Raw genomic sequence first — 104,703 nt, 5'->3', positions numbered from 1 at the left:
CTGAACAAACAGCTCGAGCAGCGTCCGCACAGTGAACAGAGAGGCTGAGCTCAGGTGTGATTTACAAACATGAAGAGTGTCTGACAGCAGGTGTAGTAACATCATGAGGAGTGTTTTATATCTCCTGTTGAATCTGCACCAACTAAAGGTCACCCCTTATATAGTCTTATATTTTTTAAATAGGCATTTTTGCCTTTATCAAATAGTACACCATTGGTGAAAAGTGACAAAGTACTTTGACTCAAGTGCAATTTTGAAGTACTTGAGAGTTTTCATATGGTGCTGCTTTGGATTTCAACTCCACTACATTTCAGAGGGAAATATTGTAGCTACTTTTGTACTTCACTACATTTATTTGACAGCTGAAGTCACTTTTCAGATGAAGATTTGACACAATGGATAATATAATAAGCTTTTAAAATACAACACATTGTTAAATATGTGTTTCCAACCTTTTTGGCTTTTGACTTACAAAAAGCAGCATGTAGTCGGCTCACATTTCAGTTGTCTATGAGTTGTTAACAGCTCCACCAAATAGTGATTTTTTCCTTCACATGGTTTCATTTTAACTAATGTTCAAATGATTCAATATTTCAGCAAAAAATCAGAACTTTGTTTTTTCTTCTTTCCTCTCCCATCATTCATCTCACCACCGCTCACATTTATTTGGTGATAATTTTTCAGGGGCCCAAACCCAAGATTGGACTAAGCTCACTAACTGCTCTAACACTGATGCTTCACTATTAATAATCTAATGATGTCATATATAATAATATATCAGTCAGAGGGACCAAAACACTACTTTTACTGTAATACTGCATACTACATCACTCATAATACTGCAGTACTTTTACTGTAATACTGCATACTACATCACTCATAATACTGCAGTACTTTTACTGTAATGCTTTAACTACATCACTTATAATACTTATGTACATTTACTGTAATACTTTAACTACATCACTCATAATACTTATATACTTTTACTGTCATACTTTAACTACATCACTCATAATACTTATGTACTTTTACTGTCATACTTTAACTACATCACTCATAATACTTATGTACTTTTACTGTCATACTTAAACTACAACAAGCTCATGATACTTATGTATTTTTACCTGAGTAGGATTTTTCTTTTTTTACATATAACCACATTTCTGCATTGATAAGTAAAGGGTTTAGACACTTCTTCCAGCAATGGCAATAACATGCAATAGAGTACCCAGGCTTGACTCAAACTAGGGACATTGGGGTCGCATGTTTTGTTTTTTTGATTAGTTTTTTCAGCAACGCCCTGATCACATTCACACAGTTACACAGTCATACCTGGAAGCTGCCCAGTACACACAGTCTGATCTGCTGGCCACTGAGCAGCTCCACTGGAGCAGTTGGGGTCAAGGGCCTTGCTCGAAGGTACGTCAGTGGTGGTAATGAGGGAGGGGCAAGCACTGCTTCTTTACTTTCCCCACTCAGATTTATCCTACTGGTATGGGGGGATTGAACCGGCAACCCTCTAACCTTTAGGCAACCACTGCCCACCTTGCCACCTCTTGGCTCTTGCCTCCCGGCTTCTGAGGCGACTGCCCTGAGCTCCCAGAGCTTCAGGGACCTGAAGGCCACAGGCTCAATGTGATGTATGTGGTAATTAGACAAATTGAATAATGACATAATACTGTATGCACCATTAAAAATACAATATAAACTGAAATGACACCTGGATTATTACCTAATTTTACAAACACGTCTTGTAGAAGGGCCTGGAGTTCATTTTTGCCTCATCTGTTCTGAACAGGATTCCCCCGCAAGATATCATGATTTTAAAGGATTGTTTCACAAAATTTCAAGTCTTTCTCCAAACAGTAGTCATATGCCCATCTAAACATTGGCTAAAAGGTTTTTTGGGGAATCCACAGCCCTCATTACCTGCAAAAATGTATTAGCGTAACTTTATGTGACGTTAATATGAGACTTCAGCAGTCTGAGTTAAATCAACTGGATATCTTCCAAGGTCACAGTCTTTTTAGTACAAAATTCCCTCTTTGTGCTCAGCTGCAGTAGAGGGGGTAGTGGTCCTAAAAATGGTGTAAATTTTGAATACAATCCTTAATTTGATCTACTTTTAAAGGGGGGGCGTGTCATGTTCACTTGCAGGTCTAAATTTATATTCTGGAGCTGGACTATCTTTGCGTTTACAGTTAAAAAAGGAAACCTCTGTAGTTAACTTTTATTGGCTCTTTGTGCAGCCCCTCAGTTCAGCCTCTGTCTGAAACAGGCTGCTCCTGTCTCTTTAAGGCCCCCCTCCCAATGAGCCCACTCTGTTCTGATTGGCTGGCTCCAGGAAGCTTCTACGTAAACAAACTGTGGCAGTACCACTTCACTTCTTATTCTCTTTTTTTAAAACCCGAAATAGACTTCTCTACATCTGGGTATCCTCAAGCCCAAAACTGATCTGAAATTTGCGAACGGACAACGTGAACAACCTTAACAACAAAGTCTACGAAACATACGGCCATTAGTTGGCATGTGTGAACAATCTGACGTAAGCACTCAGAACTGAAGTCCTGATTTTTGAGGTTCATCTCAAATCAATCAAATAACAGCTAACCTGGTGTGTGAAGGCCCAACACATGCTTGTTTTAAAGTACACCTATTGTTTTAAATGACCAAACACACACCACGAGCATTACGAGGCATGCCAAACGGCCTTGACGCCTCTACTCCAACCTTGCTTCGACAGAGAGAGAAACAGCATGGCGGTGGTCGAGCGAGGAGAGGGAGCAGTAGAGTAAAGCAGTGAATGAGAAAAATAAATGTTATTTTCTGATTATTACATAGCGGTTACATTCTAACGCTCAAATAACCATCAAACACTCAACAGAGGATTTACTGTGGAAACAGTCGCTCTTAGTTACATTTTTCCTGCATTTTTCCTCCTTGTCATACATTCATTACATCCAAGTTATGCAGCAGTAAATACAAAGTACACCAGCACAAATCTGTGCTGGTTCTGTGGTGTTGACATTTTCAAATCCGTCACCATAGGAGGATCAATTGAAGCACATCAAATGAGGCATATTAGTTATTGTTTTCAATGCATTTAGGCCTAATAGTGAGGGTAATGGCGGCCCAGCTGCTCATTTTTGACCCAGGTGTGTGTTTAGACATGCTCATAATGACTGGAGAGGGCAACCCTTCCCTCATGACTTCATTGTAACAATATACGGTATGTTTGATGTCAGTGTGTAACTGCCTAAGGCAAAATATTATATATTTACTAGAGATCCAAATCTAAGCTTTACATTACCGCCTTTAAACACCAATAATTCTGATTTGAGCCCAACTTTTATGATTGTGCAGCTCTTTTTGTTTTGGCTTTACAAGATTCATTTTGTTTCTTCTTTTCAATTCCTTTTAGTTATGTTTTAGGTTATCTTGTCTCCAGCTACACAGGTGAATGGCACATGGTTACCTGTTTGTTTCTTCTGGTTGTTAACTGCTCGTTTGTCCACGTTTTTCAACAGGTGAAGTTGAAGCCTGCTGCGGCAAGTCGGAGCACGCTCTCAAACTGGCGTGGAAAGGTGTTATGAGAAACATGCGCAAAGCAGTAAATGTTGTTGAATGAGCAGATGAAGCAGAGTGAAGGAGGAGTGGGGTAACAAGTGATTTAGAGCAGCATAAGTGGGTACAACGAGAGGGGTTTCCGGCTTAAAAGGAAGCAAATAAAATAAATAATGAGTTAAAGCTCTGGGAATCAAAAGGACTACAACTAAACAACTACATTGGATTCATCGTTACTTAAACTGTCAATCAAGACTTCACACTAAATTTTCACAAGATAATAAATGTTTGAGTTCTGCAATTGGTGCCAAAGAAGAGATGGTTAAACTCAGTTTGACCTCTGAGAAGAAAAAAAAACCCTATAGGGTCATAACTGCACTGGGTGGTGTGTATGTGGTGGGTGTGGGGGGTTATTTATAGCAGTCAGTGAGGTCGCAAACAACAGACAACCTCAATGAGCTTTATTCAGTCTATAGTTGACACCCCCACCTTGCACAGACAGTCATGACCTCTGAATGAAGCTCATGGGAAAAGTGAGAACTGCTCATCCATACTAATGAGGACACTAAATCAGGGAGGAAGTTGAAAAGTCTTTCACGTGGAAGAAAAATTGGGTGTGTCTTTGAAGTCGATGCTGCCAGTGTTTATTTTTAGAAAATGGGTTATTATGACCCGAACTCTAGATCACAGGAAGATGAGGCGGGGGAAAAAATATCTCTCCCCAGATTATTCTGATCAGTTTTGTTGTCAGGCTTCTGCCCTTGTAATCCCCGTTCATTCCTAACAATCCTAACATGGTGAAATTTTCTAGGCTAGTAGGTTACGGTTTAAAAATAGGTGGCAAATTGTTCCGATGAGGCTCCTTTTCACAACCAGCCCAAAACTTTACACCAACTGTTTAGTGTAATGGTAGAAGCAGTGTTACAATACTAAAGTAAAAACATCATACGTCCAGTATTTAAAAAAAGTTCTTCTGGTCAAAGCCAAGCAAATTCTAACTATCTAACTCTGTTTGGTAGTTTACAACACAGCTATAATGCAACTTTTTAAAGAAGACATAAAATAATCCTCTTAGAGGTGAAACAGTGAATCCATGAGCAAATAAATAAACCAGTGCTGAGCCTTTTTTTTACCTCAAAACAGCCCTTTTTGGTTTTTTATGACCAGTATATGGTGACTAATGTTAGGATATGTAGATAGACATTGCTACATTATAAGTCTTCTCTGCTACTGTTACATTATAAGGTCACAAATTAAAGATTGGAGGGAAGACTACTGAAAATTCAGTCTTTCATTATCCTGGAACTACCACTTGAGGCCACAATGCTTAGCAGAAGTTACGTAGTCACACGTTAGCCAATAATAATCCATCATAAATATGTACGGCACCAGTCAAAAGTTTGGACACACCTTCCCATTCCCTTGAAGGAGAAAGTGTGGTCCAAACTTTGGATTGGTGCTGTGTTTTGGATGTAAAATCTTAAAGCTTCCATAGATCACACACACACACAGGTGTTTTCATTTACACTTCCCATACAGACCCATTCTTAGCTCTCTCTGGTTCCATAGTCCCAGAAACTGAGCTTTAGAGTGGGACAGCTTGCCCTGTTATCATTCCAACATCACCCAACTATATCCCCAGGGGTGCATAGTTTGGTACACGTTACACCTGACTAGAGTCTTATCAGCCACTGTGATTGAGAACACCTGTGCAGGTGTGCCCAGCCTGCAAAGTAACAATTAACTATAGCTGTCAAATCAATCTAGTGGAGTAGATTAATTCCTTTTGAAATGTATTTAATAACATTGCATAACATCAACATACTTAAACGTGCCTTAACCAATTTTCTGGCCACTTAAGGGCATTGGAAACTTGCCATATAATCAACTTTTATGCAGATAGGTTTCATTTGTCAGCAAGCAGTTTATTTCAACATCCAGCGTGTTTCGGTCCACCTGGTGAATTCAAGTCCAATATTCACTCTGTTTTTGCTCTCTACCAACTCCTGAGGGAAATAGCTGGCTCTTACGCTGCTAAATGCTCCACTATGTTCACCAGCTAGTCTCTAGCTGCTGTTCTGAGCTGAGCAGGTAGTGTACACAGGGGTTTTTAGAGCTTTTTCTCCTAAAACAGCTGCAGCCAAAAAATGCACTTTTAGAGCTAGTGAGAGTTGCAACCGGACAAGCAAAACGATGAGCCCAAACTCACTGTAAAGCTCTGTAAAGCCAAGGGGAGCTGCAGAGTCAAGACTGTACAGTATTTGAGTGAAATTAGTTACATTTCATCACTGGTTTAGTCATGCCCTCATTTTCCATGTGCTGCACATCTCCGAACTGTCAGCCTCTAGCTTCTCTGTCTTCGGGGCTCCTGGTGTTGAAATGGCCGTAATACGGTGGAATTTAGAAAAACTGTAATCCAGACGAGCAAAGTCAAGTACGTTTACAAATGGGTCACTTTCCAAGAATATAGCAGACTGTAGTTTTCAAACTTGTTCCACATTATTTATTGCATCAGAATGCCTGTGGCCAGACTGAAGAGCTAAACAAACGTTAAAGGAACAAGAACAAACCAAGAGGGAATAAAATGTTGAAGTCATGGAGGAATTATGACATATTATAGTAGAGGAAATTCATGGAAAAATGATTGAATTATACATTACATACCCCTGTGATTATGTTGACGCCAACAAGTTTTATTCGTCCTGGCGATTAAGATAAAACCAGTCACAGTCACAGACACAGAAGAGACTGATGTTAAATATTATTTATTGCAGATAAAACACAAATCAACACAGTCACACCGTCAGCTCCGGCTGGTTCAGAGCCGAAGGTGTTTACAGATTCATGTCGGGACGCGTCTGTCCCGTCAGTCTTGATTTCTCTCGCTCTCTTTCACACATACACACTGAAAATGTGGACTCACTCATTTCCTAAATCACTCATACTGCAAGTCAGTCATTCGCTGACTGAAAACGGGAAATCTCAGTCGCAAGCAGTCAGTCAAACATAGAGGAGGGCTGGTGAAAAAAAACTGTCCGATTCAGAAATGTACAACACAGTAAAGTACAGCTTCCTATGAGCACAAACCAAAACCCTGAAAATGTTGAATACATTACTGATAAAAAATATATCTCAAAGCTGACTGATCATTAAAAAAAACGATTTTATCACAAGCTCAGTAAGTCACTTTGGTTCATGCTTGATTTGCACACAGATTTCAGTCTGTAGATGTTTGGGGTGAAGTTTGGGTGGCTTACATTTGACGATACACACAGAGAACACTAATTCCCAAAGTAAAATTAATTCTTTTTGTTTTTTTGCATAGACTTTTTATGGTGACTGGCAGTTGGAAGACTTTAAAGGCTTGAATCAACTCTTGGTTGAATCGTTGGTTAAAAAATGGGTTTGAAATGTGTGATTCTTTAATAAAAAGCCAGAAAGATGTCAACTACAACTCCCAGGGAACATTGCAGTGACAAACATCCAATCACAGAGCTGAACATTTCAGTTTAATTCTGTCTTATGGAAGAAATCTGGGCCAAATGTAGATATACATTATAACAATGGAGCGTTTTGAATTTCCTACAGCTCTATTTCACATCTCTGGCAGGCTTCACCTAGACTGCTGAGGCTCATGGGTAACGTAGTATTAAAACTATGAGATATTCTCCATACCGAGCAGATGATAAAGAATATAATTCCTATGATACAACAATAAAATGTTTACAACTTATCGTCCTATACAACTACATCCAATGAAAACCAGTGAAGCTGTTGAGGTGATTATTAAATGATCAGTTCACCCAAATCATGAAGCAAACAGACTTTTAGGCACCATTTCTTCAATAAACAGTAGTTCCAGTAAAAACTGTTCACTGTGTGATTGGTGGACAGTGTTTCTGGAAAAAGTTTTTTATTTATTTATTGTTTTATAGTTTTATTCCTGTGAGCACCACAAAAAAATATCATTCACCTTCTTATTACTGAGGTGGAGGCAGAAACCTTAGGAGACGAACTCCGGACAAATAAACTCCAAGCTATCTGCATGACTTGACATGTCTACAGAAGTGGTTTGCCTTGTGACCCCTCAAAATAAAGCACTTGAGACCCTTCATCACATTGCAGGTTACAGCTTGAATGTAGACATAGCTATAGTCAAGAATTCTGAAGAGGTAAAAGTATCCAATATTTCACAAGAAAAATAGAAAGAGTTTTTGGAATTTGGGTGAACTGACTCTTTAAAAGAAAATGTTTAAATGTGAGTTTGAGGGGGTAAATACCTCCAAAACACACGTTACTGTTGAAGAAAATAGTTTTATATTTCCACTTTTTCCATACACTCATTCTCACATACACACACACACACACACACACCGCAGTAATCAGATATCTCCTCTTTGACTGTAGCCTCACTGCAGTACCAGGATAAACGGAGGCTGGGACAACCTGAGCTGCTATCATACTGGCACTAATCTCATCCAGGTCTCAGACACCAGGGGCCTCATTTAAAGCTAGTATAATACTGTGCATCACCGGGTATGATTTTACTTGTCATATAGTTTTTGTGTGTAAAATAGCTGCAGTGAACTTTATTCTCAAACTTTACTCTGTTAAAGTTCTCCAACAAAGGAACAACACGTATATCAATATTCATGAATCCTTTTGCAATGACCATTTATGGTTAATTGTGGGAGTAAAATGGGTGGGGTGTGAGGTTCGTCCACATGCGCACATTTTCAAGGTGATTGTGATTCATGAATGGAAACATGATTGCATTCTTGCGTACACACAGTTTTGATAAATATGATTTGGCGCAAAGCTACTTTCGTTTTTTTTTATGTGCACTTTTGGTACAGATCCTGTTTTATAAATGAGGCCCCTGGACTTGGATGAAGACTTTCCATTCTGCATCTTGAAGGAGTCCTAAAGCGTTGGGGTGTGTGGGAAAGGGGGGTGGGGGGGGGCTGGTTTGGTACAGCAGGAAATGTCCCATTAAAGCTTATCGTCTCAGCAGGGCCTGACCACACTCACGTACACATAAAACGCTCAAACCAAATGAATAAATGGCAAAAAAATAATACAAATCAAATCAAAGCAAAACAATAAATACTAAGCACACAGTGCCGAAACTTAAAACATTAAAACTCGCTTCTTATCTTTTTAACATCTGTCCCTCTTTTGTTTTTCCTTCGCTTTTTCCTCTCTCACATCCACTATCTCCATCCTCCAGTATCTCCATTCTTGCACTTTTCTGTTTCTTAAATTTCCTTTAAAAAAAAAACAAAAAAAATCTTTCTGTCTCTTTACGATGTCCCTCTCACTTGCTCGACCCTCTCGCACCTCGAAAACGCAGAGCACACACACACACACATGCGAACACGCTACAGTACAAATCAGTAGGCTTCGGATTCCTCGTTTAGCTACGCGCGATCAAATCAAAACAAACGTTAAAAACCACAGTGACAAGACAGACACAGAATCACAGCTATACATCAGTAGGGACCCAGCGGTCATTTTGGTGTCCAGCATCGTGATTTGTTGATTGACAAGTGGAGCTCTAATCCCCAATTGGCTAACGATGAATATAAGAAGATACGCTTGAATCCCGGCAGGGTCAGTCTTCTTTGGCCGTGATGAAACTGAAACATCACACTGTCTGAGGAGAGAGAGAAATTGTGAGACTATAGTTTTTAAATTCATGTCGTATGGAATTAAAGGAATAGTCTGAACTAAATAAATACTTGACACATCAGGTGAGTGTAAAAAAGGGGGGATTACATGACATCACTTACTGTTTTTGTTTGTTCTGCCATCATTTTAACCTGCTAAAGAGAGAAAACAAGTCAGTGTAGAATTGTGCAATCTGAAGGTCAAACAAGTGCTACAACTTTCTGCCAGAAACTGTAATAAGAACCAGGCCAGTTTTTAGCATAGAAACATGAAACAAGACTGTACTTGGCAGGTGCTACACAACCTGACCGACTCCACAGAAAGAAAAAACTATTGTTAGAAGCCTAGATGGAATTTTTTTTTCTTTCTATAAATTTAAAGACTTAACTGTGTTGGACACGCGGGGCTGAACTCTGACCTCCTGTCTGGCTGTCGAGGGGTCGGCGGGTTAGTAGTGCAGGTTAGTATTCTAATGAGGGATTTTAGTCTGAGCCCAGACTGCAGACCAGGAAGTAGTCTCACCGCTGCTTCTCTGCAGGCGGTCCTCTCGTAAAGAGGAGGGGCTCCATAAAGCGCGGCTAATGAGATGGCACGTTAATGAAGCTTGCTACAATAACGACGAGAGCACCTGGAGAATGAGCGGAGTTGTGCAGAGGTCTGTGTGCACGCGCTCAGACGTTAACAGTGAGACGGATGGGAAAAAAACGCGAGTACGAGTTCAGATGATATTATCCAGAGCGACTTTTAATGTGCGCTCGAGTAAAATAAGATTCGGATTCACTGCACTGAACTTTCTCTCATTTTTTAAATAAACGATGGTCAGAACTTTCTGGGGTCTCACCATCGTATATTTAAAAATATACAGGAGAAAACCATTTAAAATGAAGCAAAATAGTTAGTGTGGGAAAAAAGTTCTTTGTTTTTGCCAGGTTTTTTTTCTTTTTTACTTATTCATGTTATATTATTGTTATTTTATTGTTTGCTGATGGTCTTACATGATAATTTAACATTTAAAAACCCTGATTATTAGAACAATCACTAGTTTTAGATGCCCTAATTCAGCAACACTGATATCAGCTTTCAAAAAACCCATATCAGTGGTTCCCAAAGTCTTTAAAATGATTGTGTTAGTAAAAGAAACATGGAAAGGAAAGATCAAATGGATGGAGTAGGGAGAAGATCATAACTCTGTGTAAGAAGGTAAATGAGACTCTCGATAAAGAGAAGAATTTACCTCGGTCCTTCCCGTTCAGCAACCTCTCCTCTTCCTCCCGACCATCATCTAGTCCCAAAGGAAGGTAAAAAGTCAACATATGAATGCATTCTGAGGCTGGATTTATTTAAACCAGTTTCATATATACAGAGTGTCTTTGTGTGTGTGTGTGTGTGTGTGTGTGTGTGTGTGTGTGTGTGTGTGTGTGTGTGTGTGTGTGTGTGTGTGTGTGTGTGTGTGTGTGTGTACCAGAGTGAAGCTCTTTGACCAGTGAGGACACAGTGTTGGTGATGGAGTCTGCTGCTACCAGAAGGTCGTTCCTCAGGTTTCTTCTCGGGCCTGGAGTGAAGTAGATGCAAAAATAAAAGACCGACAAATTAAACAAAATAATAATTGTTATCTAGTGTGGCACATTGTGGTATGAAAACGTATATTACAACTTACATTAACTAACTGTGGCAACCATTGACTCAATATATTGATTGCTGACTTCTTCTGAAGCTTTATCATTGACTTCATCTCCATTCTCTAATCTAATCTCTGGTGACTTTATGTGAAAAAGAAGAATAATGCAATTTAAGTAAGTAGTAAAACCTTTAAAACATATTTGAAGTATTTCCTCTTTCTTACACATTTATTTTCTTAAAAGCAAATTTAAAATGAAACAGAACTCATTAAATTGCCATACAGTCATTTAACTATTGCTTCTTGTTGAGTGGTTTACATTGTAGACTTAACAAAGGTCTTCAGTAATTATATAGAAACTTTTGTAGAAATATTTGTAGTGGATTAACATATAAACATTTTTGGACCATTTCCTACTAAAAATGTCTCTCCTGTGTGTATCAAATGGCTGAAAAAAAGATTGACTATGATGTAACAATTACAGTATAATGAAAGTTCATCAACCTACATTTTTCTCTTACCTTGAGCAAAGGCCTCCTGTACATCACCGCCCACCCCGGCAAGGGAGTCTTGAGGGGGAGACATGTGCATCTGGGGAGACGCTGTTCCTACTGAGCGGACGGTTGACGGGCTCGGCCGAGAAGGAGAGGCGTGAGAAGAGCCAGCTGCCTGCGCCTAAGAGATGGATTTGTGGATGTTGTTATATATTGTTTATGACCTACAAAAACCTCTAAATTCACATGATCAGATTTTATTCTACTATAACTAAGAGCTGACATCATCTCAACAATGTACAGAATGTTCTGGTGACTGCTAGAAAAAGGCAAGTCCAATTAAAAACAAAGCTAAGCAAAGCAAAATGACTTAGTATGAGACTGCACATTGCTGCATGAACATAACTTGAGAGATAAACTTACTGCCTGACGCTGTTCCTCATCCTACAGGGCCACAAGGCGGACAGTCGGAAATAAACAGGGAGGGAAAGGACGGAAAAGAAGAGGTCAGATACAGTCGGAGTGAGAAAAGGTGAAATTATAAAAAGGAGGAAACGGCAGAAGGGGAAAGTGAGGACTGATAGTGTGCAGGAAGAGAGAGGTGCCCTCTACACCAATGCTGAAGACTATCGTTTGTGTGTGTGTGTGTGTGTGTGTGTGTGTGTTTGTGTGTCACCTTGAGCAGCTTCATCAGCCCCTCCAGCTGTACCATCAGCTCCCTCCTGCTCTCTTGCAGAGACGACATCCTCTGCTCCAGCTCGTCTTTCCTCTGTCTGCAACGCACACACCGAACCCCTCCATTACTGTCACATTAGAAAGTATCGGGAGGCAGAAATACAGCAACAGAGGATTCACAGAGGACACAAGCTGCAGTCAAACTGGCATAATATGAAGTCAAATATGTACTAGAATACAGGAAGGGAAACTGGATAACGAGGCCCATTTACACTTCTCATACTGCATGTCTGAGTACAGTATGCATCTCTTTTTGGCACGTCGCAAATCTGTAAAGTGGTCTTCCTGTGCAAAATGTGATTATAGGTATGCCCTTTAGTCCAGGCTGCATGGGATGAGGCTGATAAATGAATGGGAAACAGCTGGGAAACTGCCAAAACTCCTCTCTTCCTCCTACACTTATGGCCAAATTAGCCAAATGAGAGAATGATGTTACTCGAGCGTGTTTTTGAAGCACAGTATCATCCTTAAAAGACTCCAAAGGGAGCAAAGTAGCTGAAGAAGCAGAAGGGGAAAAAAAGAAACCCTTGAGCGGTCAGACGTAAACCTGGATTGCAGCGGATCAAAGGAAGGAACACTAGGTCAAACAGTCTTGACTTTTTCCTGGGTTTATCGTTTGTTTCAGAGTTGCAAAATGAGACTCGGAGAGCCAGCTGACCGAAAAATGAGAGCGCTGGGACCAAAAAATAAACCTTCAAACCAAACTTTGAAACCTAGAAAACATAATCAATACTGACATATACCAGTCCGCTGATGACAGAAGCACCATGCACTGAGCGCTGTGGAAATGCTAGAGACCGGGTAAGGCCTTCCAAGTACTTAGAGCGATACAAAACACTGGATCCAAACTGCAACCAAAAACCGCCACCGCAGAACAAAAAGACAAACAAAAAATATGAGATAGGTGTTTACAATCTGTTTCCCAAGCTTTATGCGGTCTGGACGGGAGTTTAAAGCATGGACACACACAACTCCTCTCTTTCCTGCTTGGCTTCCCTTCACATGGTAGGACGAAAGAGCAAATAAACATAGAAAACAAGAGTCTGAGTCATACAGGATAAATTCAGATTCGAGTCATTATATTTGAAGTAAAGCTTCAACAGCGGTATCAACACAAAAGTTACAAAAAAAATGTCTGTATTATAACAGAGTTTCTAATCATTTGGTGTTGCTGCGTTCCTGTACCGAAAAACACACTAAACTCTACACAGTGGATTCAAACTGAGACGTACTGCTGGATATTTGTCTTGCACATGCACACAGATACATAGGGGAAATTTCTCAATAATGTCAAATGTGGGTTGGTGCTGATGAGAAAGATTCCTGTGATAATGAGCTGCAAGATGCTGCACCATTGCACAACTCTACATAGCCATATAACGGATGATAACAGCAGATGATAGAGATGCAGTATCTGCTGATGAGATGTGAGGAAGGAAGCAAGATTTAAGTGTTCATGTGCATTTATCAGAACATAAAGAAAGATTGCAGTATCCCTAAATTACGGGCATTGAGTGATGTAGGTCATTAATGATTCATTAATGTTATCGTACTGTTTTAAACATATGCATGTTGATTAATCCACCTCCAAGTCAGGTAATATCATAGAATTCAGAATAGGGATGACTTAAAATATATAACAAAGTAAATATACTAAAATTAAAATATTCTTATCAAAAAATTGACCAAAAACTAAGCTGTAAATACTGTCATTTGCAAAAAAAACTTAAAGCCACTATGTGTAAAATTTTAACATTTTTGACTTGGGGGCGCCCCCCAGTGGACGTATCAGTGAAGACACTGTAGCAGACAGCTACTGCCTGCTACCATCACAACTGAAAGCAGCTATAATTGTTTACAGTATATAAAGTATTGTAGCACTTAAAAACAGTCAAATCAGTATTCTTATATCATTAACTGCCCTAGCCTTCTATGATCATGGCGTTCAGATGATGGTAGCAGAATTGTTATTGTTCTATATCAACACCGCATAAACACCATCAATTCCAACTGCCCCTCCTCCTACTTGGGAGTTTTTTTGTTTTTACTGAAAAGCATAAACATGTTGGAGCCGATTTTTTTACGTTGGCTTTTTCCAAAATTCCACCATCTGTCATTGCCATCTGCCATAAAGCACTTTCCCTCTGTGCTGCAGAGCAACGCAGCAGGTTTCCCGCCAAATCTGACGCTGTGGCACATAATGCTGAAAATGCAATGAAGAAATGAGGAGGATGGAAAAGTTTAAACTATGTTAATGCTTCACTTCTGTGGGTGTGACTTGTAAGAGCTTGGGTCAATCCTCAAGTGGAAAACAAGAAAAAACTAACAACTAACAGTACTTATATGCTTTAAGTGTGTATATAGATGTCAGTGCAGCTCCTGGGCAGCTTGATCTCTGGCTGAGTCTGTGTTTACCTGAGCAGCCGAAGCTCAGCCAGCAGAGTTGGGTTGGTGCTGCCCTTCTCCGGGCTGGGCTGGCACGCCGCGTCATGTTCTGCTCGGAGATGTTTGATCTCTGCCAAGATCTCTCTGGGAAATGAAAAACATACTGGTCAAGCTAAGGCAGGGGAGGCATAGCATGACTGAACACATAACAGTTCTGCAGGGGGTTTTTTTTGCAGATTTTTGGATGAAAGTAACATTTTGAAAGTTTAATTTAGAGAATATAAACCTCACAAGCTGTCAAACACATGCATACAGCTATATTGTCGACATATAGATAAGCAGAAAAATTCAACACACAGACGGAGCACTTTTAGTAGGAAGGGAAATACTTTCCTGTCAGCAAACACAAGTGCTGAGGTGTAGAATTTAGAGGCTTTAGAGGTGTTTACCTCAACATTTTTACCTTTCGTTAAGGTACAGGTATCAAGTCATTTAGTGCAACTTTGTAAACACTAACGTTTTTCATATTTTAGTGGGGAGACCAGCTAGTTATAACAAGACAGAAAGACCGAAAATCCTGGTTTAGTAAAGCCTCAGTATGCAAATCTATAGAGTCACAAATACACCTCAATAAAGTGAAACTTTTCACACATTTCTACCTGTTCTTACACTCCAGCTGAGCAATGAGCTCCCTCTTCTGTTTGTTCACATCGAAGTTGATGCTCCGGTTAGGAATCACCTGACACACACACACACACACACACACACACACACACACACACACACACACACACACACACACACACACACACACACACACACACACACACACACACACACACACACACACACACACACACACACACACACACACACACACACACACAGGGTTAGCTCATTGATTTTTACATCGACTGTTCTATTATTTAATGACAAAAAGAAGATTTAGTAAAAGCTCCTTTAAGATCAGAGAGACAACTCTCCATTGTGTGTTAAAATGCTGTGTAAATCTAACATAAGCGTGTAATTGTGTATTATTATATCTGAGGTTTACAGCGTGTGAGAAAATGAGGTGTTTGGGACTCACTCCTGCACCGTCGGTGTCTGCCAGTCGGGAGGCGTAGCGCGCGATCAGTTTGTGCTCCTCGTCTTGCCTGCTGGGACTGTCCACGCTGCTGACACACACAGCAAGAGCAATATACACTAGTTATGATTGATATGGTTATTTTAGTTGATATGGCTAATTCAATTATCTATAACCTGTTTTTTCTGATGTTGTACAAATATGCACGTTTAAATGTGCCAAATGCTACTGGAGGAGACAAATAGGAGCTTATATTATAATTAGCAACAGGTTCCAGCACATTAGGAAAAAAGTAAACTAATCAAAAATCAGAAGTAGAGGAGCAACCTTAGATAAATCCAAGATGAAAAACATTTGAGGGGGAGAATAGATTTCAGCAGTGATACAAACAAGTGAAATGTAACTGAATGTAAATACGCAATTTAAATGTAACTTTTCAATATGATTACCTTCCACAAAATGACTATAATCACGATTTTGAGGACAAATGTTTCCTTTAATCTCTGGTTTGGCATCTTCAGTCATTGTCAGTCATACTAGCTGACCCTCTAGTTACTGTAATAGGCTCTGAGAGGTTATGGATGAATTATATATACAATGAACTGACATCTGATGACTAGAAAAACTCATTGGTATTTGGCAAATTTTGGTCCACTGACTTGAAGGTAGTCATGTTTTTTCATATTTTAATGGGGGAATTTATCCTTATCAGAATCAAGGGTTTAAAAATAAAGGATGTTGTGTTGCTGTACAGATTGAGGCAAATTTGTGACTTATGATATTTGGTTTTACAAAATAAAATTACTCGTCACAAATGCGTAAAAATTGACTTGACTTAATTAAACTAAACGAATACTGGTCACAGCCATTACAATAAAGTAGTCGTAACTTTAACACATGACAGAAGAAGCTGATTGTGAGCAGCAGGTTTTAACACACTGCAGAAATGGAAACCAACCAGCCAACAAACAGCTTGAAGAGTTTAGTTGATCTTAAAATAAAATAGATTCTGTGTAAGATTTTGCTCTTCACTGTAAAAGATTAAATATGAACTCGGTCTGACTCAGCCAAAGCCTTACTGTACTGCACCTTACATCCCCCCTCCTTATTCTCTTATGTAACCAACCCCCCGCTGAGTCCCTGCACCCCTCTCACCGCGGGCTGCTCTGGAGGCGATTCACATAGGCAGCGATCAGAGCGTGTTCCTCGTTCATACGCTGAGCCGTTGCCAAACTGGATGACCGAAAAAATAAAAATAAATAGAAAACAGACAGGAAATAAACAACAAGGAATCACACTGACAGCCATGCATTTTTGATGAGTATATGTAATTGAGTGTGACAGGATATCGTCAATACAGCACCGATTCTTCATATCTATCATATGAATTTAATTTTTTTAGATTATATATTCTTATTTACTATACAGTTTATATACAATTTACTGTATCACATCTATCTTGACATATTTAATTCAATTCTTCATTCATTGTCACTGTTTTCATACAATAAAAAGGTAATTTCTCTAATTTTCCCATCTTTTTTTTGCATGTCTCAGCGCATTGCATTGCTGTTATATTGCAGACTCTGCATCTCTCTGCTTTAATAATAATATGTTATGTAATATAATGGTAATACCACATATCAGACTTTGTAAGGGATACAACGATAAGGTCCGGGACTTATTTGCATTATTGCCTCTGGTGCTTTTTACAGACCACGAACTTTTCTCAAGATCCAGACCACTTTCAATGTGACTTATGTAGAAATATTAAAGAATAAGCAAATAGTAACATAGATAAAAAGGTATTGTAGACAACTATAAAATCACAGTATGATATAAATGTGCATATGTTCTGCTGAACCTGTACATTTTTTTCTTTTCAGATGTCTTTACTACCATAGAGACTTATTGTTAGCAAATCTAATCAGATAAACGAAATAGGTAATTAAAAGTTTAAAGATAATGTAGAAGCAACAAGCTATTAAAAACCCCAGCTATGTTGACTCAAGTCATTTCCAATGTAACAGGTGGCGTCGAGCTCCACAAAAAAACTGCAAGCTTGTAATCAGACAGAAAACAACGACAAACACTAAACTGGCATTTTTCAACTCTTAATGTCAGTCTTTACCTCTTGGATGACTCTGGCACTGACGCAGACAGCAACATGGCCTCACTGCTGTTTCCAATGGGTTGAGAGGGGCTATACACACACACACACACACACACACACAAACACACACAGAAATAATGATTCAGACCCGTATGATCAACTGTGCAAACACCTAGTAAGGGTAACAACATAAAATCATTAAAACACAAAGGACTGCCTATCACGTACTCACACACTCTCACATGCTTTTGAGTGCATTCATGCAATAGTGAATTGAACGGGTCTGAGCAAACACAGACAGGGCAAAGATCACAAGAGCGAGAAAAAGACAGAGAGAGAGAGAGAGAGAGAGAGAGAGAGAGAGAGAGAGAGAGAAAGAGAGAGAGAGAGACTAAATGAAATGGGGAAACTAAAAAAAAAAAAAAAAGGGAAGAAATTCAGAAAAATAAGTTTGGAGGTAAAACAGTCTGACGCAGCCTCATTGTAAGCATACTCACATCTGTGCTAAGTGCAGTTCCTGGGTGCTAATACAAGCCTAATGCTTGGAGGTCTGTAATGACTCAGTATGCCAATGTTTGGAAAATCAAACACTGTGGATCACACCACGAGGGGTGGAGCCACCAAAATGGTTGGCTGCAGAGCTGGAACTTTTTTTTTTTTTCCTCTCTCATGTCATCTGCACTTTCTGTGTAAAAGTAATTCTGCAGGTTTTAACCAAACAACATGAAACAGGAGTCTGCTACTAGGTAGTTGCGGTGTAATATTTCACGCTCTGTTATGAAAACTAAGCTTTTCGCTGTTACTGATATATTACAAAGCTCTTCAACAGTGACAGCTACTGACTGAACACTAACTAGTGGTTCATGCAGCACTAACATTGCATTATTTAAGCAGAAATGCTTAATAAATGTGATGATTTAATGCGTTTCATTGTCATACATGACAACAAACTGAATATGTTTGAGTTTTGGACTGTTGGTCGGACAAAACTAAACATATGAAGAAATGAGCAACATATTACACCCTTCTTACAGTGGAATTGTATTGTGATGATAATATTAAAATAATTAAATGAATGATTTCTCCATATGTAATTTTGAATAAATCTACCATGCTGGAATATACTGTTATCAATGTCATTCTTACATAAATGATTTGAGATATATTAAAATGTGTGTGTGTGTGTGTGTGTGTGTGTGTGTGTGTGTGTGTGTGTGTGTGTGTGTGTGTGTGTGTGTGTGTGTGTGTGTGAGGTCTTACACTATGTTGGAGAGGTTTAGGGTCCTCACAGGTTCTTCTGAGTAAACGGGGTGGGAGGGCTCCCTGGACGATACGCAGCCCAGAGTCCTGCTCAGGGCTCGGCCCAGCTTAGTCGCCGGCGACTTCTAACACAGTTAAACAAATGTCAACGTCAGTGTTCAAACAACTGAGTGAGCTTTTTCATCTAGAAATGTACCTAAGCATTTTTTTTCTTAGTTGTTGCAAACAAACTGTGGCAATTGTAGAACATTCAGCGTGTCACTCTGTGTCATGTCTTTTACAGTATTACACCTTTTCTAAATGACTTCAAAATTGATCTTAGTAGGGTTTTTGTTTTGTCTCCCTCTGACACCCTTTCAAACACGTGTGATGAACTATTATAAAATCCAATAAACAGCTGGCTGAGTGAAGTCAAATTCATTCCTAAATTCTTCTCTCAGGTGGATAAATTACTTTGTCATTCTGGTATTAATCACGTACTGGCTTTAGTTTGTGATTTTGCAGAGAACTCAGGAGCATTGAGTACACTTCACCAAAACAAATCATTTAGATAGACAGGTATTAACTGTGAAAATAAGCACCAGTATACTGAAGTGAAGGAGGTAATCAAATGAATGAAATGTAGCCTAAAACTGAGGAAATGGACATGTTAAATCTGCTGAGGATAATTAGAGTGGCTTTCTTGACGTTGTTGGACAGGCAGAAGCTGAACTACTGAACTAATGAGTTTTATCCTTGAAACATTAATAAGATCATTTATGCCAAGCTTTAGTGATGAATAATTCAGCCGCTCTTTTTCCATGTATTAGTACATCATTTCTTCACTGAAAACATTTTCCTCTTCAGGCTAGTGTGACTTTTCTTTAATATTATGGTAAATGTATGGGATTATGACATTTCCATTCAGATTTTGAACCTCAGTACATCATAATTACCAAAACATCATTTTTGGATTATCTATCTGAGTGTATTAAATGAAACTTGCAAGTTTGGGATATGCTGTGATGATCTGTCATGAATTAACTTAACACACAAATACACACACACACAAAACAGAGGTAAGTCCCCATAATGTGACAGCTTTAACAGACTTATGTTCCCAAAACTTAAATAAGTACACGTACACACACACACACACACACACACATTTACATACACAGTGCCCCCTGGTGTGTCAGTAGTCAGTAGTGACTCACCCACGATGAGTGCTCCTTCATCTGATGCTGGTTGCTGTGAGAGCCGCTGGCGTTGCCGCGCCAGAAGCAATTCTGGCAGAGCTGGTAGCCACGGCAACGGAGGCAGCGATAGCGGAAGCCTGTCATACCGTTGCCACGACAGTAAGAGCACGTCACTGGATGATAGACTGAGAGAAAGAAAGAAGAGACAGAATCTGTAGTTGATAGTCTCACAAAACAGACACAAAGTCACAGTTTATCAAGAAAAGATTTTAAAAAATGTGTAAAAATTCAACTTCATTTTAGAAAAATAAATGCTGAATATGTAAAAAAGCAGAGTTGGTGTTTATGTATGTTCTGACAGTGTGTGTGTTTGTGTGTGTGTGTTTACCGTGTTCTACATTGGCCATGCGGTGCATGAGAGGCAGCCAGACAAGACACTGAGGAGGTTCAGCTATGATGTCCAGGAACATGTTGAGCATCACCCTTTTCTACACAACAACAATAATAATAACAGACTCTTCAGTAACACACAATACAAGCTCCAAAATGAAAAGAAACCATTAAAATAAGATTCAGTTGACTATTAACAGTGTAATAAAAGTGTGTGTGTGTGTGTGTGTGTGTGTGTGTGTGTGTGTGTGTGTGTGTGTGTGTGTGTGTGTGTGTGTGTGTGTGTGTGTGTGTATACCTGTTGTGGAAAGCATGAGCGTGCTAAGGTGTGTGTGTAGCCGAAGGACGGTCCTTCATGCAGAGCAGTGGGCAGCTTGAGAGTCTCCCTCAAAAAATTGTCAAATTTTGACAATACCAACACACCGTGTGAGTCCGATACCTGAGAAAACACATCTACACACACACAACATTGTTTTTGTCAATTAAAATGAAGATGACATTATTATTAGTTATTCATTGACTTTAACAATAACAAATATTTATAACCCCAACTCCAACTGGTCTACATAATGTGACATATTTTTCTTCTCACAACATCATAGATAAAAGTAAGTTATATTAAGTTAACATGAGCAATCTGCAGCAGTGACACATATTCTCCACAAGGTGGCATAACATAACATGTATACATCGCCATACATCTCTCTACACTAAAATGCAGAGAATATATATATATGACAATTCACTGCTTTAATGCCACAGCCTGTAATACGTTTTTTACATTTTTTTTTAAACTATATATTACACACTGCTGGAATGTCATGCTCCACTTTATCCAGTAACTGCATGCCACTGTTCAGATGAAGTCTGGATAAAATTAATCTTCTCCATCTCCAACCAGATTGGCTGATACAGTTGGAAATTTGGCAGTTCAGACCTGAATGGTGCATCACTATTTGGCATATTTGAAGTGCAGCTCATCTAAAATATCACAGCTGCACATCTGGATTTGGTGACAGACAAAAGGGAAAAAAAGTGTTTTTTCCTCCACTGTCAGTAACCCAACATGAATGTTTGTTTGTTTTTTTGTCAGACAGCTAATAAACAGCATGTGTCTTGTTTTTAGCAGTTTCATTACGTAACTTTTGTAATTTAACATAGTTTTTATCAAAGTGAGATTTTTTTGCACATGCTATGATTCAATTTAACATTCGACTAAGGCACTGCAGGATCCTGCTTGTGCATATTAACATTATAATGAATGTTGCTGACAGTGAACTGCCGTTAACATATAAACAAAATACCAAATATTCAAAACAATGTATTCTTGCTGCTGTAATGCTATCAATATTTCTATCTCTGTGTTTACACAAGGCCCACATGTGAAGTCAACAAGCTCGTGCCAGTTCTCTGGGGACTGTTGCAAGTGTTACTGAGAAATGCTGAATAATTGATCTGTATCAGACTGATGTCAGACGTGATGTGTGGTGTCTGCTGGTACTTACAGCGAAGTTTATCTACAAGTTTCCCTCCGCAAAGTGTGGCCAGCATCGCCTTGACCGAGAGCACCGTCAGTCGGCTCTCTGGTTCACTGGAACGCACACAAAAACACACACACACAAAAACACACACACAGACACACATATTACATTATGGTATATGTCTCTTTCATTATCACTTAAAAAACACGATGTTGTAGAAAACAAATTCGGTAACCAATAACAAAATCTTCATACAGTGACTTCTCTAAATGTACCTGTCGATGGCAGCCAGGAGGAATCCGACCAGCAGCACAGTACTCTCTCGCGGGTTGATGGTGTGTGTGGTGGGCATGCGCTTGCTAAGCTGGTTGAACAGGGAGGACACCAGGTTCTCCAGCCTGGTCACAGAGATGCCAGCGTTCAGCTCGACAGCGTTCAGACCAGCGTCCCGCACCGCCTCGATCACATTGTAAATGTCGATCAGATGCACTTGAATTAAAACAGACAATGGGTAGGTGGGTTAAAAGATAATTGAGTCTTGAAGCATATCTACATTTATTCACTTAATTGTTAATTCTGAAAAAGGAGAGCAGTGGGGACTCACAGTTGCATCTCTTTTGTACATATCTGAGTTTGCATGCTGTTCGGTATGTAGAGCGACAAATGGCGTCAAGGTTCTGCTCCGCTGAGACAAAGAAGAAGAAGATACTCAGAAACCCTGCTGTCATTATGCATCAGTAAAGAAACACAATCTCATGAATGTCAGGTCATATCCAATAAGAAGAAACGTCCTTTTGTCAGCATTATAAACATTTTCCATTAAAGACACCAAATGGGGAAACAAAATCTCTGTTTTCTTGCATTTTGAGGCACACAACAAATACACAACAAATGCCACAAATGTGAAAATCAAACTCTATCCAGGGTGCAGTACAGTACAGTGCAGCCATGTAACTGGTCAAAGGTCACTCACCGATCTCATTCAGGATTTGCCTTCCCTCTGCCCCTGCTGTGGCTGGATCCCCCCTCCCTCTGTCTCTCTGGTCCCCCTCCTCCATCACCATCCTGCATGAAAACACAACACAGCATGACAACTCAGCACCTGGACTTTCACCCTCTGTTTTAATGCTCAATTTAGGTGACTTGTGCCTGTGAAGTAATAAAGCAAAATACAATTATGGAAACATTTCTATCAAATAAATGATGATGCAATGATCAAACTGATGAATAATTAAAATTATTGCAGCTCAAAAGGTATGTGTGTATATCTTGAATCCTAAAATTATCACAATGACCACCGATGCACTGCACTCAACTATTATAGATGTTATTATACATCATTTGATTTATTTGTAAGGGAACATGTTAAATATTAAATATAACGGTTACTATTTAGTATGGTGCGCAGTTATCTTAAACCTGTTCTTCATCTGCAGCTCCTAACATAAACATTGTTTGTTTTGTGTGAGTCATGCTATGTTTGTGGTGCACATTTCCGTTTTGGTCTATAGCAGGAAATACATCAAAGACCACAGGCAATTCGTTCTTGAAATGGTCTTCATGTTTCTCGTAGATGAGACTCGTACAACATTTTGAAAAGAGGCTTTAAATTTACTAGATGAGAAGCTCACAAGACGACAGAAAAAATACAACTGCATTCATGCAACAAAAAGACACCAAAGACAAACTACTGTAAGCACGCTGCAACTGTACACTTTATATTTAAACACAGATGTACTGTACTTTTTAAATACACACACACACATACAGAGAGGCTTAGATGGCCACCAGAGGATGAGTTGAGTGCTTGGTAAATAAACACATTAATGAGAGCAGCTGATGAAATCTGAGCTGTAGGCTGGCCTTTAGAAAAAGTTAACAAGGGTGCAGAGAAAGAGAGAGAGGGGAGGGGGAGGTGAAAAAGAAAGCAAAAAAGACAGCAAGAAAGAAAGACAGGAAGAAAGAGAGAGAGAGAGAGAGAGAGAGAGAGAGAGAGAGAGAGAGAGAGAGAGAGAGAGAGAGAGAGAGAGAGAGAGAGAGAGAGAGAGAGAGAGAGAGAGAGAGAGAGAGGACATGTCAGCTAGTTGACCTGTCAAACACTGATGTTTGACAGAAAATCCAGAGGGTATCAGTCGCCATGGTAACAGTTATGCTACACCACCAAAGTGAAACACCCACACACACAAATATTTGCATTCCTTGTATAAATGTGGTGACAGGCCAGCCCCCTAATACACACACACACACACACACAAACACAAACACAAACACACACACACACACACACACACACACACACACACACACACACACACACACACACACACACACACACACACACACACACACACACACACACACACCTTAAGAAACTGGTGATGTCCTTTCACATGCACACACACAACCTCAATGTTGTGTTGTCCTAGGTCAGTTTTGGGAACATTGCATAGACTTACATTCATTTCCTGGAGACTTACCCTAACCTTAACTACTGACCCAAAAATGTGTCCAGCTTAAGTCTGAAATTGGTCCCCAAAAGTAGCCTAGGACAGACCTACACACACACTCTCACACACACACACATTCCAGAGAGGATTTGAAAGCTTCCCAGGAGACTTCATGCTTCATGCAGACAAAAGAAGGATTCCTCCTTTCAGTCACACTCTTTCTCTCTCACACTCACTCTCTCTCTCACACAGTCCCATGCATCTCTATACAGCTGCTTCACTGCTTTTTCTTTTCCTCTCATCTCTCTCGCACACTTACACACTCTAGAGGCGGTTAATCCCAGCTAATCAAGTGTGTTTTCTAGACCACTTTCAGTACAGTAAACAGTCTTGTTCTTCAATGTGCCCTTGAGTTAAAGACACCAAATGCACACTACAAGGTACCCTCTGTCAAAGGACATCTCGTATTACTCCACTGCGATTCCACCTTGACCGCTTGTGCTACAGGTTTCAACTGTGTTTAATAAAAAATGTCCTACAGAACATGAAGAGGGTCAAACAGCAAGAACAATAATGCTACATTCAGACAAAGATAAAGAGGAGGCACTGACACATGAGCAGCTCTGATTGGAATCTCATTTTTTGTTGCTGCTTGACTAATAACTTTGTTTTTGGCCGTTTTTCTGTTTTGTTTTGAAGGGAGTAAAAAGGTGCAGTGTGCATAGATTTTTTTGGCCACTTGGGGGCAGTAGAAACAAGTAGTCAACACAATCCTGACATATCAATCCTCCATGCTCGCAAAAAAAGGTGCAAAGCAAAATCACTGATATCTTCCACTAACAGACTAGTATCCTTTTTTGGATCTTTATGTCTAGATGTATCATATCATATCAACAACACAAGAAGTGCTGACCCTGCACTAAAGCTAAATAATGACCCTGCTGTCCTCCAAATAGGCCGCTCCATCATCTAGCCAGGCCTTAACTTGTATCTACTCCATGTGAGTAAGTAAGTAAATCTTTATTCATGTAACACAAAACCTGGATGCGCAGTCAGGATCCAAAATTAACACCCACCAAGTGCCTAATATGTTTAGATTTTCTGTTTGGTGAGTAAATCTCCAGAGGCGATCCACCACACTGGCGGGTCAAAATAGTCATGTAATAAAATATCTGGCATGATGGCTCAGAGGGAATTACTCATGTTTGTCCCGATATAGTGTAGATAAGCCTGACGTGTGTTTTTTACGTGCCTCCAAACAGTCTCACATTGTGTATCCACAGGAGGCGTTTAGGTACAGTATTGAGTGTAGGTCACCTGTATTTTGTAAGTGCTCAGAGCCCAATCACAATGACTGTACATGTGTAAACCTTTCTACAGAACTTTGGTCAACTAGTGTTTTCACAGGGTGCTACTTAAACTTACAATAATCAATCAAAGACAGATAAAAAATGTGCAGTTTGAGTGTAATGTGGAGTGGTTGAATGTCCTACAGTGGTATAATACTGAATAGTTGGTGAATTAGATGTATTTTTTCAATCTGGGAGTAATTTGTCCGAGAAAAAAAAAAGAGGGAAAAGCAGTCAAACCTTTCTACTGTCTAATTTCTGCAGTAGTGGATATTGGAACAGCAACATAGATTTCGAGAAGGCTTTTTTCTGTGTTTAATAATGGTCAGACTCAAAGAAAAGTATTATTTCTTTTACATTCAATTTTCCTACAATGCAGCATGAGTCAGTATTTCCCAAATATCTACAACAAAGGTAGTGAATAAAATGTTGTTATGACCAACAGTCATATTGGATTAAACTTCCCTAAAAGAGACTCAGAAAAGCTGTTACAGACTATCAGCCACCAAAATAGATACGACTGCTTCCAAAATGTCTCACTTGCTCACCAGTTAATGCACTGGTCTCCTATGGTGAGTAAATCGTTATTTCCAGCTCTGCCTTGGTGATAACTACACCCTGTCTGTCTGTCGGTCTGTCTGTCTGTCTGTCTGTCTGCCTGTCTATGACATGAAGGAACATTTGGTCCATGAGGTTTGCTTCCTATTTTAACTCTGAAAGCTTTAAACCATCGTAGATATAATTACCCTTCCCGCAATTACACCCAACTATGTCAGAGAGCCAGGAACAGCTCGGTTGCTATTTTCCCAATCACTGAGTCAGAGCACAAAGGTTGCTGACAGGAAATGCAAATCCAAGAAAAACAAGAAAAAGAAAAAGAAACATCCAAAAACTTTCATAGAATCTAATTTCCGATTCGTCCATCCATTCAAGGTCACTTAAAATACAGGCTGAATCAAACTTGGTAAGATGGTAGTAGATTAACACATATATACAGTATATAGATACAGTATTTCATATATTCAGTATTTCATTAACATACAATATCCTGTTGAATCAGTTTGCACTAACATTACAATTCACTCACAAGTCAGAGTGCTTTGAAAGTGTTATAACACTTGGCACATATCTAATACACACACAATAAAACGCCCATAAAATGTGTTAATCATTCGAGATAGAGATAACATTATTACAGTAGTTATTACAGGATGAGGGCAGAAATGTGTCGCCTCTTATGATCTATTATCTTATTATCGCTCTTATCTTATATTAAAAAAACATCATGATAGCCTTACTGTGGGCGAACAGGAATCCAAAGGGTGGGTCAGAAAGTTGTGCCATTTCTCATCAATCTTAGTATTTGAGGATAATGAAAAAACGAAAGCTGTTTTGCAATTGCAATCAGATTTTTTCAAGAGGGCTATAAAAACCCTTTTTAAAGGCGACTGTCAAATTGTTACTGCTATTTAAAGAAATTAAAAACTATGTGTTTGTAGGAAAGTAATGATGAAACAACACACTGCTTAGAAAATGATTGCTGTGTTGGATATGAACTCACAATGGATTGTTATTTGAGTGATAATGACATTAAAGGCTTTGAATCGTGAGCAGTGACCATGTATGTATGTTTCCAGTGGAAATAAAAGCCCCCACATAATCAGTGGAAACTCTACAGCTAATATAACTGCTGACTGTCAGAGATGTGTTCTATTGTACCCTGTTGGTTGAAGAGCTCAGATATAGAGATTTAAGTATAGAGGGAAGGGAAAAAAAGAAAGAGGAAGAAGGTGAGAGACATATAGAGTACAGCTGACCGCATGTGTTTTGCTTTTTTGTGTTTGTGTGGGGGGCAACGCACGCACCGCTGTTACACCATGGTGTTTTATTATTGCTGACATTTGCTGAGCTTGACGGAAACAAACACACAAACAACACACACACGCTGCTCTGAATTCACACGCTTTGAAGCAGCAGACACACTCTGGGTCTTCGGTTAGCTTCTGGTTTGAGAAAATATAGTTGAATGCTGAACTTTAGTGAATGCACTGAGCTGCTGCATTCCTATGTAAGATTATGTGTGCGTGCGTGTGTGTGGTCATACCTCTCTATGCAGGGGGGGGGGGTCACACAGGACAGAGGAGCCTCAATAATAGGACGTCTAGCAGAGAGACACAGAGAGAAGAGAAAGGCAATTTGAAAAGTCTTTTCAGTCTGGAGACAATATTGGTCAAAGGCTCTCTGGGGTCAGTTGTGTTCACACACTGAACACAACCAGTGGGAGACACACTCCCACATCTCTATACACTGGTAAGACTGGTTAAAAAGTTTCTCTGCTCACTGACAATCTAGGTTTAAAGCGGACCTATTGGCAGGATCTGTGACATCACAACTAGTTTGACAGCCATTGTGATGTGAAAAATTGCAGCCTTTAGTGCACATAGAATTTCCAGTGAAGCAGGAGACTTGTGTGCAGCAACTAAACTTTTGCATATACATTTTTTTTTTCAATGAGTGACGAGAAGGAGATGTCATTTTAAGAATTCTAAACTAGTTAAAAACCACATCAGATGCTAACTATTAGTACAAGCAGAGTATTTTTATGCGTTTTCAAACATGAAGATGTTTAACATCAACCAGAGTTTATGTTCGGCTGTACAGGTGTTAACAGGTTGCCTTGCTTTAAAGAGCCTAATTGGTGTTACTTGTGGTGTGAAAGTAGAATTCATCAGTTGCTGCTCTACGCACAAAATGTGTGGCTCATTTAAGGTTATTCACACTGAAAAATGAATCTATATTATCACTATTTCCCCTGTATTCTTTCTGTAGCAGCACACCACCACTGCAGAATTACAAGTGCCGCCCCTAAAAATTTCACACAATCATTAATATCAACAGTGACTAATGATTTTCACTTGAACACTCTGTGTCACTATGATAATATTATAATGTTATTGTGGAATTGTTTTGAGTCTTCCCTCTCCTCGTTCTTTAAAGCACATCTACATATAAGGTGCTGTTATAAGAGTAGCCAAGCTTCATTAAAGAATAGGGCAGTGCGTTAATGTGTGGGGTTGAGCGAGTGGCAGTAAAGTGAGGGTGAATGCGAGAAAAGATTAGCAGCAAGTTTTCAACGCGGCAGTAAATGTACAATACAGTACAGTGTGTCAGTTGATAAAAGCTGCAGCCTCTCAAGACAAAGAAAGGTCTCGTCTGTTGCTTCGAGGAGATTGTGCACGACTTCCAGTCTGCAGCCCCAAAGCTTTGGAAGAGTCTCCCAATAAGCATGAGGTGGATACTGTGGATTCATCATGTTTTAACTAGACACCTTTGTCTGCTCCCTTTGTATGTGATTGTTGTCTGTGAAAGGTGCTATATAAATAAACTTTACTTACTTACTTCCTCAACTGCTGAAAAAGTGAAGCGGGTTAGCCCTGAATCTTGGGTTAGGGTTAGGATTAGACAATGGGTTAGCCTAACCTGACCAGGCTCACTTATGGTGGACTGACCTTTACTGTCTAGATATTTTCATTTTAGTGTCAATCTCAGCTGCTCTTAAACTGAGAAATGTTTGGCTGCTGAGTCTTTCAAAGCAGTCAATCCAGAGCAAACACTGACCATACTGTATTTTACTTGACATGCAGTGTGTATTCTATAAAAGCTGGAAACAAGTCACAGCCAAGCTCCCCACTGAGAGCTTCTGTTCCAGCAGTCTCTGTGTAGCTGACAGATATTTAATAAGACAAGAAAATGTGGCAAAGCTCCAAGAAACTTCAACCCGAACAGAATATATCACGATTTAACGTCTCATTAAGATCTGTTCGACAAGATAGCAGTCTGCAGTAGAGTGGGCAACACTACCAATACAAAAGACTCAAGATATTGACCCACCAACACCAGTCTAAGTGAAGCTTTATGGATTTTATGACCACGAAACATGAGATGCATTATATTTCTGTGCATGTACTGCATATTAATGAAGCTAGAAACCTGCAGAGATGGGTGTCAACTACATTTGCTTGAGTATTGATAAAGAAGAAACTACAATAGATTGACTTATAGATACCACACACACACACACACAACTGATACATACTGATATTTTAGCATTCCAATGCTACAACAAAAGTCAACAGGATCTGATTACCAACCACGAATGGCTACAAGTGATCTCAATCGCTGCATTAAAAATTATTAACCTGTCGCTACATTTTCAAAAGTAGCAATAGCACTCGTGTGTCAGTGTGGCTGATGATTCAGACAAGATACTGAACTTAGGTATTTTTTGAGTATTGACTAAAGTGTGTCTGTAAAATGTGTACAGTAGTATCGAAGTATCGAAAACTGCCAGGTATTGGAAGTAGTTATTGATTGATTGGTCAGATTCTTAGTCTCGCTTACTCATTCTTTGACCATTTGTAACTGTTATTTGAATAAAGTCTGTTATTTAACACTGATTGGTTGAGCATCAGCAAAAGGTCCAACATTGTATTCCACAATCTCTGCTATTGGAAGAAGTATTGTTTCGGTATCTGTATGGAAACTTAAATATCATTGACACCAATATCGAAATCTAATTAAAGGATATCATGTTGATAATAAATAAGGTCAACTATGGTGCTCTGATATTTAAGTAGGGCACATATACATACACATAAGTAATCATGCATGAATACTGGTTGTTTGTGTGGGTGTGGTGTCATGTGTAGAAGTGGGGTGTTACATCAGTGCAGACCACCCAACCAGTGCACCTGTGTATTTACAGCCACCACACACACACACACACACACACACACACACACACACACACACACACACACACACACACACACACACAACAGAGATTGTGCTTATACAGGCCCAGCACCTGATCGGGACAAACAGTCCTGAAAACAAACACCCACACTGTCTTACCGCTCACAAACATCACTCTCTCTTTTGCACACATACACACACACACACCTGTTCGAAGGAGTCAGTCGCTTTCCGTCTAAAAACAGGCTCCAGATTACAAGCCTGTAGTTTCTGTATCCACACTGGACTCAGCGCTGTGTCCTGGAGGTGAATCCACAGACTTAACCCTGGAGAGTGGGGACCGACGAAGAGGCGATGACACCGTCGCAGAGACAGGCGTCAGACAGGCGAGCGGGCACTAAAGAGGGGCGAGAGGGTGTTTACCACCCTCTGTACACCACACACACACCATGCATGACACCACATTACCACTTGCAGCTGCTCTCTATGCTCAACGTCTGCCCTGACAGGACCTGACACTGTGTGTGTGTGTGTGTGTGTGTGTGTGTGTGTGTGTGTGTGTGTGTGTGTGTGTGTGTGTGTGTGTGTGTGTGTGTGTGTGCGTGTGCGTGTGCGTGTGTGTGTGCGACATGATATATATACAGTATGCTGCAACTTTAGACACCGACGTTGCTGGAATACCTGCGAGCTCCATTTATTTTCTAAACCGCCCTTTACTGTAACACACGAAACAGATGAGGCTCCTTTGCCAGAGCCACAAATCCTTCCAAAAGCTCTGCGGCGACTTTCTAAATTAATTTTAGGGGTTTTTAAGAAATTGAGAAACTTGGGACGTTTATGCTTCTTTGTGGGGGTTGGTTGCATTAGCGGTGGCTTGGCTCGGTCTAAAAGGTCCTAAAACATTTTAGACATAATTGATAAACTGTCATTTGCCGTAAAACAAAAAGCTGAAAAATTTCAGCTGAGGTTTGTACAGGAGGAGGAATGCAGTTTGTGTCCCTGCGGAATCAGATCTGGTCCAGAAGTGTACTCCAGTCTTCATATGATACTGAAATTATATGATGCAGTTTGTCTAGATGTCTATGTATTGATGGATTGGATACTTCTGAGTTTGACTAGAAGGCTTCAACCTGAACTGCTTCTAATTGTGTAGTAGTTGTAATTTTACTGTTGGTATCGATGCAAGACTCGGCAACTAATGATGTTTTTTCCAATTAAAACATTTCTTTGATTCATTGGTTCATAGATAGATGAAAAGGCAATGCTTAGCTCAAGAATGTAACCTAATTATATTGCTGCCATAGAAAAGGCAGTAAATCCACAAATGTGAGAAAACAAAACCAGCAAATATTTGACATATCTTACTAGTACAAACAAAGTAAGAAGTGGAAAGATAGTAGACGGAATTGCACAGAAATACCACGCTGAAATCTGTTGGTCTATAAAACCTGCGTTGATTAAACCCTGTAAGAAGAACTAAACTGATCAAAATCTAGATCCAACGAGGAGCAGGTTGAATCGAAAGCAAACCCCCCCCCCCACCTCCCCATCTCTCGCTCCTGCCCTCTGACCCCCGGCACTGGCATAGAGACAGCCCGGCCGACCCGGCTCGACCTTGAGGTTGTCACCAGGCAGGTAAAAACAGAAGCAACGCATCTCTGGTTACACATGTTTAAAAGATGGACGGCTAACATGCTAGAGCTGCTTAGAGAAGTTATGCAGAGGCTGTAGTGTGTTCTGAGTTGGAGGCACGGACGCTGGAGTCTGTTACACAAGTCCAAAAGGTTGTATCAAATCCAAAAGAAACTGTGCCTAAGCTTACCAAAACACACAATGGACATAAAACCAAGAATGAATTGACCAACTCCACACAAACTTGGCTCATGATGGTGTTTTTAAGTGATTCTCATTTCCTAGAATTGGGAAAACTTGCCTTGTTCAAACAGAAACAAACACTGCTAGAAAAAACACAGACCACTCATTCACTTCAATGGAAAGTCAATGAGTTCTGGCACAGTGGAGGACTTCGGCAAACAGTTGCAGGGTCATTCGGAGAAAAAAGTTAACCAGGTTCAACTTTAACCTCAACAAGAATCTACTACACTCATTCCTGGTTGGTTACTAGTATCTCTACTGGTGATGAAAACATTTGCTAGTACGATTACTTTACTGCGTGACAGTATTATGAGTCACTCTACAGTACAGTGTAGCATCTCATAAGCCTTAAAACCTCACAGATCTGTTACTCAAACTGGATTGTATTTCATCGCCTCACCGGTACCCGAAACAACACACCCACACATGTCAGACCCTGGAGGTGTTTTAACACTGTGACTGATTGTGACCAAAGACCCCCACGGCTGGAACCAAAGTAGACTAAACTGTACACGAGCCAGGTCCAAAGAAAGAGAGGAAGAAAATAAAGAGAGACGGAGCAATGCATAGACAGAGAAATAGGGAAACACAGTAAGGAAGTGAGATGAACTTAGAAGATGGGAGGAAACGCAACAAGAAAATCAAGATGTTCTTATGAGCCGGAAGGAAAGGGTGACAAAGTAACAGGAAGGCAAAAGAAAAAAACAAAGACATAATGAAGGAACTGAAAAGTAATCTGTACTGAAGATGAAAAAGAGAGAACATGACAGTGTAGAAATGTTCAATCAGCTGTAAATCAAACCTGCAGCTCTGTTGGTGATATCCTCTGTGCATTAATATAAAGAAAGTTCAGATGCACAAATTCAGTTCAACTCTTCACCACAACTAGGGTAACTAGGGCTGGGTATCGTTTAAAAGATTATGATACCAGTACCAATCCAGGTACTGTTAAAGTGATACTGATACTATACCCATCAGGTGAATAGAAGCATTAAATGACATAAATCACCACCAATCCTCCACATCTAAATGATTTGATTTTGTGTATTTTGAAAGTCTTCAAATTATTAATATTTAACACTTGTATTGATTGGCTGTGAGCAAGTCCATACAAATTGTCTTTTTAGTCGTATGTTCTAGCTCTGGGTGCAAAAAGGATCGACTGCAGGTATCGTTTGACTGGAGACGTTTCAATACTACTGTTAATTTATTTCGGTCGATACTTTAAAGTATCGAGTACCGATACCGAGCCCTAGCTGCAACTAACAATTATTATAATAATCGTTTATTAATTCAATTCTCTATTGATCATTTCGTCTCAAATAATGTCAGAAAAATAGTTTTTAAAAAATTAACGTTTTAATATCCCAGAGTCAAAGCTGATTTCCTCATGTGTCTCGATTTGTTCAACCAAAAGTCCAAAACCCAAAGATAACTGGTAATAATAATAATTATAATAATATTGGATGAGAGGGTGAAACCAGCTAAATCAATTAATCAGCAAATCAAAAACAATCCTCTGAATCAGGGTCTCAGCCACAGACCTAAATAAGTCTTTTTTATTTTGTCTTTTTCTTTTTCCTAGAGGAAGAAGTTTTCAAACACACACTATTATTATTCTGGCGCCGCAATCCAACTGTAATAATCCACTGATTTTGTACTGGATTTTGTCACCTAGCAGATCAATGAACACAGTATCAGTCCCCATAGAACACAATGTTACACAAACACACTGTTAAGTAATGACTTAGCTCTTTGTTTCAGGTTAACTAGCTCCACTATTACACTGTATTTTACTGCACAGCTCCAAACTATCTGAGCTTTAATTGAGGAGCTCTGTGAGTCCTCAGGAGTGTAGGAGGCCCGTTTAACTGCTCCTACATGCAACATAGGAATACTTATATTTCACTATAATTTAATTCTGCAGAAATTATATAAAGTAGAGGCTGGATAGGCATAACTGTTCATCTAATCATAGGTTTCACCCTCACCGCTATTATCTCCCCACCCACAGTGGAGACAGTAACACAATTTAGCAGTAAATCAACAACAACTACAATCTTTCTGTACACAACTGAATCACTCAGATGAGATGTTAGGAAGTGGGAGCAGTGAAGGAGCTTCTGCTCATATTCAGGTGAAGCATCAAGCTTATCAAAAAGCTTGTTGTGTATTGTTTAGACTACAGATGTGAGGGAGGGGAAATAGGGTTAATTCTCGTTTCCCCCTCTCATTTCGCCCGGTTAAAGATGTAAACAAATCGCCCACTAGTGAATTAAAGTACCCACTAAGCTTTATACTGTTGCTAGGTGGTAAAAAAAAAAAAAAAAATTGGGTCAGATCCCATCAGTGGGGTGATCCCTCTCTTTTTAGTTTCCTCCACAGGGAGCAACACTTTGGAAAAATATGCAACCTGCCTGCTCACACTATTTTTTAACATTCCACAGTGTTTCTGTGGAAGTCTAAACTGCCCTGTTGTGAGTCTTGACCATTATTTGAATGTTTGATCAGCAGTCGCAGGTGTAACAAAGACAATAATAAAGAGATGATCAGTTAGAATGATAATAGCAGAGATAAGAAACCCAGGTTGAGATTTAATAGGGATACAGATACATGAATACAAAATTAAATGCCCTTGTTGGATTACCAGTCATAAAACCAAAATGTAACTTTACCTTTGGAGCCGACTCTCTGTCTCTCTCTTTCAGTCGATCAACAGAAAATTACAGTAATCAGCAGCTGTTTTGATACTCATTACAGTCATTTTTCAAGCAGGAATGACAAGACACACTGATTCCAGCTTCTCAAATGTCAAGATTGTATGTTTTTGCTGTCATGTGTGATAGTAAATTGAATATCTGTGGGTTTTGGACTTTGGATAGATTTTTTTTAAAAGCTATTTGAATGTGCCCCAATGTACTGTGGGAAATTTGAGTGGGCTTTTTTTTCCTGACTCATTTATCAAAAATGTAACTAATCTTTAGTTACAGCCTGACTGTGGTGGTCAAACATTCAGTTATGTGATACAGGATGCAAAAAAAAATGTGTGAAAGCATTTTTAAACTGATGTATGAAGAACAATTTAAAATCATATAATTGGTTTTTGCATATATATGGAATAAACAACAAGAATACATCTGTTGTTTTTTTCTCTTTTCTTCTACTGACACCTGTTGATTGTGACTTGTCTTATATAAAGCATATCTACACTTTTGGATACTGTCTGTTATCATTATCAGTCATTCAAATCTCCTAGAGATGACCTTGTTTTTCCTCTTTTAACATGTGCACTTTATATGTGAACACATTTATAGGTGTGGGGGTGGAGGGTTGGAGGGTTGGGGTGGAGGGTTGGAGGGTTGGGGCTGTCAAATTCTGTTAGTGGCCAACAAAAAGTGCACAGGACAGCTCTGGTAACACCTTTATGACAGGCTGTAGTAATAAATCATTGCATCTGACCCCACAGGTCTAGATTTATGAGCTTTTAACAGTGGCATCCTTATGCTAACACTAATGCTATTTCCAGTCAGCTTGCTGCATTGTAACTGTACATAAATGCTGCTTCACTTTTATCACAGCTATTTCACATAACATTTTGTATGCCGTATTGAACATTAGGCATTAAAGATTCAAAAAAACTCTTAAGTCATGTTTCAGTGCGCCTGCAGGTTTGGCGATAGGCCAGGTAACGTAAAATTAGCAGATTTTTGAATGAAGACTGGGTATCCTCTCATACAGGAGAACAGTAACACTGATACGAGCTGAAGTCAAACACCAGTAGTAGTTTTGATTTGAAAAGTGGGCTTAGCAGTTACAATACACACGGGAGGGAGGGTTTGGACAAAGTTGTACAAGTTTACAATATTAAAAACATATTCAAATCTGGACTCTCGTTCATTTCAAATAGACTTGAGTCAGAGCTACTTAGGTCTGACTAACTTTACTTCTGGGAAGCTGTGTGACATCTGAGCGGCCATATTGCAGAAAAAGTTTAACTCCCTGTTCACCTTGTTCCCCCGAATGAATGTGGTCTTGAAATAGCTCAGTCTTAGGGGGAAACCTGCCATTAAAAGTCAGGTTTAAGTCGACCAAAACTTACATTGACACTTCATTTAAACGGTTATATTCGCTGACAGACTGTGTGAGACAAGCTCTACTCACCGGGACTATTTTCGGCAGGTATTCGTGGCCAAATACCAACATCAACACTGAAGCGTGCGGCACCGACTGCAACTCTAACACAGTTTTTTCTTCACTCTTGGAATATCCGCTTCCTGTTCTTCTTTTTATCTTTTTCTTTTTCTTTTTACCTTGTATTTTTTTATATCTTAAATGATATGGTCCCGGTCCCGTTATTTATTTCCTTGGTGAGCCATGTTTCACACCCTCCATACCCGCCTGCCGCCGCCACCGCCGCTGCTACCGAAAGTCACTCCTCTCTCTCCGTCAGTCCAGCCCCTTCCTCGGCTCGATGCTCACACAAAACCCATTCATAACTCAGTTGACTTCATGATAACATGTGTGTAATATGGCATTCCCCCTGATTATACAGTAATAGTCTATTTTACTTCACACAGGAGGGATGAATGTTTTATTCACTGTTATAATTTATAACTGCGAACGTTTTCTCTCAGCTACTAACTGGCACCGGTTGATCATCTCCGGTAAGAGCTGTTCAAATGTGAAAGTAACATCATTAAAGGATAAGTTCACACTTTTTCAAGTGTGTCTTAAAACAACGGTCAGGTGTCCATATGAACAGTAATCGCTGTAATCACTCCTACTGTTCATACTGACTATTACAAGATCCACTTTCAAAAGTGCTTTCAGTGTGGGGCCAAAAGTGTGTCCATGAAGTCCTTTACTGCAAAAATGCATTTAAAAGATCATTTGAAACTTATATGAGGATTCAGCAGTCTGAGTTGGTCATATCAAATGGATATCTGCCACATTTACAGTCTTTTTAGCATCAAATTCCCTCTTTGTGTTTCCTTGGACAGTGTTTCACTGCTGAGCTGTGGTGGAAGTAGTAGAATTACTGATAGAAAGACTGGTTTGACTCATTTGGACGGCTGAAGCTTGTTATTAGCTTCAGATCACCTTTTAAATGCATTTTTTTCATAGAACTGACTGTGGATTTTTGTCTCCAACCCTTACATTGTAAGTGCATTATGCAGGGATCTGCTATTGGTCAGTATGAACACGAGGAATGATAACAGCAAGAAAAGAAAAAATTACCTAAATACAGTTTTGATGTACTTTCTAAGATAGACTGTCGCCTGTGGTAGAAAGCATTCCACCACTTCAGTATAACAAGTATACTGAAGTGGTGGAAGAAGTTGCAGTGTGTGGGATTTAGTGATATCTAGTGGTGAAGTTGCAGATTGCAACCAACTGAATACCCCCTCTACACCTAGCAAGCCTGTAGGAGAACTTTAGATGGACAGAAAACTTGCAAAAAGCGCAAAAAAGCCGTCTCTAGAGCCAGTGTTTGGTTTGTCTGTTCTGGGCAACTGCAGAAACTTGATAGTGCAACATAACAGGACCTGTTCCCTAAGTAGATATTAAGAGCTCATTTTAAGGTAACAAAAACACGATTCATATTTTCAGATGATTACATTTTTTAGATTAAACTATTCAACAGTATGAAAATCAAGCACCACCTTAAAAAAGTCTGCTTAAATAATAAGTGTAAAAATTATAGGGAGTATTTTCAATAAAATGTACCTTTACTATTTGTGCTATACTAACCGCTCTGACTTTTTAGATACTCAGTATTTGCTGCCAGCTGACCAGTTTCATCTCTACATGCAGGACTACAACAGCTGATTATAATATCAATGGTGGAAAAAGTATCCAGATCTACAATATTTGACTTAAGTAAAAGTACCAAAGTGTAAAAATACTCCATTCCAAGTCAAAGTACTTAACTCACATTTGCACATGCCACAAAATTTTACTTTTGTATTTCAATTAAATGTATTTAGTTACATTCCACAACTGTATATTATAATAGCTGTTATTCCTCAATTGTAGGTAATGATTAGTTGTGGTCCTTACTTGGAGAAGCTGTAACATTCCAGCCACTTTGCCAGTTAATCTCTTTCACCCTGTATTGTATTTGTCAAACCTTCATTCTCCAGAGGTTGTGAAATTCACCAGCCCCATGTGATTAAACTACACTCTCGCACCACAATGCCCCTGTACTTTCCAGTGTTTTAGGAAGATTTGAGTGAAAATGAATCATCGACCAAATTACGTAGGCAACCAAATTTAGAGATTAATTGGCTAGTTGACTGAAATTTGAAAGTAATTACTCGATTACCACATGTCATGTTGATGTTCAGTACCACCCTCTCCATCCCCCACTAAGAACATCTGTAAAAAGTTTGCTGTATTTATTCCAAATACTGCAATTCATTTTTTGACTGTAAAGTGAAGATCACATTGGGTTTGATTCTTTTTTTATTTAGCTTTTTATTGGCAGCCATGGGATTTACAAAAGGCAATTTCAAATGTTTCACAGCAATTAATGATAAAAATAAACAAACCACGATAAAAAACTAGCAATGTCCTATCAAGTTTGATTCTTTACTATATGTTAACAGACAACTTTACAGACAGAACAGGTGACAAGAGGAAGAGGGGTTAGGAAATTGTGGAAAAATGATGCAACCCATTGCTTGCATATGAGGACCAGATGTTTTCCAACATATCCCGTGACCAAACAATTTCCCCTCAAATCCATGTGTGTGCAAGCACGAGCTGATTCCCTGTTGTAATTGAATTTCATACATAATTTCATCACTTGCATGCAGATACACTGAATATCAAAGCATTACTGGTATAGGATCATTTTTACATATATTGTACACTAAAACAACAGTACAACGTAATTAGGTATTGTTCTTACATCGGGCAAATACTTTTTTAAGTCAGAGTAGCATCTAGTAATGAATAATAAAATAAAAAAAATTGAAATGGAATGGAATCCAATAGTAAGTGAAAAACCCTTCTGAAAGTATCAGTAAATGTATTCATTCATAATAATTACATTGTCAATTAAATTTCATTTCTCTAACATGTCTGCAGTATGAGTTTTTAATATTATAGTGTGTTGTGCTGTGCAAAACTCAGTCATGTTTTGCACAACACAAATCTAGCAACAGGAGATTTTTTTGCTAAACAACCAAATTTTTAAACCAATGAGTCAGCCTAACCCCAATACATAACAAACATGTATACATACCAACAAAGGACTGGAAGTATGTAAACGTACTTCCCTGCCTCATGTAAAAGGGGAAATCCCATTCAGCGTCATGTTTACGCTGCAGAGTTAATGCAATTCAGAGCGCAAGTGATGCAAACAGTAGTAGATAAAAACGCTGCACAAAGAAATCACTGCAGTGTGGAGCTCAGATTTTTACACTGCAGAGACTGAATCATTTTTTCATCGAAGACGATTCAGAGTTGGATTTCTTCTGGAAAACAGCGTGACAATGTGGATGTTTGCTCTTCAGGTGGTTGTAATCTTTGTTTTACTGCAGGTATGTAAACATTTATTATTGTAAATTAACATGGCGCTATGTTTATAGTGCATCCTTGTAAATTGAAAATTATACAGATTTTATTTTTTTTATTGCACCTGTCAAACATAGGCAATTTACGGTGCTTTACAAAAAAGGCAAATATATGCATTGGGCAAATATTAAAAAGTAAATGAAGGAGAAAATAAAATAAGTTATCATAAAATGAAGTGAAATAAAATTATAATAAAGAATACTCCATATGGATTACAGTTTATGTGTGGTTACAGTGCATCAAAAATTTCCCCAAATTTTTAAAAGGAAACATTGTCAAAGATAGCGGAGCAGGTGGACCCAAATGCAGAGACTGAGGGGGGAAAACAAGGCTGTAGAAAACAGTCGACCAAAGGTGCCTGAGCTGAGCAAAAACTAAATGCATGCCTGACCTGGGCTGAACAGAGGATCCAACAAAATTGAACTGCAAACCAAGACTTAAATACAGACAGAACTAATAAGTCGATGGGGAACTGGGAACACAAGGGCAGGCTAGGAGGACACTGGGGACAGAGCAGGGCTGACAAGACTAATACATGACAGGTGTGAAGGCTGGGGGGGAAAAAAACACTGAGGGCAGGGCTATTGAACCTGATGCAGGGCAGGTGTGTGTGGGGGGAACACTAAAGGGAAACAGAGAAAACCAAAAACCAAAATCCAGAAAACACACTCTTACGCAACCCAGTATACATTGAACCGTCCAAGAAAAACCCATGAACATAAACCCAAGTAAACATCAGCTAACAAATAATGCAATGCAGTTCTTCAAACAACCCAAATGTAAATAAGTAAAACTAAATGACCCAAAGGAACTGATCAACAGAAGTATAACCCCAGAAACCAAGTAAACAAACACAGTCTAGAAGCAGTCCAAAAACCATGAGTTTTTGATTTAGTTCTCTATATTTATTTGTCTGTTTGTTCAAATATTAGTGTTGTCTCGTGTCTCAAAACATAAGAAAAGAGTACCATCCAATGATTAGAGGCAAAAGCATTCTTCTTGTGCAATTATCTATTTTTTATTTTATTTGAGGATGTTTCCATTAACAAACATTGAAAAAAAGATTGGACAGATGATGATACACAAATGTAATTTTTATTTAACAATACGGATTAAGTGGTAACTGCAATGAAGAAATCCACTTTAATAAAACATTTTTATTTTTCCACTTGCAGGTGCCAGGCTGCTTCTCATCATGCCTCATAATGGGCTCTGTGGCCAACTGTGCCTTCAAAAACCTCCGCTGGGTTCCTGCTCTGCCTCCCAACATCACCCACCTGTACCTGGGGATGAACCGCATTGGGGAGATCAATGCTACCTCTCTGTCAGGCCTCGAGGAGCTACAGGAGCTGGACCTCGGGCAGCAGTATTCACTACTCAGGATTAGGAACAACGCCTTTATCAGACAAAGACAACTGAAGAGGCTGGTGCTTGGCTATAATGTCGGCCTTCAGCTAGAGCCACAAGCCTTTGCAGGACTGTCCAATTTGCAGAGTCTCTACCTGGATTACTGTTCACTTCAAGAGTCCATCCTGAAGGAGAAGTATTTGGAGCCACTGTCCTCCTTGGAGACTCTCAATCTTTTTGGAAACAAGATAAAGAGACTCCAGCCTTCAATGTTCTTTTCAAACATGACTCATTTGAAAAATCTGAATCTCAAGCTGAACAAAATTGACAAAATATGCGAGTCTGATCTGGTTGGTTTCCAGGGGAAGCATTTCCAGGTACTGAATTTGGACTCTGTCCACCTTAAGGACATGGCTAGTGAAAGCTTTGACTGGCAGAAATGTGGGAACCCTTTCAGAGGAATGTCCTTTCAGACCCTTGACTTGTCCTACAATGGGTTCAGCGTGAAGAAATCAAAGCAGTTTTTCAGAGCCATCAAGGGTACTAAGATCTCCCATCTCAGACTGTCAGGGCCCATGGGTAAAGGATTTTCATTTAACAATCTCCCTGATCCAGACCACAGCACTTTTGAAGGCCTGAGGAACAGTTCAGTCCTCACTTTGGATCTGTCTAAAAACAAGATATTTGCATTGCAACAAGGGGTTTTTAGTCCACTTAAAGATGTTGCAATCATTGACGTTTCCCAAAACACAGTAAATCAGATACACAGAAATGCCTTTGAAGGTCTTCAGAGACATTTAAAAATGCTCAACATGTCACATAACCTGCTTGGGGAAATCTATTCCCACACATTTGCTTCTCTAACAAACCTGCAAGTGTTAGATTTGTCTTACAATCACATTGGTGCACTGGGATATGGCTCATTTCGTGGACTTCCCAAACTGAAAGCGTTATATCTAACTGGAAACTCACTGCGAGAACTTGGTTTCCCTGCATCTCTACCAAACTTAGATTATCTCCAGTTGAATGACAATAAATTGATGCCCTCATCTGTGAACAGTATCACACGTTTTGCCACTAATATCATTCATTTGAACATTCAGGACAACAGATTAACAAACTTGGGAGATGTTTACACCTTCTTGACTCAGCTGAAACGCCTCCAGCGTCTCTTCTATGGAGGAAACCCAATCAGGTGGTGCACACTCAGCAGAAAAGTTTCAGAAATTGGTTTGAATAATTTGCATGCCCTGGATCTTCATGGCAGCAATCTGCAGTCCATTTGGTCAAAAGAGAAATGCCTAGATCTGTTTGACAATCTTGGGCATTTGATCGGTCTCAACTTGAGCTTCAACGCCTTACAGTCTCTTCCTCAAGGCATTTTCAAGGATCTCACCTCCCTCTTGGAAATAGACCTTTCATCCAACACCCTGACATATCTCCAGCCTGACATGTTCCCACAAAGTCTTGAAGTTCTCAACCTCTCCAACAACTTCATAGCCTCCCCCGACCCCGTTGTTTTCCGCTCTCTCAGCGTCCTCAACCTAAAAATGAACCGATTCCACTGTGACCCAAACCTAAAGAGTTTTCTGACTTGGGTGAAAGACACAAACGTAACATTTATGAATCCTGTTGCAGAGCTCAGATGTGAATTTCCTTCTGGTTTCTATAACGTTCCTCTCTTAGATTACTCTTCTCAGTTTACAAAGCAGTGACAGCACTTGAAGTGAGCAAATGTGTATTTCACTTATTAACGGAATGGTGTATTACTGCCACATATTGTTGATTTAGGGTGTGCACTCTATGGTCAGTTAATCACATTGTGTGCCCAAGTTTTCTTGTCTTTTTGACCACTCAAAGCACTTACAGCACACTACATGTCACATTCACCCATTCACACACATTCATACACTGATAACATGGTCTACCACTCAGGGTGCCAACCTGCCCATCAGATGGAGACTAATATTCACCCACATTCATACACTGTTGGTACAGCCATCGGGAGCAATTTCAGGTTAAGTATCCTGCCCAAGGACACATCAACATGTGGACTGGAGGAGCTGGGAATTGAAGCCCTGATCTTCTGATTGGTTGTCGACCGCTCTTATATCCTCTTACGCAGTTCTGTCTGAGCATCGACAACATTTGGAGCAGGTGGCATCAAAGGACAAGATTAGATATAGATGATAGATTAGATTAGATTCAATCAGATGAGGTTTTGTTAACATTTTTTGCATGGTTGGTTTGTGCTGAAGTTCACTGACCTAATAAAGGACCTTATAAACCTTACTACAAAATTGTGTGTGTGTGTGTGTGTGTGTGTGTGTGTGTGTGTGTGTGTGTGTGTGTGTGTGTGTGTGTGTGTGTGTGTGTGTGTGTGTGTGTGTGTGTGTCCCTTTTACAACAAGCTGATTGAGCTCCAAAGTTATCCATGTAGAAAGCTTTTATAAATAAAATAAAATATGGCACCCTTTTTAGAATGGGGGTAAATCCTGCTTCTGCCAACACATGCTGGATCGAGTCCCCATGATCCAGAACAAGAACATATAAGTAATAAATAAATGAATGAATAATTGGATGGATGGATAAAATAGTAGGCCTAGGTTGGCTGACAGTTTTGAGACAGCAGGACATGCTGGTAAGATGTCTGGTGTGTCCCAAGAATGATCATTATGGTCACCAGTAGATAATGCTTCTTTTAAATAAGCCAAAAAGGTTGGGAAATACTGATTTAAAAATACTCCTCTTTTAAATTGTGACTGAAGGTGCATCACAGACAATGTTTTCATTCTCTGTAGCCTAAACCATTTTTTCTCCCCGATTTGTTTGCCTGAGTTAATAGTTAACTTGTGAAAAAGACAAGAACAAAGGAGACAAACCAAGTCAACATAATTAGATATAAACAAATTTGCTGTTTTCTTGACCAAAATAATATTCATAGTACCATAGACAACCATACCATAGACATACATTTGTACAGCTAGAGGCAACAACTTGTGACTAATATGAAAGACAAACACGTTTTCAGCACATTATGATCCCAATGTTTTTATCCTGTCGCAAGTAAGTGTTTCAATGCCTTGCAATTCTGTATTTTACCAATTAAAATAATGTTACCTTCTAATTGCTACAGAAGCTTCTTGATGAGGAATTTGTCTCCTCTTCCAGCAGAGGGCAGCATCAGCTCAGTAAGCAACTCCTGACTTGCTGGGATGCTCTTCTGTCAACAGCAGTGCAGCATTCATTTGCATAATCTGATGGTTTAGAGAGAAACGGGGAATCTCCTTGCAGCTGGTGAAAATGGGTAATCTCATAAAACCATATTTTATTCACAATAGAACATAGAATACATATCAAATGTTGAAAGTGAGACATTTTACTGTTTCATGAAAAATATTAGCTCATTTTGAATTTGATGGCAGCAACACGTCTCAAATCATCTGAGAACTGACGAGACCAGTTGCTGGAGTTTTTGGAGAGGAATGTTGTCCCATTCTTGTCTGATATAGGATTCTAGCTGCTCAACAGTCCCGGGTCTCCTTTGAGCGAGCATATGTTGCTCTAAAACCTGTGTGTACCTTTCAGCATTGATGGTGCCTTTCCAGATGTGCAAGCTGCACATGCCATAGACACTAATGCACTCCTATACCATCAGAGATGTAGGCTTTTTGACTGAGCACTGATAACAAACCAGATGGTGCCCCTCCTCTTTAGTCTGGAGTATGCAGCGTCCATGATTTCCAAAAACAATTTCAAATTTCAATTAATCCGACCACAGAACAGTGTTCCACTTTGCCTCAGTCCATTTTTGATTTCTGGAAGTGTTCCTGAGCCCATGCAGTGATTTCCATTACAGAATCATGTCTGTTTATAATGCATTGCCGCCTGAGGGCCCAAAGATCAACCCAGCCATACAATATAGATTTTCAGCCATGTCCCTTGCGCACAGAGATTTCTCCAAACAAACCCAGATGATAAAAGCTAACTATGACTACTATGAGAGAGAGTTCAATGGCAACTTGAATAAATGTAGCCTAATGTTTTGTGTCCCTGTTACTTACCAGTACCTCTGCTGTCTGTCCCTCATCATGACCAGCCTGTGGATGCTGATCAGGTTCAACTTCTACCTGCTCCTCAACACTTTTGCTGGACGATTCAGTCCTTTGGCTGACGTCTAGGACTACATTACTGCTGCTGGAAGTTACAGCAGCCAAAAAGCTCTGTGAGTCTGGAGAGACTTGGCTTTCTTTTCTTTTAACTTTTCCCATCCAGTTTGCCATTATTACTGCATTGAATGATTCACTCTCACTTGTATACTTGGCAAACAAATTATCGTATTAGCGCCCCCTGTCTGACTCTTGGTGAACCAGGCAGGTCGACCCGCAAAAGAACATTCCAGAACTGTGCACTTTTTTTTTTTGTACAGTTAAAAACATTTAGCCATGTGTTTCAGCTTCTGTCAAAGATAGCTTCCGGTCTAAGCCTTCAAAATAAAACATTTGTTGAAAATAGACCCGTTAATGCTGTATGTTGTACAGAAAGATGATTGTGTGTTGATCAGAAATATTTCGGGACACTAGTTGCTGTGATGTTTCAGTAGTTACAGACCAAACTGATGTTGAAGCGTGATGTGCAAAAGGGTGATTTTGATTATGTTTACGATATGTTAATCCATAAACAGATGTTTAAGGTAAAGGTCGTATTTCCCTGCTTTATTCTCTACCACAGAATAGTGGGTGTTATTCGTAGTTGGTTTCATATTTCCGGCAAGGACAACAATGATAGGTTGACACATCCTATGTCAAGGAAAGGAGGGAGTATTTGAAGGAGGAAAGAGAGTTATAGCCGCATTATCAAGCTGTATGCCTGTTTATTGCCACAGTGCCACAGAGGATACTTCAGAGTTAAGTAAGTAAGTTTTAATAGGCTTTCTTATGTCTAAGAGTGTCTGAACAATAACTATAATGCTGTACTTGCTATGCATTTTTAATATGACATCTCCCGACGCGTCTGATGCGCCATTTAATCCGCCAGTGATTTCATGGCGATACACTCAGGTGGGGGGAGGGGTTCTCTCCATAGACATATATACATATATAGATATATATGTCTATGTTTCTCCCTACTATATACATTAGGTAAATGACTTAATGCGAAGTACTACTTTATGCATGGCATGATCATATATCAAGTCAAGAGCTTTCAGCCAATCTGCCTCCCGCCTTTGGAACTCTCTCCCACCAGACATTTGCACTTCTGACTCCGTTTCCACCTTGAAATCCCGCCTGAATTGAAAACGCACCTATTCAGAGTGGCATACTCTGTCTCACACTAACTATGCAATCACGTTCTTGTTTATTTATTGTACTGATGCACTTTATAGTCACATTCATATTTATTTCTTTATCTCTGCACTAAATGTTACCTGATTTATATTGTTTGATGTACTGTTGTTGGGTTTTATGTGCCTTGTAAGGTGTCCTTGAGTGCGTTGAAAGGGGCCTTTAAATAAAATGCATTATTATTATTATTATTATTATTATTATTATTATTATTATTATTATTATTATTATATATGATGTTGTTGGCGTTGAGCTGGAGTCCCTGACATTAGTGGCAGAAAAAACAGTTTAAACCAGTTGCGGTCAGTAATGGAATGTGAACTCGCCAACCCCTGTATAGAACTTTTTTTTCCCCTCCCCCCCAGCCCCCCACATTTTTCTTCTTTTTTTCTTCCCCCCACACTTTTTTTTCCTTCTTCTTTTTTTCTTTTTTTCTTCAAAACTTTTAGTACATAACTTTAACTGGACATAGGAGCATGTTAGGGCATGTTCAACGGACAAGTGGAGGAGGCCGAGGCCCTTCCTCCTCAGGGCCATCCAGCTTTATAACTCCACTATGTAGGAGAGGGATGACTGACTTTTCTTCTTTTTGGACGGACTGACTGTACGCAGTGGCGGTTCTAGCTTGAATGACGCCCTGTCTTTTTGTCTTTCCACAGATACTCAACAAAATGGGCCACATGCTGAGCTCATACGTCAAAACTGCTAATATTTGCAGATGGGTTAAAATTAGCATCAGGTGGAGGGAAAAATATAGGGATTTTGTTAGGGCTGATATCAGTAGAATAACAAAGGTTGGAAGCCTTTTTTATTGGAACGATGCAGAATTCTGCATCGCAAAGGGAAGTGATGGCACTGAAGTCTTCCTCGGGCTTAGAACTGATGGCACTGAAGTGGCAATAAAAAGGATTTCTAAACTAAACAACTATCAGTGTCTTAAGCACGAGGAACACATTCTGAGACTTCCAGGGTTAGATTATCCATGTATCACACGATACATTGAGTTTGTTGAGGATGAGCAGTTTGGTTATCTTTGTGTTCAACTGTTTGAACACACACTAGATGAATACATCAGGGTTTGTCCAGAGTACCAGCTATAAAACATTGTGCGCTCCATCCTCAAATCTCTGAAAGTACTTCATGATCAGAGAGTTTTCCACTGGGATCTCAAGCCACAGAATTTTTGGATTGGTAAGACAAGTTAATAAATAAACATTTAAATTCTGAAAGTGTATAACAACATTTTAATTGATTTTGTTAACTGTCTTTTTCCCCACTGGTTCTGCTTTTCATTATCTTGCAGATGTTACCGGACGGATGCGGTTGGCTGGTTTTGGCTTATGTCGCTGGTCACCTGATGAAGAAACAACCTTGTACACAGGCCGCTCAGAAGCAAAAGACTGGATGGCCAACGAGACTTTGACCGGAGAAGACAACGGACCGCTTAACTGGAGCACTGATATACAGGTTAGTTTTTCTGCTTTACAATTTTGTATCATTGATTACCAATGTAATCAATGATTATGTAATTGATTAAACTGTTCTGCTCTCTCTTAAGGGCGCCGGGATGCTGATTGATTATGTGCTCTCCAGAGGACAACATCAATTTCATATCAGTATTCATAAAAGGACGTACAATTTGGACCAGGATTTTAAAGGTGTGCTTGCTAAGGACCTTATTGAGTGGATGACTGACCCCAATCCAAACAACAGACCTGGAGTGCAAAGCTGCTTGAACCATCCCTTCCTCTGGTCCCCTAAAAAGTGAAGTCTCTTTCATCATTTACAATGAATTCAGATCAATTAAACAGTTTTCTTACAATCATTTTTAATCAGACTTTTTCTTCAATTTGCTGAGTTTTTCTTTAACATAGTTCCATAGTAATTTTATTATACTATTTTTCAATAAATATGATATCACTAAAATATTTCAGTTGCTTAAATGTCTTAAAAGTCTTAAATGTACACATTTTTTTCAGGAAACGCGAGTTCTTGATAAATATTGGGAAGAGGGAAGAGGTGGCAATGTTTAAAAAAGCCTCCCAGGACTCAATTTCTTCACTGGAAGCATATGCAGCAGATGGATACTGTTTGTTTCACTCACCTGTTCCTGTTTAGTTATTTCCCCATGTCTATATAGGGTTTGGTTTTCAGTTCAGTCTTTGTCTGAGTCTCTGTGTTGTTTTGCACAGTGTTTAATCGTTGTGGTTTTCCTGTGAGTTAGTTCCTGTTGTGTGTTCTTTGCTGCCCATGTGGCCTGAGTTATTTAGTTGTTTTCTCCTGAGGTGGCCAATAAAGTGCCCGTTTTCCAAGATTGTCTGCTGTTTGGGTCCACCTGCTACACATCCGTGACAGAAGACTCGGACCAAATTATGGACCCAGTGGACAAAAACACGTTCTGAGGAAACCGCCTGGCTCTGGGAGGACCTCAGAGCTTTATGAGGGGGACCAGAGCCAGGCCCCAACTGCCTCACCACCTGGTCAAGCCCAAGTCAAGCCTCAATCAGTGCTTCAGCCCCAGATGCCACACTACCGGGTCAAGCCTCAGCCAGAGCCTCATCCCCAGATGCCTCGCTGCTGGGTCAAACCTCAACCAGAACCTCAGCCCCAGAGGCCTCGCTGCCTGGTCGGGCAGCCAGTGCCGCAGGCCCAGCCACCTATTTTCCCGACAGATGTGCAACCATCTCCTGTTCCTGCTGGCGTGTGGCTACCCCCTCTCTTGGCTGGCGTCCAGCTACCCCCTGTCCCTGCTGACGTGCGGCAATCCCCTGCTCCTGCTGGCATGTGGCTACCCCCTGCTCCTGCTGGTGTGCGGCTACTCCCTGTTCCGGCTGGCGTGCAGCAACCCCTTGCTCCTGTTCCTGCTGGCGTGCAGTAACCCTCGGTCTCGGCCACTGCTCCTGATCCTGCTGGCGTGCAGCAACCCCCGGCCTCTGCCTTTCCTGACGAGCAGCAACCCCGGGCTCCGGCCCGTGCCTCTGCTGACGAGCAACCACTCATGGCTCCGGCCTCGGCCTTTCCTGACGAGCAGCCACCCCCTGCACCAGCCGCTTCCGCTGCTGACCAGCAGCCACCCTCGGCCTCTGCCGCTGCTGACCAGCAGCCACCCCTGGCGCCTGAGCTCCTTGTGGTCCAACTCCCTAATCCTCTTCGGCCTAGTGTGTTAATAAGTGGTCTGGGTCGCCGGCTTCCAGTTGGGGCCCATTTCTGCCTCTGCCTTCGCCGAAGGCCTCCGGAGAGTTCCCGTCTCCGCTTCTGCCCCCGTCGACGGCCTCCGGAGAGGTCTCGTCTCTGTCTCTGCCTTCGCCGACGGCCTCCGGAGAGGTCCGGCCTCAAGTTCTGTCTTCGTCGTCAACTCCACAGGGGTCCGCCTTCGCGGACAGCCTCCTTCCCAGCATCCCAACTGTGTTTTTTTCTGTGGTGTTTTGCACGGTGTTTAGTCGTCATGTTTTTCCTGTGAGTTAGTTCCTGTTGTGTGTTCTTTGCTGCCCATGTGGCCTGAGTTATTTAGTTGTTTTCTCCTGAGTTGACAAATAAAGTGTCAGTTTTCCAAGATTGTCTGCTTTTTGGGTCCGCCTGCTATACATCCGTGACAGAAGACTCGGACCAAATTATGGACCCAGTGGACAAAAACCCAATCTGGGAAACCTGCCTGGCTCTGGGAGGACCTCAGAGCTGTATGAGGAAGACCAGAGCCAGACCCGAGCTGCCTTACCACCTGGTCAAGCCCCAGTCAAGCCTCAGCCAGAGCGTCATCCCAGATGCCTTGCTGCCAGGTCACACCTCAGCCAGAGCCTCAGCCCCAGACGCCTCGCTGCCTGGTCGGACAGCCACTGCCGCAGGCCCAGCCACCTCTTTTCCCGACAGATGTGCAACCATATCCTGTCCCTGCTGATGTGCGGCAATCCCGTGCCTCTGCTGACGAGCAACCACTCCCGGCTCCGGCCCGTGCCTCTGCTGACGAGCAGCCACCCTCGGCCTCCTGTCTTATTTTGAAATGTTATTCTCTCCTTGTGTATTTTGAGTTAGTTCCTGTTGTGTGTTCTTTGCTGCCCATGTGGCCTGAGTTATTTAGTTGTTTTCTCCTGAGTTGGCCAATAAAGTGCCCGTTTTCCAAGATTGTCTGCTTTTTGGGTCCACCTGCTACACATCCGTGACAGGGAGGCTTCTATATTTACCTCCACTAAGTTAATATCATATTTGAACAGAAAGAGAACCTCACAAGAGCAAATACAGAGGGTTCACCTCAAGGTGCAAACTATTATTAAACCTCTAGAATAGAAAGGCTAGATTAGAATTTGAGAAAAAAGACATCTAAAAATCAGTATAGTTCAGGAACAGCAGTCTTTGAACAGATGTAACTCTGATCAACCTGTACCAGAATGATGGGAAGAAAAAAGTGTGGACAAGGCTTGGAAATCCCAAAGCATACCACATTATCTGTAAAACAAGGTGGAGGCGTGTGATGTTTTTAGGCATGCACGGCTTCTAACGGCAATAGGTCATTAGTGTTTATTGAGGATGTGACAGAAGCAGCCCGATGAATTCTGAGGTGTATAGAGATATACTTTCTGCTCACTTACTGCTTACTTTACTGCATTAATTTAGTTTTACTTTCATTTGGTGGAATTCAGAATGAAATAGGTGTTGTTGCTCATCAATGTATCCTATCCCTTGGGCCTCATATCCTGTTATGTTTCATTATCTGTGCTGACGTTCCGTGTGATTAAATAGAATGTTGTAAAACCAGTAACTACTAGGCTACCAAAGCACTCCAAGTTGATTTATATTTATTTTCTGGCAACGACAACAGTGATAGGTCCAAACATGTCACGTGAAACACTGAATATTTAAATGAACCATAAACGCGGAAGTAGAACCTTCTAGCAACAGCGGAGACATACAGGTAAGGTGTGTTCGCTACCTGTTTGAGTATTAAAGCATTCAGCGCTGTGCCAAAGAAAATACTTCAACTAAGTTAAGCAGGTAATTTAACTTTACATTCCAAGTTTTAATACAGAGAATAGCATTTGTTTAGGTCCTATTTTTTTATGTAATCCACTTGCCGTAACTTTCAGGAAGTTAGCTTTCAGTTTAGCATGCTGCTAAAGGAACACACAGGGACTTTTTTGTTTTTGTTTTAAATCTGACACTGCACAAAAAAGAATGCATCACAATCAATGTTGTTGCTAATCATTGACATATTTTGTATGGCATCAAATATGCTTTTGTCTTTCCACAGACTGTCTCAATCAACAAGATGGGTAACGTCGTGAGCTCAAACCCCAACATCAACCGCAGATGGGTTAAAATGAGCAACAGGTGGAGAAAAAAATTTGAAAAGATTTTTAGGGCTGATAAAGCTAAAATAACATGGCTTGAAAGCATGTATTTTATCAATAATGCTGAATTCTGCATCGCAAAGGGAATTGATGGCACTGAAATCTTCTTGGGTCTGAGAAATGATGGCACTGAAGTTGCTATTAAGAGAATTTCTAAATGTAACAACTATCAGTGTCTTAAGAATGAGGAACACATTCTGAGACTTCCAGGGTTAGATTATCCGTGTATCACACGATATATTGAATTTGTAGAGGATGACCAGTTTGGTTATCTTTGTGTTCAACTGTTTGAACACACACTGGATGAATACATCAGGGTTTGTCTAGAGTACCAGCGATATGAAATTGTGCGCTCTATCCTCGAATCTCTGAAAGTACTTCATGATCAAGGAATTTTCCACTGGGATCTCAAGCCACAGAATTTTTGGATTGGTAAGACAAGTTGATAAATAAACATTGAAATTCTGAAAGTGTATAACAACATTTTAATTGATTTTGTTAACCGTCTTTTTCCCCACTGGTTCTGCTCTTCATTATCTTGCAGATATTACCGGAAGGGTACGGTTGGCTGGTTTTGGCTTATTTCGCTGGTCACCTGATGAAGAAACAACCTTGTACACAGGCCGCGCAGAAGCAAAAAACTGGATGGCCAACGAGACTTTGACCGGAGAAGACAACGGACCGCTTAACTGGAGCACTGATATACAGGTTAGTTTTTCTGCTGTGCACATTTTTATGTGTATGTATAAGTGATTACATGAAAAAAATCCAATAATCCAATCTAATAATAAAACTGTTCTGCTCCCTCTTAAGGGCGCCGGGATGCTGATTGATTATGTTCTCTCCAGAGGACAACATCAATTTCATATCAGTATTCATAAAAGGAAGTACAATTTGGACCAGGATTTTGAAGGTGTGCTGGCTAAGGACCTTATTGAGTGGATGACTGACCACAATCCAAACAACAGACCTGGAGTGCAAGACTGCTTGAACCATCCCTTCCTCTGGTCCCCTATAAAGTTAAGTCTCTTTCATCATTTACAATCAATTCATATCAATTAAACAGTTTTTTTACAATCATTTTTTAATCATACTTTTTCTTCAATTTGCTGAGTTTTCTCCATAACATAGTTCCATAGTAATTTTATTATACTATTTTTCAATCAATATGATATTTGAGTTGCTTATGTTTTGTAAAACATCGGCCCTAAATGTACAATTACTTTTCAGGAAACGGGAGTACTTGATAAATATTGGAAAGATGAAAGAGGTGGAAATATATAAAGAAGCTTCCCAGGACTCAATTTCTTCACTGGAAGCATATGCTCCGGTTGAATTCTTCAGAGGATGGAAAATTAAGGTGATATTAAAAATCCCACTAGTTTGTATTTCTGAAGTCCACTTTATCAGTTTTATAATCTCAACTATCATTTGGCATTATAGTTTCCAGAGGACTTGGTCAAGATGCTGGATGGCAAGAAGAAAGAGCCCTGTTACACTGACAATGCGTTTGGATTACTGCGCTTCATACGAAACGCCCAAGAGCACTAGTAAGTTAAACTAAGTTAAATTTAAAAAAAGGATGAATTGCCTTAATATAGCAAGAATAAGCTCCCTCTAAACAACAAAGGTTATACCATATTTTCGGATTGTCTTGCTATTCTTTTTTTGAAGTAAACACATTTTTTCACAGTGATTATTGTTCTTTTTTTCTTAACACTGTAAGACAAGTTTCCATTCACCTTCAAGGATTTTTAAAAATCTTCCCCTCATGTTTACTGATTTCTTTGCACTTTTACATACCTTACTTACTTTAAAAAAAACTTTCTTTAGTCCCCTTTGTTGATATTATTAATATGTTAACGCTTAAAGATTTTGTTTGTAATACAATTTTATTTCCCTTTACAGTCTAGAGCACATTGAAAAAGTTGATGTGATCTCGGCGTTCCCTCCTCTCTTTGGATGCGCTTACAAATTTGCCAAAAGCCAAGGGTGGAATTCGGATCCACGTCTGAAGCAAATGTTTATAACAGAAGATGCCTTCCATTCCCCTCCAGCAACCTCTGAGGAGAATCTCTGCATCCCAATTCAAGAATATCAGCAGGTTTCTACAATTCCATTTACCCCGCTGCAATGAGTTGACCACTACTATTGTTTTAATTTGCACCAAATGCATTTGCAGAAATGCCTTTTCATTTTAAGAATGTAGCTGCATTATTTGACTCATAAATAAAATCATCCTATTTGCATTTGCATTTTCTTGTTCAAGACTGCTCATTCTTTTACTTAATTAAAATGAAAACCTCTGGCTATATCAAGCTATTCTTATTATTATTTTCATTTTCATGATTGTGTGTTTTTGTTTCTTCACTTATATCCAAAAAACTTTGAAAAGAAGGGAGGCTTCTATATTGACCTCCACTAAGTTAATATCATATTTGTACAGAAAAATCAGGATGTGCCTTCACAAACTGACATGTAGTGATATCTCAAGTATAAAAAATATTGTTCACTCAACACAAAGAGGTGTAATTCAAATCAATATAACTATGTAAACAGCTGTGTTGCTAAATAATGTCAAACCCAGCAGGTTATGTTATATAAACAAAAGCTGCTCACACAAAATTCTTTCCTATGCATAAGTTATTACATTCACAGATGCAAAAGAGGAAATGTTATTAGATTGCAACTCAAAATTAATATAATATATAATATAATTCAGGCTTACAGCTATGAGGAGATGCAACAGAAAACAGCTGTTAGAGATTTAATGAACAGACAGTTTCATTTGGTTCTTGTGCATATAGCAGGCATGTTTATAAATGTGTCGGCTGGATTTGTATGCCAGTATGCCTTGCTTTGTGAAATCTCTCAAGTCAGCCTTACTTTTTCTCCCACCTGCATTCTGCAAAGACCCACCCTACTCTGCCTGTGATTGGCTTGTGCTTGTTGGCCTTATTGGTTAGGTTTCGGTATGAAGAGTGAGGTGGTTAGGGTTAGGCTGTGAGTATCAAGTTCAGAGCCAAAGTAGGGCGGGTGTTTGCACAATGCAGGTGGAAACAAGCATATAAACAACAGTGATCAGTGTAGCACGTTCCCAAACATTAACGCCCCATTTCTAATTCGATTTAGCGGAGTCTGACACCCCACAGGTTGACCTTGGTGATGACATTGGTCACCTCGTCCAACACAAACTGCGCATTCTTGATGTCTATGGCACAAGTATAGTGGGTGTACATCTGGTTAGTGTCATTTTGTGTAATTTTGTCTTCAAACTGACTGAGCTGCTGTCTCTTCAAATGAATGCCCACCAAAGTACTTTTCTTCTCCTTAAACAAGTCCTTGTTGAGGATGATGATGATGGAAGTGTGCGAGAACCACTTGCTGCACAAGATGTCAAAAATCATCGCGCATCTGGACCACCCCGACAAAGATGAGGTCGTAGTCGCTGAGTGCTAAGCAGAAAATGATAGACGTGAGCTATTTAGGGAGATGTAGAACAAGAATGCAGTGGAGTTTGCAGAAAACAATTTGATAATTATTTTAAATGAATTTTTAAAAACTGCTTGTTTAGCCATACAATGTGTATTGGGTATGATTTTATTTTAGGATTATTAGAAAATGGTACAGTCAAAGGACTTCAAACTATACACAGAGCTACTTAGGGAGATGTAGAACAAGAATCCAGTGGAGTTTGCAGAAAACAATTTGATAATCTTTTTTAATTAATTTTAAAAAACTGCTTATGAAGCCATACAATGTGTATTGGGTATGATTTCAGCATAGGATTATTAGAAAATGGTACAATCAAAGGACTTCAAAATATACACAGATGTACCTGGGGACATGATTTTTTATGATATGACTATGCAGACTATGACAGATGACTGTATTACAAAAAAATGAAAGAATAAAAAGCAACTTCTGCGTTTACGAGGTGCACTTGAATGCACCATTAAGCCTCAACGAGGTGCACTTGAATGCACCATGAAGCCCCACACGCTTTACCGTACAAGCGATGTGGACGGGCACTCGAGTTTTGAAGTGTAGATAGCGTGACGGCAGTTTTAAATCCCGCCTGAAAACGCACCTATTCAGAAAAATACTCACCAAAGAAAATACTTTAACTAGGTTAAGCATTTAACTTTACATTCCAAGTTTTAATACAGAGAATAGCATTTGTTTAGGTCCTATTTTTTTATGTAATTCACTTGCCGTAACTTTCAGGAAGTTGGCTTTCAGGAAGTTAGCTTTCAGTTTAGCATGCTACTAAAGGAACACACAGGGACTTTTTTGTTTTTGTTTTAAATCTGACACTGCACAAAAAAGAATGCATCACAATCAATGTTGTTGCTAATCATTGACATATTTTGTTTCCACAGACTGTCTGAATCAACAAGATGGGTAACGTCGTGAGCTCAAACACCAACATCAACCGCAGATGGGTTAAAATGAGCAACAGGTGGAGAAAAAAATTTGAAAAGATTTTTAGGGCTGATAAAGCTAAAATAACATGGCTTGAAAGCATGTATTTTATCAATAATGCCGAATTCTGCATCGCAAAGGGAATTGATGGCACTGAAATCTTCTTGGGTCTGAGAAATGATGGCACTGAAGTTGCTATTAAGAGAATTTCTAAATGTAACAACTATCAGTGTCTTAAGAATGAGGAACACATTCTGAGACTTCCAGGGTTAGATTATCCATGTATCACACGATATATTGAATTTGTAGAGGATGACCAGTTTGGTTATCTTTGTGTTCAACTGTTTGAACACACACTAGATGAATACATCAGGGTTTGTCTAGAGTACCAGCTATATGAAATTGTGCGCTCTATCCTCAAATCTCTGAAAGTACTTCATGATCAGAGAGTTTTCCACTGGGATCTCAAGCCACAGAATTTTTGGATTGGTAAGACAAGTTAATAAATGAACATTTAAATTCTGAAAGTGTATAACAACATTTTAATTGATTTTGTTAACCGTCTTTTTCCCCACTGGTTCTGCTCTTCATTATCTTGCAGATATTACCAGAAGGGTGCGGTTGGCTGGTTTTGGCTTATGTCGCTGGTCACCTGATGAAGAAACAACCTTGTACACAGGCCGCGCAGAAGCAAAAAACTGGATGGCCAACGGGACTTTGACCGGAGAAGACAACGGACCGCTTAACTGGAGCACTGATATACAGGTTAGTTTTTCTGCTGTGCACATTTTTATACGTGATTACATGAAAAAAATCATCCAATAATAAAACTGTTCCGCTCCCTCTTAAGGGCGCCGGGATGCTGATTGATTATGTCCTCTCCAGAGGACAACATCAATTTCATATCAGTATTCATGAAAGGAAGTACAATTTGGACCAGGATTTTGAAGGTGTGCTGGCTAAGGACCTTATTGAGTGGATGACTGACCACAATCCAAACAACAGACCTGGAGTGCAAGACTGCTTGAACCATCCCTTCCTCTGGTCCCCTAAAAAGTGAAGTCTCTTTCATCATTTACAATCAATTCATATCAATTAAACAGTTTTTTTACAATCATTTTTTAATCATACTTTTTCTTCAATTTGCTGAGTTTTCTCCATAACATAGTTCCATAGTAATTTTATTATACTATTTTTCAATCAATATGATATCACAAAAATATTTGAGTTGCTTATTTTTTGTAAAACGTTGGTCTTAAATGTACAAATTCTTTTCAGGAAACGGGAGTACTTGATAATTATTGGAAAGATGAAAGAGGTGGCAATGTTTAAACAAGCCTCCCAGGACTCAATTTCTTCACTGGAAGCATATGCTCCGGTTGGATACTTCATAGGATGGAAAATTCAGGTTTTATTAAGAATCGCACTAGTTTGTATTTCTGAAGTCCACTTTATCAGTTTTATAATCTCCACTATCATTTGGCATTATAGTTTCCAGCAGACTTGGTCAAGATGATGGACGGCAAGAAGAAAGAGCCCTGTTACACTGACAATGCGTTTGGATTACTGCGCTTCATACGAAACGCCCAAGAGCACTAGTAAGTTAAACTAAGTTAAATTTAAAAAAAGGATGAATTGCCTTAATATAGCAAGAATAAACTCCCTCTAAACAACAAAGGTCATACCATATTTCGGATTCTCTCCCTATTCTTTTTATTGAATGAATAAAACGTTTTCACAGTGATTATAGGAGTACTAAAAACAAATTTCCATTCACCTTCAAGGGTTTTTCAAATAATCAATAATACATCTTGTTTTTGCTGATTTCTTTGCACTTTTACTTACTTCACTTAATTTTTTTAAAACTAACTTTAGTCCCTTTTGTTGTTATAATGCTTATTATAAATATACAAAGATTTTGTTTGTAATACAATTTTATTTCTCTTTACAGTCCAGAGCACATTGAAAAAGTTGATGTGATCTCGGCGTTCCCTCCTCTCTTTGGATGCGCTTACAAATTTGCCAAAAGCCAAGGGTGGAATTTGGATCCACGTCTGAAGCAAATGTTTATAACAGAAGATGCCTTCCATTCCCCTCCAGCAACCTCTGAGGAGAATCTCAGCATCCCAATTCAAGAATCTCAGCAGGTTTTTACAATGCCATTTACCCTGCTGCAATGAGTTGACCACTACTATTGTTTTGATTTGCACACCATAGGACACGACTATCATCCCCATCTATCTCACCTGCAGTATGCTGAAGTCTGTGTGAAAGGGGGGGTCGGGTAACAATAGGTCCCTCGTCTCCGGAGCACAGCATAAAGCAGAAGCCTGCTGCAATTAGGAGAGGAGGGGGAAGACTAGTCGAATTCTGGGTAGTGGAAATCTGTCACTCTTGCTTGGCTTCAAAATCTGTCGTCTACTTGGACCATTTATGCCTGATATCTGATAAATGCCTCTAATTTGCTGATGACTGTTAATCCATTTCATTTACATATATGCCAACAGTTTGTTTGATTGTTGCATTTTATTGATATATGATTGCTTTTGACACACTGCTAAGCTAAAAAGATCAATAGCACTTTTATGCATAAATGTGATCTAACAGAGGCAAGTGGAAAATATGAACCCTATATGCTGTCTATCTATGTTCATTGGCTATTATCATGTCAGGATAATAAATGTGTTTAACGAGAAATGCCGACCCATTCTTAATTTTTTTTTTCTCACATGCTTAACTTTGTACACATCAAGTTTTAATCATGAGTGCCCCCCTCTTAATTTACCAGCAAAGGTCTCCCTCAACCAGACAGTTACACCTCAAAAGGAAGCATGAGGTATTTTCTATGCAGATTTAACTTTAAGAATACAATTTTGAACTCATCTAAATGGAAAGAAAAAAACATGACTTCATCTGCTTTGATGATATCTAAATAATGACAACCTCTGGCTATATCAAACTATTTTCATTTTCATGATTGTGTGTTTTTGTTTCTTCACTTATTTCCAGAAAACTATTTGATAATTATTTTAAATGAATTTTTAAAAACTGCTTGTTTAGCCATACAATGTGTATTGGGTATGATTTCATTTTAGGATTATTAGAAAATGGTACAGTCAAAGGATTTCAAAATATACACAGAGCTACTTAAGGAGATGTAGAACAAGAATGCAGTGGAGTTTGCGGAAAACAATTTGATAATTTTTTTAAATGAATTTTTAAAAACTGCTTATGTAGCCATACAATGTGTATTGGGTATGATTTCAGCATAGGATTATTAGAAAATGGTACAGTCAAAGGACTTCAAACTATACACAGAGATACATGGGGACATGTAGAAAAAGAATGCAGTGGAGTTTGCAGAAAACTATTTGATAATTATTTTAAATGCATTTTTAAAAACTGCTTGTTTAGCCATACAATGTGTATTGGGTATGATTTCAGCATAGGATTATTAGAAAATGGTACAGTCAAATGACTTCAAACTATACACAGAGCTACTTAGGGAGATGTAGAACAAGAACGCAGTGGAGTTTGCAGAAAACAATTTGATAATTATTTTTAACGAATTTTTAAAAACTGCTTATGAAGCCATACAATGTGTATTGGGTATGATTTTATTTTAGGATTATTAGAAAATGGTACAGTCAAAGGACTTCAAAATATACACAGATGTACCTGGGGACATGATTTTTTATGATATGACTAAGCAGACTATGACAGATGACTGTATTACAAAAAAATGAAAGAATAAAAAGCAACTTCTGCGTTTACGAGGTGCACTTTAATGCACCATTAAGCCTCAACGAGGTGCACTTGAATGCACCATGAAGCCCCACACGCTTTACCGTACAAGCGATGTGGACGGGCACTCGAGTTTTGAAGTGCAGATAGCAGTTTTAAATCCCGCCTGAAAACGCACCTATTCAGAAAAATACTCACCAAAGAAAATACTTTAACTAGGTTAAGCATTTAACTTTACATTCCAAGTTTTAATACAGAGAATAGCATTTGTTTAGGTCCTATTTTTTTATGTAATCCACTTGCCGTAACTTTCAGGAAGTCAGCTTTCAGGAAGTTAGCTTTCAGTTTAGCATGCTACTAAAGGAACACACAGGGACTTTTTTGTTTTTGTTTTAAATCTGATACTGCACAAAAAAGAATGCATCACAATCAATGTTGTTGCTAATCATTGACATATTTTGTATGGCATCAAATATGCTTTTGTCTTTCCACAGACTGTCTGAATCAACAAGATGGGTAACGTCGTGAGCTCAAACCCCAACATCAACCGCAGATGGGTTAAAATGAGCAACAGGTGGAGAAAAAAATTTGAAAAGATTTATAGGGCTGATAAAGCTAAAATAACATGGCTTGAAAGCATGTATTTTATCAATAATGCCGAATTCTGCATCGCAAAGGGAATCGATGGCACTGAAATCTTCTTGGGTCTGAGAAATGATGGCACTGAAGTTGCTATTAAGAGAATTTCTAAATGTAATAACTATCAGTGTCTTAAGAATGAGGAACACATTCTGAGACTTCCAGGGTTAGATTATCCATTTATCACACGATATATTGAGTTTGTTGAGGATGACCAGTTTGGTTATCTTTGTGTTCAACTGTTTGAACACACGCTGGATGAATACATCAGGGTTTGTCCAGAGTACCAGCTATATAACATTGTGCGCTCCATCCTCAAATCTCTGAAAGTACTTCATGATCAGAGAGTTTTCCACTGGGATCTCAAGCCACAGAATTTTTGGATTGGTAAGACAAGTTAATAAATAAACATTTAAATTCTGAAAGTGTATAACAACATTTTAATTGATTTTGTTAACTGTCTTTTTCCCCACTGGTTCTGCTCTTCATTATCTTGCAGATATTACCAGAAGGGTGCGGTTGGCTGGTTTTGGCTTATGTCGCTGGTCACCTGATGAAGAAACAACCTTGTACACAGGCCGCGCAGAAGCAAAAAACTGGATGGCCAACGAGACTTTGACCGGAGAAGACAACGGACCGCTTAACTGGAGCACTGATATACAGGTTAGTTTTTCTGCTGTACAAATTTTTATCAGTGATTACATGTAAGTGATTAAACTGTTCTGCTCTCTCTTAAGGGCGCCGGGATGCTGATTGATTATGTCCTCTCCAGAGGACAACATCAATTTCATATCAGTATTCATGAAAGGAAGTACAATTTGGAACAGGATTTTAAAGGTGTGCTGGCTAAGGACCTTATTGAGTGGATGACTGACCACAATCCAAACAACAGACCTGGAGTGCAAAACTGCTTGAACCATCCCTTCCTCTGTTCCCCTATAAAGTTAAGTCTCTTTCATCATTTACAATGAATTCAGATCAATTAAACAGTTTTCTTACAATCATTTTTTTCTCAGACTTTTTCTTCATTTTGCTGAGTTTTCTCCATAACATAGTTCGATAGTAATTTTATTATACTATTTTTCAATCAATATGATATCACAAAAATATTTGAGTTGCTTATATTTTGTAAAACATAGGCCCTAAATGTACAATTACTTTTCAGGAAACTGGAGTACTTGATAAATATTGGAAAGAGGAAAGAGGTGGCAATGTTTAAAGAAGCATCCCAGGACTCAATTTCTTCACTGGAAGCATATGCAGCGGATGGATACTTCAGAGGATGGAAAAATAAGGTGATATTAAAAATCCCACTAGTTTGTATTTCTGAAGTCCACTTTATCAGTTTTTTAATCTCAACTATCATTTGGCATTATAGTTTCCAGCAGACTTGGTCAAGATGATGGACGGCAAGAAGAAAGAGCCCTGTTACACTGACAATGCGTTTGGATTACTGCGCTTCATACGAAACGCCCAAGAGCACTAGTAAGTTAAATTTAAAAAAGGATGAATTGCCTAAATATAGCAAGAATAAACTCCCTCTAAACAACAAAGGTCATCCCATATTTTCGGATTGTCTTGCTATTCTTTTTGTTGAAGTAAACACATTTTTTTCACAGTGATTATTGTACTTTTTTTCTTAACACTATAAGAAACATTTAAAAAAAATCTTCCCCTCATTTTTACTGATTTCTTTGCACTTTTACATACCTTACTTACTTTTCAAAAAAACTTTCTTTAGTCCCTTTTGCTGTTATTATTAATATGTTAACACTTAAAGATTTAGTTTGTAATACAATTTTATTTCTCTTTACAGTCTAGAGCACATTGAAAAAGTTGATGTGATCTTGGCGTTCCCTCCTCTCTTTGGATGCGCTTACAAATTTGCCAAAAGCCAAGGGTGGAATTTGGATCCACGTCTGAAGCAAATGTTTATAACAGAAGATGCCTTCCATTCCCCTCCAGCAACCTTTGAGGAGAATCTCAGCATCCCAATTCAAGAATCTCAGCAGGTTTTTACAATGCCATTTACCCTGCTGCAATGAGTTGACCACTACTATTGTTTTGATTTGCACACCATAGGACACGACTATCATCCCCATCTATCTCACCTGCAGTATGCTGAAGTCTGTGTGAAAGGGGGGGTCGGGTAACAATAGGTCCCTCGTCCCCGGAGCACAGCATGAAGCATAAGCCTGCTGCAATTAGGAGAGGAGGGGGAGGACTAAAATAAAAATAAAAAGACATTTGAGATTTAATTTTCAAAATATGCCCCAGAAAATAGATACCAAAATTCAATTTGAAATGTAAAATTAGAAAATTAAAATGCATTTGCAGAAATGCTTTTTCATTTTAAGAATGTGGCTTATTTGATTCATAAATAAAATGAATAATCAATCATCCTATTTGCATTTGCATTTTCTTGTTCAAGACTGCTCATTCTTTTACTTAATTAAAATGAAAACCTCTGGCTATATCAAGCTATTCTTATTATTATTTTCATTTTCATGATTGTGTGTTTTTGTTTCTTCACTTATATCCAAAAAAAAACGTTGAAAAGAAGGGAGGCTTCTATATTGACCTCCACTAAGTTAATATCATATTTGAACAGAAAAATCAGGATGTGCCTTCACAAACTGATGTGTAGTGATCTCTCAAGTAAAAAAAATATTGTTCACCCAACAGAAAGAGGTGTAATTCAAATCAATATAACTATGTAAACAGTTGTGTTGCTAAATAATGTCAAACCCAGCAGGTTATGTTATATAAAAAAAAAGCTGCTCACACCAAATTCTTTCCTATGCATAAGTTATTACATTCACACATGCAAAAGAGGAAATGTTATTAGATTGCAACTCAAAATTAAAATATGCAGTAATAGCAATATAATTCAGGCTTACAGCTATGAGAAGATGCAACAGAAAACAGCTGTTAGAGATTTAATGAACAGACAGTTTCCTTTGGTTCTTGTGCATATAGCAGGCACGTTTATAAATGTGTCGGCTGGATTTGTAAGCCAGTATGCCTTGCTTTGTGAAATCTCTCAAGTCAGCCTTACTTTTTCTCCCACCTGCATTCTGCAAAGACCCACCCTACTCTGCCTGTGATTGGCTTGTGCTTGTTGGCCTTATTGGTTAGGTTATGGTATGAAGAGTGAGGTGGTTAGGGTTAGGCTGTGAGTATCAAGTTCAGAGCCAAAGTAGGGCGGGTGTTTGCACAATGCAGGTGGAAACAAGCATATAAACAACAGTGATCAGTGTAGCACGTTCCCAAACATTAACGCCCCATTTCCAATTTGATTTAGCGGAGTCTGACACCCCACAGGTTGACCTTGGTGATGACATCGGTCACCTCGTCCAACACAAACTGCGCATTCTTGATGTCTATGGCACAAGTATAGTGGGTGTACATCTGCTTAGTGTCATTTTGTGTAATTTTGTCTTCAAACTGACACAGGATATAAACTGCTGTCTCTTCAAATGAATGCCCGCCAAAGTACTTTTCTTCTCCTTAAACAAGTCCCTGTTGAGGATGATGGAAGTGTGCGAGAACCACTTAATGCGGAAGATGTCAAAAATCCTCGGGCATCTGGACCACCCCATCAAAGATGAGGTTGTAGTCGCTGAGTGCTAAGCAGAAAATGATAGACGTGAGACAGAAACCATTTTCTTATTTAAATCCACTTCTTATTTATGTCCAGATAGCCGACAAACATCTTCAAGTCAAGATTTGCCAAGGTGAGTTCTTCACCAAGTCAATGATCTTCACGTGTGTATGCAGAACACTTTTCTCCGTTTTATAAAGACTAGACTGGTTGGGAGACATTTTTCTTGTGTGCTTAAGTTATTTTTTTTCATTTATATTTTGTTTATTTATGCCAGTCAGTGTGCAGAGTCATTCCTAAGTTGTTTTAGTGTCCACTTTACTAAAATATGAGATTTAATATGAACTCATGGGTTGCTCCCCAGTCTCACAGGAAACCTAGGGGTGTTGACGTCAGGACCTTGTGGAGTTTTGGATGTCCGATTCCTATTTCCGCCCCTATTATTTTCAGTGTTGATTGTTTGTTACTGTGCCGCTCTCCTCTCCCCCAACTCCAACCGGTCTAGGCAGATGGCTGCCCACCTGGAGCCCAGTTCTGCCTGAGGTTTTTCTTCCTGTTAAAAAGGGGATTTTTTCCTTGCTAAGAGCCTCTTTTCGAGTGCAACCACAGAACAACACACTTGTGGATCTCACTTTCATTTCTCAACCACAGCATTGTCTCCTTTTTGAAGTTATGAAAACGTATTACATTTATCAGTCCTGTATAACGTTCTGTCAGTTCAAGAGAAAAATACACTGAGCATACATTAGTGTACACCATTCAGGTCTGTAGAGCATAACTATTGTTGATTCTTTGACAAGTGATCAGGTGTACTACTGTAGGGAAACTGCTGTCATCATTTATCACAGTAATAGTTTTTCTTATGTATCTAGGCCTCACTTTTTTTTAATCCCTTAAAGCGATGGTTCGGCGTAATTTCGACCTAGCGTCATATGCACCATGAGGTGTATCTAATCACCGCCTCAGCCCTTTTTTTCATTTGGTCACAAAATAGTGGAGTTAGAGCCATCAGCTGAATGGCTTAGTACAGGCGCTAACGGAACCACTCGTAAGTACTCGTGTATCTCGTAAGGTAAGTGTTTATTTTAATAAACTCCTGGTGTACTTACAAACTTTCCAATACATCGATTTATGAGTAAAGACCCTATTTGTACTACAGTAGAAGTTTGATAACAATCCAGGCATTATTAGTGGAGTCATTTACGAAATACACTGGTGGTGCCGTTAGCGCCTGTACTAAGCTATTCGGCTGATGGCTCTAACTCCACTATTTTGCGAACAAATGAAAAAAAAGGGCTGAGGCAGTGATTACAATGACCTCATGGTGCATATGACGCTAGGTCTAATCATCGCTTTAAGCACAAGATCCCTCTTTCACTTAAAGTCTGTGTAAAGTCAATTCATTGATTTACTTCTAAACATATTATACATGTTGGGAAATGGTTACAGAAAACATGTGAAAAGGCTGATAATTATGCAGTACTGAATTGTGGAGATAGAGCCTTAGGGCGTACTCACACTAGTCAATCGTACCGTGCCCAAGCACATTTGCCCCCTAAAATCCGGATTATTTGGCTAGTGTGAGTGCAAGTGTACCGTGCTTGAGTACGGTACACTTCCCTGGCACGGTACGGTTGGAAGAGGTGTGCTTGAGCACGGTACACTTGGTCACGCATGCGCACTAGGAATTAATATTTTTCCCGAACATAAGACATTTTAAATCCCGGGAAAAGAGGCCAATTTTCCAGGGAATCCCGGGAAATTGACGATTTTTAAAAAGGCAACACTAGCTGAGCCCTGGTCATTTAGTGCAACACTAAATGCAACGTGGAGACATTATGCATATATGGGTTCCCAATCCGACCATTTTTTGTGTGTTATTGTATTATTATTAAGGCAAATAATGCAATGTGTCGGAGGTAACCATGCTTGAGTACACTTGGGTTTGAGGTAGTGTGAGTGCGGGCCAGCGAGGGACAGGGGAGGGGGGACATCCCTGCTTCAGCACGGTACGGAACAACTGGCCCTAGTGTGAGTGCGCCCTTAAACTGTTTCTCACCCTCTCATTTTTCCTGATTTTCTCAGACTGCAAAAAAGGGCTACCCCGTGACATAGTGGCATACCCGCGTGACCATGGTCCCTCCCCTACTATATAAGACCCTGAGTCTGCTCTTTTCAGTGGTTAACCTGCCTAGTGGCCAGTTATTGTTAATATCTAACACTACTACTACTACTACAGTCTACAGTTAGCCGCGAGTTAGCCACCGAGCTAGCGTCCATGTTTCTGGTAGAGGTGGTGACTTTGATTGACAGGTGACACTTGTTCAGCGTACTCGGCGGGCACTCTAACAGCATTTGGGAGAAGAGAAAGAGGTTGATTTTTACACAACTTTGAAGCCTAGTTTCATATATTTGGCGATTTTTTTAATCAATCAAATTTGGCATGGTGGTTAAAAACACACTTTTCTGTGGTATGTCAAACTCAGAACACATATTTATTCTTACTTTACATGGACTTTAAGTCTCCCCATATCTATTTCCTATGCAACACACGGCACAGATGAAGGGAGGACACAGCCACCACTACATGCCTCTGAACTAAGTAACCTGGAAATAAAATGGTAATCATTGTGGGGTTTCATTTGATAGGTATAATTGTAATGAGAGCAGTAGGAGATGGCCCCAAATGCAGAACACAACAGAGGCTCCAAGAAAAACTGAAGAAAAATCTGATGAGGGGGTGAGATGCAGGTGGAACAGGAGAACAGGAAAAAAGGTGATTGGCTGTGGAAGACAGGGAGTGGTACAGGGCTAACGAGGATGATGCAGAGCAGGTGAGAAGGAAAAAGCAGACCAAAGGCAAGAGGGAAAAACAATAAAACAGAAAACAATCTTCATCATAATCAACATACATAAACCTGTCCAAGAACATAAATGAACACTAACCCTCTTATCTACAATCTCATGATGATGCAGATCCTCAAACACAGAGGCTGCAAATGCAAATCACACAAATCTACAGAAACAAATGGAAACAGTCAGAGGTGGACTAGTGTATCATTGTAACTAAGGAATATAGATTATAAATCCTACTCCTACACACACACACACACACACACACACACACACACACACACACACACACACACACATACATACAACACTGAATAGCTGGACATTAAAGACAACTAGAGTAAAGCTTGCAGTGCAAACTTCAGTAAGCTAACGAAAGCTCATGAAACCATTAAGGAAAAACAGCCACTTGATGAATTCGGCATGGGTTTGAGCTGTCAGGGTTGAAGGCTAAAAATAACTAAGCTAACGTAAACTTGTCAGTTCACAAGTCATACTCTTAACATTTGGTGTTTATTGTTGCATTCGTTCTCTCTGGTTATAGTTTGTGCTCTCAGGTTAACAACTTGTTAACAACTTTGCATTTTTGACCAGAGCTCTGTAACAGTCCATCAAGAGGTGTTGCTGTGTTTCATCTTCAACTCCATGAGACAACAGGAATTATGTTAATACAGATCAGCCATCAAACATCTCTTATACTCTATATACATTTTTGGGTTAATTAAATATTTAAAAAAAATTAAGTGAAAACACAGGCATTGATCTTTTAAAAAAATACATACATATAGTTGCTTCTCATACACACCACAACCATAGACATAAATCTGTACAACTGGAGGCAACAACTTGTGATTAATATGAAAGACAAAGTTGTTTTTAGCACGTTATATTCCCCATGTTTTTTATCCTGTTGCAAGTGCTCCACTCCTTTGAGAGATTCTGTATTTTACTAATTAAAATAGCTTCACCTTTAAACTACTACAGATCTTTCATGATGAGGAATGTGTCTCCTTTTCCAGCAGAGGGCAGCATCAGCTCAGTTACCAACTCCTGACTTGGGTCTCCATGCTGCTTTGAAACAGTGTGACCAGTTGTAAGACAACACTAACCAATCTTTTTCCCAGCTGGGATGCTCTTCTGTGCACAGCAGTGCAGCATTCAGTTGCATAATCTGATAATTAAGAGAGAAACAGGGAACCTGGTTGCAGCTGTACAAAATGAATAATCCAAGAGTTGATACAAGTGACTAAAAAGGGATTTAAAATATGATGGTTGCTCAGATGAATTAGGGTATATACGGAACAAGGTCAACACAAACACTACTTGTTTTAAAGCAGAATTCTATATTGTTATTATCATCTGATGGTAACTTGGCTGAATGGTTGAATCAAATGTTCTGTCCTAATAAAGCTGCTCTTTGGTCATAAAATATTAAATGTGGACAGGCAGGGGGTGAAGAAGAAGAAGAAAAATCTTTGATACCCGTAAGTCAACTGCTGATAAGACTCAGATTGCATGAGTGAATTTATAGATGTGCATGTCTGCGTGCGTGTTTGTGTGTTTTGGCTGTGTGTCACCTATGACTCACCGCCAGACCCCATTATATGTGCGTGTGTTGCACATAAATCAGTGTGTAGTGCATCCAAAACCTGTAAAGTTACTAATCCTGACTGTGTGTATGTGTGTCAGACCTGCTAGTCAAACACCTGACAGCTGTTTGACTCACAGGCGGAATATTTGATTCATATAATATTTAGGAACACTATGCTCATTGAGGCATAGTGTTCTCTTTTCAAAACACTATGAAAGTTTATGGATATTTTGTTGTTTTTGCCATTTAATATTTTTATTTAACTATATTTTATCTCTTGGTGTTTACATCTGTTTGTTTTTACTTCTTTTTTTACCTCCTTTTTTCCTGATATTTTGGAACATTTCTACCTCTCCCTCCAGTTTATCCAAAGTTGAGATGAATAGTCTTGAAACCAACATAAACCGCATTTGTTCACCTGAGGTGTTTCATTTTATGACTAAAAACTTGAGACTTAAGATTAATCAGAGAGAAAGAAAAATATACACATAGTAGCTTTATACCTTGAGAAGACCTTATTTTAAGTTTTAATCTTTTGGTGTAGCCAGACTGCCAAATACTGATCACTTAAATCATAAATATGGTGCTTTAATAAACATAGCAGAGCTGAGTATGTGGGTTGCGCCCATGACAAATGTGTCAAATCTTCTCTGCCTTCTTTGGTGGAGGCAGTGTGATGGTGTAGGGCAGCATCTCCCTCACTGGAAAAATGAGGCTTGTCATCATTGGAGGCATTCTCAATGCAGAGAGATATCCAGATGAGATTCTGCAACCAGTGGCAATAATCCCATATCTCCACAGTCTGGGACTGAACTCTATCCTCCAAGATGACAACACTCGCCCCCACAGAGCGGGGTTTATCAGAGACTACCTCCAGAATTTGGGAGTGGAGAGGATGGAATGGCCTGCCAGCAGTCATGACCTCAACCACATTGAACACTTGTGGGATCAGTTTGGGTGTGCTGTTCGTGCCAGAGTGACCAACACAACCACATTGGCTAACTTGTGACAAATGCTGGTTGAAGAATGGGATGCCATCCCACAGCAGTGTGTGACCAGTCAGGTGACCAGCATGAGGAGGAGCTGCCAGGCTGTTGTGCTTAAAAAAAAAAAAAAAGGGAAATAAACAGGCCTTCCAGCGGTATAAGATTTATTGCCATTGTTACAACAAAGAAATAATCTACCAAACACAAATGTCTTACTTACTTTTTGTGCTATGTTTAGTTTTCCATGTTGTATAATGATGTAATTGGAATGTTTTCCACATTTTAACTGTTTGACAAATAAAAACAAGTCATTACTTTAGGCTCTGGGACATTGTTACAAGCATTTTTCAGTATTTTTTGATATTTTATATTTTTTTTAAATGCAATTAATTTATAATGAAAATAGCTACTACTTGCAGCTCATTGTGGTGGAATTTTGTTATTATTAAATGGACTCCTGAGTCTCGCTCTTTTAATTATCCTTCAAATTATAACATCAGTTTAAGTGTGTGTGTTTGCATATATGGAAGTCTTTGAGTTGGTACTCATTAAAGCTTGTTGTACAATGTCTTTTTTTTTTTTTTTTACTGGAGCATTTTCTGATGTGTGCAGCTGGTCTGGGCTGTATTGTAACATGATTCTGAAGTTGTATCATATAAATATTTCATGTTGCATAGACCCCAGGACAAATAGCTGCTGAATCAGTGAAGCTAATGGAGATTCTAATAAATGAAATATGATTGCTCTTCAAGGCAGCCTCACATGCCTAGACTGAGTGTACACAAACACACAATAAGCTGAAACAAATCTCTACGTATTGATCAGAGAGAATTAAACTGGACTGATTGACCAACAGGCGCCTGTGACTGTGTCTTTATTGAATTTTTTTCTTTTAAATCAGCCAGACATGAGCTCAGCCCGACTGGCCCACCATGTAACATACATACATACATACATACAACCCCCACCACCACCCCCTCCTCCCATCCCATCCTTTTACTAGCAGGTTACCATGGAAACAGGCTCAGTTATCCACCTCCTCCACAGTCGTTTCCTCACTTCCTGATTGTCTTTGGATCCCTGCATCCATCCATCCATCCCCCCCTCTCTCTCCATCAGCATCCGAGTTCCTTCCTCCTCCCCGCCCCCACAGCCCTCACACTCTCACGCGCACATACACACACACACACACAGGTTTATACAATATTTTACAGACCCTGACACAGAACGGAAATGTACACAGGTGATTTTACTGACTAATATAACAAATATGTCTATACACAATCAAGTCATCATAATTTGTTCCTAAATGATTCAGCCCACTTATGTTCATCCTTTTTCTTGCAGCAATGGTTTTGATCATAATTCATGAACATTTTGAGGCAGTAGAGATGACTAATGCTGCATTACACAGGCCAAATGAACAGCAAATTGAGATTCACATATAAAGGAGCAATCCGTCAATAATATAGACAACAAAGCAAATCTTCACTGCCTGACATTTTAGCTTGAACATCAATATTCTAATGTCTTAAATTATGGCCTAACAGACCTTCTCATATTTAAAAAGAACACCAGATCAATGTCCAATAACTTCTTACATTGCACATTGTTCCAGAAACACTGAATATGAACGTTACACACTTTCATGTGCACGAATGTTTACTTCATTTAAAGGTATAGTTTCAAGTAAATTTAACCTCCAGTATACAGCACGAATATGAACATTTGGATGAAGCGTTAAGAGTATTTAAAGTCACAATTTTTCTTTTATAACAAACTGGGTCAATTATGTACACAGACACTGATGACTAAACACACACAGCTTCAGTGTACATCTGCAAATGGCTGATACAGCGGGAGGAAGTGGGTTAGCACTGATTTACATTTGTTCAAAACAATCTGTGCCACAGGAGGTGTTTGTTTTCTCTATTTGTAACCGTTTAAATGAGTTTCAACTACCGATGGTTCATTTTATAGTCGACTGCTGTGCTTTCTGAGAATGAGAGTGAACACAGTATTTTCTGACACAATCTTCAAAGTCAAACATTTTCTGGTTCTGGCGTCTCAAATGTGGGGACTTGCTGCAATTTTTTTGGTTTTAAATTATCGTAAACTTTTGGACTGTTCGGACAAAACAAACAATTTGAAGACATTACTTTAAGATACCAGAATTTGGACCTTTTTACTATATTTTTGACATTTTCTAGATCACTGGATTGATTGAAATGGACAAGTTGCAAATTTTAGTCATTAAACATTAAAAATAACCCATAATTCCTCAAGTCACCTTCTGAGAAACACATTTCTAACACATTATCAAACACAATCAATTATATGTTTTGATATTTGGGTCATGAAACGTTTCCTACACACAAGGGTGAAACTGTCATGTACCAGGTCTTTTAATATCCACCTAAAATATGTGCTTGTTCTTTCACCCTGGTAAAGGTGTGCTTTGGGCTTTGCTACACCTAGCAGGGGGGTTCAGCTGCAACTGGATCTCTGGCATCAATAATACAGTGATAAATGAATCAGCCGGACCCCCTGTCTGCTCCTCTTAACCTCTGAGCAGTAAAGAAACATGTGATACTAAACTGTACACCGCGGTCTAATCTACAGGTGCAACTTCAACTTCAACCAATCAGAATTTCTTAACAAGTATTTGAAAGTTATATCACGTCCACACAGATTAACAGATGCAACATTTGAATATGTAGTACAAAAAATGGTTATATCTCTGAAGGTTTATGGCTTCACATGTTGAGGTAAGACACCTGCACTCCCTCACTATAGATACTCAGAAGCAAGTACATACTTATATATCGAAAAATGTTGTGTATGTTCAACATGAATGTTCAAAAGTATAGCTGCTGTGGGAAGGAAGCTATTTATCATCAACATTCAAGGAGGATGTGGGCGAGTATAACCCACAGCTGACTGATATCTACAGGGGCCCTGATAGCGCGACACATTGCAATGTATAAAATCACAAATGAAGAAAAAATCTTCAAATTGACAACAATAAAAATTCTGCAAAGTGAGAAAACACAACCACATATAAAAACACCTGCAAGACAGCAGAAGACAACAGACATGAGCCTCCTGAGGCAAATTTGTGATACAAATAACTGGGGCTGTAACTATTATTTGCATTGGCGCATACATGGATGACTATTTTTAAATAAATAGGCTTGTCACAATAATTGCATTATTATGCTACTATATAATCATTATGTCAGTGGTATAATGATCTTCAAATGACAATAATATCGTTTATCGCAGTTATTTCTTAGACAATATATCGTCCAACAAAAGTATCCTGACAGGCCTATTGATTAACTAAATTCATTGTCTGGCCTACAAAATGTCAGAAAAATGGGGAAAATGTCTATCACTGTTTTCCAAAGCCAAAGATAACATCCTCAAATGTCTTGTTTTGTCCTGTCCAACAGTCCACAACCCAAAGATACTCAGTTGACTATCATAGACGACTAAATATTCCCATTTGACACATTTTGTTGTTGTATCCAAAGTCCAGAAAATCTTTTTGGAGGTGTTACATGCCTAAGTATCTTTGTTTTAATCTGATTATTTTTAAGGCATTTCTTTTGAATTCAACATGATGGAGGGACAGATGATTGATGGGAGACAACATGTACGACAAAGGTCTTCATTCAGGTTTCAAACTACCTCATCTGACCCACAACAGTACACTTCATATGTTATATCGTTATCTTCTACTAGTCTCAAACCCAGAAGTCCACATGGACATGAACTGTCTGAAAGAATTCATTTCTAACCCATCTTCCCCCCTTCTTTTACACCCAAAACATGAAATATATACACAGATATCTTACATGGGATTCAAGCAGCTTTCAGCTCCACACTGGTCACAATTAGAAACACAAAGAGGCAATCACACAGCCCTGTATGTACAGTACACACACACACACACACACATACACACACACTGGGCAGTACTGCTCTGCAGCCAGTTGTTTGAATGTTAAGAGGATGATCCGAGGCTCTTTGTCTCATACATGCAGATAAAGGAGAGGGGTCCGAAGGGTCTCGTCAGTATTTGTTTAACAGAGTCTATGAGGTTTGTATGGTCCTTTTAGTTTCCTGTCACGAGATCATGTACTTGTTGTATTTTCTCAGGAGTTGGTATTGTGTGTTTTGTGTCCCAGCACCGGAAGAAGAAGAAGAAGAAGAAGAAGAAGAGAAAAAAGACAAAGAAGAATTCTGGTAAATAAATAACAATAAAAAAATTATTTGCAGAAGCTTCAAAGTTTCACTGCGCCGCTGCGGGCGTGGCGGTGTGGCACGCCGCCAAGGAAACATTGGAAGAGGAGGAAGTGATGGATTTTGGAGTCTGGCACCTGTAAAAAAGAAAAGTTAAAAACAAAATTAAAACATGGATAATGTCAAAGCCTTTTTATATCCAGGTTAATAAGATTATCTAGAAGCACTGAGATTACAACCTGCTGAGCAAATGAGCAATAAGGCTGGGATCAGATTAGGACTGCCATGAGAGGGTGTGGCTAATCCTGAATAATCCCATTTAGAGATGCACTGACTCTAAACCATTTACACCGGTCAGATACAGGATGAAAAGGAAAAGCTGCTCTTCTTTGTGGATCGAAACCCCCCAAACCATAACAGCTGGATTTCACTCATAATTACATGTTTTCTAATAGGTAGAAAAATTGAATCTGAAAGCAATAAATCATCTGACATTTTCTGTCAATAATCACTCAGATGTGGTCATTAAAGAGATAAAGATATATAATGAGGCAGGATGTTTGACAGTTTAACCAGTATCACTGTCAGAAAATTGCAGTAACAGTAAATATAAGATAACAGGACTTTTTAAAGAAGTCAGTTTTGAACTTTACTGGAAGTTAAAATGCTACAAATTATAAGGGACATATGGGAAATGATCTGACACTAATGCACATGGGAATAAGAGAATAAGAGGTAAAAATGATTATATATTAATTCTTAAAATAAAAGGAATAGTCTCCATTAAGAATTTTAAAAAGCCAAGTTTTAAGTTTACATTAAAAAAACAATATCAACCCTTTCAGCTGCTCGGAGATCTTCAAGCAGAACAAGCTTTTGCCTTAACGATGTCACTTCTGTGCTTAAAAAAACCTCAGAGGAGCAAGAGAGTATAAACCCAGATGTGACCAGAGAAAGGAGTTGGAGGTAAACATGTTTTTTAGCAGTAGCGCTACATTAACTCACCAGTGTGTGTTGTGTTTCCTCTAAATCAGCTGTATCAACTGTATCACAGATTCCACCGTATTTCTGTCATGCAGACTGCAGCACTGGATTATATTTATCTATTAAGCCATTCTTGGTTTACAGCCACCTTTATTTATGTAAGTCCATACACTAGAAGTCTGTGAACAGCTATGCACTTCGTTCCCAGGACTATATATAAAAATAAAAAAATGTGAGACAGCTCATAAAGCTCACCAGGAGCGAGACTTGCGGACTCTGTCCTTGGTGGGGGAGTTGTCCAGAGAGGGACTTTGGTTGGGGTCGGCCCCCGCTGATCGATCCAGAGAGGCGGTGTTTGGAGGAGTCATGTCCAGCTCCAGAAACATGATGTTCTCCGCCTACACAAACGCACATACACATAGTGAGCTATGGTCAATAAAAGAGTATTAATGCCATTCAATGTATTACATGTTTCATTAAAATAAAGGGGATGCACACACTTAAGTTTGCAAAGTTAAATGATTTAGTCCCATTTTTGTTATTAATCCATGTAAGGCTGCAACTGATCATTATTTTCATTATCTATTAATCTGCAAATTATTTCCTAGGGTCTATAAAATGTCAGAAAATGCCTGTTATAATTTACTCATGGTCCATGGTGATGTTTACTATCATGTATGACACAGAGCAGCATCAAATCCTCACCCTGGAAAAGCTGCAACCACCACATTTTTGACATTTTTGCTTAAAATAACAACTGTTGTTTAGGCAGCAAGTGCAATTTCTCATAAGAGGGAACTGGTGACTTTATTCCAATGCAATAATTACTTCTTTTAGCAAGGGTTGAAATGTTGCATGAATAAATCTGCTCTAGGATCCTTTGGCCCTCAAAAGATGTTCAACAGAGTATAAACACCTAAACAACCCTTGTCCTTTTTAGCACTTTGTCCACTGTTGAATTCCTTTTTTTCTACTTTTTAATGATGTTTCTTACTATAATTAACAAAAAAAAAAACATTTTCTGTCTAGTGGTCTTTCTCACTGCACTTGTACCTGTTAGCTACTTCAGCAACTGAGTGAGTGTTGAGGTTTTGCGTTGTAGTCAGAACCCCAGAATATGTTTTCCAATATAAAATATGTTTTATTGCCACACATAATAACCACAAACCGTCAGTTTCATCCTGAGATGTCAGAGCCACAAAATTGCTAAAAATGTATATGGATGTTCAGCCTTTAAAGTGATGACATTTCAACGTCCCATTCACACACACACATCCCTACCCTGTATCTGGAATGAGCTCCCATCGCTATGGCAACCCTGGCGTACTGGCTGATGGGTCGTTTGTATCCGACTGCAGATGTCGGCCTTTTCTTCATCTGCCTGGATTTACTAGATAAAAGGGGGGAAGGGGGGGGGAGAAACAAAAAACATCAACCAGAAATCAATGATGAAAAAGCCAAAATGCACCTTCATGAAGCTTTAGCCGAGATATCTCAAACAAGGCTTTATTTCTTCATGAGCAAACACTGGAGGATAACAAGTAAGAGCAGCAGTGTTCCCGCATGTATCGTATCACTGACCTTTCGGCAGGGACGAGAGGTTGAAACTTCCACTGATCCTCCTCGGGATCAAACGTCAGTCTGTTCATGATCTTGTTCTTCTCCTCAGGAGGGATGAAGTTCTCTATGATCAGATACCTGCACACACACAACACACATCAATGAGTATGTTTACATGCAGTAGTACCCTGGTTTTGGCCTTATTGTGGATAAACCTAAACATGGTTAATCATATCTCTGTGTAGATGTATTGTAATTGTAAATGTGAAGGTTCCTTTTGTCTCTCAGCATTTGGGAAGTATTCAATTCCTATGTTTTGTTTTTTTTGCCGATTTTTCAGTATTTCGTGTTTGTTGGACTCACTTAAATTTCAGCTCTCTGGTGAGCTCGTTCTGAGTCTGTTCCAGCTCCTGCCGGCTCCTCACGTGCTCGTCGTTAACGTCCTGGATCTCCGCTTTAATGCACTGGAGCTTGGCGTACAACTAGGAGGAGAGAAAGAGAGGGAGAGAAACAAACAGAGAGGGTGAGAAGGAGAGATGTCGCCCCAGTGCTGCGCAGTCTCTCATGAACTGGTCTCTGACTAGCTGGAGCTCGGTTGCTCATAGCAACAGCAATGGAGGCACTGGTGCCTGGAGAAATGGGCAGCCAATAGGAGCACGGTAACATGGCAGCCCTCCCCTCCTCTTCCCTCCTGCACTCCAGAGCTTTCACACTGTTCATTCTTTCACGCTGAGCGCAGGGCTGACTGTGCAAGCTTCACACTGTCTTTAAAGTAGGCTAATCCTGACTTTAGCCCTGGTCTAGTTACCCTGAAAGATGACACCGCATTTCAAAAGTTCATTTTTTCGCAGCAGCTTGAACTTAAACGGCCCGGTGTAAACCAAGAAAAGAAAAAAATGTCCTTCTATTATTATACCCAAAAATGCTCAGAATTGGATTTGTGGTTAAGAAAAACACATTCGATATTTAAAGGAAATTCCATGCACACTTCTAGGCACAAACACAACACTTCAAAATAAGACACAAATGTGCCTCGTGACTCCTCCAGTCTACCATCAACATATATGCAACTGTTCTCTAAGAAATGCCTCTGAGAAGGTTAAAGCTGGATTTATACTTGACTAATGGGACCAACAGCAGTCATGTCATACATAACTGAGATGTAGAGGTTTTCATAATTCAGCCACTGATTTCACCTATTAATAGTACATCTACCACACATATCCTTATACTGTTATAATGTTGGATGTCTATGTTAAACACAGACAAAGGTCCAAAAGGTGGTCAACATATGTAAAAATGCTTCCTGCAAGTCAAAAGCCAGGACATCAACCTGCTCTGAAAACTCTGTTTGTACTATTACCTCTACTTCCTGATCATGATCATGTCTGATCGTAACAAGAAATGTCTTCTTTGTTGCTACGATTGTTTCTAAGGTGGTTTCATTGGTTGTTCATGCATATTTTGTATGGGGGCGAGGGACAGCTTCTGGAAGCTGGCCAATCAGAACAGAGTACACTCATGAGGAGGGGGCCTTATAGAGACAGGAGCTAAAACGGCTTGTTTCATACAGAAACTGAACTGAGGGGCTGCATAAAGAGCCAGTATGAGATAAAAAAGTAGTTTTTTTCAACTTTGAACCATGCAAAGATATTCCAGTTGAACCCAAGAATTAAAGTATAGACCTGTAAATGTGCATGATATGCCCCCTTTAAGACAGTGTCTCTTCCCAGGCAACACAAGTACCCTATAAAACAGCACTAAGTTTGGGCAGAGAGTCTCTTAAGGACACTCAGCGACCTTTCTGACACTACTGCACCACTGGCCATAACTATAAATCCAGCTTAAGAAGCACTTTAATGACTCTTATTAATTCCTGCTTCATTTTAAACATGACTGAACTGCTAATGAATTTGGAACACATAACCACGACAAATTCAGCAGAGACAAGTTTTTTTTTTCTCTCAGCCAACAAGCTTGTAAACTGCCAGCAAACTGAGCAGGTCTCGCTGTGTGAAAAGCTCCAATCTTTATTCTCTCTTTCTTTCAGACTTTTGGCACCATGCAGAGGGAGAGGGGTGGATGGCAACACGTGCCGATTTAGGGCATGAGGGGAGCAGAGATCAACACAGGATCATTAGTCACATTGTCATCCACACTCACACAAAAGGGTTGTTTGGGGTTAGTCCTGCTGGCCGGGAGGTGCAACAAACTGGGAGGAGAGAGAAGTGCTGTGAGAGGTTGATTTTTAAAGGGGAGTTTGCACGGAGGGATTTAGCAGAAGAGTTACTGGGAGATCCTGAGTGATTGGACCAGGAGGGAGAAACAGATTGAGAAGGTTAGCATGAGGAGCAGGAACAGGCCCAAGGCAGAAACTGATATAGAGGGGGAAAAAGTGAAGTAAAAGTCCAGCAAAGAGAAAGAAAGGGGGGTGGGAACGGCAGGACAAACCTTCAGGTACTGAGATTTAAGTGTGTGTCCGGACGGAGCATGTGTCCGAGGCAGGGGGTCATTAGGATCCAGGTCAGGGGTTCAGGGGTCAAAGGGGGTAAAGAGGGATATACTCACATTAGGAACAGAAAAGGAAAGTGTATTCGTGCGTTTGTGCAATTTAAAGATATATTTCTTATCTTACTGTATGTGCATTTGTTCCATGTCTTTCTGCATTTTTTCCCCCACATCTGATTATTTTACCTTCTTGAGTTTCTTGGTCTTGGCTTCCACTTCCTGCTGCAGAGAAGTGAAAGTCTCCCTCAGTTCCAGCGTCTCATCGTCCTGGACCAACATCTGCTGCTGCATCTCCCTCTCCCTGCTTGACTGAGAGCAGAAATAAAGATGTTCAACTTCTTTCGGTTCAACAAACTACTTTTCACAGCTTATTGTACAAGGAAGAAATAGTTTACACGTGATTGGAACATTGCAAAATTGATCAAGCTTATTTACCTGCTCAGCAATCTCATTTCTTTTCATCTCCAGCATCTTCTGCTGCTCATTGGTGTGATCTATGATGTTCTTTCCTCCGACCAGAAGCTTGCTCTCCATTGCCTTAAAAAAAAACAATATTTCGGAGATTCGTTCAATATTTTGGGAAAAAGTCATAATTTTTTTACAATAAATAATTTAATGTGCATTTTTTAAAATGTGTGTGCATGTGAGTGAATGAAGGGATGAGTAGAGTGAATGTGGTACAGTTTTCCTTTTCAAGAAAGAGCAAATTTCGTTGTAAAGGCATTCTATTCTATTCTATTAAATGTATTTAATAGACTATTCATTAGGTCCATTCCTATATTTTGTCATGACCTAAGAGCTGAGTTATGACACACAAGAAAGTATTGTTATGTTTCAAGAACAAAGCTCTAATTTTATGAGGAAAAGTAGGAAATTAATTTAAAAAAAGGTTTTAATATTTTAAGAATAAGTGACAATATTTTTTTAGATTAAAGTTGTAATATTTCAAGAATTAAGTGTTTTAATGAATTTTGATAAGGTTTGATCAAGTAAACATTTGAAATAGATGTTAATTAATGTGAATGTTATTTGCCAGGATTTTCTCAAATGTGTCTTGAGTTGCGATTTAACTCAATTTAAAATACACAAAAATTAGGACAATTTAAAATTGAAGCACAACATTGATTGTTCATTCTTCAGTGGCTTATCTTGCAAGCTTTAAATGTTATTCTGTTGACATCATCATGGATTAACAAAAACAACAACAAGTTGTAAAACTGTAGCTATCATTAATAATGAACACAAATAAAACCCCAACGCTTCAAGGACCGACTTGACTTCCTGGCCATTGTGGCTCCTCGAGGTCAAACTGAGTTCATCAGGACATTTAAGTCTTTGTGTGTGTTTGTGTGTGTCGGGCCTCTGCGGTCGGGGCAGACTTTGTGCTGATGAGGCAGATGGAACTGGAAGTGGGCAGCTTAGCGTCGCCATGATGACATCAGGACACAACAAGCTGAGCTCGGCTGAAACTTTGCAGAGTGTCAGACCTCAGATATGAATCACAGTCGAAACTTTGTCTGGACGCGTCATGAATTATAGATGCTGACCCTTTAGAAATCTACTTGTATTTTTTGTGCATTTTTAACTGGAGAAGCTGATTTCTACAATTCCCTCATGTTTTTTCTGTTACTGTAGTGTTTGCCAGACTAATACAAATAAACTAAACAGTGACAGAATGCCAGCTGTCTGTTATCTCCACCTGCTGCAAGGCTCTGCTATCTGTATACAACAACAACAAACAACCTACAGCAGTGCATGACTGCTCAACCTGCCGTTCCTTCTCTCTATGTTTACGGGGCTTTAACAACTACAACGTTTTACACCTGCTCTCAAACTGTTCTCCTGCTGTTCTGAGAGAATCTGAGCACTTGAGGGTGAGAGAAGGCCTTTACCAGTTTTGACAGGCTCGACGGGAAGCGCTTTCTTTGTCACAGTTCAATTCTTTTAGAGGAATGATGAAGCTGATGGACCACACTGGGAAGAAGCCGGAAGAAAAATTCAGTGGGTTTGTTTGGCTCAGTTGGAGTTTGTGAGGAAGTGATTACGAAGTGTCAAAACATAAAGCAGCAGACCTCAAACATACAGCAAACAGAAACTGAAGCACCGAGGCTCGCTTAAATCTAAAATCTCTTCATCAGAAATCGATCACACTCACACATCTGTCCCAGTTGTGCATGCACACACATCACCTTTACTTGTGACTGATCAAATTTGCTATGATTTTACATATTAATGTCCTTATTCACACATTTTATGCGTGACTCTGCAGTGATGCTGTACTGACTTTACTCCTTTTTAAAACATCCACACACATGTATTTCCATTACAGACACACAATTCATTTCTAAGCCTTTGATCATAAAGACAGAAAGTTTTAATAAAATTAATACAAATTAATAATTTGTCAAAGGTAAGTTTGTGGAAGATTACTGATTTAATTAATGGATTATTAAAGCTCAAATTATCCCATTTGATTATGTGTGTTTGTTATTTATCAGGATATGTCGAAAGCTCTGAGAGCAGATTTCAATCAAACTACGTGAAAAATTAGACCAGTAGAGCTGAAATGGTTACCAATTAATTGATTACATTTTTTTTTAATCAATTTGATTTGATTAATTTAAGTTGAACATTTTATGATTTCTACCCTTTAAAATGATAGAGTTAGCTGCTTTTCCTTGTCTAACACTCACTACACTGAATATATTTGGTTTTGGACAAAGTGAAGCAAATTGAAGACAAATTGGGCTTCAGGATACTGTAATAGACATTGTCTACAATGTTTCGATATTTGGCTTAAGTGCTTAAGAGATTAATGCATATGAACTGATAATGAAAGCCATTAGTTGCAGCCCCAGAAAGTGACCTTCATCTTTTTTGCAGGCAGCATCACAACCCTTCCATACACTGTACACACACACACAGGAGCTGCCTCAATCATCCACAGAGGACCACAGTAATTAGTCGGACCAATGAACTAAACCAAAGCATCATCATTCATTAAGACCAGAAAAAACAAATAAAATAACCTGACATAATGACAAAAATACCAATAAATCTCACAATACTGTCATACATATAATATTATATTGTAGCAACATCCAATCCTCCAAATAAATCTTACAATGTTATGAAATATATTGCCTCAAAAACCATATTGAACTCAATCTGTCAAAAAATCACAAAGGAAAAGTGACGAATTTGCCAATTAATGACAAATCTTTGAATATTGTCAGACACAAAAAAATTCTAGTTACATCAAAGTAGCACCAAACTGTCAAAAAGTCAAAAATGTATAATGGCAAAGTATAAATAAGGACACAAATGCCCAATTAATCATAAATAATCTTAAAAATGATTAGAAACATTTTCTTTATTAAAATAATGAGTCTGAAGAATTGTGGATGTTTTTATTTCTATCTTTTAAAGTGAAAATCTAAGTTGCAGACTCGATGCCAAGTGCGTGTTAACTCTGTCAACGACTTAATGTGGAGTCATTATCATTTCATGCCTCTGGTCACAGCATCTCCAGTTACCGTGGCGATTTAAGGCCACTGGGTTCACAGTGATGTAATCTGCCATCATCACGTTAATGACTGATCGCTGTCCTGAGGGCTAAAACATCTAAAATGAACGTCCGAGAGGCAGGAATGAAGAACGAGAGATGAGATACAAGATAGGCGGCGAGAAAAAAAGAAAAAACTGAGGAAGAAAACGTGAGAAGAAGGAGGAAAAGAAAAGGGGGGGGGGGCCCAAAGAAAGGCTGTCAGGGGCCACAGTCTTTTTATGTTGGCCGCATTCCAGTCTCAGGACATTACATAGAAAGACAATCAGGGTTTAAACTGTGGGCAGCCTATATATTCTCTATCACTTGTACACACACACACACACACACACACACACACACACACACACACACACACACACACACGCAGACAGTACAGTGCAGTCCTTCAGAGGGGATGCAGCAGGTCTTTACAGAAAGCCTCTTTGTTTCCGAGCTGTCTTTGTGTTCTGTGTGTGTCTTTGTATGCTGTCATATTCTTTCAGCTTCATTAAAGGGCTGATTCATGTCAGGGAGTTTCTCTCTCATGCATCCCATGTCTCCTCCTCCTGATGGTTAGCAGTTAGCTTCACATACTGTACAGGCTTTACAATGCAGGCTATAGAAGGTCGGTGGCTTAAATGGACAACTTGACATTTCATTACGCTTCATTTACCATTCTCAGGACCATCGTGAAAAAACCTTGTAAAAAAAAAGAAGCAATTATACTTCTTTAATGTCAAATAAGGTTAGAGCTGCAGTGATTACTTGATCAGCTGCCAGATTATAAATGAATCTGCAACTACTTTAGTATCAGTGGAACATCCTGCCCTTGTATATCAAACTGTCTAAACTAAAAAAGAACTTAAAATATACCTTTGCCACAAAGATTTTAGTCAATATGTGTTTGTTTCTTGTGTTTTAGACTATTTATGTAGTTTCATTATTAAAAAACTGTTTTACTTTTATGTTTTCTTATTTGTTTTAATGTATGTATGCTGTGGGATTTAACCTGCTGCTTGTTTTATTGCTTCAAATGTAAAGAACTGTGAGCTGCATTTTATGTATGGAAGGTGTAGAAATAAAGTTATTATTATTACTTTGAAAATGTCTAATTCCAGCTTCTTAAATCTGACAATTCTCTGGTTTCTTTAGTCCTCTGTTACAGTAAATTGAGTTGAGTTGTGGACTGTTTCTCACCATTTCCTTGCATTTAACAATGAATCGATCAATTGAGTAAATCATTGACAGATGAACGGATAATGAAAATAATCCTTAGTTGCAGCCCTAATAAAGATGAACAAGATCCATGGTGCATCCACAAGGTTCATGACACTGTGCCAAAACCCCCCAATTACACCCTACTGTATACACAAATGCACTGGCATCCAATTAAAATGGAGCAATGTTTAAGTTTAGATGCTCACATGACAGTCATTGTCCAATTATACTGCATGTGTCCCTCAGATAACCTAAAAACAGTGTGCTACCATTGTGTTCTCCTTGATGACTGTAAATACCACTGTACAGAGTTTTAGTGTATTCTAAATAATCTAATAAAGTCAGTTCAGTTCATTTACAGTAATACTGTAATTAGATGATATATATATATATATATATTTCTGTATGTTATCCAAGCTGCAGAGTCTGTGGCCAAAAAGAGAAAAACACTCAAGCGTTTATAATTGTATTACACTTTTCTTTGAGCTTGTGTGTGTGTGTGTGTGTGTGTGTGTGTGTGTGTGTGTGTGTGTGTGTACCAGCCTGCATATATTGTGTATCTGTGTGTATGTATAATATGCCCATAAGTGTGTGTGTGCACGCTCAAATTCTTTTTAGCTGTGACTGATTCTGATCCTGACGGGAAAGTGAGGAGAGTGGGACGGGTTGCATGTTGAGCGAGCTCATCCGCACGGGCCGGCCAATCACAGCGGGGACGGAGCCCGCTGGGAGCCACCGCGCTATAAATACGACGTGACGACAACAGGTCTCGTGTGAGTGCCACAGATACAGAAAGAAGAAGAGATGAGGAGGAGAAGAAGAAGAAGAAGAAGAAGAAGAGGGAGAAGAAGAAAGAGGGAGTAAAAAGATAAAGGCAGTATGAATGAGAATAAAGGAGAATAAAAGGTCAGGCCTTCTCTGAGTATCTGTTTTACGTCAGTCCTGGTCGATGCGAGAAGCACTTAAGGAGCTGCAGCTTAAAGGCTAAAATCTCATTATCATTCATCTCCTGCATCTATATGAGGGAGATACAGTGAGTAACATGGAATCAGCAGATCACTACAGACCAGAAACCATCCTTTCATCCTGCCACATCCATATTATATTGACATGAATGCAAACCCCTTTTAGTATTATGACTTGTGTTGTTGTGTATGTATTCAACTCAGGTAATACTTTTTTTTTTAAATGCACAGATTAACATGTGAGAGTGCTAATTTCTTCAATTTCCTCTTATTCTAAGGTATTTGTAAATATTGTATCTAATAAATGTGTTTACATCATCAGTATTTGGCAGGAAGGTCACATTTATTGAAATGTATTAATGTAAAAAACAGCTTTACACATGCCTCTACTGAGCTTTGAAATCAGATCATCTTTATTGACGATTATCTTCTTGTATTATCTTTTTTTTTATCACATTCATGTTTACCTCTTGGACTATTGCCCTAACTGCTTTTCAATGCTTGCTGATTTCATAATGTTTGATGCACTGTTGTTGTTTTTATGTGTGTCTTGTAAGGTGTCATTGAGTGCTTTGAAAGGTGCCTATAAATAAAATGCATTATTATTATTTTCTTTCTATTCTAACATGTCAACCTACTTGTTTTCTTATCTTAATAACGTTCACCTTTTATTCAGGAGTATAAAAACATATCTAAAAATCCATGTTGATATTAGAACAGGTGGACAACACATAGTTTAAGTAAGGTACTATTTTTGATTGGCAGATTTAGGATTTTATGTCTAATTCTACAAGTAAAGATGAATAAATGACGGATTTTGAGAGGTTAAAACTTCAGCAACAAAAGCTCATTTTTATACAAGCTATGTAAAGATCTACAAGAAAAAAAAATAGAATAAAAACATTCAGCTTGTGGCCTTCAGGCTGGACCATCCTGACAAAGCCAACCTTGATCTAACAATAGAGTTTTTCTTCACACATACGAGTGTTGACAGGAGTTTCTGACCTCCTCAGACTTTTTCCCTTCTGCATGCACTTTGAAACTGTGTTAAATCGTGTCAGAAATCCCGACTCGGAGGTTTATAGGTTTGTTTTTTAACTTGTTCTTGTCGGTCTTTACACAGCTTGTATGAAAATTGTTGAATTAATTATTCATGTGTTTTCATAATCATTTTGTATAATTTATAAGGCTACAGTGGATACATTAGCCAAATACTACATCATCTAAAATGTCTGTTTTATTTCCTCGTACATATAAGACAGTAGAGTAGAATGTGTTGTTTAAGAGAAGGCTCTGCTTGCTCTGCCGATCCCATGACTGAATGTTCAGTTTATGAACACGCATGTAGAGATCATGTACACACACACACACACACACGCACACGCTAAAACCCACATGGACACACACAGAGTTGATTCATCAATATTTCAGTGATACAGTCTTCTGTGTTGAAAGACGGAGAGCAGCGATGAGCTCTTTTTGTTCATCGGCCTACAGACACACATGCACACTGACACACACACACACGCACACACACACGCACATACACACACTGACCTCTCTCCCCTTGTCCAGACTTTTTCCCCTGCTAATTAGACAGGAAGGTAGGTATATAAACAGGAAACATGTCATACTATCCATGAAGCTATGTGTGTGTGTGTGTGTGTGTGTGTGTGTGTGTGTGTGTGTGTGTGTGTGTGTGTGTGTGTGTGTGTGTGTGCGCGCGTGTGCGTGTGTGTGTAAAATACACACTTAAATGTATGTGTGTGCACATGCGCGTGCTCATACAGTGTGTAGTGTTATGCTGACGATATCTCCCATGAGGCAATGGGCATTGTTGTTTTCTCTGGATTTTGATTGGATGAACTCCAGCTGGCAGGATGTAGGGAAAAAAAAAACCCTTTAGTATCTTAATGAACGGACAACATTTTGGGTCAGTGTGTTTTTCCACAAATAAAAAGAGACAGATTGATTGTTCGCATAGCATGAACTCATTTTACAGTCACGATGCACGTTGTGTGTGCTGATGTAGAAACTGTACATACTACATACTGTAGCGCTTATTAGCTTTTCATCTAAAGGATTCAATTATTGTCCTTCAGCAGGAGCAAGTTTCCCTGGTCTGGTTGCTGTAGAGGCTGACAATGCAACATCTATTTTAGGCTTCCTACAATAGGAATCAAAAGAATCGTTACTCAGTGTTTCCCCAAACACAGACGTTATCTGGGCAGCGTGCCACCAAAGAGCTTTTATTTTCAGTCTCAGTTTATTAGATTCACACTGAAGAGAGAGCTGGTTGTGTTAATATAGTTTTCCTGTTCCCCCCAAAATAATCTGAAAATCCTACAATTTGACCCCCATCTGCTTGCGCCGGTAATATATATTTTTTAAGGAGCAGCTTCACACGTTTAATTAAAGATGTATAAAAGTGTCTTCTTTACCTCGCTGCTTCTCTGGCAAACTGTGACATAGTGTTCTTGGAAAATGACTCACTGCAGTAGTAGACAAAGCAGACTGAGGAAACGCAGAATCAAAGAAAGTGTATATATACTGTATGTGTAAAAAAATGTCATTAACAAAGTAGTTAAGGCAAAGACAGAGAAAGAAGGAAGAAAAAGAAAGAATAAGAGTTCACGTTTGACTTTGAAATAGAAGATGAGAAAGTAGGGCTGCAACTTATCATTATTTTCATTATCAATTAATTTTTTGGGCCATAAAATGTCAGAATATGGTGAAAAAAGTCCATCAATGTTTCCCAAAGCCTTGTTTAAGAAAATCAAATGTCATAAAACTAGAAAATATTCTCAAATTTAAGAAGCTAGAATTCGAAAATTGACTCAAAAAGATTAATTGATTATCATTAGTCGGCAATTAATTTTCTGTTGATCGTTTAATAGTCCAGTTATCTGTTTTCAAGGTGAAAAAGGAGCTCTGAACTGAAGCCAAGATAGATGTGAAGCGGAGTTTTGTTAAGATCAGCATGCTGACGTTTCCTAATTGGCAATAAACAAGTACCAGAGCTGCAGTGATTGGTCGATTATTCAATTAGTCAGCGGACAGAAAATGATTCACCAGCCATTCAAGTCAATGCCCATAAAAGAGGAAAAGCCTTCAAATGCAAAATGGATGCTTCATGAGGAAGAGCGCCAAGCTTGAAATGCGTTTCACTCCAGAGCAGCTGCTGATAAAAGCCTTTTCTGTGTTCTTCATGCCTTTTAGTGCCTGACTATTTCACTGACCCGCTTGGGAAGCCTTTTCTCGCTGTTTTCCAGTGGTTGAAAAAAAAATCTTGGGATTCCAGCTTCTTAAATGTGAATATTTTATAGTTTCTTTAGTGGTCTGTGATAATAAACTGAATATATTTAGGTTGTGGACTGTTGGTTGGAACAAAATAAGACCTTTTAGGTTCAATTTTAGGTGCTTTGATCAACATTTCTCACCATTTTCTGACATTTTATAGACTGAATCAACAGATTATGTACATCTGAAATGTGTGAGCTGATGGTGCTAGATGAAAAATCACAAATTATTACAATTTACTTAAGGCATTATAGGAAAGTCAGGGGATCACCATAGTCACCAGGATTCATCCTCTGGGGAACATCAATGTCTGTACAAAATTCCAAGTAAATCAGTGGTCGAAAATGAACTGGGGAGACTCCATGTATTGATAAAGACTATTCTGATAAGATCGAAAGCTCCAGAACAGCTAATAAATGGATCCTGTGGTGAGATTATTTTTTTTCAAGTGAGTTAAAAAGAGAGAGAGAGATGTCTAAAGTGAAGAAGAAAGATGCTAAGAAGAAGGGAGACAGTTCAGTTTTGACCCAGAAAGTGTAACTAAGAATAGTGCACTGGAGGGACGGACACAGCAGCCTCCTTATGAGAAGCTGCTGCTCAGCATGAAGCTCCCAGCACCCAGCAGCAGCTGCACTGATACAGTACCTGTTTCATAACAGCACAAACCAGACGGAAAGCTACACATACACTATTTCAGCGTTAGGTAAAAAGACCAGTTAACTGAAATAAACTGAGTGAATTCTGATAATGATCAATTGTAGAAATTAAGTGATTTCTACATATTTCCCACAACAGTCTGTAAGCTGTGCTGTATATTAAAAATACAAACATCCCAATTCTTCAGTATGAGAAGGAAGCTTAAGGTTTGGTAAACACTCTCCAGTCTTTATAATTCATGGAACTAGGTGGAAGCCGGTTTAAGAAAGTGAATGTGATTGATATGTAACTGCTGCTCGGGGCTACGGCGGGTAAGCTGAAGATGGATGATACTAGCGGGTCAGAGTCGTTCGTAACGATCTGAAAATCGCCTTCAGTTACGATGCGTTTGGGAAACACCTTTGAAGATTAAGAAGGTTCGGGTTTTTACGATCATCTTAGCCTGAAGATGCTTTTTGGGAAACGAGGCCCTGGAGTGGCACGGGTGACAAAATATATGACTTAATAGATAAAATGTCCTGTCAGAAGTAAGCTGTGCAGAAACAGGACACCACTGTCTAAACCTCTAAAACAGTGATTGTAATAAGTCAGATAATAATAGCTTAATCAATGCTTTTTATCACTTACATTTGTACCAGCTTCATGTGAACTAACAAGGCTTTTATAGCTACTCAGTCATAAATCAGTGATATTGTAACAGCTGGATGATACATCTGAATATTTACAGGAAACATTAGAAGCTCACATCCTTCTGCTGTAAACCAATTTTCATGGTATTAAAAAAAAAAAGAGGAAAATCTGGCTTACTATTGTGCGCAAGCAGCTGAGAGACTCTTGAATGAACACTTTGAGTATTCTGAGAAATCTTGGCAGACGGCCTGCATACTACACCACCCCCCCCCCCCCCTCCCCACTCTCCCACAACTATTAATTAATTGATTTAGATCGTGATTCAACCAGTCAGTACTGATATAAAAAAACACTCCAGCTTTACGAGGAGCAAAGATTCAGCACATCCGCTCGGCGCAGCTGCTGCCGCCGGCACGTCTAAGTCATCGGTTTCTGCCATTTTAACGGTCTGTTGTTCAAAGCCGAACGCGTCAACACGGAGAACGTTCACGGTACATGACACGAAAGCTCGAATAGAAGAGCTGAGGGGAACATTTTCACATGAAGTGCTGCCTTTGTAGAAAATATTGGGGGCAAACGGCCTCGAGGTTTGAGGCTGGAGCGTGGCAGTGGTCATGATTGTGCCTTATCAGCTTCATCAGGCAGTTTTTTTAGAATAAGTGAGTTTGCTGAATTGTTAAAATGTTGAATTTTCACTAGTTTTCTACTCAATTTCTCAGAAAAATGTCTCGGATCTTTCTAACTGAATAATCTCACTCCCAATTTTTCCATTAAAAAGCTGTCACACACTGAAGATAAACGATTTAACTAAAACACCACTCACTCCTAAAATACACATTTAATCTAATCTGATCTAACAGTGTGTGTGTCTGTGTGTGTGTGTGTGTGTGTGTGTGTGTGTGTGTGTGTGTGTGTGTGTGTGTGTGTGTCAGCGCTTGACTCGAGTGCTTATTTTTCTTGCGGCCTCTCTGTGTGAATCCGTCTCTTCTTTTTCACACATGACAGCCAAAAGGGAAACGGTGAAAACGATAACATGACACGGCAACAAAAGTCACACGCGGTAGATCTGAACGTGTGATGTTGTGAATGCTCGTGCTGGTACGTTGACCTGAGGAAACCATCTCTACATCTACGCTCTCTCACATGGCAGCTCCAGCTCCAGCTCCAGCAGTGCGGACAACAGTTGCAACCACACGAAAAAACACGCAAATCCACAGATGGAGCGCCTGTACCTTTGAGGCCCGTTAGCTAACAGCACCCTGCAGGAACACCAGCTGACCCAACACAGCTTCACAAGGCTGTTTCCTGACCTACTTGCATGTGTGTGTGTGTGCGTGCATGCGTGCGTGTGTGCGTGTGTGTCAGAGAGGGAAAGGAAGAGACAGGGACTCAGTTTGACTCTGATATTATCTGTAATTGGTTATTACTGAGCTTGTTTTCATCCCTCTCTCCCTCTCTCTCTGCCTGGCAACCTCTCTGTCATTAGTCAGAGAGAGGAGAAGGAAAAATGGAGGCTGCAGGTCACTGGTGGTGATTGGTGGGATAAAATCACTGTCAGCCTATCAGAGGAAAGCCAGGCTAGCTGATTGGTCTGAGTGGAAATGATGAGAGATCATATCAGTGATGTAATGGGAACTAACAAGGTGGTTAATGATAAATTCATGTGTTTTTGTTTACTGTGAAGAAATTGAACATGTAAATATGAAAAATATGCATCAGACTTGAGCTGCTTTTCACCATTACACCCCTAATATACTCTTATGTTTGGTTACAATCAATAAGACAACAGATAAATTCAATTCGGTATGTTTTCTAATGACAGTGTTGAAGAATTCTGCATATAAATGTATCTAAAAACCTATGAATTATTGATTGAGTCATTCTGATCATTTAAACTGCTATTAATTCTGGTTTGTTAAGGCTTCTGTTTGTATAGAAATGTGTCTCGTGGAGGAAAGAACACTGAGAGCAGTATTACCATGATGTTTGATGTTTTAGATATAATAAAAGACATAATACTCTCCCAGAAACATGATGCAACAACATGTCATCATTGTCAACATGTGGGAATAAATATCCTTAAACTACTCTGATCTGGAGAAGACCAATTTTCTTTGTTTTAAGATATTTTCGGGGCCATTTTGCTTTAATTTGATAATGGTTTTCAAAGACTACAGGTACAGTTTTACAACACTCAACATTCTTGATTTTAGAGCATGAATAGTGATAATAGTACTTGTCACCAAAATGCTCAAATGTGCACAAAGGGATCTTTGTCCGTGTCTTAATCATGTGAAATTGACCTGAACATGTGATATGTGCCTAATGATGGTTGTCTCTCTGTGTACAGACAACAAAAGACTTCTTAAATCTGAAATATCTAGCAGGTAAACGTATTATATACATAGTTAAATCTCTTCTTGAAACTTATTTTTATATTATGGCTTTTTCTTAACTGATTGTAAATGGATTTGATTTACTTTTATTATTTTGTTTTCACTGTGAAGCACTTTCATAACTGATTGAAAGGTGCTGTAGAACTGAAGTTATTTTTAATATTATAAAACTTTAAATCTGTAAAAGTGGGTCAAATATTGAGTAGTTTCATTGTCGTAAAAGGCTAATCAATGTCCTGGATACTGTAGTTTTTAGCAAGCAGTATTCAGATAGGAGTAAGCAGTGCATTTGTTGAGGACTACTTTCATTGGCGGATTAATACACGTTTGGTGCTCTAGTGAGTATTTACACCAGAAAGATGGTGTTTGTGGGACTGATTTAGGCTTGGTTTGGGTCTTTTTATGGGATTTGTTGATAGTCGCAACTTTAACTCGAAGTTTTCGCATCTTAACAAATGAACAGGTTTCATTCTAAACGACCATCTACAGACTGACACATCAAAGGCAGGAAATTCTTCTTCTCCTTAATCATATTCCTCCTCAAGGGAGGAGAGTGGAGAGGAGAGGAGAGGAGAGGAGAGGAGATGAGAGGAGAGGAGAGGGGAGGAGAGGAGATGAGAGGAGAGGAGAGGGGGGAATTGGCTGATTCTCTGTGCTGTCACCACTTAGCAGCCACCCAGTCAGCATCAAACACACAATGCCAAAGACCCTCTGAACCGTGCTTCACGATCGCAGATTTATATAAAGGTTCTAGCAGGAAACTTAGTATTAGACCCGCAGTGCTTTGGACAACGTGATGGGAAGAAATATGAGAAGCTTCGTGCAGGAATGTCACTCAGTCTGAAGGGCACAGGGTCACACACATTAACTCTCTCTGTCAGGGACTTTCCTAAACCTCATACTTTTACAGAGAAAGAAAAAAAAACACCACTCATCGTTGAGATGAGGCACCATTTAGAGAGCACTTACACCGCTCTTCAAACTGTACTGTCAGTAGCTACAAATGCAGCATAAGTGCTCTATTGTTTTGTCCTGAGTGTGTGCTGCTGTGTGTGTGTATGCCACAAAATGAGCTGCAAACACACGAGGGAGAAGAGATACATATCAGTTTGTCCACCGGCATCATCTTCAACACACCAGCAACCCAAAAAAACTTGATACATCTATAAGCTTTTCTCAGCTGGAAAAAAACCCCCACTCTCTCTCCCTGTTATTACAATACTCTTATTGCTATCGCTCTGTCCACCTACACAGACTGTGTATTACCCACAGCTGAGTTCACATCTGTCCTCTGGGAGTTTTTAAAGCACTCTGGTAGGTTTAGGGAAAAGTGGAAACACCAAAAAAATCCAGAGTAACTGCACTTTGCTGCTACTGACATACACACAAATTCATAAAAGTCAAAGAATGAAGGATAAAAGGAGGGATTTGGACCTTCTTTTATTTCCATAGGAGTGACACTGAAAACATCTTTTTCCTCTTCTCATATTCTCATTTTAGGGCCGCGGGGCTGTTAGCAGGGCTGTTAGCGGGGCTGCGGCTCGGTAAACTGATCCAGTTGTGTCTCATGTTGGACGGTGCAGGGTGTATCTACACTGTTATAGACTGCAGTCCCTCAGTCATTCTGCATGGGTGACTTATTGACCAGATATGCCCATGAATCAGAGCAAGTAATTAATGCAGCTCTGACTCAGTCTTTGATTGACGACTGTGTGTTGGTCTGTGTGTGTGTGTGTGTGTGTGTGTGTGTGTGTGTGTGTGTGTGTGTGTGTGTGTGTGTGTGTGTGTGTGTGTGTGTGTGTGTGTGTGTGTGTGTGTGTGTGAGCAGTGTGAAGTGACATTTTGAGCTACAGTGACCGCAGTTCCCGTCTGGATATTTGAGACAACCAACCAGACTGCGCGTAAAGGGAAGCAGGCACAAACAATAACAATTGTATGAAACACACTGGCTCTAGATATCAGGATGTACCAAGTCTAACATGAAGGTTTAAAAGTGAACCGCTAGATCGGCTACTAGTCCTGTCGAATGTAACTCAGCCTCGTGCAAATGGTGGTAAACGTCCACTGCGGCGCTGGAGAGGCTTTCTAAAGCCTCAGGAAATAACTCGGATAATGTCATTAGGGTTATCTCGGCTCGGGCTGCAACAGACAGTCTGTGTTACAAAGGGCATGGAATTTCAAAGCTGTGTGAGTGGATGGTATACTGGAAATATGCTATCATGATGTATTTTTAGGAAATATAGGATGCAGTGGTTTTTGGTGCTGCACCCATACTCGGAACAAAAAGTCTTGGCCTCTATTGTTTTTCATTTAGATCATCCTATGTCTTTTTTTGAGTTCCTAAACTGAGCAAAAATAAATCACTTGAGTGGCTCTTTAAGCTACAATAATCACTGTTCCTGTCTGGAAATGGAAAACATCAAACAAGACAGCAGATAAAGGGCCACAGACAGAAAACACACACACTACTAAACACACTGGTACTGATAGTGGATATCAGGATGTTGTCAGTCTAAACTGATGACTGAAAGATAAGAAAAATCATCATTTCTATCATAACTAACCTGGCAACATTTCTATGACAAAGTCGCATGTGGCAGCCTACTTATCTAAACCACTTTATTTGAAGGCAAAGTCGAAAATGAGGCGGCTGAAATGTCAGTAATCATCTGTCACTGTACAGAAAAAGCAACAATGCACAACTGCAGCAAGTACAGTAAAAGCTGAATCAGAAAGTCAGCCTGTAAGCTGTGATGACTGTTTACAACAGTCAATTTAGGGTAATTGGTAGCTGTAGTAGTAATAATAGTCATTTCTTTTTTTCTCTCACTTCCAATCAAGTTTGTTTGAAGCCTCAATTTCATCAAGACTGTTCAGAGTCGAAGTAGATATATAAAAACATTTGTCCCATTTTAGCTTTTTTTCTCAGAAAATGATTGAATCATTTGTTTTAATTGTAAACTTTGCATATAAATGGTCTGTTAATTCACTAATAGATTAATTATCTCAATTAATCTCATCTCTAGACAGTGCATCATTCTTATTATAGTTAGAAATGATGACCAAAACTACGATGAAACCCTAAAACAAAACGGAAAAATAGAAAAATACCAAAGATGTTTGAATCCTTAATTTCCCTTCTAAGAGATTTGGTTTTATTTCTAAAACTTGACATCAACAAATGTCAAAAAACATGCTGCATGTCAGAAACTGACACAACCTCTATGCTAAACACATTAGAAATAAAGCAATAAATTGTCAACGCTGACATATCTACTAATAACTGCTTAATGCAAACATATCTACAATATACTGGCAAATATGTCGGCTGGTAGGCAACAATAAATGCCATTGATGTCATTCAGAAACTGTCTCCATGAGTTTATATTGAACCTCAAAAGTATTAGTATTAGTGAGTATTAGTCAGGCTGTAATACACGCACACACACACACACACACACACATTGAGGTGTAATTAGATATGAAGCAGCCAGTTTCACTGACCATGAAGTCCCTTAATAGCAGATCATCAGATTATCACACATGATAATCCCATGGACCACATGGATATAATCTGATAATCTGAATTGTGTGTGTGTAAAAGAGAAGAAGCGGTGAGGTTTCATTGACAAAATAAAGCTCACATTTTCTAACAGTGCCAGAATATCAGCAATATTAGATGTTGTGTTGGCTCATTATTGGCCCCCATGTAAAGTCAAAGCAGAGCATTGCTGTTTTAGATTAAGAGTTTAATCTCAACCTTCTCAACCATCTAACATTACAGGTGATAAAATATAATTTTTTAACTTTTAAAATCAATATCTAAATTAACATGGACTAGAAAATCCTTAAAAATCCTTTAAATCCTTAAAAATTCTACAATTAAATGTTAAACTGGGCAAACTCCATCACAGTCAGAGGATCATGTGATACAATAAAAAGTTCCAGAACTATTACTAATGGGCTTCGTATGATCGGCTTCGATAAGTACTCATTACTCATTTGTAGAGTTGGAATGATTAGTCGATTAATCGATTAGTCGATCAATAGAAAATTAACTGCTGGCTAATTTGATCATTGATTCATCGTTCTGAATCATTTTTTTCGTCTGATTCCAGCTGCTCAAATATGATTATTTTCTGGTTTCTGTTGTCTTCTATGATAATAAACTGTGAATCTGGGCTGTGGACAGTTGGTTGAGACAAAAGAAGACATTTGAGGACGTTGTCTTCGGCTTTGGGAAACTGTGATTTCACCATTTTTGGAAGTTTTATAGACCACAGCAACTCACTGAGTCAATAATTGTTAGTTGCGGCCTTACGTCTTTGTTCTTGCTTTGACCTCTGAATGTGAACAATGTTGTACTTTGAATGAATGAATGAATGTAAGAAGGAAGTATGAAAGAAACACAGAAAAAAGATAAAGCCACTTATCCAGCTTCTACATCTCCAGGCTACTGACTTGATTCACAGGTTCGATTGCTCACCTTGTACCTGGCGGTCAGCTGCTCGGCGGCTTCCTGCTCCTTCCTCAGATCCCCCATCATCCTCTCCTTCTCCCCCAGAAGCCTCTGCTTATCTTCAGCCAACAGGGAACGATCTCCCCTGATGGCCTCCTTCTCCCTCTCCAGCCGCTGCTCTTCCTGCTTCACGTACTCCTCTGCCTCCTTCTCCACCTCTTCCCCTTCTTCACCCTCAGTATCTTCATCCCCATCTCTCTCCCAGCCCTCGCCGTCCACCAGCTCCTTCTTCTGTTGGCTCCTCCACTTCCTGTGGTTGAGCTGGGCCCTGAGGCGAGCGATTTCCATCTGGAATTCACGCAGCAGGGCGTCTTTTGGGTCCTCGTTGACTTTGGGTTGGTTCTGGATGTTCTTGGCTCGATTGGCGTAGCGGAGGGTGGTGATGGTCTCGTCGTAGTGCTGGGGCGCCGGGCCTAGAGTGGCCACCATGACAGTCTTAGCATTCCCACCCAAAGAGTCCTGCAAAAGGCGGGTCAGCTTGGAGTCCCGGTATGGCACGTGGCTGCTACGCCCATCCGCCAACGCTGAGATCACATTCCCCAGAGCTGACAGGGAAAGGTTGATCTTGGCAGCCTCCTTCAGGCGCTCTCCCTGGACGCCTGTCTTGGCCTGGCGCTCGCTGCCAGCCAGGTCCACCAGGTTAAGGCGACCAACCCGGATGTGTTTCCTCCCATCTGGTCCAGGCTGGCTGCACTCCACTGTGATCAGGAACAAGGCATGGGACCTGGAAGAATGTTCGTTCATGTCTGTCGCCCCAACCGCCCTCGCCTGGTTGCCCACGTTCATCACCTCCTCGATTTCTTTGATGCTCTTGCAGACGCATGACGTGAGGTCTTGTACGTACACCCCGGTGTCAGGATTCTCCCTGAGCTCCAGGGCCCGGGCATTGCCATGATTGGGATCCAGGAGATCCCTGACCTCCTCCCGATAGATCTCGAGGTAGGACGCCCGAACCAGGTACTGCTTGTCCGACTGTGAGCGGGAGATGTGTGTGAAGATGTGATCAAAGGCGTTGGGTATCACTCCTCGTTTCTCCGGGTCCATCCACGCCCCCTGCATGGTGTACGTCTTTCCTGTCCCGGTCTGCCCGTATGCAAATATGGTACCGTTGAACCCTGCGAGCACCGAATCTATCAGCGGTCGCACACTCTCATCGTACAAGTCACGCTGTTTAGAGTTCGCATCATAAACTGCGTCGAACGTGAATGTTTTCTGGGGTTCGCTGGGCGGCGCGCGAGGGTTTCGGATGATCACCTGTCCGAGCCGCAGGTCCATCTGTACGATGCCCCCTGCTGGCCCATGGGACTCCTCTCTCCTGTTCAAAGGGCGGCATCGAACTACCACCTTCACTGACTCGCTGCTCTTATTCTTAGACATGACTGGCTTCTGTTTCTTAATGTAAACGGCAAAATGACAAATTAGATGATCACCAACAAAAAAAGACTGGAGACCTTTAAGATCTCTAATCACCCTTGATTATTCAGTGTGTCCGTTTGAATGTGTCACCATTGATTTTTCTACTCATTAATAAAAAATCAGTGAGGCTTCTTGATCATATCATAAAGGAAAATAGCTACAGTGCCTGAGACTCTAATATTTAACAGTACAAATGATTAGATCCTTCTCTTCTTAATGAATAATTGCCTTTCCTTATTGTCTGTATTACCAGCCTACAAATAGACAGACGGTCAGCAGCTCTCACGCTTTGCATCGACGCTCCATTGCAGTCCCGCTACACGTTCAGATTCATCCGGTGAAAAAAAATCCCACAGTGCCGATGAAAGAGCCATTCAATTCAGATATTTCAGTCATGTCCTCTTGGGTTTACGCTCCATGTAGACCGGCTACACACCGCTGTCTGCATCTCTCTGTCCTCCGATCATAGATGCTCCGAAGTGGATATGCGGCTCTCGGTTCTGTGCGGAGAGAGCTCCCCTCCGGCACGCACACACATACACACACACAGACACACACTCACATACACACACACAGTCATTCAACCACCACACCCCACATCACTGCGGAGTGGTACAAAGGATCATGGGAAATGAAGTTTGGGTTTACCGGTGAGTTGATCCTTGTCCAAGACTGCCACCATCTCGCCACACAGTGTGTGTTCAATTAATCGACTTAAATCTGGATTTTTATTTTTTGGAAAGAATTTATAATTTAACACATACATTTCAAGATAGTTCAACCCCTTATCACAGCTTAATTAGCTCTAATTTGTAGGCGAATATTTATCATAGTAGAATAAGGAATATATTTCTTATTGTCTGTATATTACATATAGTCTTCAAAAATAATACAACTGTGGCAATATTGAGTACAATTAAATAAGGCAATGAGTATGACATTTTAAAAAATCATATCCAAATATGTTGTGCATATTCATAAATACTATATTTGTATACATATATGTAAAATATATATTGAAGCAGGCTATATATTCTGTACATAACTACCTCCTAATGAATGTCTGTGTGGAAAAATTGAGAGCCACTATAAACAAGAGTGAAATTCTTTGCATGCATAAATATACTTATTCATAAAGCTAATTGTGATTTAAGGTTTGAAGAGTCCTCCAATAGAATAGCCATTAGCTATGTTCCAACTTTTATTTTCATTTTTCATTCATTTTATGACTGCATCATTCACATTATAGAAAGGAAATATGTTAGATGTCTTGTGCGTCATTTTAGAAAGGTTGGATTCTGCACTAAAAATTTAAAATACATTTCTGTGAATGTGAACAAAATGTTGCTGCTGAACTTGAGTTTGTAATGACTGCAGCACTGCTGGATTAGATGGGATTTAAATGGGTTTTGTCTCTAATTAACAGAAATACTCTCTAAAATGAATTCTGATACTAATCAACACAGAGAAAAGATTGTTAAGACTCCCTCTATTAATCAAATGAAAGTGGTGCTCACAGGGATTTATAGGTGATAGGCTGTCAGTGCATGATAATAATATTTTTCTAATTTAGATTTCATTTCTTTTACAGTAATATATCAATACAGTCCATGGAAACCACAGAACACATAAGTCAAACACAAGAAACACTACAATAAATTAATAATACTGTATATAAACAAAGGTTAAAAAAGAACAAAAAATTTAACACAATTAAATCATATATTCACTTTGAAAATAAATAAAATTATAAAGTTACATTAATCAACACACTGCTACATTATATATAATGAGTGATATATTTCACTTATCTTTATGCATCTGTACTTAACCAAATTCATCTAGATATGTTAACTTAATTCATTATTACTCTTCAGACAAATCCAGACAAGCCTTTAACTATATGTCTTTGATCCAAGATAGTTCAGATACATGATCCCATATTTGATCAAACTCAAAAGGTTTGCTTCTCAAAGCTGAACAAACACATTCATTCACTCACACATAATACATTTTGAATCCCTCACACAATAGAAGGCCTTTCATCAGTGACCCATATTTTCAAAATACCTTTACAAAAATATTTCTGTAATATTTTACAACTGCATGAACCCAACCGTAAGAGGAAACAGTATCAATGATGTCATCTATACAAGCCACTGTAAGTAATGAAATGAACCCTATTGATCACTTTGACAGCACATACGGTGGCTTCAATTTCACCGTATTTGTGTGTGTGTGTGTGTGTGTGTGTGTGTGTGTGTGTGTGTGTGTGTGTGTGTGTGTGTGTGTGTGTGTGTGTGTGTGTGTGTGTGGTTTCTAAAAAGGGAAATAAAAAAGCAAAGTAAGAAAACCTTGTACAACACTTGAACTAAAACTATCTTATTTTCATTACAGTAACAGCCAATAAAAACAGCAGTAATTATTTTTGCAAAAAAGGAATACACGTCACTAAATTAAGAGTTCTTACAATTCAATGGAAGCACACAACAGCCAAAACCAAAGGCAGTAACTCCCATGTTTGAACTTAATTAGTTTTAATCCTTAAACACAGAGAGGAAATCTGTCCTGAATATCTCTCTTAATGAGATGCACTGTGGAGATGGGACATACCACTTTGTGGGAGGGTGGAATAGTCCAAGTGGTGCTGGCCTTTTTAACAGGTGTAAGAGACTAACGTCACATAGCATGTTTGATCTAAATATACAGTACAGGTCAAACGTTTCAGCACACTGTCTCATTCAAGTGAATGGGGAAGTGTGTCCAAACCTTTGAATGGTACTATATAGATGAAAGTCTTAAATGTTGACAGTCCTATATTAAAAAAGGTAATCAATGTAATTAATTAATCATCTTAAATTCAATCAACCAAACTGTATTAATATAGCAGCTTTCATACAGGTTAATATAGTTCAAAGTGCTTCACAGTTGATTGACCAGCTGATAATAAGACAAAACAAGTGATAAAATAAAGAAAAGGAATAAAAACGATGAAGAATAAAAACGAGGAACAAATTACCAAAACAACAACAACAAACAAACAAGTGAAAATAAGAATGATAAAAAAGTTGAATAAATGCTAGAGTAAATACAATGATGATGGATGTTAGAGGAAGAGTATCATTTAGAGTCAGACATGTCAGTCATGTATTTTAAACAAACAAATGATATTCCTCTTATCATCAGTCAGATATCAAATCTTTCCCACCAGTTCTGATATTATTGTGCTCCAGCAGCTGCTCAAATTGAGGAAAAAGTGGCCAAACTCAGAATTAACCATTACAAAACGTATTCTACCCTTTTGCCCAAATATGACACAACAGCGCCACCTGGAGAAATAACTGTAGGAAACACCATGACCTGCAGTTGGTCAATGTCACCAAAGGAGGTCAGCAGACTCTTGTGAGCAAAAATGACTATAATCAAGCATTATAAGGGAAGTGACACTGAGGGGTTTTCTCAGTGATGGCATTAAAAAAAAAAAGTCATATTAACCCTGTGATGCCTTAAATGTCATGCAGTCTTGTCTTGACCACAAAGAGGAAAGACTCAGCCACACGGGGGAATTCAGCACAGCATAGTATATAACTCCCATGACGTGGGAGAGCAGGAAAACATAAACAATACGCCACCTCATAGAGAAGTGTTTCATCTGGCCGCAACAAGTACCAGCATGAATGCCTTTTGTATAGGCTTCTTCTGTGGTGTTTGTTAAAGTTTGATGGGGGCAGAACTAGAAAATTATTCATATGTGTCCTTCTGAAAATCCCTTTGGCTTAAACGCTTGTGCTGTTAATTTTTATGAGTCATTTTCAGGGAAGAACAAAGCACTGGTGCGTTACAGTTCAAGGTGGACTTTCCCATTATTTCGGTCATGTGATTTTAAGGTAGAACGCTACGAATACTTCCCTGTGAAGACAGTAGCATTAGAAAACATGTTTTCATTTAATAAATCCATTGTTTGGCCTTTAAAATGTGAGAAACTAGTACCAAAGAAATGGTAAATGGTAAAGTTTTAAAACGCCCAAAAGGAGTGAGTCAAGTGAACAGTCCAAAACCTAAAGACACTAAAAAAGCTGAAAACCCTTGAATTTAGAAGCTAGAATAAGGGAACATTTGGCATTTCTGTTCAAAGTAGCTGTATATTTTCTGTTGATTGGCTGATAGACTAATCAGCTAATCATTTCAGATCTAAAATGTGTTTTACTTGTTGAGAAAAGCTGCATTTTTCCAAACTAACCATACATTTGCGGCATCCTAGTGGCCTGGTGGTCAAGATCCATGACAGCAATGTTCCTACTTGGACTCAGCACAGGACTCTTTGTTACTACTCATTCACCATCTCTTTACTCTTGTTTCCTGTCACCTCTCGACTCCCCAAATACTTAAAACACACGCGTTCATCTGGTTTACTTGTCAGGCTGGTATGTGTGAAGACTCCCCCCCCACCCCGTAAATGTGCATCACTGCCAGAACAGTGCAGAAATCTGAGTAGTTGCTGGCTGTTTGTGAGAGCTGTGAGACGAACCCTGGGGCCCCATGCAGCAAAATCCAGGAATGCATCCTGATCTGGGAAGATTTCTGTGTTAAGACATGATTTATTAGTGTAAGAAAGATGGCTTAACTGTGGAGAACACACTGCAGTGATACCAGTTAGAATATGAAAAGTAAGCTCTTCTTCATTTAGTCAGTGACACCTTAAAGTGCTTTCTAAAGAACATTTGAGTGCTTCACAAAAACTGTGGCTCTGAATGACCTCTGTAACATCTGTTTTAGTCTATGCATGGGCTGCTTTATGTTTAGATGGGTGTATCTTCATCACATTAATCCAGACCCCAGGAGATTGACATTTGTAGCTCAGAATGAAATGTATGAACAATTGTTGGATGGAGTTATGTGCATGATGGTGCAGATGGCCTTTGTGGACTCGGTTATCCCCCAACTTTTCATCTAGTGACATCATCAGTTTCAATTCTAAGTCTGCCCTCCAGTCAGTAATTACTTTTGCTTTTTGTTCCTTCAGTTGGATGTTTGAGCTTCAACTGTGCAGAATGATGTATGTGCACAGTTTGATACTAGAAGACACACAATGTTTTCACATTCATCTGCTGAAAACCTGAAGTTTCTCTATGCTCATTAAACATCTGACTTTAAAGGGTAGCCAACCGGTGGAGGAATTACTCAAATCCTCCATTTAAGTAAAAGTACATATGCAATTGTAAGGTATTAAACTATTGCAATATAAGTGGTGGCTCTGACTGATATTATACATGACATGATTAGATTATTAATACTAAAGCATCAGTGTGTAAGTAGCATGTTACTGTTGTAGCTGCTGGAGGTGGAGCCACTTTTAACTACTTAAGTTTAGTCCAGTGGTTATCAACCTAGGGTTCAGGCCCCTCCAAAGGGTCAGCAGACAAATCTGAGGGATCATGAGATGATTAATGGGAGAGGAAATAAGAGAAAACTAAGTTCTGATACACAAATACGTTTTCAGTTTTTGGAATTTTTCTCTAATCTTTGTCTCATCTGAAATGTGACCCTGACTACACACTGCTTTTTGTAAAACAAAAGCCAGAAAGGTTGGAAACCACTGGTTTCATTTCTAACAATTTTTTAATGAGAGAGAAGGAGTAAATGCTTTTTAAAGTGGTATTTATGCTTTCGTGGAAAAACCATTTCAGACACGAATAACTATTTCAAGCAGAATGTTTTTACAAGTCTTAAAGGCCAGGTCTGTCTTAATAAACAGTCAGGTGCTTATATGAAGTTTTTCCTACTGTAATCATTCCTCCTGTTCATACTAGATATAAAAATAATCCCTTTCCAATGCAATTAAGTGATGGGGGCCAAAATCTACAGCCCTAATTTTGAACAAAAAATGTGAATCAGATTCTGTTTATTAGCCAAGTATGGGAGCATATAAAGAATGTGTCTTGGCGTTTGCTCCCATAAACATAACATAGAAGAATAAAATAGAAAAGTGAAAAGAGTAAGGTAATATTATTAATAATGAAATAATGTATTCCAGGTCATATTAAAATTACATTAAACATTTTAAATCTATTTACAGAATGGAATAGCAATACTTTTGAAATTAAATATTGACTGCTCAAAGTAAATATGGACTGTGTTATGAAATCAACAAGTGGAGATTAAATGAGGTATGTGAAATGAAAAGTCCAGACTGATAACAGAGCAGTTCAGCTGTTTAGTGCAACTTCCTGGGAGGGAATGTGATGCTAAAAAGACTGTAAATGTGACAGATATCCGCTTAATATGACTAACTCAGTCTGCTGAAGCCTCATAATAAACTTCACATCAACTTTCAAATGCAGTTTTACACAAAATGATGGTATGGACTGTAGATTTTGGCCCCCATTACTTTCTTTGAAAGTATATTTAAAGGGGATATTTTAATAGTCAGTATGAACAGCAGGAATAATTACAGCAAGGAAAACCTCTTTCACTGTTCATATGGACACCTGACTGTTGTTTTAAGACAGGCTTAAAAAACTGTGAACCGGTCCTTTAATACCCTCTCTGGGGATTTTAAAGTAAAGGATCTGAATACTTCCACCACTGTTCTTTGAAAGGAGCATTACAGCCTCATAAAGCCTCTTGCATGGCTGCAGGCGCTCAGTCTTGTTCATTCTTTCCTTTCCTCTGACTTCTTTATGTGTCTTAGTTTGTGTCAAGTCTGTACTCGGCAGTAGAAACAGGGCATACTCCACATTCCTAAAGTAGAGTCTGAGAGTCAAACTACTCTGACAGGCGGAAGAAGGAAAGAGTCACACACACACACACACACACACACACACACACACACACACACACACACACACACACACACACACACACACACACACACACACACACACACACACACACACA

At 39.3% G+C, this 104,703-nt stretch overlaps 5 protein-coding genes across 12 annotated transcripts; 3 read left to right on the top strand and 2 right to left on the bottom strand.

Moving 5' to 3' along the window:
* Nucleotides 1-6,316: 6,316 nt before the first annotated feature.
* On the bottom strand, nucleotides 6,317-36,828 carry dtnba (dystrobrevin, beta a). Of its 8 annotated transcripts, none has more exons than XR_009927325.1 (22): nucleotides 36,563-36,828; nucleotides 30,734-30,923; nucleotides 27,876-27,932; nucleotides 22,949-23,040; nucleotides 22,580-22,660; nucleotides 22,251-22,464; nucleotides 22,000-22,085; nucleotides 20,793-20,947; nucleotides 20,493-20,592; nucleotides 20,123-20,289; nucleotides 18,927-19,051; nucleotides 17,685-17,756; nucleotides 16,709-16,786; nucleotides 15,557-15,644; nucleotides 15,129-15,208; nucleotides 14,500-14,613; nucleotides 12,026-12,122; nucleotides 11,364-11,530; nucleotides 10,700-10,789; nucleotides 10,472-10,519; nucleotides 9,360-9,392; nucleotides 6,317-9,223 (listed from the first exon to the last, which is right to left on the bottom strand). XR_009927325.1 is itself a non-coding variant. In XM_062437825.1 (22 exons), the coding sequence occupies exons 4-21, from the start codon at nucleotides 23,037-23,039 to the stop codon at nucleotides 9,385-9,387; spliced, it is 1,848 nt and encodes a 615-aa protein (XP_062293809.1). In that variant the 5' UTR covers nucleotide 23,040; nucleotides 27,876-27,932; nucleotides 30,734-30,923; nucleotides 36,563-36,828; the 3' UTR covers nucleotides 6,317-9,223; nucleotides 9,360-9,384. The 8 variants fall into 8 exon arrangements, 5 of the variants coding, with proteins under 5 accessions (XP_062293809.1, XP_062293813.1, XP_062293812.1 ...); XR_009927326.1 differs by having other exon boundaries at nucleotides 9,360-9,389; XM_062437825.1 differs by having other exon boundaries at nucleotides 11,377-11,530.
* Nucleotides 36,829-39,821: 2,993 nt separating this feature from the next.
* On the top strand, nucleotides 39,822-43,044 carry LOC133998078 (toll-like receptor 5). Its single transcript, XM_062437824.1, has 2 exons — nucleotides 39,822-39,948; nucleotides 41,158-43,044. Exons 1-2 carry the CDS (start codon nucleotides 39,901-39,903, stop codon nucleotides 43,042-43,044), a joined length of 1,935 nt encoding a protein of 644 aa, XP_062293808.1. The 5' UTR covers nucleotides 39,822-39,900.
* Nucleotides 43,045-56,542: 13,498 nt separating this feature from the next.
* On the top strand, nucleotides 56,543-58,492 carry LOC133997386 (serine/threonine-protein kinase/endoribonuclease IRE1-like). Its single transcript, XM_062436962.1, has 4 exons — nucleotides 56,543-56,930; nucleotides 57,043-57,206; nucleotides 57,292-58,039; nucleotides 58,393-58,492. The coding sequence occupies exons 1-3, from the start codon at nucleotides 56,543-56,545 to the stop codon at nucleotides 57,499-57,501; spliced, it is 762 nt and encodes a 253-aa protein (XP_062292946.1). The 3' UTR covers nucleotides 57,502-58,039; nucleotides 58,393-58,492.
* Nucleotides 58,493-60,285: 1,793 nt separating this feature from the next.
* On the top strand, nucleotides 60,286-63,182 carry LOC133997807 (serine/threonine-protein kinase/endoribonuclease ire-1-like). The gene is made up of 7 exons (XM_062437517.1): nucleotides 60,286-60,404; nucleotides 60,680-61,211; nucleotides 61,324-61,487; nucleotides 61,562-61,767; nucleotides 61,990-62,119; nucleotides 62,203-62,309; nucleotides 62,641-63,182. The coding sequence occupies exons 2-7, from the start codon at nucleotides 60,698-60,700 to the stop codon at nucleotides 62,867-62,869; spliced, it is 1,350 nt and encodes a 449-aa protein (XP_062293501.1). The 5' UTR covers nucleotides 60,286-60,404; nucleotides 60,680-60,697; the 3' UTR covers nucleotides 62,870-63,182.
* A 9,960-nt stretch (nucleotides 63,183-73,142) lies between these two features.
* LOC133997546 (kinesin-like protein KIF3C) lies at nucleotides 73,143-97,767 on the bottom strand. Its single transcript, XM_062437181.1, has 8 exons — nucleotides 96,358-97,767; nucleotides 79,594-79,695; nucleotides 79,345-79,467; nucleotides 77,014-77,132; nucleotides 76,672-76,788; nucleotides 76,372-76,480; nucleotides 75,346-75,488; nucleotides 73,143-74,243 (listed from the first exon to the last, which is right to left on the bottom strand). The coding sequence occupies exons 1-8, from the start codon at nucleotides 97,765-97,767 to the stop codon at nucleotides 74,156-74,158; spliced, it is 2,211 nt and encodes a 736-aa protein (XP_062293165.1). The 3' UTR covers nucleotides 73,143-74,155.
* Nucleotides 97,768-104,703: the final 6,936 nt, after the last annotated feature.

Source organism: Scomber scombrus, chromosome 17 (genome assembly GCF_963691925.1).
Source record: "Scomber scombrus chromosome 17, fScoSco1.1, whole genome shotgun sequence".
NCBI lineage: Eukaryota > Metazoa > Chordata > Actinopteri > Scombriformes > Scombridae > Scomber > Scomber scombrus.
Note: the sequence above shows the minus strand (reverse complement) of the source record. Positions and strands in the feature narration are given on the sequence as shown.

Bases quoted from the DNA above. Each gene is read 5' to 3' on its own strand.
- dtnba (XM_062437825.1), bottom strand. From the start codon at position 23,039: ATGGTGATGGAGGAGGGGGACCAGAGAGACAGAGGGAGGGGGGATCCA. The intron at 22,661-22,948 runs GTGAGTGACCTT...TCTTTGTCTCAG, and splicing joins GCAAATCCTGAATGAGATCG to CGGAGCAGAACCTTGACGCC. The intron at 16,787-17,684 runs GTAAAGACTGAC...TCGGTCATCCAG, and splicing joins GTGCCAGAGTCATCCAAGAG to TTTGGCAACGGCTCAGCGTA.
- LOC133998078 (XM_062437824.1), top strand. From the start codon at position 39,901: ATGTGGATGTTTGCTCTTCAGGTGGTTGTAATCTTTGTTTTACTGCAG. The intron at 39,949-41,157 runs GTATGTAAACAT...TTCCACTTGCAG, and splicing joins TAATCTTTGTTTTACTGCAG to GTGCCAGGCTGCTTCTCATC.
- LOC133997386 (XM_062436962.1), top strand. From the start codon at position 56,543: ATGTATTTTATCAATAATGCCGAATTCTGCATCGCAAAGGGAATTGAT. The intron at 56,931-57,042 runs GTAAGACAAGTT...ATTATCTTGCAG, and splicing joins GCCACAGAATTTTTGGATTG to ATATTACCAGAAGGGTGCGG. The intron at 57,207-57,291 runs GTTAGTTTTTCT...CTCCCTCTTAAG, and splicing joins ACTGGAGCACTGATATACAG to GGCGCCGGGATGCTGATTGA.
- LOC133997807 (XM_062437517.1), top strand. From the start codon at position 60,698: ATGGGTAACGTCGTGAGCTCAAACCCCAACATCAACCGCAGATGGGTT. The intron at 61,488-61,561 runs GTTAGTTTTTCT...CTCTCTCTTAAG, and splicing joins ACTGGAGCACTGATATACAG to GGCGCCGGGATGCTGATTGA. The intron at 62,120-62,202 runs GTGATATTAAAA...TTGGCATTATAG, and splicing joins TCAGAGGATGGAAAAATAAG to TTTCCAGCAGACTTGGTCAA.
- LOC133997546 (XM_062437181.1), bottom strand. From the start codon at position 97,767: ATGTCTAAGAATAAGAGCAGCGAGTCAGTGAAGGTGGTAGTTCGATGC. The intron at 76,481-76,671 runs GTCAGTGATACG...CCTTTTATCTAG, and splicing joins CCTCTCGTCCCTGCCGAAAG to TAAATCCAGGCAGATGAAGA. The intron at 75,489-76,371 runs GTAGGGATGTGT...GCGTTTGTGTAG, and splicing joins GAGCTCATTCCAGATACAGG to GCGGAGAACATCATGTTTCT.